This window comes from Melospiza georgiana, chromosome 6, assembly GCF_028018845.1.
Source record: "Melospiza georgiana isolate bMelGeo1 chromosome 6, bMelGeo1.pri, whole genome shotgun sequence".
Lineage (NCBI taxonomy): Eukaryota > Metazoa > Chordata > Aves > Passeriformes > Passerellidae > Melospiza > Melospiza georgiana.
This window is the reverse complement of record NC_080435.1, coordinates 56,290,727-56,434,905: the sequence shown is the minus strand read 5'-3', so window position 1 is coordinate 56,434,905 and position 144,179 is coordinate 56,290,727. Positions and strand designations below refer to the sequence as shown.

General features: G+C 42.5%; 1 protein-coding gene across 2 annotated transcripts; it reads left to right on the top strand.

Moving 5' to 3' along the window:
• The first annotated feature begins 39,458 nt into the window (after nt 1-39,458).
• Nucleotides 39,459-99,888, top strand: NUDT14 (nudix hydrolase 14). 2 transcript variants are annotated; one of them, XM_058027182.1, is made up of 5 exons: nt 39,459-39,894; nt 67,792-67,835; nt 82,454-82,518; nt 87,267-87,504; nt 97,798-99,888. In XM_058027182.1, the coding sequence occupies exons 1-5, from the start codon at nt 39,814-39,816 to the stop codon at nt 98,036-98,038; spliced, it is 669 nt and encodes a 222-aa protein (XP_057883165.1). In that variant the 5' UTR covers nt 39,459-39,813; the 3' UTR covers nt 98,039-99,888. The 2 variants fall into 2 exon arrangements, with proteins under 2 accessions (XP_057883165.1, XP_057883166.1); XM_058027183.1 differs by lacking the exon at nt 39,459-39,894 and adding an exon at nt 64,889-64,909.
• The last annotated feature ends 44,291 nt before the right edge of the window (nt 99,889-144,179 follow it).

Below are 144,179 nucleotides of genomic sequence, written 5' to 3'. Positions count from 1 at the left end.
ATATGGAATCTAATCTGCAACCTGCACAGCTCAGGGCCCATTGCTGTACCCCACATCCTGGACTCATTCCAGTGCCTGGAGTAGCCCCAAAGCATCACCATTACACCCAGCTCACTAATCAGGCATCTCAACTCTGTACTCCCTGGAGCAGGATGAGGCAAGGATTGGTGTTTGTAATTCAAGAAATGAGGTGTTGGTGTCATCTCTACTTCTGAGATGTCCAATACACCTTTGGTCCTGTGAAGAGCATCCTATAGGCACAAACCCCAATGTTTGGTGGGTTTTATCCAGTACTTCCCTTAAGGATGAGACCCTAAGTATTATCCCTGTACAAATCTTGCCCAGTTGCTAAAAAGTGAAGGCTGATTTTGAAAAGTGAAACAGCTAATGCTGGTTGTGGAGAGTCACAGAAAATCCTGCTCTACCAGTGACTGTGATCTAACATTAGCAAAAGATGAAGTAGCAAATAAAAGTTTCTTGATAACAAATGCAAACTGACTCTTACAGGGCAAAAACCACAGCCTTATAATGTCTGTACAGTAATGGACATTACATTAGGTATTTCCTCTCAGGAAAGACACTGCAATCAGTGTGCATAGTGCTTGTAAGTACATAATTCAGGGTCTAGCAGCACTCAGAAAGCAAAACTGAGCATCAGAAACTACTAGGAAAGAAACAGAGAAAAAAAAACCACAGCTGTTCTCATCTCTGTGCTGCTGTGTACATTGATGGTGTGTAACCCTGCAGGCAGGGCTGCTCACTGTGCCCAGGAAAAACAGAGCAGGGCCAGAAATGTTCACAGGAGATCAACAGGGATGATCAAAGCTAGGGAAAGTCTTCAAAATTAAGAAGCATCACATGGGCTGGGACTGCTCAGCTGGTGAAGAGACCACTGGGACAGCAGACAAGAGACATGTGTGAAATGAGGAATGGCCTGGAGATTGGAATAAAAATGTGTCTCCCATCGTGTGAGGAGAGACTTTACATGTTGAAGTGCCAGGTTTAGAGCAAACACACCCAACACATAAGCACTTTGTGACACCCACTGCCACAGGATGTCCTGGAGGCCAAAGGTATAAACGGGCTCCAAATACAATTAGAAAACTCTTGAGAGAAAAGTCAAAGGCCCCTAGACTGCAGAGATGAAGATACAGCTCTGGATCAGGAAGTCCCTGAACTCCAGACTGCCAGAAGCTGCAAGGATGAAGTGGAGGAAGTATCTCTGTACTTGTCCTGTGCTCTTTTGCTGAGCACTGGCTACAGGCTGGCCATGGACAGGATGCAGTCAGGGTGACCCCTCAGCCTGACTCAGCACTGCCCTTCCTGCAGCCTGGCTCCCTTCCAGCTGGGCTCTTTCACATGATGGCTGCTCAGAGGCTGCATTTCTTCGTGTCCTGCTGTCTTGTGTAATTTGGGTTATCCAGAACACAGGGTTTTCTCTGCCAGCTGAGACAGACCCTCACTGGGATCAAGGCAAAGTGACACAAGTTTTCAGACACAAGGATCAGAGCTGAGAAACTTGGTGCTATGAGGTCAAGGGTCCTGATGGAGCTGCAAAAACAAAGCAATGGCAAAAAGCTAAAACAGAGCTGCCATGAGCTGACCAGCGCTCTGGCAGGACTCATCAGGGGGTAGGAAACCACACTCAGACTCATTTCTTCTGAGACAGTCCCCATCACAATGGGGATGTGCCATATGGAGTGGGAATATGGACGTGTAAGGAATTTTGGATCCATGCCATGCCCAGCACTTAGGCAGTTTCTGCCGACTTCACGTTCCACCAGGCTATAACAGCTCTGGGCTTTGCTCTGGAGTTCCTCACTGAACAAAACAAGGGGCGAGCCTTGCTCCAGGCTCCCACCAGGCTCTCCGAGACTTCCCAGCCTTCCCATGGCAGATGCACAGAGCTGTAGGAGGTTCAGATAAGGCCTCCATCCAAAATTAAAAAAAAAAAAAAAACAAAAAACAAACCAAAAAGCCAAAACACAAAAACCCACCAAAAAACCAAAGTGCTTGAGCAGCCAGGTAATGAGCAGCACCTGTGCACCTCAAGGCACATGGAGCTTCCCAGCTGAGCCCACAGAGCTGCTCCACGTGCTGGAGATGGAGGTGATGCCTGCACCATTGCAGTTTTGGGGTGTAAAATAGTGCAGAAAATCCCTCCTTTGCCTCACTTTGCAAAGCTACAGCATTTGTGAACACCGTGCAGCAGACAAGCAGTGTAAGTGCAGGGCGGCTGTTTTTGAATTACTAAAAATCTCAGCACACTGGCTTTGTCTGTGATAAGCCTAATCTTCTCATCATTATCATGCTAGAAATCACGCTGGAGGCCTCTATAATCTGACTTCATTTTGCATTAACCATAATTGTGAGAACTCACCTTCTGCATGCGTGTTTGGGCAAAGATTGTTTGCCAGTGACTTTATACAATTATTATATTCCAAGTATGCCAGAATTATTTTTTTTCCTTCATTTAAAAAGTAAAAGAGAAAAAAAGGAATGATCCCAGCAGAAAAAAGAAAGAGGAGAGGAGAGGAGAGGAGAGGAGAGGAGAGGAGAGGAGAGGAGAGGAGAGGAGAGGAGAGGAGAGGAGAGGAGAGGAGAGGAGAGGAGAGGAGAGGAGAGGAGAGGAGAGGAGAGGAGAGGAGAGGAGAGGAGAGAAGAGAGAAGAGAGAAGAGAGAAGAGAGAAGAGAGAAGAGAGAAGAGAGAAGAGAGAAGAGAGAAGAGAGAAGAGAGAAGAGAGAAGTTCTTGTACAGCATGACTCTGAAGTGCACAGCAGTGGCACAAATTTCAGAGTTAGAGATACTGAATAACCAGGCTTCAGCAATCAGCTCGGTGTGCATATTGCTGCATTGCTGTGACAGGTGAGGTCCTCACACACCAGTTTTCAGTGGGGGACACATGCAATGACTTCACCTTTGCTGCTCTCTTATCAGCACAGATACAGTGCTGGGTTTGGACATCCTTTTCATTTTCTTCCACTTCTACCAAAATCCACATGGCTTGCTCACTCAAAACCTTTTCCTCTACAGACTGCCAGGAGCTTGCCTTGCCTCAAGGGACTGATCCTATTATTTTCAGACCAACACAGGACCTTGCAGGAGGGGTGGACCAGGAGCTGCAGGGGAAGCTCTCTGGAGTCAGTCAGGAGCTACAGGGATCAAAGGGCAGAGCCAGCATTTGCAGCTGCATAGCAGACCTGATGCTGATCCCAACCCTTTTAGATCCCAGTCTGATATGAGAAAAGAAATTTTCATAGTCTTCCCATTAAACACCTTATCAGGAATGTTAGAGCATCTGGAGTGACGGGGTGCTAAGGAGGAGAGACTCGTCAGGAGGGGTTTATAAAGAGGAACACCTAAGAGCATGAAACCAAAGGAATTATTATAGCTAATGAAACAAAGGCATTTGATTAATTACTGACATGGCAGAAGTACATTTATAAAAGTGATTACTATAACTAGAGATGTCGAATGTGATAAGATGCACGAAACAGCATACAACAGGGCAGGGGAAGATTTATGAGATTCCCCTGCACCTTGGCTGCAACAAAGTTCATCAAATCCCAGGAGTTCACAGGAAGAGACCTGAAGAGCTGCGAGTCTTCTGCAAGGCCCTGGAGAGCCACATTATCTAACCAGGACTGTCAGTGATCCAGAAAAAATACTGGGGGTCAGCTGGGAGGGGTAGAAGGCAGCAAGGCTGCTCGGGCTGGTGGTCTGCTCCCAGTACAGGGGTGTGGTGGTTTGGCCCTGACCAGGATGTCCAGGGAATTGTCTAACAGGGGGCACATGAAGAAATTTTGGTGTTTAGGCTTTGATGTGCCACTTCTTCCTGACAGCCCTCATGGAGCAGTTTGGAGGTGGCAGGGTGTTCTGCCATGGACGGGTAAAACTGAGTTTGCCTGAAGGGTTTCACCATGAGAAGAATTTCAGCAGACATGAACTTAGTTGTCTGCTGGTGCTTAAAACCATCCTGGCCATGCTGGAGTCATAAAGGTTCCCTCTCCTTTTACTTTGTCTTCCAGCACCTGGCCCTGGGCAGTTTCCTCAGGGATCACAATTATTCATGAGCCTCTTCCTCTGCAGGGGAGGGAATACATCCCAGCTCATTTGCCACCGCAACCCCAAGCCCTCTGAAGGGGTTTGGGGCTACAAACTCTTGTAGCCTCCTGGACCAGGATGTCCCCAAGAGCTGGAGCTACTTGCATTATAGACACAGGTGATGGGAAATGGGTAATTTTTCATCAACCCCTTATAGATTAGCAGTTGCAGAACCTGGGTCAGGTTAGTCACTGGTGGCTGGCAGAGCAGGCTGGGGCTATCTGCTCTGTGCTGCCCTGCTGTTATCCTCTTCCTCAGACACCAGCCCCTGGCTGCTCTCTGAGAGCACCAGCACACAGCCAAAACTCAGGTTACACATTGCATGTTAATTTGTAAGCTAATTTTGCCCTCTTGGCCCTGTTCGTGCTCTGGCTCTGAGCTGCTGCTCACAGTCAGAACTGGCCCTGCATATTTAGACAGTGACGGTCAGGACAGGCAGGCAGCCGGGACTTCAACATTTCCACCTGCACTGAGTTGAGAATATCACCTAGAAACACTGCTCCTCTCTGCAACCTGCATGGGAATATGGGTTTGTTGGTCACAGGGGCGCAAACACAATGGGCCTGAAGTGGCAATCAAATGGTGATCACAGAAAGAAAAACAAGTTACACAGAAAAAAAAAAAAAAAAAAGCAGCTATAAGAAGGCAAGTTGCAACAGTGAACAGTGGGACTTGTCCAAGGGCCAAGAACTAACCCAGTGCTTGTAGGTGCTCTTGGACAAATGTAATGTGAATATTTGGAGCCAGATTCTCAGTCAGGGTAAGAAAGCAATGAGGTAAATTGCACTAATGTGATTTACAGCCACAGAGACTCTGCCACTAAAAGCACAGATCCCTCCAGAAGAGCAAGGGGCATCTCTGATGAGTCGCTGCATGACAGCAGCTCCTTACGCCCTGGAAAAACACCTCAGTGATTCACAGGCAGACACATGCCCCAAGGGAAGTTTCAAAAGGTGAAAAAAAATAACAATATCCTTAAGCTACCTATAACAATTGCTAATTTCCAGCTACTTTCTCTTTTAATCATCGAGACCGGCGTATGTTGACACTCCTCTATCATTGCTGTTAATCAGATTTTACTATCTGTGTTTAACTACCACCTTCACAGGCCCCATGGCATTTTTTTGCTTTTGTATGACAGCTCCATTACCTTACCCGTGTTGCCCCGCACTGACACGGAGGGTAATGGAACACCTCCAGATAAAAGGAGGGAGGGAGGGAGGGAGGGAGGGAGGGAGGGAGATCCCGGGTGCTGCCCTTGCCAGCAGAGGTCACTGCAGAATGGGAGTGTGAACCTCACCCGGGACACATTTCCAGCCAAACACCGAAAAACGAGATTCTCCATTCCCAGGCATGCACATGATAACCCACACACATTACGTTGTTGTTTTTTTTTAAAATAAAATTTAGTCTTGTGGAGATCTGAATCCAAGCAGTGCCTCCAGGTGACCCAGTGGATCTCCCTGAGCTCAAGTGACCAGACACAACATTTTTCCAACACTCACTTTTCCCAGCTGGCCAGATCACACTGGTTTTAGGTGATGGCACCCACTAGACCTAAAAATGGTACATTTTCTGAACACAGCAATACATTTTAATATCATTGCTAGCAGATTGGCTTCTGTTGAAAGCAGGTCAGTTACTGTTGATAGCAGATCTATTGTGTGAAAATAAAAGGGGGCTATTTTTTTTTACTTATTCTTGTTCTTTATCTCAGTTTCAGGGGTGCTGACATTGAATGCTGTAATCTCAGTGAGATTTAACCCTGATTACCCAGTATGGAAACATTTCTCCCATTCATCTCTCTGGGGTACATAAACACACTGTGACTATGGACCATGTGGGTTTCCCAGTGCACCCAGGGTCACACAGGGGTTGTCAGAGTAAGGACCAAAGGCACTTGGCCTGGAACATCAACTCTGCTGGGCATTCAGTTTTGCCATGGGAGCCTTCATGATGGTCATCTGAACTGCTGTATAACCCTGATACAAAATCATCTCCCATGAGCTCTTCTCCATCTTTAGATGTTGCAGAAGAGATTTCAGGAAGTCATCCCCTCTAGATTTAAAAGAGAAACTGAGAATCCAACTTTACTCCAGTAAGTAGTGGCTAATTACCGCCAGTTTTTTTTTTACTTGCCTTCTGTTCTGGATGTATCTAGCATCAACACCCAACCACTAGATTTTATTATGGGTTTATTTTCTGCTTGGAACATCTGTTGCATTTTCCCCATGCTCATACTTGTAGACCACAAGCAAGTCACCCCTCAGCCTTCCTTCAAACAGAAGAATTCCACTGAGTTCTCAGTCTCCTACCATAAAGTTTTCCAGATCTCAGGCTGCTCATGTACCTTTCCCTGATGCCTTTCCAACCTGCCAACATCTCCTTTGAAGTGTGGGCTGGAAAATGGGGCACAGCGTTCCCATGGCTGCCCTGTGCTGCTGAAATAAATCCAGGTCGTGGCTCCTCCTGGGCATGTCCAGGACATTCTGCACAGCACCATCACACAAGGAGATGACATTTACCTGGCTGCTCACTGTCACCCCTGCATCCTTCCAGCTCCCTGTGGTGCAAGGGATGGAGTCCCTTCCCGAGGGATCTTTGACCTCCCAGCACTGTAATGAAAGGCCAGCCCTGAGCTTGGAGCAGAAAATGGCTCTGCTGATCCTTGGACCATTTGGCTTAGGACCAAGCCCAGGTTTATGTTAGAGCCTCAAGGGAGACTCCCCAGCTGCAGCAGCACAAAAAGGATGGAGCTGGGAGCAAGGGTGGAGCCTGCATTCCTCAATCTGAAAGGAGACTTTTAGTCTATTCCTCACCTCCCTTTCTTTGAAATGTCTCTCAAGAGATGGTTAGAGAACAAAGGCAAGGAATGAATAAAACACACATTATCAGTGCTTTGCATGAGTCCTGCAGGGAAAGGTGGCAAGCTCCCTCCTCATCTCCTCCCTTTCTTGTTCCTCCCTTGCCACAGTGACTCTCTGGCTTGGCATCCTCCTTGCCATTCTTTGCAGATTTCTCCTTGGAGCCACTGGAGATGTTGGCTCCTTCCTCAGAGGGACTCCCTGCTTTGCTGCTTACTGACATCCCAGTCAAATGGCTTGCTGACATCCCAGTCAAAATTGCCTCATTGGAATGGCACAAATGGCAGAAGCAGAGGAAAACACACAAGAATGGGGACAAAATGCTGCACAATGATAAATGGAAAGCCATAAATGTTGTGGGGTGGTGCACACCACTGACTCACTGGGGAGCAAAGCAGAGCCCTATTACTCACAGCCATCAGGAAAACCTGGAAGGACTAACATTATACCTTTGAACAATGACGTTTTTAAAATTAATATATTATTTTTTTCTGTCTCTTGCAGCATATTTTTGAGCACCACATTGTCCAGTGCTGCACCTTTTTTTCTTCATAGGATTTTAATGGAATTTGCTTCCTTTCCAACCCATAGAGCTTTATACACATCTTCTCCAAGTATTACACCATTACTGCCATGCAATGGAAAACCAAGCCCTACGGATTGTTCAAATTGTTCAGTTATTTGTGTAGGCCAGAAAATCTTTTGAATGCATTCTCTTATTAGCTGTTAGGGGGTTTGTGCCTTTTCCAAGCAGGTTCTGCAGAAGATGAGCATTTGCTAGTCTGCAATATGTCAGCCTAACTTCATGGATGATGTAAAGCCAAATCTGAATAATGCCACTGCTGTTAATTTGCATGGCTGCTTAACATTATCACAGAAAAGTTGGATAGGGATGGACTGTCAGTTGTTTTTTGTTGTGCATGAACTGGGTTCCAAACAAGAAGTGGTAGTTTTGCATGCAGTAGATAGCAGACCTGTGGAATTGCTTGCCAAAGGATGCTGTGGATGATGAAAGTTTATTAGGGCTCAACCAGTGACTGGACAAGTTCACAGCGGAGAAATGCACTGAGGTTGCTAAACAGACAAACCACACCTTGCTCAGGGACTCCCTGACATGAGAACAGCTGGTGCTGGAAGGGGAATGTTTCTTACAGGTTTTCTGCTTCCTTCCTCTTCCCAAGACATCTATTTATGATTTCAGTCCAAAGTTGGATGCCAGTCATGATGGACCTTGATGTGACCTGGTACAGCTGCTCTCCTGGTTTTATGTTTGTGGCACAAATACTGGTGACAAGAAGGCTGTAGCTCATGGACTCAGAGAATGGTCTTGGGTTGGAAAGGACCTTAAGGATCATTTCATTCCAGCCACCCTGCCATGGGCAGGGACACCTCCCACTAGATCAGCTTGCTAAAACCCATTTCCTGTGTTTAGTTTTTAAGAGAAAAATTGCTTGGATATTTGTATTTACTTCTACCATTACATAATGCTTTGGGTTATGCATGGCTTTCAAAAAGTAATGCTGGTTAATGGCACTATTACTTATATTTTTTGTGCATAAATTTTATCTTTATTCACATTCTTACAAGAAAATTAGGACAGTAAAAAAAAATAAAGGAAAAATTAAAAACAAAGAAATCAAGTACACGTGTTATTTTGACCCAAAACAAGTCCATGACAGCTAGTACACACAGACATTTCAACAGGCATGTTGGCTTTATAATCCCTTTTTTTTGGCTTCAGCCTAAGTGATGAAAGGTAGCCATGTGTCCAGATAACTCCATATGAGTGATTAGAAAACCTGGTCATTTTTCCCATGGCACAGGCCCCTACCTGCTTTTTTAAAGACAGCTTTCATCCCAGATGCTTGATGAATGCCAGCTTGTTGCAGTATTAGCAGTAATGTCATATACCTGTGAATGTGCAGCCCAGCCCTGCAAGAAGCAAGTGCCAGGGAAGAGGATGAAAAGCAGCCCCTAAAAGCCTGAATACTCCAGATGGGCAGGCTGTCCCCAGGGATTAGCTCTCCTCTTGTTTCCATCAGCAAGCAGAGGGAAACAGTTAAAAGAAACAGGCCTTGTTTGCATTAATATTTAGAGTGTTTTGCCCAAAATGTAGCTAAATAATGAATTTGAAGGTACTAAACACTGTTGTGTGAAGCTGCAGCTCAGACAAAACAGAGGAAAAGAGGTGGCAGGAAGGCAACTCGGGGAAGCAGAGACTCTGCTTGGCCCTGTGTGCCATCAGGATCTTTCTGGAAGATTCCACAGAGATCAGACTGTGAGACCATGACAAAAACCTGACAGCAACCTCAGGTGGAAACACTGATGCCAAATAAATGGCCACTGGAAATCTTCCAGTGAAGCAGGTAAATGCTGGCCCTTAGCTGACAAAATCCAGCAAGGGCTTGTCTATCCAGCAAGCCGGAATCATGTTCTGAACTAACCAGTGAAAGCAGGAAAGGCTTCACTTTCCTGAAGGGATGGACATCACTCAGGCTTCCCTAGGACTGGTCAGCAGAACAGTGGAGAAATGGGCTCCAAATTAACACCACTCCAAATGGGATGTTCAAACTGCAGGTGGAGAGCTGAGCTCCAGAACTACTGACAAGATGCTTCTGGGGGTGGGAAGCAGCAAATCTCACTTAGCAGCTCAGATTAGATCTAGATGCAGACGCAGATATTGTTGGTTTATTAATGCGCCTGCTCTCGAGCTGGGTGGCAAGGCCCCGGAGGGGCTGGAGTGCAGAGGGTTGAATAGTTTACCTCTGAGAGGGAGAAAGCAAGAGTGAGGCAAAGCCCCCACACTGCTTCCCTCGGTGTTAGTGCTTGGATCAGCCAGAGAGGCTCCCCCAGGATGCCAAGCCCCACAGGCCACATCCCATGTCCACGTGGAACAAGGCCCTGCACTGCCTGTCCTTGCCCAGCTGCTCCCACCATAGCCGGGCACTGGCCTGGCTGCATTCCCAACCCTGCACCAAACAAGCCACAGCTATTCCTCCTGCTCTCCCAAATTAGGATATTTTCCCTGGGGACTGCTGTCTGACTGTCAGTTTTTCCAAGCTGAGGCTGTGCCAGCTTTGCATTTCCTCTTATTTCCTCATACAAGCTTTGTCTGTGGGAAGCTTTCTCTCCTAAAAGCAGCTGGTGAATATCCTGGTTTTCCTAGGCTTCTGGGCTGGGGCGCAGGCTGGTGGTAGTCATTATACCTGATGGAATCACTGGGCATGGCAATGTCAGCCAACAGGTTGCAACATCAGGGTATACAATAGCAATTTATAACCATGAATAATGTGTAAAGACTGACCAAAGACTGAGGTTCCATGTCTGATGTACAAGTGTTCCCCCTGCAGAGAAAAGTGGTCAACACTGATCTGCAATCCTGATCCTCCCAGTTCTCTGTCACCTGTTTTATTTCTGTTCATGCAAGTATTTTGTTCATGCAACCTCTGGCAAAAGAGCTTGGTCCTGGGTCTTGCTCAGGTGCAGCCACACCAGTGTCCTTGTCTGTGCCCAGGGCAGGACAGAGAGCCATTCCTTGCCACCTGGACAGCTCTGGAGCCACCACATTTGTCAGTGGTGTCCCAATCCTCCTTCAGTTCCTGGACCATCTGGAAGAGCATCGATGCAGAATAGGTGTGAGAGTGGGTCAGAATAAAGGGGTTTTTTTATTTTTTCAGTGACTGGATGCTGGTTGAGGTCCTGCTGCAGCCCATGGGTGGTCTATCACAGCCAAATGGTTGGGCAGGAGGTGCCATTGGGATTATCTGATGGGAAACTGAGGCTGGAGGTGGCTTAGTGACCAATGACCAGACCAGTTCGCCTGGGGCACACCACTGGAAGTGCATAAGTCAAAATAAAAAAGATCACCCAATGATGGAGGAAAAGGAGGAAGATATTCTGCCTTGGCCTCTCCTGAAGATCATCACAAGTTTGAGTCCTGAGTGAAGGTTGGAAGAGGGCTCTTAATTTTGCAACGAGGAATGCAGAGACTGGGTTTGATGCTGGAGAACTCACCACTGGAGAGCTGGTGACTTTCCATAAACAACCCCAACCAGCCGAGCCTGACGCCACTTCACAAAGAGCTGAATTTCATCCTGAGCAGATATATTTGTTTTGGAAAGGTGTCTGTAAAGCTGAATGTGGTGCAAGTATGCTGCTGGCGGTGAATTTTCTGGCAGAGTCCCTCTTGGCATGCAGCAAAATTACCAGTCCAGCCCCACCATTCATGCTGGGCCTCAATCACCAGCGTGTTGCTGCAGCTTTGTGCTGGTACCATTCCAGAAAAACAAGGGAGAGGCTCCAGAGAGCTCCTGAGCAATGCCATGTCCTGCCTGCATGGCAAAGTCCATGGCAAAGCTGCCTGCCAGCAGCTGGCTCTTTGCAGGAATGTTGCTCCAGCCATGTCAGCATCCTCTCAGTGTCATTTGCCATCTGCCTGTGTCTTGTTTTCTCTCTTGGTCCTACACCAGGCTGGGTGGGCAGGGAGCAGACAGTGAAAGGGATTAGTGGCTCCCATGCTTCCTCCAAAAAGCAAGAACTGTGTCCCAGCTGTGCTGCAGAGGGATGACAGCGAGGCCACAGTGGAAATTGAGGAGAGGCACAGAACCCTGGCAAGGTTGGCATCTGACCTGTGCTCAAGGTGAGTAGAGCCCTGCCTTGCTGGAGGAAACAGTCAAGTGACATCAAGTCAAAGGTGTGCCTTGTACATACAGGCAAAAAATCATTTTGAAGCTAAAACCCTCAACAAAGCCTTGCAATAATTTAGCTCTCACCACTGTCACCACATCCACGTGTCACCCAGCAATGTTATTTCTCTGTGCTTCAGTTCTTTCCCCTTGGAATGGGGAAATCTTCTGTCTCCAGCCCTTTGCTGCTCCTGCCGATTTAAACTGCAAGCTGTTCAGGCCAAGCATCAATTCTCACAAGGTGTACACACACAACAACATATTCCAGTGCATATTCCATACCTCTAGGAATAAAAACAAAAACTTGGGGCTCCTGTGAAACTGTCAAGTCTGGATAAGGGACATGCTCACCCTGCAGGCTGTGTCTACCAAGTGGCTGCATATGTGGCCAGGGTTTTGAGAGACATTAATGTGATGTTTCCTTATGCCCTCAGTCTCTTGGACTCCCTGTGCTGCCAGACATGCATGGCTACAGCAAGGCTCCCTAATCACTGGCTGCTGGCAAACACACAATCAGCCACCAGCCACTTTTGAAGTGTGCCAGACACATCGTGGAATATGTGCTCCTCTCAACCCATCTGCACAACAGGCTACAGATGCCAGCTGCTTTTCTTGGAGTGCCATGGATGGGACAGAAAGAAGGGAAAAGGAGAAAACAAAGTAACTAAAAACCATGTTCTCCACACTTCTTTTAACCCATTTCCTTCTTGCCTGCATACTGATTGCAAATTGTTTTTTCTCCTTTTCACTTTTCCAGTGATTAATTAGGCCGTCATTGAGTCAATGAGGTTTTACTCATATAACAATAAAACAGGAGATTTCAACAGACCTGACTCTGAAGTTTTCTTTGGGAATATTTACAATTTTAAAAAGGATAAGCTAGAAAAGAGCACTGAGGATAACAAACTTAACCTTCTTGTCCCTTACACTTTCCCAACACTGCTCTGACTTCACTGACCATGATGACAGTATTATCATGTTGCAACACTATTAACAGGGTGATGATTTCACCATGATGCTTGTGCAGGATCATACGTATTTTGAGCCAAAATTTTAGGAAGGAAATTCACTGAAAATTTTTATTCCCCCAGTGCAAATCTACATGCAAATCCTCTTTTAAAAGAAACATAGCTGGGTATATGATTCTGCACATGAAGGCACATGAGCATGGCTGAATCACCTGAATGAATCCCACTTCAATGGGATTGAACTAAAAATGCTACACAAAGTGCATTGGAATACTTGGACATAGGAAAAAAGAGGAAAGAGATCTCACCGTGAGCAACTTTTCCTTTTGAGAGCAAAATGAATGAAAGCAAGCAAAGGTTAATTATTTCATGTGCCTTCAGTTGAAAGGTGCTTGATGAGCACAAGAAGTCATCCTGGGAATTCTGTGTTTTTTAGAGCACAACTTTTTGTGAAATTCTCAATCAATTCTCATCTCCCACATCAAGATCCCCAGCTTATCTGGGGGCCCTGCACGCCCTCCCCTCGTGTGTAATGAATAAATCAGGATTGCAAACAGCAGAAACCACATTTCTTCTGAGCAAGGTCTGTCTGCACAGACACACCATGTGAATGGAACCATTTTCAATTCACAACTCTTAATAATTTGGTGACAGAGGGACAGAACACAAGACTGCTGGGCACAATGAGCTAATTGGATAAAAGGCATGTGAAAACACCATACCTATAATGTACCTTGTTAGCATATGCAAATGACATAATTATACAGGCAGTTAGGCACAGTAATATATTGTCCATGTGAATTGTCCACAAATACTTTTGAGATCAAGAAATAAAAGTAAATTCTTTAAACATCCTAATTGGTTGCCAAAAGGAAATTCATTCCAACTAGAACTTAACTCAGTGTAAAGTAACGTAACTCATTTGATCTCAGTGAAGATCAAAAAAACACAACCATCTCCAGAGAATCTTGGATTACAACACACTGCTTGTATATATTTACTACATAAAGTTATTATGCAAAAAACAATCTTAGTGAGATGAAGGCTCTGTGAAATCACTCAATGCTATTTGTTATGTGTTATTTGTGAGTCAAACACTGTCCTGTTCGTGCAAGAAGACTCCAGGCCTTCCTATAGTCTGGGTTTACATGCAGGATTTCTACAAGCAAGTGGATAGTCAGATGTTTCTCATTCCCTCAATTGCACTCAGTGATTTTGCACTTCAAATTTAGGCCAGCCTCTCACCTCTCAAACTATTAATGTGCCTCAGAGACATTTTCTAGGGAATTATTCAGGTAGACAACATTTTTTCTACTTGATTTGCTACGAAATGACAAGCACTGTTAAACCAAAGGTTAATCATTGATTGAGTTTAATGACATTAAAAGAAACAGGTCATGTGAGAAAGCAATTGCACTTTCATTTTTGCTGTCACAGGTCATTTATAGCTTTTGATTCAAATTCCACCCCACGCAAAGAGTTGCTAACAACATCCTACTTCAAATTCTAATGTACTACAACTGCAGAGCAAGCATGTGAGCTGGCAGTAATCAGGTCATTTGTAAAGCATACACAGATTCTTTCATTCATCCTGGCCATTAAACTGTTTGAAAAGATTATTTTTTTGTTCTACATTAAGAGGCAGTGCTTTTGACAACTTGTATTACAGAGAAGTTCTCCTTTTTATGTGTGTTCAAGGCTGTTCTGCCATTTTCGTGCATTTCAGTACCTCATACTCATCATCACCTGCAGTTCTTCCCAGTTTGGTACGGACACCAAACAAAACAACAGCAAAAAACAAACAAACAACAAAAAAAGGGAAATAGCTTGAAAATAAATAATTTATTTTCTCTGTGACCAATAGCTCTTGTGCCCCAAAGCACACAAGGACCTGAAAAGTCAACTGTAAGAGTTTATTATTCTTTCAAGGTTGGCTACATCAGCAGGGAGCTGCCCAGACAGTAATAGAAACTCCTCCTGATCTCATCCTCCTTTGTGCCCTTGCATATTCATTTGGTTCCAGGTCATGACTCTTCCTTTACACCACCACCAAGCAGATCAGAATCAAACCCTCCACCTGCTGAGGGAGAATTAGTGGGCACTGTTAATCCAATATTCATCTATGCTTTGGCTCGCTAGACAAAATAATTAGCCCTCTAATGAAGAAAGGACCCTTTAGAAACTTAGACATGGGCAGAAAATAGGCTATGCAAGTAGATCATGAGGCTTTATAAATCCTCTGTCACCTTTCTTTTCTTCCTTTTCATCCATGCAATAAGACAAAGAAGGGCCTAGTCCTCTAAACTTTTATATCAGGGTCCTTATACCAGAACCCACATAATTGTACAAGAATTTGCACATATGTACAAGAAATTTCAAAACTGACCTTGTTTGAAAGAACAAAACCATAAAGACAGTGATATAAGCTCGACTTAAAAATTCAGGATTTTTGTTACAAAAAGCAGTTATAGGCAAAGGGGAACTGTACTTTCAAAAAAACTAACGGTGGGACAAAAGACATGAGATTGCCTTTATTTGCAGATTGTACACGGATTCAGGGGTGAGCTGGTTCTTTGGAACCAGGCTGTTGCCAGGTGCAAAGCTGCAGGGAACAGTTTGTCTCTGAGGCACAGCACTGATCCTTCCTGCAATGGGCAAACGACTCCAGGTGTGATTTGATGAAAATGGGCTGTTGGTAGAGACCAACTCCAGAGTATCGCCAGAGCTCACAGCAAAAAATTGGCTTTAAAATGGTAGTAGAAGTGAGACAACAAAAGGAATGCCTTGAAGCATTGAAGTGTTTCTCTTTTCAAAGAATGCAGAGAGGATTGTTCAAATCTATAAAACACGAGGAGAGTGCTTGTTCTGCAATAGCAACAAGATTTTTTTTCCCTTTAAATCAGGTTCAGGAATGACCATAAAAAGTCTGCATTAAAACTTCTCATTTTCAGTGTGGCAGAGTTGGACCATTGCCACAGACTTTTTGAAGAGTCACTTCACATCCACCTCTATTTTCACCCTTTCAACCCAATTCTACATTGTTCCTGCTGAGTGGTGGAGCTGCCTTTGAAAACATACAAAGCAGGTGATTTTCAATTGTATAAAACCATGTTTGACTTCAGGCATTTGAATTCACGGGAATAGCCTTTCAAAGTGCCTGGTCCAAAGCATAGTGAAGTCAGTGGAAAATCTCCAGGTGACTTAACTGGACCTTGGATCTGGGCCAAACTGTGGAGCCTCAAAGTCTGGAAGTCTCCACTGGGCTTGAAGTTAACCCTGATTGTTCAAAAAGAGAACAAGAATTTTGTTAGGTCAACGTCCTCCACACATGCTGTGTCCTATTTTGCAATGGCTTGAGAGTCTTCTTGAAGGCTTGCAGGCATTCAGCACATTACAAAATGACCCTCCCATCTTAGGATAAACCTTCCACAAAAGCCACTGCAGGAGACATGCAGTGGTTTCATTACATTGTTTCAATCCAGCTCTGCCAAAATTCATCCAGCTGTGCAGTCTAGTCACCTTTAGCCACAAGTTGTGGTTGCAACTCATCTGCTAAATTTAGCAAGCCACATGGAAATTCACTTCTAGGAGACTGTTCCCTCCAGGCATTGGCTACGAAAAATAAAGGAAGAAACAGAGAAATACAAAAATTTAAATTAAAAATATGATCTGACTTACAAAACAATTCTTTATCCATAAAGTTCCCACCCAAGGAACCAGTTACATGTTTCAAGGGACTATATTGTTTAAAGAAACTGTAAATGCCACACAGTTAAAAGAGAGAGATGCAGCTAGATTTAGTTAAACAATTGACTAATAACTCAGTCAACATTATTCTTACCCTAGGTAGTAGTTATCAGCTTAGACAGCTGTTACAGTCTTTCACTGTAATACTTAAAAGGCAAACCACCAAATTCAATACCATATTGTTTGTGTAGTAGTGTTTGTTTAAAGGTAAATCACTCATAAAAGTGTAATTTCCTGCTGATACATAATGGTGGATAGCGGCAGGAAGCCGGCCGGAGCAGACAAACCCTGAGATAGGCAGTGCTAAATCGCCAGCAGCAGCTACCCCAGCTCTGAAATTACTGTGTTTTTACACCCAGTCACACCTAGATCAGCATCAGCATATTAGGCCTCCTTGCAGACACCTCTCTTCTCTTTGTGCAACAGCACAGGATAAGGAAAAGTGCTACAATCGACACAATAAAGTCATGTTTCTCCAAATAAAGATTCCCTTCCTGCTGGGGACACCCTGCTGGGCAAAATTCCCTCCCCACTCTGGTTTTCTCACTGATTTTCTACAGAATCATGCTTATATTTTGGGAATCCTTCTGCCTGCTCTCAGCTGATGCACTACCTCATAGGATTCCATCATTTTTAGAACTGCTAATTGAGGCTCCCAAATTCACAGCGTTTTTCTCCCTGGTTTCCAAGTGTCAGTGGCACAGACAGAGAGCAGCTGCTGTTGGCTTTGGGAGAGCTGCCCCAGATTCATGCCAGTATGATCAAAACCCCAATTAACTTGCGAAAATCCTCTACCCACTGGCCCCTCAGCCTGGATAGGGCCTGGCAGTGTGAAAGCCATGGGGATGCTCCCAGGGATTCAGCCACACTTATCAATAACGGGATGAAACATGCCCTGAGAGAAATAACTCTGTGTTTCCATCTTGGAGCTGAGTGCTTTTTGTCCAGGTTCATCTCCCTAAATCTCAGGTTTCTCAGTCCAAGCCAGCTCACTACATGATTAAATTATAATCAATGAAAAGAGAGGCAGAAGGTAATTCATGCTGGGCATTCCATCTACTGGGTGGGGTTTTTTTTTGGCAGAATGAATCAGCATCCATCTCTGAGACAGTCCCCAGTGCCCAGGGTGGGTGGATATGTATTTCACTTTCCTGCATTTCTCTGAAGAGATTTCCTGGGATGCCATCAGTATGCCTTGATGGCCTGCTGCCAGAGCACTCCCCAAGTGCCATAGGAATGCACTGGATAAAATCACACAGCCTGTAGCTCAAGCCCACGCGGAGTGGGAAGGAAAGGACTCTCACTGCATCTCTCACCCTTTCTCTGCCAAAGCCTAATTGCTCAGAGAGATTAGGAGAATAAAAACAATGTGTGTCCTCTGCTCACTCTTACCATCTATACCTGAGAAGCTGGACCCAGGCAAACCTGGATCTAAGCCACAGAGCTCAGAGGAAGTTTTGACAGAATGAGGATGTTGAGCCTCACATGGTAGGAAGGGCAATTGCTGTGGAATTTGTGCTGAGATTCTCTTGTTCCTCCTTTGGACAGGGGAGAATTCTGATTTGTGTATACACAGATATTTTTACAGAATTCATTTCAGCAGGTCATGGAAAGGAAATAGGAGACCTTCAAAGATTACAGAAGAGTGAATTACTATGCTAAATTTAAATTCATAAAACATTAATAGAAGGCTAAATTGGAAATCAGTTCCATCTTCCTCCATCTGCCAAGCTCTACTTTCTCAGCAGCAATCACGTAGCTCAGGGAAATTCTCCCATCTCCCTCCATTAGGGTTTGATGTTATCAGCATTTTCCTGTCATATACAAGAAATTATCTTTAATTAGCTCAGCTTACAGCTACACTACTCAGACTTGGAAACTTGTTTTGGGATATGAGGAACTAGTTGTCTTCTCAAGTGTCTTATGAATCATCAGCAGCAGCAATAAATACATCAAACTCCTGTAGCTCAGGACTGTTGTCTGGCATAACTGAGGCCAATGCTTATCCCTGGAGATGGGATAAGCATTGGGATGGCCATTCCCACAGCTCCTCATCCAGTCCAGTCCATTTCAGCCATCCTTTCCCCATGGCTATCAGCACTGAGAGGAACAAGAACAAAATGTAACCTTGGCTCCCAGTGCCAGCAAGTGTATCCCAAATTATGCCTGAGAAAATAATTACTTGTATTAAAATGCTGCATTTTCCACCTAATTTTGGTTTGGATTTCTCTTTGTTTCATTTTAAAACTCAAGTGCATTTAGGAGCATGAGTTTCCAATGTCGTGTGAGCTGCTCACATCCCCTGAAGTTCAAGTTGATAGAAATGAAGGGGGATTAATTTCCTGGTAAGCTGGACATCCTTTGCACTAGTTCACAACTAAATATAGCACTTGCCAATGCCTTCCTCACCCAGAGGAAGACAGGATTGTCTATTGGTTTCCTCTTCATTAAACAGAGGCTAAAATAAAATATCTTTGTTTAATTGAATGACCTGCTCAGGCTAAACCCCTGTTTCTTCAAACAAAAAGATAACAAAGGAAACATGGATCTGCCACACAACCTCATCATTTGCTTGGAGGGGAGGAAGAGCTACATGCCAGTCACAGCTTCCCTCAGTGCCTCAAGGAGAGAAGGAGCAGCTGCCAGTCTGGGGGCAGCAGGATGGAGGAGGTTCACACACCCTATAAAAGCACAATAGCACTTGGAGACAAACTGCAATCAGCAGTGGTTTGGAAAAGGCTGTGAGAGACACAATTTTGTCATGGCAATTCTCTCTGCTGGATCATCAGGCTTCTGCTGTGATGTTCATCACCCAAAAAGTAATCTTGAAACCAAGAGAGATTTTACAAGGACCCAGGCGTTTGTGAAGACATAAAAATTTGGCATCACTTGTGCAAAATGCACCTATTTGGTAGAAGGATTGAGCTACTGACCTGAGCCAAGGATTGGGTAAATGTCTGTCCTTTCAAAAATAAATATTATTTCTTATAATAATATTTATAATAATTTTTCAGGTTTATACTGCAACCCTGAGTGAGAACAAGACTTCTACACACTTACAAAGGCAGACCGTGCCCCTCAAAACTTGCATTTGAAATCAATGAGAGAGATGTTGTATAGCAAAGATAACAGAAATGGAAAGGGAAGGATTAGGTTGTCATAAATCACACAAGAGGACAGTGTCTGCCTGAATGCTGATTTTAGGATGCTAATGATAGAAGGCAGAACTATGGGGAAACAGTTACAGAAATCCCCTAGGTGTTCACGGTTGATGATGAAATTCAGGGTTTCTAAATAACACTCTGTTATTCACAACAACATAATTCAGAATTACACACCGAACAACAACGTACATAGAGCTATGGTTTTGCAGTCTGCAGCCCAAAAAGCACAGGAATCTCAGACTTTAATTTTTGTAACTGATCATGAACTTGTTCTCCCTTCAGTTACACTTGGGTTTACTTTGTGGGAAGCCACTGAGTTATACCAGAATGGAACTCAGAGGGAGCAGACCAACAGCAAGTCCCCTGCCATGCAGATGCAGTGAGACTCTGCCTGCTTTGCTGCTCTGAGACATCTGACAGCCTGTTATTCATGGGAGCCTGAATCTCCTCATCCCCTTCTCCCCACCTTGAATGGGACAGCACATTCAAAGCCCCACGCTGATCCCAGGCTGTGGTAGCCCATGCACTCACAGCTCAGGATCTCATGATCGTTCAGTCTGACCTTCAGAGCAACCCAAGGTGAAGAAATCCATGCAGAAGCTTCTGCTCAACCCTGCGGTCTCAATTTGTGGTTGCTGGTGGTTTAAAAAAATATGGCTTGGTCCAGTCTCCTGATGATGGAGAATCACCACATCCCTGGTCAGGCGTTGCTGTGGTTTGCTACACTCAGTGAGCCAATTTACACAAATCCTCTCAAGCCTCACAGACCTCCCATCCACTTGCAAACCTGGAAATCAAGACAATTTGCAGATTTTGTTTCACTACAATACAAATTAAAATCTCATGTTGGGCCTATTATTCAGCCTAAAGCACCCACCAGAATATGTGGATATTCTCTGAAAAGTGTCACTGAACACTGGAAAACCTTCTTTCTACCTCCATACAAATTTACAAGCTGATGTATTAGCCAACCCAGACGTTGTTGTTTAAGCCAGTCTTGGCCTCAGAGAGACAGTCTAACTTTGCTTAGAGGCTCTTAAGGACATTGAAGCTGAATTTCTTTTCCTATTTGAAAACCTCTCTCAGTGAAACACTCTCTGAGGGAAATCACAAACGCAGGAAACAGCAGCTACAGCGCCGCATGTTTGTCCGTATAGAAGGAATGTGATGATATCATTTTGGAATGTGCTTTCTTTCTCAGGTTTTTGTTTTGGTGGTAGGAATGTCACTTTCTTAAAAAGTAAAGCACATTCTTGCCTGTTGTCTCCCTCCCCCTCCCTCCAAATTTTGCCTACGAATCAATATTCCCATCTTCTGCCATGTGTTTTTCCCAACCTGTCAGATACCATTCTCATGTTAGTAGTACAACCATCTGATGTCAGGCATCCCAACAGGCAATTATAAATAGTCATTTACTATTAGTTTGGAAGGTTTATTTCCACAGATATAAGCTTCAAGATGTTCTTTGCTATTTTAACTTGAAAGCGTTAATTTTTTGCATAGAGTATATGAGCATTTAAAATATGTACATTTCTGCCTTGCTGTAGTAGAACCAGAAGACAAACCTTTGTTGTCTGAAATGATCTGTAAACACCTCATTCTCTCAATTTTCAGAGGATCTCAAAGGCACGTGATACAAGTCTGACTGGGTACCTCTCTTTGACAGCTCTGTCTCAGAGAGCCCATTTCCCAGTGGATATTCCCTAATAGCCAGAGTCAGTGCAGATGAAGTTGGCCAAACACGGAGATCTACTCTGCTATGATTTTCTGTGGAATTTTTCCCGATTTATGCCTAATCCATGTGCTATGCACGCTACTACATCCCTTATTACATCATGATCTTAAAATTCGACTTCCAATTGTTGTTAAGACTAACTGAAGGATAAGTAAGATCCTAAATCAGTTTCTCAATGCCCCCAAGGGACTGAGATGCTGGAGAACACACCTGCACTTCCAAGAGGCAAACCCTGCCTCATCATGCCAGGTTGTTGTCCTTCCATCTCATGAAGCAATCAAAATTCAAAATCAACCAGGAAACACTTCAGACAGAAGAATCTGAGAGTTTAACACTATTTTTCTCACCTGAAGAGAGCTCTCATTGTGAATTTCAGTGTGTTTTGCAGATGATCAGGAAAGGAATGATCCTTTCGGCAAACAACATAGAGGAAATTCTACATGGTTGGAAGGTCCCCTTGTCCACATGCATGATGAGAATGGCTTTCTGAAAAGGCAACTCTTGTCCTCAGGAGTTTGTCCTGCAGGAGTCCTGGACCTCTTCAAGTGGCAACTGGATCTTTGCTGGTTGGAAGAACAAAATGAACTTTTTGACCACCCCAGCAGCTGGACACACAGTATTTAAATTTTAATATTGAAAAGGGCAGTGCATATCAAACCAGTGAGCTGCAAGAATCCTACTTATCCCAAAAATCAACATGTTTTCGGAGTGTGTGCTTCAGCAATGAACATCTGGTAAAGAATACAGCAGAAGAACAGCAGGGCATTGCCAATATGGCAGGCAATTCTAAAGCAAAAGTGTTGCATCCCTGTGTAAATGAAGCTGATTCCAGAAAGCTGTCTTGGAATCTCCATGTCCTAGCATATCTCATGTCTCAGAGATGACATGGTGAGATTTCTGGGTCTTTATTCTCAGAGAACAGCAGCATTAACCTCAGTCACACTGCAATTTCTGATCAGGATCATCATGTTATTAGGAATGAAGCAGTCTTAGTGAAACCCAGCTCACTGATCTAATGTTCTGTCTGATCTCCAGGGTCATTTGCAATGAGTGCTACCGTGGTTTTTTTTAATCACACAAGTCCTTTTATTGAAGAATGTTTGACAAAACGCTAAGGGTCTGTAATTTGCCAGAGAATCAAAATTATCTGTATAATCAAGGACACTTCAAGATCAAATATTGACTTTGCATAAGCAAAGCTGTTGCTACAAAAGAATTTAAAAACCTGGCTGGGCAGATGTAATCATGCAAGCATCAGCCAATACATTTTTGTAAGTCTCTATACTGGCTGCAAAATGCTTATGCAAAACCAGAGGCTTCCTACTGACTTAAATCAGGATTGTGTGTGGGTGTAGGGTGTGCCTTTGTTGGAGCAGTTTAGATGTCAGAGGCCAGAAATGCAACTCTGTATTCTTTAACAATTAGATAAACCAGTAATAAGTTCATAATTGCAATTCCACAAGGTAATTTAATGTGCCTGGGAGATGACAATATGCATACAATTAAAAGAAGAAAGCTTTTCATCCCTGCAAACTGTATTACTGAATTCTGAGATCTTTTCTATTTGCAGCATGCAGAAGGGAGGGCAGAGGTCACCCTGCACAGGGTGGAGGTACCAGGAGAGGAAGAGGGAATCCCCGAGGCTGTAAATTCACTGAGTTCAGTTCCACAAAACGTATGGAAATGCAGGTCTCTCCCGTGCTACCTCTTCTTAGCAATTTTCATCTTTTTGGTTGTATGCAAGAGGAAATGTCCTGGGATAAGGTTCTTAGATCTAGTGTAACAAATAGAGTATGAAAAATCCCCTTTACTCTGACCATCTTTGAAATAACAAAGCAGCTCAATTTCTGAATTATTATATTTAAGCTGTCTTTCAACTTTCCTTTTTCCCCTGACAGTTTTAAATCTCTCTGTGGGTGGAGGTCTAATGTCAGCACATGCAATTCTATACTTTAATCATTTTTTAACTACAAGATCAAAGCAAGTAGGTTTTTATTACTCCAGTGTCCGATACTTCAACTTAACTATTGAATATCAGGCAACAGCTCTTCTCAATGCACCACATTAAAATAAATCTTTCCAGCTACACTTCCCTTCTACCAAGAAATGTATTAAGTAAAAAAATTATGTTATTAGTCATGTGAAAATAACAAGCTTGCTTCTACATTTACTCTGGGGGTGTGCAAGCAGCACACTGTCTAAGAAGAAGCTCATGGCAAACATCATTAATATTCTCATCTTATTTTCATTTCTAACACTTTTCTTCACTTTCCCTGCTTCCACACAGGAACCCAGAGAAATTAATACCTGGCCCGTGGCCAGACTGTCTGGGAGAGCAGTCCCCTGGGGTATTACTCCTCTGGCAATGGCAGAGCAGAGCCAACCACATGAGAAGAATGAAGGCATCTTTCACCTCCCAGTGTCAACCCCTCCCTAACTGTGCCCAATCCCATCTATGGTCTCTCTCCACTACCCTGTCTGTGGGAATTCCTCCCATCCATTTGCTGCTGTCTCACTCTCATGGCTGGGTCTCACAGGAATAGTTTTCTGAACTGGATGCACAATTGTTCGTCCTTTCGTTGACATGGCCAGTTTTGAATTTGGGACAGTAACTTCAAGACGAGGCAGAAGGTTGATAATTCCTTCATGCTTCTGGAGAAAAGGTGTCACTTATAGTTGCACATGACTTGTTAAAGTACTCCCCACTGCTCACAGGGGAGTGACAGATTCCTGCTTATCCCAGAGGAAGCTTAACAGGGTCTTACTGTGATGACAGCACAAGCTCCAGAGGAACCTTAACAGTGTCTTACTGTGATTACAGCATAAACTCTGAGCTCTTTCTGCACATGAACCACTTTGGGCACGGGGGCACTCTCAGTGACCCTCCCCATTGCTCTGCTTTGCACATGGATGTGCTGGGCAGAGTTTCCACCAGAGCCGTGCACACACAACGTCTGCGCTTTGTTATCCTCCCAAACACTTCTCTGTCACAAGCCGTTCCAATTAAGAAGGCATGCAATAATATCCCTAATTACATTTCACTTTGATGAGAGATCTAGGCATTTTTTTGAAAATGCATGTTGTATAGGGTTAGGAGAGCCTTCATTTCAATTCCTGGCATATTTTGGCACGAGCTGTGTCTCCGCCCTCGGTGGGCTCCGGGCCCGGTGGGGCACGTGCATCCCTCCTGCTCCTGCAGCCCAGCACAGCAACGCGGGGCTGGTTGGTGCTGACTGACCACAACTCTGCATCTGTGAGCTCTGACAGCTCCAGAACAAGAATTTAAAAAGGCCCTGAGCGGTCTGGGGGTCTGGAGGGAAGGGTCCTGCTGCAAAATGCTCCCTTGGAGCTGCCAGGCTCAAGCAGGCACTTGGAAGGAGATTTATATTTTGTTGATTACAAGGGTAATAAGCCACAAACACAAATTCAAAGAGTAAGAGTGAACCAAACCCATGTTCCCTTTGAGTGAGATAGCATCTCTACCTTTTACACGCCTATCTATTGATGTGTTCCTGGATAAAATGTGTAATTTTAATTAACTGAAAGTACCTGCCTTTTATATTGGACTTGGTGCTAAAAACAAAGAAAATCACACAGCAAAAATGCTATGCTGGCTGAGTGCATTTTTTTTTTTTTGTGCTGAGGAACTGATGTGTGCATTGCTTTGCTCTCAATCAATACACATTAGTGTGTAATTGGTGACTATAAAAATATCCCCCCTCAAGGTGTTCAGTGTCAATTAGCATCACTTTGCTAATTCTCTTGCCAAACAGGTACAAGTGTTTATATCTTAAGTTTCTCTGATGCAGGCTCCATAGGTAAATTTCTTTCTATTAGTGAAGCAGCTACAGGGAATGTAATTATGCCTAAAATTAGGAAGGAAAAGAAGAAAACCTGAAAACTAATGTGTCGATACAAAACTAAAGTTAAGTACAAGGAGAGTAGATCTTTATTGCAATTTTTTAATACTATTCTAGTATTAAATATTTCTCTCTATTATTTCAACTATTATGTCAAAACCATGTCCATTTAACAGACATATTTGTAAGTATGGATGGAGGTATATATATTATATTTATCTATATATACTTCAAGAGTGCTGTGGTTTTGTTGGATCTCAGAACTATTTGGTCAGCTCAGATCCCTTGATCATACTAAAGAAGAATTTTAGGTCAAGAATTTATATTTACAGTGAACCAAATATCTGAGCAAATGGGGGTTGCATTAGAGCTAACTTTTAATCTCCATCTGGGCCCAAGTTTCAAACACTCCTTCCTGGATATCCTCTCTCTGCCCAAAAGCTTTGCCATCTCACTCTCTCTTTCAACACCACCCTGTTGTTTGGCTAGAGAGAAATGTTGTTTCTCCATCTCAACCAAGGATTTTGCCAAGTCCTGTTGCTTCCACTTCTGTAGCATATTTAGAATTCCTCTAGCCCTCACTATCTCAAAATTCTTGGCCCTGCACAACTGTTTTATTTTGGCTGCTAGAAGCCCAAACTAACCTCATCAGATTTTGGCTGGCAACACAGATCTTTTTAACCATGTCTGTTTTTCCCTGGGCACATCCTTGTTTACTGAGTCTGCTGCTGGTGGAACCAGTACAGTAGAACTCAGCACACAAAGATACCAAGGAAAATCCATGCTGAATCTTTAAAACAAATAGAAGTGCCACAATACAGAGCTGAGGACATGGCTTAGCCTGAGTCTCAAATTTTCTTTGTTGGGGTTTTTATTTTTGAGGATAGGTATGTATTTCTACTGACTGCAGCTTCTTTTTAATGTTTCCAAAATGAAAGCATACAATGCACAGTTTTCATTTTTTCTGCCCAGTTTGCACACAGGTGAATGCCCACAAGCAATTCTCTCTGGATAAGGGCAAACATCATGCAGACACTCTGTGATTCTCTCACTACATCTCACTGAACTGGGCTATTACAGCTAATAATGCCTGTTAATGTATTAGTGGACTGCTGGTTAATGTACACTGGTAGATAAATGCTGATGTTGGTATTGGTGATGGCAGTGATAAAAACATAACAGTACAAACACAGTCTTCTGCTGCAAATTACTCTTTCCTTTATTACCCTTCCCAGCTTTGATTCCAGTAGCAAACTTTTAAGCAAAGCTCTGATAACATTTATCCCAGACCATTTTTATCACTATTATCTTCCTTCTCTGCTAGGTTAGATAGAGCACCAACTCCAACAGCTTTCCTACACACAAGGTGCACAAGGTTGCCTTCATTGAAGAGTTGCTTCAGTGGTTTACTAAAAGACAGAGTTCATCTTTCTTTTTCTTTTTTTTTTTAACTTTTTAGAGCTTTTTATAAAACCCATTTTCACTGCACTTGGAAAATGTGACTGTACAATGGGAAAGGGCAGGCCCTCCTTTTTTTTTCTTGTCTGAACACAATGGCAGGATAAGGGAGGCACCGCTCATTACAAGGAATACACTTTAATCAAGCTGCCCAGCACCAAGTGTTTGTCTTCCACCACTTTAGATGCCAATGTTTCTTTTCTCTCTGGGAGAAGAAACAGACAACACTTTTAATTTTAATAAAAATCTTTCAGAATGAAGCAAACAGATGACCTAATTTGGAGGATCTACTTTGCCTGAGTTGCAAATAAAGGCAAAGATGACTGGCAGGCTCCCATACAGCATTGCTGGAGGAGATTTAACACTTTCCTGCTCAGTTTGTTGGCTGGGAAGTGTGAGATGGATTCCATGCTGTTTGATTCCACTTTCCCTGCTCCAGCAAGTGTCCTTACTATCACATACTGCTTCGCTTGAGTGGGAACTACAAAATATGCTGCTGTGACTAAAGCTCCAGTTGGAAAGGTGAAAATCTGATTTTATTAAACACATGTGGATGCCTGTTAAAATTACTTCGGCAGCTAAAGCCAAGACTTCATCTTCAGTTTCACAACAGTCTCATCCTCTGGTATGAATCCATTGTTTCCAGGTTTAAGGATATCAAAGCAAATCTGATGTGTTTCTTTAACCTACAGTACTGGGTGTCTACTCAGACAAAGACAAGAAATCACTATCATAAGAAAGAGCCATGTTTCACCTAAATAATTCATTTCAAGCCTCCATGTTTGTGAAGAAAAACACAAAATCATTAAAGACTCCTAGTGCAGGGAAATTGAAATGCTTATTTATTGTGAATCCTCATGGCCAATTCCCAGGATTTGGAACTCGAATGCTGCATTTTTTATGTTGTTGGCTGACAGCAGATAACATTTGAGGGCTTCAAGCATCTAGTCCCGTCTGCATGTATCATCCAGTAACAGCAGAAACTTATTCTCTGTGACCAGGTAGAAATAACTGCAGCCTGAAGACTCCTGTTCTGTTCTAGGATTCATCTCCTTCAAAGCCAGATCTGCCAACCTTTTCTCCCAGCAGTGCTGAACTCCCAAATTCAAGGGAGGGAAGCACAAAAGGAAGGGTAAGGATGCAGAAACATGAAACCTAAGTCTTCTTTCACCTACATCACCTTAAATATCAAGGGAGCAGCCCTGTTGTCCCTGAGCTGCAGGCACAAAAGGCGCCAGCCCTGCAGTTTGACCCCCTGAGGTTCCCTGCTGGAGGGAACACAGGATGGACACCACAGGAGGTGGTGGAGGACTGGAACCAATGTGTTTTCTGCCAGGCACTTCTCCCCAGACAAATCCCTACTTGCTTTGCTCACAGTCTGTAACAGATGAAACTTGGTGTAATCTATCAACTTGTCTATAAATTACCAAAAATTATGATACTAATTATCAGTCATGAGGTGGTTTCTCTTGGAACTTGTGCTCTCCTGGTGACTGATTGGAAACACACTTCTTAACTTTCATTTAAACTTGCCATACTGCAGCTTCTTACTGCAAATTCTGGCTATTGCAACGCCATAGAGCATCTCCCTGCAAGGGTGAATTGGGCAAAACCAAGGCACTCCATGATATTGGTTCTTTAAATTTTGTGAACAGATTCTGGGACCTGCTCTTCTGTCTGCCTGCACTAGAGCATACAGCAAGCATTACTGACAGCAAAGAGCAGCTTTGGAGCCCCAGGGAACCGTGCAATGCAGCAAAAGTACAAAAATGCATGGTCTGTTGTATGGATCTAGCCAGTGAAATCTGGCTGAACAATGAACACCTTGAGGGGAGCACTGACTGATGACAAGAATGGGATTCAATCTTTGTCCCAGATCCATCCATTAATGGATCAGTCCTCATTTTCATAAAATCATTGTTTATTCTACTGGCCCACTAATTGCTACTATTAAAGCAAATGGTGCCACATATGGTCTTGCAGAGTATCAACAACCCCGAGCTGCCAGGCACTCAGGTGTGCAGCAAGGTGCTGCATGCAAACACCTCCACCCAGAGGATGGGCATTTCTTTGATTATTGCTCTGCTCTACCTCTGCACCTCCTAGGGCAGTTCCCCCCATGGGCACTGTCCACAGACACCAGCTGTCTTCCTGTCTCAGCCACCAGCTGCTACCAGCTCTGCACTATTCATTTGGCAGAGCTTTCACTCCTGAGCAGGTTCTGATGGTTTATGGGCATTTTCCTGTGTTGGAAGGACCAGGAATGAAGGGGCTTCCATGTGCTTTTGGCCCATATCCCCTGTGTGTCACATACAATATCCAGCCCTCTGAAGTCACATCCCCTGTTTGCTGTTGACATTGAGGAACCACTTGGCTTCCAGGGTACAAGATGTGATTTGCTATGTAATTTTCCTTCCAGACTCTGTAAAACACCTTGGGGTTTATTTTATAATTTATTTTAGTATTACCAGGAGGATGTTGGATTAATATTTTTTCTACCAATATCAGCAACACTGTCAGCAGAGAGCCTGTCCCACAAACTGGATGGGAGCCAGGCACACAGGACTCCTGCATGAACAATGGATTGTTCTGGAGAATAATCTGTAGAAATCCTGCTATATCTCACCCACAAAGAGGTGTCAGAGATCCCAAGCTGGGGCTAAGGAATAATTGTTGGCACCCTGCAGAGATTCCTGAAGACTTCACTATACACAAAACAGTCACTAGGCTAATCAACTCCAGTGTGAGGGTTTCATATAGATCAAAACAGTTCAAAACAAACATCTCACAATTTATCAGTTATGCTCTTTTCTCTTTTTTTTTTTTTTTTCTTGTTGTGAGAAAATGGGCAGAAAACAAGTGGAGAAATACAAATTTATTGTCCATAGACTGGAAATACTTCTTTTTCCGGTCAGCTCCATTCCTGAGTCAGCTATCTGTGTACACTGCTAAAGGAAGTAATGGAAGTTGTCTATACAAAAGAAAGGGAGCACAAATCAACAGGAGAGAAAATTGGGTTTATCTTGAGCCACTGGCAAAAACAAAGCTATCAACCATGTGAAACAAGACAGGGCTCAGTGCAGAATTGCAGAGCCCCTGGACTGTATTGATGATATCTAAATTGTGTGACTGCTTTGCAGCTCTTTTGCCTTTAATCCAAATAGTGTCAGTCTTCAGATTGCTTCTCAGTGTATGTGTCTGTCTGCAGACACTACTGCATTGATTTCCATCTGGCGCATGTTTTAAAAGTTTTCCTCACAACCTTAAGGATTAACTGCCCTTTTTTTTAAAATTTTTTTTCTCTCTCCACGGAACTTCAGATTCTGAAGCATGCTGAGGAAAACAATCACAGCAAAGAAGCACCAAATCTCCTGCAAGCTCTCCCCTGATCAGTGGGCACACAAAGATCCACCAGCAGCTGCTAATGTTGCGTTATGGATGATTAGCAGGACTTCCTGTGTCTAATGAACATGGCTCTTTCAGTGAGGAGACACAGCACAATGCTGTCCCAGGAACATAAAAACGATGTAACATCCAGTCAGGAATGCATTTACTACATGGCCTGGAATGGTGAATTGATCTCATGCCTCTGTAACAAAGCTCTCATCTGTAGTCCCCATGCACTGCTGGCACTGGCACGGCTTCAGAACGAGCCCGACCATCCTGCTCCCAAAAGGAACTGATTAGGAGGGATGTTCTAGGAGCCATTTGATACAGCAGCACAATCCAGAATGCCATTTATGGAGCAAAAATAAAATAATACAGCAGTCTTTAGGTATTTTTATGTCTAAGTATGCCAACGGCATCTAACTGACAGTGAAAATAAGCATTTAACACCCCTATAACCATGGTGTTCCTGGATTTGAAGCAGGTAGAGTGGATGGACAGATGTTTTGGTGTGAGCATGGCACATAAGAGAAAAAGGTTCAGTTTGGTTTTTTCTGCTTTCCTCTTGATTTTAACGGGAAATATATAAAGATAGGTCCATTTAAAATCCCTCTGCTCATATCTCTATATCTTGTTTCATACATCAGGCATCCAGGATATCCAGGGATATGTGAAATAAAATGTAAAGTTGTGGAATGATCTATATGGTGAAGAGAATAAGGATGATGTAAATAACACAGGCAGCTTGTAAGAAAATCTTTTGCCAAACATCTACCTTACGGCAACACTGCAAGCAAGGGGGTGAAAATGGACTTGGAGTTTTGCTTTGTCAATACTATAAAATAAACTCAAGTTAAAACGGGTGTTACCCAACCCAATTGTCAAACATCACCGCTGCAATACAAAGACAAATGTTTATTGGCTTAACTTTGAAAGTGCAGTAAATGCTCTTCTATTCAATTAGATAAACAAATACAGGACAGAGTATATAATAGGGTCCTTTCATGTAAATTATGCTTTCCAAGTCACGTGTAAAAGAAAAATGACTTTAATGTTTATATTTCTGTAAAATAAAAAAACCATCAAGGTTCTCCTTCTGATATATTCTAAATATAAAAAAATGAAGAATGTTTAAATGATGCCCATTTTATGACAAAGTCAGCAAAGCAAAGAGGCATAACCAGGCTGACAATCCAGCTTTTCTTCTCACCATTACAAGAGAGGAGGAAAAAATTCTTTATTCTGTTCTCATTTACAGTAGCAAATCCCCAGGAACTGCACTGACTTCAGTATGTTATTTTGGATTTACAGCACCCTAAAAGAGATTAGAATTCAGTCACACATGAATGAAGAACAGAATATCCACATTCATTCTAAACATATTTTCCTTCCTTGTGTACACAGAGCAGCAATGCTGTCCTCAGCAATGACAGATTATGTGCTGTTTGTTTACCTGCTTGCCTAGAGGTGTTTGTGCAGGTACCAGGCAGGATGCCTCAGTGAAGGAAGCACTTTGATACCCTCTGCAGCAAATGCATCCTGATTTACATCCAGAGAGAGCTGCCTCCTCTGCAGCATCAGGGCATCAGGCAAGGGGCTAAAACATACTCACAGCATTATGCACCCAGTGATGAAAACCACCTGTTTGTGAGCCTGTTCTATTGTCTCTGCCAAAGACTGCCTCCAAGCCCTCACAATTTCTCATGCAGATATATTAGCATACATGGACTGGATATCTTTAAAATACAAGCAGAAAATTGTGGTAGTTTTTGGAGAGCACTGTGGTTAAAACAATATATAATTCCTGATCTTGATGGAGGAGGGCTATTTCTTCCTACAGGTTGCTTAGTTATGAGAATCTCAAATCTAATCTCAGCAAAAAGGCAATGCAGTGAACAGATCCCCACCAGTTTAAAAGCACTGATATCCCCTGCCCAGCACAATCCCCTAACACCCCATGCCTTGTCCAGCGTGTTCAGCTGAGCTGCAAACTCCTCACACAGGAGCAGGGAGCCAAACAAAGTTTTCCTTTGCCTTTCCTTTGGTCTTGACACCTGTCAGCATTAAACACATCCGCCTCTCCTGCTCCACAGCCTTTCTAATGAAGTGGCTGCAGGCAAGGAAGAGGCATAAGAGAGGGAGCACTGCAGAAGTAAAATGAAAATAGGCTGCTCCAGGAGATCGACAGAGATTAGGGCTGGATATCCCCAGGCTCAGTTTTACTGTGGACATACTAATGCCCACATCTCCAACTGAAATGCTCTGGAAACCTTCTCTGCAGCCTCCAAGAACACAGAGCAAAATAATAATTCCAGCAAGATAGATCACAAATAGGAAAGAGGAGGAAGGGTTGATTTCTGTGGTTAATTTTTTTTTCTGGACTACAACTAAAGAATTGAAAAGTATGCAGAACATTTATTAAAAAAGAAAAAAAGTCAAGGTTTCAAAGTCAGGCACTTTCCCAAGTTAGGAAAGGTCAGTGCCAACAGTTTTGAGAGTCCAGTATAAAATGCCTAGGATTTTGTTTTTCAGAACTTTGATTTTTATGGAGATCCAATCTCTTCCAGACCCAATCTTTTAAACACCCATATTCTAACTTTCCAGCTAGCCCTCAACAACAAATCAGCTCAACTACCTGCAGATTACTTGCTATATCATTTCAACTGACTCATTCCAACCCTTATATTGCTTCCTGACATCAAGTCTCTGATAATGAAATCCTGCTGCTCTGTATCTCCAGCCCACATCCCACACTGCCACTGCACTCCCAGAACCATGGTCTGTGCTGTCCTCCAACCACATGTTTTTTGAAGAAAAGTTACAACTCCTTGAACTTGTGGGGTGCTTACCCTGTCCTTCCTCTGAGCTCTTCTCCAACTCACTTCCAACCACAAGAATCTCAGGAGAGCATTTAGGCTGTTTTGTTCTGTGATTCGATACCAATGACCACCATAAAGCTCTGGGTTCCTAATCACTGGTGCAATAGAAATAAACAGGAAAATGATAAAATATGTCTAATGAAGAGGAGGCAGGAAAATGGCCAGCTGTGTCTCTCTACCTTTCTATCACACAAAACACATATACATATATTTATATTTAAATATGTTGAAATAGAAACCATGTACCTGCTCCCTACATCTGGTGAAAAAAACCCTCTCTGAATATATTTTTATTTTGGAATGTCTCAATTTACCAAACAGAAACATTTCATCCAGACAAGTATTCAATTAAATTCCTTTGAAAAACAGGCAAGCTTCCACTGGAGCCCTGCCAGCCCCAGCTTGTGAGCAGCCCAGCTGGTAGTCTCCTGAGCACCAGGGCTTCCAGCTCCCACAGTCTCAAGAAATCTTGCTAGACAAACTGCCTGAAGATTAAGGACCCTTGGGCTTGTGATGCCCCCAGTCCAGGGCAGAGTACCAGGCACAGCACAGTGCTGTGGTGGCTGGGGAGCTCAGAGACACCAGGCTCATGGCTATAACCACATCCAGCACTCCAGTATCCAACAGCTCCAGCTCCAGTCCTTTTTTACAGGCAATTTCAAACTGTTGGAACATCAAGGTTCCCTGAGAAATCAAAATACTTTTCTCCTTCCAGCTCTATTGCATACATATGTGGCAAACAAAAGAAGATCCTTCGTGATCTTTTGCTCTCCTTCAGCTGTTCCTTATTACCGTACATTCATCTTGTTTGTTCTTTTGTGCAAATTATTTTGCTGGTTTTTTTGTGAGAGACATCGTTTTTCTACCTGCATTTGAACAGTTCCCAGCATAATGAGATCCAGATATTGGTTGTACATAGTTATGCAACACAAACAACATGGTGTTGTCATTTTCTTTTTTCCCTCCTTAGAGAGAAGTTTATTGAAAAATCAAAGCCTTCCCTCTGATCATTTTCACTCTGTTAGCTGTAGGCAACATTTGTTGGATAGTAATTAATATAATATAAAAGTATCTAAATTTTGCATGCATATTGTTTTTTTTTTCACACACTGCGTGTTTGTTCTTCCCTCAGCTTAAAAGCTAAGAATGAGAATTTACTTCCCATGTTCTCACCTCCCCTCCTCTACTTCATACCATATTGCAACTTGTCATATTATATTGTGAATAACTTAAGGCCTATTTGACATATTAGTTACACATTTATGTTGTAGAGCTTTTTTCCTTCACTATTTTTAGAGACCAATTTTACATGTCATGATATCCATATCTATATTTATACTGAATATGTTTAATTTTTTTTCTTGCCATATTTAGTTCAAGGCTTTTACTGATGATAGGCAGAAAAAAAACCTACTAATCAGACCTTCATTTCACAAGGCAGATGGATAAATTGTAGCTCTTCTGGGAAATGACACTATTCTAACTAGACCTAGGTGATTTTCCTACTATAGTCATGAGACAGTTCTTGACTTTGCAAAGTAAAGACCAAGATGGTGTTCTTATTAAAAGAGATACACTTTTTCTGAAAACAAGGTGGAGCTAATCAAAACATCTAAGGGAAACAAACTGATATATTCCTCTAACTCACTGTGGTACACATCAGCAATACCACACACCATGCCTGTCTTGATCATGCTGTTAGTCCTTACAAACCAAATTCAGGAATAATTGCTCCAAGTTCTTCAGACTGAGGCTATTCATGGATTAAAGCAGCACTGAGCCAATTGATGGTGAACAAAATTGTTGGAACATAATATCATATACTGCAGTGTGGACCTCTAATTTTGTATTTTGTAATTGAAATGTAAATAATTTATTAAAATAAAAAGTTGTCTCTCAGGAAAGTTACTACTAAAATCAAAACAAATTTCTCTAGGGCTCTATTTACAATGCCAAAAGAATTGCATAAGCACAATTCCTGACTTTCATGAATGTAACCAGGGTGGTTATGCCCCAGAACTGAATAATAATTAAAAGTTAGATATTGGCAGCTTCAGGCTTGCTTTTCCCCAGGAGCCTAAGGGGTAAGCTTTAGAAGGCAAACTTCACAGCAGCCACTTCATTACAGAAAGAACATGCATCTGATCCCCAGAAAAGCACTCAAAACTAACATCTCTGTGGCCATGCAAGGACGGCCCACATGAAGAGGATACAATTTCATGCTGTCAACCATAAGGATTCCCAACATGAGTTTACAAAATAGACTTCATTTGGGACACTTTCATCCATCCTTCTCACTACACCTGCACAGCAAAGGTGTTCTACTCTCCTAATACCCCTATATGACCTTAACAAAAACTGCATGTGGCCCAGGGAGCTGAGGCAGAAGAAGTTGTTCTGGGAGCAGTTTCTAGGCAGAAGACAACGGCTTTGACGGCATCCCAGCTGGATAGGGCTGATGTGGGCACACAGCTGGATCCAGTGCCTCTTGGATTCAGCAGCCTCTGCTTCTGCCCAGAGCTGGGGATCCAGGTTATTTGTCACCCCTACAGCAACGCCCTTCTACCAAACATGTGGCATCATCTCCACTTAACAGCTCACAAACCCTTAAGTTTGCCATTATTTCCATTTCCATGATTTGCATTTCCCATTTTTCCCGGCAACAATGAGGGTTAGAAATATTTTTTTAAAAATGGAATTTGAGAAGTGCAAGTCATCACGTCTCTAGTTGTTGAGGCTTTCATACTTGTAGTATCTTAGTAACAGCTATACTCACAAATATCAAAAGTAATGATACTCTGCAATACATTAAGGAGTCCTCTGGAGATGAAAGGCTCAGGACCTGATGATTTTTTGTTCATGAGCCACGGCATGTCAAAGAACAAAGTGAGCCTGGCAGGGATTGACAGAGATTAAAAGTACACACAGACACGTACACAGACAAAAATCACTATGGAAAATGGGTTCCCTAACTCTGCACGAGTGAACCCAACAGCTCAGGCACCTCGCTAAGCTCCGGTGGGAAGAGGGAAGGGACATTCCTGGGTGTCCTCCCTCTGGAAGCCTGGGCCGAGGTGAGAGGTGTGCTTGGCTGCCGGGGCCAGGCGAGCAGACGGAAACATTCCCAGTTGTGTCCCAAAGCAAACAGCAATAAAACAAACTGCTAATGAGGATGCAACCTGACCCTCTGCAGAGTGCCTGCCCAAGGACCGCGGGCTGCAAGGGGAAGGAAAGGACTGTGCCGGCAGAAACTCCAAGCTCAAGGGGATTTTTTAAAAGAGCAACCAAAAAAAAAAAAATGTTTGGGTACTTTGCTGGTAATAAAAGTTACTCACGAAGTAACCCAGAGCAAACACTGCTTTGAAGTAAAGTCTGTTAAACAAAGAACTTTACTCTGCAGAAAGAATTCCTATTTAACACTAATGTTGACATTTGATTTTTTGTAAGAAATGCCAGTGAATCTTCCCTTAAGACTCTTTACTCCAAACAGGACACTTCTCTTTTTTCCCCTCTCTGATATACTCTCCTTTCCAGGAAAGACACAAATTTTTATTCACACTTTCTGCTTTTCTTCATTGGGCTGTTTATCACACTGTTACACGAACCATTCTCAGCTAATACAGCCTAGGGACAAACATCTGGATTTTAGTAATTTACAGCAGGAGACCAGCAGCTCCAGGAGACTGAAGAACCCATGAGCAAACTACCCATGACAGCATTCACAACTTAGTATCTGTGTTTTATTGTTTGTTTGCTTTTTTTTTTTTTTTTTAATAACAAGAAAACAATCCAGAAGCCACTGTTAAGGGAGAAAAAGGAATGTATTTAATGTAGTGAAAGGCAACCTGTCATTCTGACACATTCTTGGTTTTCTAGAAGTCAAATTAACAGTCATATTTGGCAAGAAAGATGTGATGGCATAAGGCATTTGGTTTGTGGAAGGACATCGGAGGTAGTGGTTTTGATTAGAAGTGCAATGATAAACCTGGACAGTGCCCTGCAAAGAGACTGTGACAGCCAAGAGTAATCCAGGGTGTAAAAAGTTTGGGAACTGATGAACTAGGGACAGGACTGTAGAAATGTTAATTATACTAGAATAATGCTACTCAAACTCAAAAGATTCTGCAAGCAGTTAAACATGGACTTAAATATTGGAAATATCTCATTGAAGGTAACGCGCATGAACACAGTCCTTAAACACTTTGGAATTATGGATGTCTGTTTTCCCAAGTTTCTGGACACATACCACTGCTAGTATTTCTGCTTTAAAAAGGATCAAGCACACAGGGATGTCAAGAAATACACAACAAAGCAGTTGGGGCAGTTTACTGAGCAAACACACCATGTCCTTTGGAACCCAGTGGGAAAGGAGCTCTCCTGGCCCCTGAGCTGAGGGGCTGAGCAGCCTCTCTGCACTGCATCATCTCCTAACCCTTGCTGTGAACTCAGGGCACCTTCAGCCAGGCTGGTGCCACTGTGCCAGTCAGCCACAAAAGCAGTGAAAGGGAACAGGAAAGCAGGAGTGTGTCTCACCCATACAAAAGTAAGCTGTTCCCCTTTGTTATTGGCCCTCTGAATAAATGGTAGCTGAGAGAAATTTCCTTTTTGGGATTGTTCCTGCACTAGCAAATGCAAAACCACTTGCTGCAGAGGCTATCTAAGCCTTAATAAAGAACTGTAATGAAATTCAGGTCCAGGTGCTGAATGATTAGTCCCTCTATCAGAATATATTTTTCCTATTTATTTTCTTGCTCAGATTTCACCTGCAAAACAGAAACATTAAGGCAACTCCTCAATCTCAGCCTGTTAAATCCTCAATTCAGCTGGCATACTCACAAAGAAGATTTTCCAACAAAGGAACTGACAGCTTTCCATTGCAACTGCGACACCAGAGCATCCCAAAATGCATTTTCCTGTGACACTGTGCTCAACTGCTCCAGGTACATTAATGGGATCAGGTCTGTGACACATCACAACCCAAAAGCTTCCCACCTCAGCCTAGGAATGGAATAAGCAATCCATCACACAGTGTGACACGTTCCCCAAAACACACACACACTCAAAACCTGAGAGTGGTGTCAGAATGTTTATTGAAGAGGGCAATCTGACTGGCTGAACCGACCTGGGTAGCCGGTAACTTTTAACATAAGCAAACAGAGATACTGTAAACCTGCTGTGCATGGAAACTGTGTTTATACTTAAATTGGACTTGGAAGACTGAAATAACTTACTAGAAAAATATAGCTTAAGTTCCCAGGAGCTCTGAATGACCTTGAGATCATTCTGAAAAAAACAGAAATATGTAGACATATACAGTGATGCAAACAGAGTTACACAAATATTTTTGAAGTCAGCTAATAAAATACATTTCCTTGCCTATTTTTTATGATAGCTTTGCAAACATACTTTTAAAACCACACTTTTCAGCCCCACCAAGCATTTTTTTTGCCACTTGCGTTATCAGAACTGATGGTAAGCATTCTGCAATGTAAGTGTTGCCTCATTTACTTCTTAGTGAGTTTTGTAATTGCTGGATCTGTTCCTTTTAGATAGACTGCTGAAATTCTTACTACCACATGACAAGACAATACACTTTCTTAGTGATGCAGTGGAAGTACAGAGGAAGACAAAAATAGAAAAAAAGATATGAGAAACTTCATATTTTTCTCAGTGTGGCCAAAATATTGACAAAATATTTTTATTTATATGGCACCTAAATTGTTGTACATAGGCATGGAAAGTGATCACAAATCAGCGAGATAACAACCACCAAAAATTGTGAGCTCCGTTGCTCATGAACCTGGAAAAAAATTATTAGGAGTATTAAAGCACCCAGAGTAATGTAACCTAATGTTGCATAACTGTGATAAAATGTCTACAAATACCAGGAAATTGTTAAATCTAGAAGTGTTTTGCTTAAAAAATAATGACATAAAAGGAGAGGGGATAACTGTTTTATAACTTGAAAATAGCCAGGGGAGTCTAACCAAGCTGCTTTTATTCTTCTGCCATGGGCTGGGTGCGTGGCCAGTACTGGAAGCTGACTGAAAAGGAAAACTGGAGATGCATCAAGTGATGGATCGCAGGTTATCCACGAATCTGTATTTGTACCTGAATTTTCCACACCACTCATACAATCTCCATTTGGCAGGAAAGCAGCACACAAGCAGGCAGGCAGAAGGGACTGTGCTTTTATCAGCAAGGTGCTCATCTGCAAAGCCGATGGTGTCCAGGAATGGGATAACCTGGGAGCACGTGCATCGCATCAAGGCTTTGGAGGAGAGGGGCAGGTGTCAGTTCAATGCCGGCATACCCTATAAATTTTGGTGTAAAGTGTGGGAATAAGTGACCCTCTGAGAAAATCTGCCAAGTTCCAGAGAAAACAGGATGGTGAATAGGTTCAATAGGTGTTTCTCGAGAACAATTTTACTCCGTGACCGGAGGTTGTAGTGCAGTGGGTGCGGGCTGGTCTCTTCTTCCGTGCCTGCAGTGAGAGAAAAAGAATAAATGGCCTTAAGCTAAAAGAGAAGACATTCAGAATAGACAGTAGAAACATTTTTTTCATTGTTATAATGGCCGGACATTGCAAAGGGCTACCCAGGGAGATGGTAGAGTCACCAGCTCAAGAGGCGTCTGGATCTGGCACCGAGCTACGTGGTTTAGTGAGGGTTACAGGGGCAGTGCTAGGCGGACGCTTGAACCGGATGATCTTAAAGATGTCTTCCAACCGTGGTGATTCTGTGAATAAAGGCGGCGAGGCTCCTGTGTCCCGCTTTGGGGAGGTGAAATTCAGCATTCCGTGATTCCGGCTCCCTCTCAGGGCAGAGGCCGCAGAGCGCCGCGGCCGCGTCCGTCAGCTCCGGTGCCGCTCCCGGCCCGTCCGCCGGCGGCTGCGCGCGCCTCTCCCCTTCCTCCTCGTCCTCCTCCTTCTCCCGCCGCTGCCGCTGCCCCCGCGGCAGGGATGGAGGCCATCGAGGAGCTGGCGGTCCAGCCCTGCACCTCCTCCCTCTACTTGCGGCCTTTCCGCCTCTCTTACCGGCAGGTGAGTGGCGCCGCCAGCCCGCCCGCCGTGCCCCGTCCCGGCAGGGCCCCTCAGCCCCCGCCTGCGCCATTTTGGAGCAGCGCCGCTGCCACCTCACGGCACCCCCGGGGCGGCCGCGCTGTCCCCGGCGCTCCCTCGGCCTGCCCTGAGGTGGGGTTCGAGGAGGACAGACCGTGGGGTCACTGCCTTGGGGTGGCAGCGGTTCCTGCGTCCCCAAGGGTGTCCCTGTGCCCTCCGCCCGCGCGGGGCTGTCACTTTCACTGTCACTTTCACTGTCACTTTCACTGTCACTTTCACCCCGTGCTGGTGTTCGGGTTCACCTCTCTGGAGACATTCCAAACCCAGCTGGACTCATTCCTGTCTCACCTGCTCCAGGTGACCCTGCCATGAGAGAGATTAGCTGGATTAGCTGATTTCCAGAGGTCCCTTTCCACCCTGACTATTCTGTGATTCCGTGAATCACCTCAAGGCCCGCAGGTGGGAAGTGGGGAAGGAAATCCTGTCCCGTATCATGTTTGTATCAACATGAGTCACCTTTCACTGAGGATCACTGAGAGCTGGTGCTTCCAGCAGCGGCAGGAATGAGAGCTTTGAAAGGAAAGTCACTTGTCACAGCACAAAGCATTGCATGATCCTCGGGTGCTTTCCTTGGGCCTGCTTGGTGGCTGCTCCCAGGGTGAGCTTTTATCCAGACAGAGTGGTGGAAGGGGAAAGGAAGGAGAGTTTAGACAGACCTAGAAATGGATGGTGGAAAACACATCTCTCATTTCTTCTTTGCTTCGCTTCTAAACACATCAATTGGAAAGGCAGAAGAGGAAAGTATTGAGTCCAACAGTGAGATAAACCACAGAAAATTAAAAGCAAGGGTTCAAATAGGTTTCATCAAAGCAGATGAGCTGATTTTTAACATTTTTAAAAATGCATTTTATACATTATTTTCCTAAAGAAAGCTCTCTTCTCATTGATTGGGATAAATAAACTATTTTGATTCATGAACAGCTGAGAGCTTTATACTGAGATGTCTCTTTAGGTATCAGAAATAAACTGTCACAGACATCTTTTGTGAAAAATCATTTCCTTAGGATTTTTTTTCCTGAAAAGCTGAGAGGCCTCAGGAACAAAATGTAAACAATGATTATCTGCTGCTGTGGAATGCAACAGGTGCATCTGTGATTGGTTTCATGTGGTTGTTTCTAATTAATGGCCAATCACAGTCAGCTGGCTCAGACTCTGTCTGAGACAAAAGCTTTTGTTATCATTCCTTCTTTTTCTATTCTTAGCTAGCCTTCTGATGAAATCCTTTCTTCTATTCTTTTACTTTAGTTTTATTGTAATATATATAATAAAATAATAAATCAAACCTTCTGAAACATGGAGCCAGATCCTCGTCTCTTCCCTCATCCTGAGACCCCTGTGAACACTGTCACAGTAAACCTGAAAAACATTCTTTCACGTTCTGAATTTTTGCTGGCTTAGCTTACAAGTGATGGGTCTTACTACTTAAATTAATTTTCACTTCTGAGTCATGCTCTATTTACATGAAAAACGGGATTTAATTAAAATGTTTGAAACAGTATTGCAAAATTACATTTAATTGAATGGATGTGCCTTAGATGTGATGGGTATTGTAAAGAAGAAATAAGGATATGTTTGGTCATGTGCTGTGAATTGACAGAGATCAGCATTGCCCCTAAATGAAGCAGACTTGCCCTTCTTGCTACTTCCTCTCCTTGCACAAGTGTCTGTGCAGCAGCTGAGTGAGCTGGACCAGGGTAAAACCTAATCTAGCCAAAGAAAAGAAGTCAGTTTTAAGCTAGACAAGATCAGTGATTCAGTTCAATATGCTGGCAGAGGGGAGGTGGTAATGTGGTAGTTAGGGATGAGTGTTTGGGGCCTGGTGAGAGATTGTTTCTCTTGGCTGCAGCACTGTCTTGAAATGAAGTTGAAAATGTAGTTTCTATGGCATGTGTGCAGAGGCTGGCTTGGCTCCAGCCCACGGAGAGCATGAGCTCAGTGTGAGCACAACTGTCTGTACCTGACCTGAGAAACAGGCCCTAGGTTTATTGAAACCCATTTTGCATTTAAAAACTGACTTACTGACCAGAGGAAATACTAAATATTTTCACTCATTTGACTAATTGTTTCAAAAGCATTTAGGTCTGCTCAAAACCCCATTAAACAGTCAAGTGTCTGAAATCCAAGGGAGTTAAATGCCTGTTGTGCTTAAGAATTTTGAAAATTCCACCACTCCTCTAAAACTGACAATTGTTTCCAAAATATAGCCCTTGATCTTAATGCTTTTATACTGAGTAGGTCTTCCCTTGTCCAACTATTTTAATTCACTATCTGGAAAAAGAAAAGAAACTTTTCTTCTTCCCAGCTCCTAATTGTTCCTAAGTAACATTAATTTCCCCCATCCATGAATTCCCTGCACTTGCTTGCTGAACTTGACCCAAATCTAATAAAAAAGTTTTTCTGGATAACAGAATAATCTAATGGGTAAAACTTTTGAATAATGGCATTTTTTGCACTGTGAAACTGTGCAACTGAAACTAATTTGGATGCTTAAATTATGCAATATGTGGAATTATGATGTAATTGGAAGGCTTGGGGTGGTCTTATAGGTACATTTTGTGAAGCTATGACACATCCCCTATAATTCATTGTAGGTCTGAAAAAGAGTCATTGATGCATTTTTTTGGTGTTCACATGATATTAATGAAGGAGAATTGGGGCCTTGAAGACTGGGAATTTTAAATCTATTTTCAAAAAGCTTTATTCATAAAACAGGCATTGATATTTAACATAAATCTTCTGTCCAAGGACATATAGAGAGTGAGAGTTTTTTTTATTAATTTGTTTTCTTTCACAACTACTTTTCTGTACAAATAGGAAATTAAAAGAATTTTTACATATAGTGTAGGATTTTAAGATTATTTCTAAGCATTCATGAAAGCTTAAGTAACAGCATTGATTTCTAGACATTTCATATCAAAATTATGCTACTTGTATGGAGATAATTTGAGTCCTGTTACTATATCTAATATAGCAAGGTCTTTAAAATAAACATAATTTTATTATTTTAAAGATGAATTTAGATTTATATTTCAAGATATCCTGCTAGTCTGATTTTATCCACTCAACCTGCACCCCACTGAGTTGTAAACCACTGTTGTTCTCAAAGCTTTACAGACCACTCAAAATCTGTAAGACACCAGAAGAGGATTCATTTGGGGGCTGAAATCTAAACAAAATGCTGAATTAATCAGCTCAGTTGGTCAGAGCATGGTGCTAATAACACCAAGGTCAAAGGCTCAGTCCCTGTAGGGGCCATTCACTCAAGAGCTGGGTTAGTGATCTCGTGAGTCCCTTCCAACTCAGAATATTCTGTGATTCTGGAAATACTTTTGTAAATCCACACAGGTTACACATCTGAACTGGTGAAGAGTGGAGCCACAGAGTCAGATCAGTCTACCTGCTCTCAGAGGCGTTTTACACATTTACAGTTGCAGGCCCAAGGATTGCATTGATGTTTTGGCCATCTGAGTATTTCCTTGGACATATGGATGCTCAGACTGGAAACTGTGGACAAACACAAGGACAGAGTTGTGTTTACATCAAATCCAGTCAGGCAATTACTGTCATGTTAGAAAAAACCACAGCACTGTCCTTGTAGGTTTTGCTTGAGTCCCAAGTTCCCCTTGTGTTGTAAGAGGTTGAGTCATCCTTTAGACTGCATTTGGTTACATATAGAAATACTCTTCCAGAAGTCTATGAGAAAAATGTCCTTTTCTGGCTGTTTCACTGAAGTGAGGATTGTAAGAAATCATGGAAGTTCCTGAAGTAGGAATGGTAGAAAACCATACAGCAATTTATGCCCATGGTGGATTCTGTTCTTCTCATATCTTTTCATATGAGGTGTTTCATCATCCTCTCCTTCTGTATTTTAATTGAAAGCAGGGAGCTCTGAATTTTTCCTGTAGAGCACAAAAGTAGTTGTATACCCTTCTGAAAGACTTCGAGGTTTCAGCCCTTGCAGATTGAGGCACCCTGCAGCTTCATGTTGGGCATCCAAGCTGTGGAGAATAGCCTGGCTTGCTGGACAAGTCACTGTACCAGTGACTCATTTAAATTATTAGTTCTGTCTTTGTGTAGTGTAGAGGTAGAAATGGAAGTCCAGCCAAGGAATTGTGGAATTCAGCAAACTGCAGTCAGATTTCTGTGAGGGCCAATATGGAGGGGTAAAGTACAAATTAAGATTATATTCTTCAAAATGGGTATCTGACAGAATTTCAAAAGGGACCTCAGCTTCTGTTTGGGATTTTCAGCTGTCAGCCCTGCTCTAGGTGGGGCCCTTAGTCAAATCAACCATGTTTGAAGTGATGTGGCCTGGGTTTGAGAGATGGACAAGGTACCTCTCTTAGCCTGAGGAATATTTTCTTCATTTTGTCAGTAGGAACCTTGTGTTCCTATATATTCTGGTTCTGCTTGGTAGTGAGAGAATTCATTTTTCTCACATAGAGGAGAGCATCTGTCTAGCTCTAATGTGTGCTTGCCCCCTAAGTGCAAATTGATTTGTTATCTAAATTGGCTTTTTTTTAAACATACATCACCTCCCGAAGAATTGGCTTCTTTACCAGGAACTCCATGGTAAATCTCTTTTCACTTTTTCCTATTGAAGTTTTTCTGCTTTTCATAAATAATTTATTCAAGAGACCAGAGGGATGGTTAATGAGAGATTAACTCAATGCCCAAGGGCTAGGGCATTTCCCTGGGATGTGGTAGAGTCAGGCTGCAAGATCTCACTTCAATTAATATTGCTTCCCACATCACAGGAGAGTGTGCTCACTGCTGGGAAACACATTTGTGTGTAAATCTTCAGCTCTCTTTTGTGTATGCTAGCCAGGCACTAGCCTATATATTAGATTAAAAAAAAAAATCCCAAAAAGAAACCAAAACAAAAAAAACAAACCCCAAAATGAAAAAACCCCCAAACCCAAGTTTAAGAACTCTGCTGAGACTCCAAGTCATGAAGTCAACTCTGAGAACTCTGAGTTGTCAACAGTTAAGGAGAGTAGTTATGACTTGAGCAGCATTACATATCCAAATAGGATTTGGGTACAATGAAATCTTAATCAGCACCAGAGCAGGGAGAGATTTCAGTGGTTCTGCATGTTGGATTTGGACCCTTACACAGGGATTTGACAGAGCTATGGTGGATCTTGCTGTAGCAATTTAAGAAGTTACTGCATTCGAGTTTTCTCTGTGCTAGTGGTTCTTACCCCCTGGGAATCAGCAGAAGGTGCCTCTGCTGCAGCTCTTGCTCTGTTGTTCCAATTCAAACCCACTGCCATCAGCCCTTTAAGCCAAATCACTGAGCTTTACACAGAACTGAGTGAATTGCCTTTGCATATTCTTTTTGGTGACCTCTGTGCTAGGGACAGCTCCCTTCAAAGGGGAGGCACAGCATCCATCAGCTGGGGGGAAGCATCTAGCTGCTGGAATAATACCTTGAGCTCTTACAGAAACTTTTGTCCAGAGCTCACATATCAAAGCCTTTGTGGATCTCTCCCAAACTCATATACCTTTGTTTTTAAAAGTTGTTCTGGCAGGGGAGCTCTTGCCACTGTTTCCTTGCATTCTATAAACATATATGTGCCTTCTGCCCAGAACTTTTAGAAGTTTGCCACCAGACTAGAACCAACTGTCAGTAATTTTCCCAGTGTGTTTGTGAGTGAGTTTGTGTTTTGGATCTGTGGAATGGTGAATGGGCATCTGTTTCAATGCTGTGGGTGGGATAAACCTCAAAAACCATGCATATCGACTGAACCATGCAGTCAGTAATGGTAAATTGGAACTATTTGCTCTTTTCTGAGCTTCACATTCCTTCCACACTTCAGAGTAGGTCAGTGCCTTAACATCACATTTCTTCTATTGATTTAATCCTTAGAATAATTTATTTTAAAGTTAAACAAGAAAAAATTCTCCCTTCGAGTTCATTTTAATGCTTGATGTTTTTCATTCACTGTTAAGGGAATTAAATTATTATGTCTTTGAGTTTTGAGTAGTTCTAAAGCAATTTTCAAGGCTGCTGTAGATTTTTAACACCTCATGAACTTTGTAATGGGTAGAAAATGTGCTTCATGAGCAGTTCATCAGTGAAGAAAGAATTTCTTCTAATCTGAGTTTGCTACTGCTTTCTTTTGTGACCATGAGCAACCACCGTGCCTTACAATTTTAACTGTCTTGGAGATGTCATCAAGATTAGAATATGTGTATGCATGGAGGAAGAAGTGAGCCCTGTATCATTAATGCCGTGAAAACTTTGAAGATGAAAAAGCAAAGCAGGGCAGTGTAACAATAATATTAACAATCTTATTTTGCATTTAGGAATTTTTGTATATGGTAATAGCAACATAAATGTGCCCAGCTGCCTGAAATATTCTCTGGAACTTCCGTCTGCTTTTTTATAAACATAAAACATTCTTTTCTGTTTTGACAGTTAAAAATTATGCTGTTGAGGGAGTAAACAGATTTTTAAGTTACCTGTTCAAACAAGTAAGTCTTCTGTTGAATCTTCAAAAGGTTCCAGTAGTAGGAAATATGTTACCAAGTTACACATTTATTTGCAGTTCATTTTTTTAAAGCAGTAGTGCAGTGAAAGGAGATGCCATTTTTTCCCTGTGAAGTTTGTCTCATTTTCTTCAGCTTGTCAAGTCTGTTATGTCAGTGTTGAGTATTAATCTTAAATGGAAACATACTGCTTCTAGCTCAGGGAGTCCCTGAGCTGCAAATTGCAGGAGTCTGAGAGTGTTTTAACAATATATTCTTACTTGGGCATCTTGGCTTCTGTCAGAGGTAAATCTTGGATGAGACTGATTTTTGATCTGACTGCTGCTGTGTTAACAGTGAATGTGGTTGAGGTGCAGTATAATTCTTTCATATGTGTGAAAGAAAAGATTTTGCAAAGACAGCATTAGGGAGTTGAATACTGAGGGTTCCTTTGAGGGAAATGGTGTTCTCTGCAATTAGAACACAGATTTAAGAAAAGGAACTCAGGAATCTAGGCATGTCTGCTTCTGACTCTGCCATATGCTTTGAATTCAACTCTGAAAATTTGTACAAGTTATTTTTGTATAACACATTTATTAATTACTGAAGGGGAAATGAGAAGCATTAGTTAATAAGAGCAGTAGTTGAAAAGAACACTAGTGTTCTGAAACAAGTGTTTTTGTTTCAGTGAAATTATGTCATGTTAGTCTTAATTTCTTTATCCAGCATGCTTTGACAAGTGACTGTAAGCTTTGAAGTAAATGCATGAAAAATAGTTGACAGTGACAAAACTTCGTATTTTTAGGTCAGTCATACTACAATTTAACACACTTGTGACAGCAAATGTCACATAATGGAAAGAATAAGGCCTTGTTGAGCACCTTTTGTAGCTGAAATGTGTCTGCACTTACAGAAACGATCAGTAAAATCTCATTTAATGCCGTCAGACTACTTGGGTTACTGCACAGTAACTGTGAAGTTAAGGCTGAGTGTAGGAGGAGGTACAGAAGTTGTGGTGAGCCTGAGCTTTACTTCTCAATTTCTGATGTGCTGCTCACTGAGGGCCATTGCAATACTTGCAGGTCATCCACATGAGGCAGCTGAGAAAAGCAGATCAATTATTAGCAGGCTTAATGTGCTACAGCTTCCCTGGAAGATGTTTCCAGGTCTGAAATGGAGAAGTTGAAAACCATCAGCTCTGGCAGTACCACTCCAGTAGCCTCATGTGCAAAGACTTGTCTGCACAGGACTTTCCTGATTAACTCCATGTCTCATTCTACAACAAAGAGTCTGGTTCTGTTTACGTTAAACCATTTTCAAAGTGCGATTGCACTTTGAATTCATACCCTACCTTAATCCATGTTAACTTTCCAGTGTGTGCCCTAAGGGAGCAGTAAACTGAACTGGATGACTGTGTCCACACAGGGGTTTAATGGAGTTTAAGTAGCAGAATTCAAGTTCATCAAGGTACTTACTTCAGATTCATTTTCTTGATGTCCTGGTATAGACAAGCCCTAGGAATAAAAGTGGTTTAGTTCTAAGTGAATGAACTATGTTGTAAAATTCATCACTGAAGTTTTATTATACTTTACTGTGTGAAATACAGCTACTGTAGGGTATAAAGGAGACTTTTTTGTCTTATTTAGTACCATCTCTTTTGTAGTAATTGCAGATAGATCTGAGAAATAAAATAGTGCTCATGTTCTTCCAACAAATAAACGCTGTATTTGTTTTCCAGTTTGGATCAAAATCCATGTGTTTGCTTAACTAGTAGAAACTTTTCTTCATACAAAAAATCTGTCATCTGCATCACAATCTCAGCTATGACATTATGTGTATTTGGTATGTTTTAAAGGAGATGAACACTGTAAAATTTTAAATGTTTATAGCAAATCTGAATATTGTGGAAATCAGATTTTCTGTAAATGGCAATATTCTTTAAAATGTCATTGTTTGATATTCATAGGGGATGAAACTATCCTACTCTATTTCTGAAAACAAATGTATTTCAAATAATTTTATCTCAACTGCTGCAGTATTTAAAATACATTTGTATTTTCAGCTGTAACTCATAAAAGGTCAGCTCCCATGCTTTGAAAACTCTATACAACTTGATACTGCATAAATGAGCATGTTTTACACAGCAGGCATATAATGTTATCTGCCCCTCTGACTTGCACTCAGATTAATTATTCTTCATAATTTTTAACCAGAGTTAAAGAACTTTGCTTTCTGGTACCGTCCTTCAGACATTGATCAAAATCTTGTTAATATAGTAACACTAAAGTTTAAACAAAGTAAAGCTCAGTTTTTCTTAGTGGTCAGCTCATGTCACACTAAAGCCCTGATCACTGATCAAAACAGCATTAATTATTTGTTTCACGTTGAGGTTGCTGTGTCAAAATCCTTTAAATACCTCTTGGAGCAGAGAGGGAATCTTACAGCCTGTGACAGAGCAGCTGGTGTGGACATGGGCTGATGCCCCAGTTGACAGGTTGTTGGATTAGAAAGAATATCAAAGGCAGTGAGTAAGATTAGGGATAAGTGAACATCTGACAGCAGTTTGCAGCAGGGGAGAACAGATGATAAACAATGGGAGCGGGGTGCGTGGGGGGGTGAGAGGTGAGAAGGCCATGGGAAAAGTGTGGCGGCAATCACTAAAGCTCCAGGTTGCTGAGCCTCATGAATAGAACAGGAAATGGGATTTGCTGGGACAGATGTGCTGAGTGGTGATGAATACATTATAGGGAAATGAGGCTAAACTCCTGAAGGTGAGAGATGGTCTTTATCTTGAAATAGAAAATATGGGAAAAGAAAAGTTTAGCTCTCTAGAGAATCAAACATTCTTGAAAATTAATACATAAAGAAGTAATGCTAATGCTAATTTAAATTAAATTATTATTCTGCAAGAGCGTTCATGATAAACTCTTAAGTCGTGTACTTCCAGCATACCAATCTTACAGTGCTATTACATATCTAGGACTGAAAGTGTTTATTTTAGTCATGAGACTGCACAAATGGTGGAATAGTTTGAATGATGGAACAGCCTGGAATGGAGGCTCTGACTGGATAATGCTTAGAAGCATATTCTGTATCTGGCATGTATTACATAGCACTCACATAACATATGTTTGATCCTGCCACTGTTAAGAGACTTGTACTGAGTGATCTTGTGAGGTCCTTCCAGCCTTAACATTTTTTCAATTCTGTAAAGTGATTGAATGCTTGTAGAATATCATACATAACTCCTCCTGTTCCTTAGGGTATTGTTTCTTTACTTCTTGGACTTCCTTAGTTTATATTCTTGATGGATCCTTTTCCAATATTTATGGTATAGTTATGTCAGAAAGCAAACAGAAGCTTTTTGCATGTTCTCTTAGAGGGTTGTATGTCAGTTTTCTGACTTAGAATTTCTTATGAGATTTTTTCTTTTAAATTTCTGTAAAGAAAAACTCATTAAAAAACATCTCACACTAACATTTTAATAATGTATTACTTTAGCTGAAGGGAGGACTAACAGAAAGTATAATTGTTAATGTTCTGAGAAAGTACCAATCAGATTTCTTCACAAGACATCTAGAAATTTATTCCACAATGTATTCCCACAGTTTGAGTTACAAATACAAGCTTGGTAAAATAATGCAGAAACACAAACTGTGAGAGTCACCAACTGGCAAATACAAAGCTCAATGCTGTAAGGACAAGAGGTGACTTAGCTGTAATGGGAATGCCCACCATCTGTCCTTCCTGACCTCAAATCCCTCATATGTGCTGCCCCTGTCCTCCAGCTGAGGAGACATGAGGCTGGCCTCCTTCAGTCCCTGTTTGCTCCAGCCATGTGTCCTGTAACTGTAGCTCTCATTTGTAAAAGAACAAGGGATTGTAAACAGAATCTGGGATTGATGTGTCCATAGCCCTGCTTCATGGAAATGGCTGTTCACATTTGAGAAATTCCATGCTCAGTATCTTGACTGCAGTGACATCACTTGAATACAGCAGCTGAAGAGTTGGGAGAGCTTTGGAGTTACAGATGTTCCACAAAATTAGCAATCAGTGAAATTTGTCCTTCAGCCAGCCATAATCAAAGAAATAAAATTATGGTGAGCACAGCAAAACAGAGATTAAAAAAATCTGCTCGACTGATTCTAATTAGCATAAGTACTGTCCTAATAGGTGTATTTTCCATAAAACTGGGATTTCTGCATTTGCATGAAACTACAACCAAAGAATTTACCATTTGTTACAGGCAATTCCCATTTTAAAGACCATTTATAGTTGGCTTGCACAGTTCTTTACTTTATTTCCAGTATTGAAACTGTTATATATTGAAAGTGTTATGTATTGAAACTGTCATGCAAGTTTCAGAAATCCTGCAGTAACACATAGAACTGTAGATAAATCACTCATCAATTAATCACTAATTCAATCAATTTACTGAATGCCAGTAGTATTTAAGTAACAGGTATGTGTCTCACTAGTAGTGCACTCTGTTAGAATGGATGAGAGATTAGAAGGTGTTCATAAGTCACTTGAATCTTTCTGTGCATTTCTTTTTCCCAATGGGAAGATGATAAGAGGAATGCCTCTGTGGGAACAGATTTCAGTTGAGTCTATCAAAATTGAGAGGTAAAAGTGAAATTAAGAAAAGAGCAGAATCTGGAGCTAGTTGCATCTGTCACTTTGAACTGATTTTTGGGAGGGGGTGGGGAGGAAGGAGAGGATGAAAAGCCCTGAGGATCTTTGTGAGGAGGGTCTGTGAGAAAGTCTTAGGAGAAAAATCTAAAGATTGTTCCTAAGCCTTGGCTTCTGTTAGCCCCCTGCTGCTGTTCTTCATCAAGTTGTTTTAATGGCTTTCAAAGCAAGTGAGTGGAAAATGGTTTCTCTGGAACTTTAAGGAGTCTGAACTGAAAACTGTCATTGCTTTATAAGTAAAACACATCAAAGATTGATGGAAGAATTGCTTGTTAAACACATTGTAGATTTAATTAAAAAAATGGCTGATATCATAAAAGAGACATCAGATCATCATAACTACCTAAAGGTGAAAGTTTAATGGCTTGTCATCTGCTCAGGAACCTGTGTTAAGTATCTCTTCCATAGCTTTTGTGACCCTCTCTATATCTGCGAGACATTTTTTTTCCATGAGTGTTGCGGTTTTTTTCATCATGTATAGATGGAAAAGTACCAAAGCATAAAAATATGTAGGTGGTCGTTACTGTACTTTTTAATTTTCTGTCTGTCTTAAGGGATGCCCTTTTCTGGTATTTTTAATTAACTAGTGCTTCAAATTCTTATCTAGTTCTGAAATAGTTGTTTTTCTTTGTGTTGCAGTGCATAATATTTGTTCTGTGTGTTCAGTGTGTGCAAAGTGCATTTGTATATCTTCTACTAATTGCATATTTCTTCTGGAACCTGCCCTCTTATTTTCCTCTCCTCTCCCCACTGACAGTTCTCTCCACAGTTCTCCCAATGAGTAAATAGTGTATTTTTTACTGTTGTGTTGTAGATCTAATATGAAAAAGTGAAGAAAAGGTGTACATTGAAAACAGCATTTCCACTGAGACTGAGCCTCATTTTTTAAACCAAATGCTTTTTCTGATCTCATGCTGCATATGATCAAGGTGCACTTTTAGTAAGCAAATACAAACAATTCTTTTTAAAGACTAGAATAATTCCTCAGCAAGCTGATAAGGTACAATATCCATCTTCAGATTTCAAAAATATTCAGTGTTGTAATTCCAGTTTTAATTCACAAGTTCCTTCTGGAGTGTCACAGTTACATCTATGCATGATTCTGACTCCAGATCTGATTCTATGAAATGCAGAAAATTATTTTTCCCAAGAACCTAATATGTGATGACTGCAATTACTGGATTTTCTGCAAATGATAAGGCTTAGAAATGGTATGTTTCACCAAAAGGCATGACATTATTTGAGTGAAATCTGTAAGATTTTCATGATGTACGAGATAATTTAAATAGGGAATAAGAATATTGACTATCCAATCACCTAACATAGAATTTGATCACTTGATGTTTTAAGGATTCTTGAAAATGATATTTGTTTATGAAATGATATTTGTCATTTTAGATGATGTTTTAATTAGTTGTAATGGTTATTTGTGAACTTAGAATGGATATAGCATTCTGGTTTACTGCATAAAAAGATTCTAGACAATAAGTGGGTCTGGCCAGATATTAAGATCCCCATTATGAATTTTTGTAACTTTGTGAAATTCCAACCTTGCTGAATAAAATGGCATTTTAGTTCTTCTCATTGATAAAGCCAGGTTGTCCCTTACATTGTTTCTATTCAGTCCTGGCTGGTTTAAGCAAATTCAAAAGCAATTTGAGTAACTTTTTTTTTACTTAGTAGGTAAGCTTGTTGGAGTAGCAGCAGTTCAGTGGTTTTTAACCAGAAATTATATATTCTGACAAACTGAGCTGGGGAATATGGGGAAAAATAGGGGCAAACAGTACATGTAGGTATTGACAATAACATTATAAATAATAATTAAAAAAAAAATTAGGCTAAGACACTATATAGCTTTGTATGTATTCTTATCCAGAACTGCTGAAATAAACTATCACTGTTGACTTTGTTTAGTTTCATATTGGCTTCATTTTGGTTATCATTATGCCACTTAAACTTGTTGAGCTTCTGAAGCAGCAGGATTAGAAGAAAAATTGGCTTTCAAAAATCAAATCTTTTGGCAAATCTGCTGTAGAATTTCATATGTGTGTCTGCACTTAGCACTCTGCTTTCAGCATTGTACCATTTCTGACACTTGAAAATATTGGACACAGGCAATTTCTGGCTTACTTTGCAAAGCTGTGTTGCTCTTCAGAGTGACATTTCCATAGCACTGCAGTTTGTACAGCCTAAAATTTTATCTGTAACTCATCTGATTTGTTCTGTTCAGATAAATTTAAAAGCAGTATGAGATTATTTCATGTAGTGATAGGTCAAGGGAGAATGGCCTTAAACAGAAAGGAGATAGATTTGATTTTCCATTAGGAGGAAACTCTTGGCTGTGAGAGTGGTGAGGCACTGGCACAGGTTGCCCAGGGAAGTTGTGGGTGGATGCCCCAACCCTAAAATGTTCAAGGCCAGACTGGATGGTGCTTTGAGCAACCTGGTCTGGTGGAAGGTGTCCCAGCCCATGGCAAAGGGTCTGGAAATTGATGATCTTGAAGGTCTCTGCCAGTCCAAATCACTCTGTGAATATTGGCCTCCTGTTCAGTGAAACCAATCAGTAATCATTAGTATGGAAATTACTGCTGTAGTATTTTACAGGATAGTTCCACCAAATCTGAAACACTAATGTCTCCCTTACTGTTTCTGTAAGCCACTCTTATTTCTTGACCAGGCGAGGTGGTTGACCTGTCAGTGTGGAGAACCCTCTTTCTTTTTATCTCCTTACTTTCTCTTTGATGTGTCTAGGAGTTCAAACGTCTTGGCAAAAATCTGACAGGACTCATGGGAACACATGAGCCTCCTTAGAGCATTATGGGACACTCCATAGAGAAAGATTAATTTGTTAAAGTAATAATATGAATGTTAAGATTTAAGTGTAAGAATTATGTTGAGGGGTGGGAAAGTAGGGATTTAATCACACCCAGGGGCTGAAAAAGTCAGGGAAACGATTTCATTAAACAAAAAAATTGTCAGGATATTTGCTTTTGAAGTATTTCTGAAAACCTAGATGAATGCCAGTTGGTATTGTGTTTTCCCTCCCCTCTGTCTGTACCCTGTTCTGCAGCCCATGGGACAGAGCAGTGTCAGGCCTTCCAGTCCTGCCCTAAGTGGGATGATAAAGCACACCCAACAGTTGTGCCTTGAGGAGAGGATGAAAGGAAGAACAACTTTCTGCAGTGTTGTGTTATGTGTACATTTTAGTGAGAAAAGTGTGTCTTGCTCTTGCAAGGGAAGGTGTGGAATTGCCTGTAGTAGTCGGGAATGTTGGATCTTCATTCTCAGACCAGCCCTGCTGACCCTGTGGGATGAACTTGTGACCTTCATTCTTTGTCTAAGATTTAGGCTCTTCTGTATATGCTGAGTTCGTGCCATTGCATGCTCAGAATGAAGTCTTAGGGCTTAAAGTCTCTTGGTGTTCTCCTGAAGGACCCAACAGAAGCAGCCAAGAAAAAGTTTTAATGTGCTCACAGTATTCAATGCTGCTGAGGAGACATGCTCAAAATCCTGGGACTGTGTCTATGAACATGTTTAGGGGAAGTGGTAGCCTTGAGTTCCTGTGAGGTTTGCTGTATAGGATGTGTCCTCCCCTGCTCTTCCTCACCATGGAGACACAGCAGTGCTGCTCCTGGCTTTGTTCCCAACTTTGTTGAGGCTCAGAATGTACCAAGTGCTGCCTACTAACCTTGGGCAAGCTTGTTAATGCTGGATCTTTGTTGGCAGGTGCCAGCCTGGTGTGTAAGGCCAGGTGTACAGTTCATTGAGCTGCATTTTCTGCATTGATTTGAATGCTGCATCAGAAGTATTTTGTCCTTTGCAAGTTATATATATAAATGAATAGATTTGTGAACCATTTTAAAATCATACTCATGTGATCCATGATATTGCTTATCAGGCGCATTAGGAAAACCAAGTAACTTGGCAGTTATGCATGATGGATTGTTTTCTGTGTTGTTTGGAGAGTTTCTTAATCCAATTTTAATGATACAGCAGTCTGTGGACAGGATTTTTCTTAACAGCATTCTGCTTCAGGTGACACAGTCAGTAGTTGTTGTTTTTTCTTTTTTTAAATTAGAGCAGCATTCATCAACTGCATTGCTTTTGAATGCAGATTTATTATCTGTTTAAATGTGGAGTGGCCCAGTATTGTGGTAGAAGAGGGATAGTTTTATTTTCCTGCTGGCTCTTTGTCAGCCAGAAAAGATTTTAATCAGATCCTATATAAGTTGCCATGAATTATTAGAATGACTAAAGAGGTAATGAGAAATATTAGACAATTGATGGTGGTGATTAGCTTTTGGCTGAAGTACCCGTGGCAAGTTAAACTGTGGTTTTATGGTGTTGTCAGTGTTGTTTTCCCGAATGACATAGCAAAATTAATGATGAAAGGACAGTTTCTTTCCTTCCTCTCTTGGATGAGGGTCATGACCTAGGGTAGCAAAGATGATGAAATTATGCTTGTAGGCGTAGTGGTTGCCTTGGGACTGATGATTTTAAGATTCATTTACTCCTTCTGCCTATTATACTTGTGTTTGCTTTTCTGCCTGCTGTGCCTGCAGGGATGAGGTGAAAGCCCTAAATCCCAGCTAAGCCAGGGGGGTGAATCCCTCTCTGAGTCAGAGATCCTACGTGAGGCTGTGCTGTACCAGAACTGACCAGGCAGTCATGAGCTGTGGACCATAGCAGTGCTTGCCCTGTGTGCAGCATTTGGAGAATCCTCTTGCTAAGGGGCTGAAAGGTTATTTTGACTGATGAGTGCACAGGATGAGTACAGGAAGGAGCTCAAGAATATTTAGTGAGAATTCTCATCCACTTTGGGGTCTTGAACTTGCAATGGGTACTTTATATTGAGTTTCATTCTGTCTTGAAACAGCTACAACAGACAGACATGATTGATCTAGGTATGTTATGATGAGTGCAGAATTATTGCCCCTGCCTGTCATTAAATATCACGAGTCTGAAATTTCAGTCAGGCCCTTTATCTTGGTAACTCGTCAAAAGGAGCAGCTGCCAGTGGACAAGAAAAGATGAAAACAGGTTTCCTGGAAATGTTTTCAATTCTTTTGGTCTCTCTTAAAAAAACCCAACAAAATTAAGCAAAATTTATTTTTCTCATATTTATGTGAATCTCAGTAAAATTTAGAAGTTTGAAAAATATTGTCTATATTAACTTAGGAGTTTAAGTGCTATTTTCCAAAGGAATTTTCAGGAGTTGGTCTCACTTAATTTCCCTAACACTCCATTAGGTAGTAGAGCAGAAATAATTCTGTAATCCTAGACAAATATTGCAGTCTAAGTCCCACCACAGAAATTACATTATTCAATAAAGATGTTTAGATGCAACTGGGGGGTTCTGGCGTTAGGCTGAAATTGCAGTGGTCCACGGTAAAGTCTAAATTCAATTCTTCCATCTTTCTAGTGAGGGTCTTAAAGGTGAAGGATATTGAATGCTAAAAAGTGCTTTTGTAAATCTCATATTTTGGAGTTGTTAATGAATTATTATATATTTGAAGTAGGGCTATGAACCCACATCTGTGTTCCCCAGATTAATTTATTACTGAGCTACAAAGGCCATGCTTGTTTGTTTGTTTGTTTCCAACTGCAACAATTTGCAATAATTTATACAAATAAGGAAAACTCCAGAAAAAGTACTGAGGCACAGAACACCCAGGAGGTCTCAGCAGCCTTTGACTGAGGTATTTCCCTGGCGTTTATTCTCTGAGCTGGAGCCAGCAGATGTGCATCCTGGACCTTTGTTTCTCAGCCTCCTATTGTAGTTATTGCAAATTGTGTGAGATTTTTTCTTAAACAATATCAGAAAAAATATTGGTAAAAGATTAGAGAAAAGGCCTTTGGTGGGGAGGTTTTCAGCAAGTATGGGTACAAGTGTGAGATGTGTAATACATCTGTTTGAAAGTATAGCACTTATTTACAGTAAAGAATTTTGCTATCACATCAGCTGAATGCAGTTTCCAAATTACATTATCTCTGTTAAAACTTGTTTTGTTATTAGGAGTATTTTTCTTATCTACATCCAGTCAAAGTTAAAAGTTTTAAGTTTTCCTATAGTGTTCTAGAAAAAATAGCGTGAGTAATTTTGGAAATATGGAAGGCGTATGTTCCTTTTATCCCTGCAAAATAAGAAAGTGTGCTACAAACTTCAAAGGGAAAACACAGTTGTGAAAATGGAGAAATACATGCAGCAAAATTCAATAATATAAAAGGAATTAATTCAAAAGAACAGTTGAATATTCACTTTAAATTTTATCAGTTGTATACAATGAGAGAGGAATCTGAAGTTAGTAGTTGGTTCCTTTGTACAGAATTGGATTTAACTTAATACTAGGAAATCCCCATCTGTATCTCAACTTATAACCTTAAATTATATGCTGACTTGGCAGTAAAATGATGTGAGAAAAGTCATAAATTTGACCTTTGTGCATATTGTGTTTCTTAATGTCCTTATTCTTTGTAGTATAGATTTCAATGCACTGCTGTGGATTTGCCTTGGAATAAAGTGTGTTTGATCTGTACATGCAATTGTTCCTGATAATGATGTGTATTAAAAACAGAAAAACAAGGTGAGAAAGGAGATTTGATTGTATTTAATGTACTTATATATGCTTAATTCTCATGTTTTATAAATTTCATTCAAAGGTAAGTGATATTAATGATAGCTGAATGCCAAGGTAAACTGCAACAACTCCATTGTTGAAAAGTACACACAAAAAAACAAACTGTGACCTGAAAAGTAAACTTCCAGAGGATTATAGGAGAAAGTTTACTTACACATCAGGTATCTTAGTTGTAATTGTTCTGGCAGTTGATGTACATAAAATGAACAAAGTGGCTTGGCCCAGTATTGCATTAACAGTTGAATAAATTAATGCATTCTCCATTGTTTACTTTACCTCCCAAAGTGTGAAAAAATTGCACCTTTGAACAGTAAACTCTATTGCTATAACCATCTGTTTGCAGTTTCATTACACACTCCTACCAGAATAACCTTCTCTTTGAAGAGAAAATTGATATGGGTTGTAAAATCTCCGGTCTCTGACCTTAGGTTTTATGTCCCTTGAGGTATCCCTGGTGTGGTCTCCACTGGTGGATGTTAAGGTTTCTTCAAGAAGTACCTTTATGTCTTCCAGCTAATTTCAGATAAGAAGCCCATGCATCAAAGAGTTGCCTGTCACACAGTGCTGAGCACTCCAGTCTCTTGTTCAAGCCTTAAAATGAGCTGAGTGAGACCCCACAACTTCGTCCTGCCCTGCCCAGAACTGCTGGGCATCTGGCATGATGTCCTGTAGTGTGAAGGGCGTTTGTCTGCATGGACTTCACTAGCTCAGTCTTGCTTCTGAAACTGTTCCTATTGTCAATTAAGGACAATTAGCAGCACTAGTATTTAGCTTCAGGTAGAATGTTCACTTTTAATTCTGTTAAAATGTCATGAGTTTGTGTAATTTTGGGTGCATACTCTAGAAGGGCACTAAACTGAGTAATTTCCAACTGAAATACTTGAATAGGGAAGTTAAAAACTGAAAAATGCCATTATTTGTAATCATGATGCTTTTAAAATAAACACTCTGGATAGTTTAGTAATGAAATATTACAAGCTTTGTTTAAAAAGCAAACACTCCCCCCCTTCCTCTTGAGCTTAAACAGTGGCTTGTTTAAAAAACCCAGTAAAATTCCATAACACTTAAACTCTTTTGAAGTAGTTTTTCAACATCAGCAAGTAATTCTGCAAATTGCTTTTGAAGATGAGGCTTCATTTACTCCAGCGTGTGCAGTCTGATGGAGTGGATTAGTGGGTGTGGACTGAAATGGTAATTTGGGCTTTTTTGTGTGCCTGGGTCTCTCTGCAGAACACTCCCTATCTCGCACATCTCTGTCCTCCTGCAGTAGTTGTGAGAGGATCAAGGCTGTTCTATTTAATAGTTACTGCTGAAGACTTGAAATCTGTATGACTGCATTGCATTCATATTGACTAATAATTTTTCATTTTTTGTTTTTCACTTTCATTCTACTAAATAATTTTTAATCAGTTTTTTTTTTTTCTAGAGCATTTTTTTTTTTTTTTATTAGGTGAGTTCCCAGAGCCAGCCCACACAAATATCAGTGGTGAGGTGAGGGTAGAGTAAAGATGTGCAGGTGGGGGTAGGAAAAGGGGCTGCTTGCTTTTTGTCTCACTTACATTATTTTGGGACTGCGCCCCAGGACAGCGTGACTTCAACATCACATTTGAATTAGTAGTTATGTTATAAGACAGCCCAGCATGACAGTTCCCTAATTCTGCTGTGTACATTCTAAAGGAAAAAAAAAGGTCACTCAACTAACGCAAATTGAAACTATTTTATTGATTTTAATATTTTTCTATTATTATAAATAATAATACAAATTTAATATTTTTGTATTATTATAAATAATATTATAAAATATTTTAATATTTTTGTAACCGAGTTCATGGTTTTATGCTAGCTGAAAGTGCTTCTTTTCATTTTGAAAGATAATGCAGAACTTTCTATGAAGTCTGTAATTATATAAAAAGAAGACAGCATTCTCCCTGCTTGCTACAAATCAAACCTTTCAAGTAGACAAAAAAATTATGATAAGTCATTATTTCAAACAAATTTCAGATGCAAAGTAGTCTTTTCAAGACAGGATTTATCTTTTAGATGAAAAAGTTGAATATTAAATATCATTGAATTTTTGACTGTTCATTTGCAGCTTTTTTTCATGGATGAAGATTTATAGATACAGCATGGTAGTTCTTCAGCTTCTATATAGGAAAAAATCCACCCCACTGACTCATTAATCCAATAAAAATATTCAACAGGAAGCAATAAAACTTTTAAATTATATTGACTAGTTATTGAATAGGTATTCTGTTGTAATTTTAAAATCTTGAGGAGTCCAAACTTGCTTTAGCTATCTCAGTTTGATCTTTGTTCTTCATACAGGTTTCACAGCATTGTGGTGACTACCGATGCTTTATTTCTTTTAAAAAATTCCAAACTTTGTATTTTGAGAGTGATTTTTTTATTCACATAATTTTTGTATATGCTGAAATTACTATGAAAAATGTTCAGACAGTGCAAGGTAATTTGGTGACTAATTGTCTCTGATAGTGAAGCGAAAAGAGTAAAGTCCTAAGTTTGTCCTGGAAGTGCAGTTTCTTCAGGCACATCATTGTGGGCACTGAAAACATTTTGTATTGATTCTGTAGAACAGAGAGTTCCAGCATTAATAATTGAGGTGACAAGAAATTGTTTACATTATGTTATCAGTGTTCATATGTTGCCACTGAAAACCACTGTAGATGTGACATCAGGTTCCATTAGGCTGGAAAAAGAAACATAACATGGAAGCCTCAGCTGGTAGCAGCACTTCTTCAGCAGTGAGAGGAGGAAGGAAGGGAAAGGTTCATTTGCAGAGGGATGAGGACAGAACTTTTATGGCTTTACCATAGGGGAAATCCACTCTGTTAAACCCAGGGTCTGGGACTTGAGAAGCAGCAGCTTACACACATCTTTCCTGTTGTAGAACCATATCTTTTATAAACCAAAAAGTTCTGAATTTCTGAGTTGCTTTTATTGCAAATTTATCTCTTGACAGCTTTTATTGGTCATAAAAAGGTGAATATGGCTGAAAACCATTAAGCTGAGACACTTAAGGAAATAAAGGTGGCAGGAGGGAGCAGGTGCTGGCTGTGTTGGTGCAGATTTTTGTCTTCTTGAGTCAGTTTCTTCACTGCTTATGTGGAATAACCTCACAAAAACCCATCTAATAAAATGAGAAGTTCAGTGTTCTCTTGCTATGAATGTTTGGGCAACAAGTTGACACCTCCACAGGAGAATGCATGGTGAATTTCCAGATAGAGGCATTGCTTTGCCCATTGGTACTAAACTTGGTGAACACATTTGTAGAAGATTAGTTTAATGTGAAAATAAGTGCAATAAAAAAACAAGTTTTATACTTTTTGAAAGAAAAGCATAACCCTCAAACGATTTTTTTTGAGAGCAGAAAAAAAGTAAAAAATTGATTATTACTCTAGGGAGTTTTACTGCTTTGGTCCGTGTAAGTCATTAAACAGGGACCTCACTCTTGCTTGACTTTGCTGATTCTGGTTTAAGACCGTTATTTGCCAATTAATTCTCTTATCTGTTTTTCAGCACCCATAGTAGAATTATTTTATTACATGAAGAATGCTCATTATCCCTTTGTATTAAGGATGTGAACTGCTTTTGTGTCTTAGGAGTGTGGAAACAGAGGAGATGGAGCAATGAGGACAGAGTTATTTTTATTTTATAATTGTTTCAACTTTTCCAGTGGGATTTTTTTTTTCACAAATACGGAACATTTACTTCTTGGGTGACTGCTTTAAACCAAATCCAAATGGTAAAGACTGGGGGATCACGACTTGTTTTTCATTTTAACCCTCATAACTAGTGCATGTAGCTTATCTAAATCAGAATGTATTTGTCTTAACTGCCTCTGTTTGTTTACATCAACTTTTGTCTGGGCTCTAACTGAATTGTAAGATCATTGAACAGGAACTGTTCCCACTATATGTGTTTAGTGCCTTTCACAATGGGGCACCAAGCCTCATGTTGTCTCTCCTGTAATGTAAACAGAAAGAAGTTAATCATTGTCATGGACAGATTTCTTTTCTTTTTCTTTTAGTGGTATATGTGATGTTAATTTGCTTATTTCGGACGTATTTTGGACATATTTTGGACGCATGTCTCCTGCATTTTAAGTGATCTTCCTGCATGGCCTGTTACTTTTCTCTTCAAAAATATGTAATACAAGGTTCAAAACCTTTTTACTGAGGTGGTTTTGGTGTAACTTTACAGTTCTTGGCCACTTAGACTTTCTCTGCCCAAGCAGAAGTGGATAAACGTGGGAAATGTCATAAGGCAGTGCCTTTAATTTGGTCACTTTTTAAATTTTTAGATACTTGTATAAGGCAAATAATATAGGAGAAGCTTTAAGTCAGTTTTGGGTAAAGATTATTTCTCCTTCACTTCTATGTTGTCTGTCCAGAGCTCATTTCAAGGAGTCATTAAATAAGTGACAATCACAGTTTTGTTGAATAAAACTCCAAACAGAGTAACTACAGGAATCTGTTACTGTAAACCTGTGTATGGAGGATTTATTTTATACATCCTTGTGTGATGTTGTGAAAAAATTATTACACAAAGTTAAAGGAAGCATTAGAGCAGTTTTGTGAGTGTTCTTTCACTTTTTACACCAACATGTTTTCAGCTTAGATTCTCTTCTAACAAAATCTAAGAAGAATAAGGCTTTAATTGCACATGTTTAAAACATACATGTAATGCAGTTTGTCTGCAGCTGTTTCAGAAGCTGTCAGTTAGTTCTTTTATACATAAGCAAGGCAAACCTCTCTGTGCAGTTGCAGAACTTGAGCACTGGTTCATTGAGATGAGACAGATCAGAGAGGATCAGTGCTCAGAAAAACCTCAGCCTTTTTCCCAGGGAGGCAGCTATGACACAGTGCTTCTATATTATGAGAAATAGTGAATATTTTTTCACCATCTCTGTGTAATTCATGGTTTTACAGACTTTTGCTGTGTCAGGCCTTAGTGTGGCACTGTACCAAGGTTACCATAAGCTGTGTGCCATGGATTACAGCATCTCTGTCCTTTCTCTTCCTCACCTTGAAACTCAGTAACATCTTATAACTAGAGTACCACAGCTCTAATTTAGTTAAATGACTTGTGAAAAGGATCTCATTCTTTGGGACGATTCTTGGAACGATCCTTGAGGAAGAGCCTTACACCTCTCTCTATAAAATTGCGTTCAAGTACTTATTCTTTCCATTTGAAAAAGCTGCATCTGCAGAGAAATTGTGAGTGTCTGGAGGGCTGTACACCACAGCTAGACTGAGGGGATTGGTTTGTTTGGGTTGGGGGTATTTTAAAAGCCCAGGATGGTATCAGATCAGTCTAACAGTGATGAGTATTGGTACGTGTGCAGACACCTTACCTCATGTAAGAGCTGCTTCAAGAGCTGGTTCTTCTCAGGTGGCAGACTGTGCATGGGCCCTGCCCTCAGGGAAAAAAAGGAGGAAGGCATTGAAGCTGCCCAAAGTGAAGAGTAAAAACTTCCAGTGACTTGTGTCAGAGCATGTCCAGGGTCTGTCACATGTGGAGCATACCCAGTGTCACCCTACAGTCAGTGCCAGTGAATGTTTCTTTCTACATCATTAGCACGGCAAGTTCTTTTTCTCTTCTTTGTTGGCCTGCCTGGGCTGAGTCTTAGACAAGTTCCTCTAGCAAGCAAGAGTTATCCTAGTTATCCTTTAGGCATTCTGGCAGTGATTTGACCTTGCTGTACAGATATTTTGTTGCCTCAGGTGGTGGACAAAAGCAAAGGACAGCAATATCCCTGGCACAGTGATTCTTAAGGCATTTTAGCTAGAGGGCATGTGATAAAAAGAATGGTATTTTGATAGGCTGCAGACAAGTCCAACTTATCCATTACAAATAGTGTGAAGAGACTCCTGCTTGTAATTATGGCACTGAGGTGGTGCAGGAAGAGTCTGAAGAAAATTATTTCAAGGATGGTATCAGGACAATGTGAAGATCGAGTATGGGTGATATAAACAGCTCTGCACAGGTAGGAGTCACATCTGCTGAACTTGCAGCCACTGTCAACACTTGTCTAGCAGAGAGCACTTGGCAGTGCCTGGTTGTCCTGCAATCACCTGAAGCAGAAGGCAGTGAGTCTCCTTGTGCAGACTGCCAAGCTGGGAGCTAGCTGTTGTTGATTCTGATTTAGTTACCAATGCCATTACCAAGTCAGTCTTACAGACAGTATGGTCTTGTGACACACTTTGCACATTCAGGTAGTACTGAAATGGCTGCTTGTGCTCTCTTTTTAGAGTTGGAGTGTGTTTAATTTGGGTGCCTTTTCAAGGCACTGTCTTTTGCCACCCTCTGGTGCCTTTTGCCAGACATGAAGAGTGTTCTGGGGAAGCATTGCTGTGTGCTTTCTCTGTTCTTAAAATTTAGAGACAGGTTGCCAGGCAAGATGGACATCTCGTCTGACCTGGTATGGCTTTCTTATGCAATTAGTACTTATGTAAGTGATCTGTCTTCTGTGTAATGTGAAACGAGGTTGTCTCACATGCTGCCTCTCCTGGAATACAGCTTTATTAATTTACACATACTATATGCACTAGTTGAGTGTTGCAACATCACAGAACCTGATCACTGAGCACAGAACTAGAGTGTGATTACTTTGTGATTAAAGATTTACCAAATCGATTATGTGTTACACAAGGTTGCTGCAGTATCAGAACTGCTGTTCTGAAGAGATTAAAACTAATGTAAAATAATTCTGACATATTAATCTTTATAAACATCACAGGACACATTTCCTGTTTGAAGCATAATTTTTAAAATATTTCTCAAATGTCATAAAATAATTCTTTCTCCTTCCTGTCATCAATGCTTAGATCTCCCAGCAATCAATTATACTCAGTTCTCACTGCATTGATAAATGCTGTGATTGTTCCTTATTGGACATTGGAGAATGAACTACTTGTAATAATGCAATTACATATGCTTATTAAAAAGAAAAATGTTAAGGGTTTGAGAGAGCCTTTGTGTTTCACAAAGATACTTCCTTTTTCAGGAATGATGTTGACCACTGATACCTTTAATATTGCAGCTATCTGTAACTGTGGTGATAGCAGAGCTTTGTCAAAGACCAGGATACATAGAGCTGAACAGTTTAAGAGGTACTCATAGCCACTTGGCTTTTAAAAGCATGAATCTTCATCATTTCAGCAAGCAATACTTTTGTCTCAAAGACAAGATAGAGATACTACATGCAGCTTGATACAGTTGGTTAGAATCTGGCTGGAATTAATGTTCTGTAAAGTATGTAAAGCAGCATAAGAACCATTGGTAACTGTTTACATGCTATTAATAATTAGCAACCTTCCTAGCAGTCTGTTAGGAAAGAACCATGCATTGGGTACAATAGAAACTCAACTCCATTCGGTTGGGTTCAAATTACATTTGACTTCGACAGTGGGGCATGAATGGGGCTCATTTGAGTTTCTGCCACTGTAAACAAAGAGATGTTGGAATGTTTCATTTGTTTATTGATTTATTTATTTGGACAGGTGCAACTTGATCATATGAAAAAAAAATTAATTCAAATATAAGCTGAAAATAGCTTAGTAAGCATTGTCCAGTCGGAGTATATGATATTAACCAATGTCTTGACTCAAAATAATTTAGTCTGTGGCTGGTTTTGAATTTGGGTCTTAGAATAATCAAATCATGTTCTGGAGAAAGTGCTTTACCTGGACCTAGAAAATAGAAAATACAGATTTTATTTTCTGATTAATTTCTTTTTATGTACTAAGTTCCTTCTTTGACTTTCTGCTAAAAATTATGTGCACGTCTGTGAGGTAGGCTGTGTTAATGGTAATAGAGCTCATCCTTGGGAAGAGGTCATTCAGTTCTGATGGATCCCATCTGTATGAGGATGATTCTCTGGGGTATAATTTTCCTCAGCTATTTGAAACCCTCTCATAAGTGCTCCAAAGCGATCAGGTTCTATAATTTGCAAGAGGAAAGAGCTAGGAAGATTGTTGGTGTGATTGTATGTTAGAATGCAGTATCACAGGACTAATAGCCTAAATTAATGCAGGGAGAGAGTTGATTCGGGCTTTTTTTGGCATCTCCAGCACCTGGACACCCACATTTCTCCAAAGTGAACACTACAAAGGGAGAATGGATGATGGTAGCACCAATTTAGGATTTGGGGCAGGGAAGGTTGAGACTAGAGAAACAATATGGAGTTACATGCAGAAGACATTACCCGTGGTACAAAGTTTTCCAGTTCTTTTGTGTTAAATGGAAAATTGCTCAGCAATCTGCTAACAAATCCCACAAATACCTTGCTTACAGGTAGAAATAAACTTACAGAAAGATTGAGCTGACCTTGCACATTTAATACCTTAAATTATCTTACCATACAACACAGCCCATGTTGCAGCTGTGTATTGTACCATAGTCCTATCAAATATGTTCCTCTGTCTCTCAGCAGGTGGAATGAATTGGATATACACTCAGATTTGGAAGCAATGCCTTTAATATTTCAGTTCACACTAAGAATCTGCTGTCTTTATTTTCCTTTCAACATTACATTGCATTTGAGCAATGACAGGGCTTCTCCTGTGCTGCACACGTTGGATTCCTGTCAGTGCTAACAGAAGGTATGTGCACACAGCAATGGAAGCACGGATTAGAGTTTCTCTTGAGGTGAACAACTGTTTATAATTAGAGTTGTGGGAATGAAGGAAAACCCAGCTAGCAAGCAAGCAGTCCCTCTTCCAAAAAGCTTGGTAAACTCATAAAGCTCAGGGGCTTAATCTCTGAACCAGAGTGCTTGTTATCTAATCCCCACCAGCTGTTGTGTACTTGGTAGCCATGACATCTGTAATAGAGCTGAAGGGCCTGTCTATATTGGTTGGCACCTTTACCCACCAACTGAACTCGATTCTTCTCTCATTGCTCACATTTACCTGCTTTAAATCATTAACCAGTTGCTCAGGGTTTGATCATCCATTTAACCATACTTTATAATAGAAGTCAAGTGCTGCTTTTCACATTAAGCATATTTTAGGTGTGTAGGTCTTCAGCAGGTCTCATTTTTGTGTTGCTTATAAGAAAAAGGTATCAACCACAAGAATTTCCTCTGGTTTCATACTGATTCCTAACACAGACTTAAAACTGACCTGGGAGTGAAATCTCTTGAGTTGTATTTGAACTGAAAACCATCACACTTCCAGTAAACAGAATAAAGAATTATATGCATCTCCATTCACTGATGTGTATGAATTGCTATAGGTAACTATAGAAGGTATAATATAAATGTAAGCAAGGTATATGTGTTCATTATAATTGTGAAAGGACACTTGTTTTCAGAGATCACTGTCAGCTAGTGGATATTGTTCTTTTTGAGCTGGCAGAGGACAGGAATTGGCCCATTTTGAGAAAATCAGCCATTTTATGTCTCCCAGTTCTTGAGTGAGTGCTGTGAATCCAAGCCCTGAGCACCACCAGCAGTGCAGAGGAACAGCTGCTGTGCAGAGTGGAGTGTGACCCCTTCATGCTAGGTGTGGATAAAACTCCTGTTTTGGTCCTTGTAAGGGCTTAGAGGGAAGGTGCCTTGTTCCTGGGTCCCACATGGGTTTAGTTAGGAGCTAAGGGCTGAGCTGTTCTCCAGGTAGGAGCATTTCTGGACATGGAAGAAAATACCTGTGGGTTATTTTACTGGTTTAAACAGAGCTGTTTATGGCTTCCTGGCACTGTGAATAGTTAGATTGGGCAGCTGAAGTTGATACTGTGGCCAAAACTGGGCCTGAAGGCTGCAATAAATGTCTGCTAGCTGTCATCATATTATTGTGGGTCTAAGATTTTGAACTGTCCTAAGACAGCTCCAGTGTCTGTAATACCAGCTGTCAAAATCCAGAATACTGGCCTCATAAATAAAGCTAACTATACTAAGTTTTCAAAGGAATGCCTCTCAAGTTTTGTTAAATTTCATTATAGTAATTTTTCAGTTGGAGTTAATTTGATTGATTTTTTTTTTTTTTTTCCCCAGAATGGCACAAAGAAGTTCTGGGATTTTATGAGGACACATGACAGGTAACAATGGCATCACATTATTTCCCATTATCTTCTGTTGTATTTCATACTGTGTTCTCTTTAACTGGTCAAGTGTTGTTGATGTTTTCTTTCCTCCAATTTCCTCTTCAGTTCTCACTTCTTGTGTAATACTTACATGTGGTTCTCTACTGTTTAAGATAGAATTAGCAGAAATTTTAAAATCTCCTTGTGGTTTATTATGTTTTCAGTGAGTTTTGTCTTTTCTTGACTGTTCCAGTATTAGAGTTTTAACACATAATTGTGCATTAACACATTATTGTGCACATTGTTTACACATTACATTATTAACACATTATTGTACATTTTAATGATTACATAGAAGATGGAACTGAAAGTTGGGATTGTATGAAATTCTCTTTTTTGAGTGAGAATTTATTACCTGAAGGACGGAGTTTATTCTGTCTTTCCAAATGTATTTCTGTGATCAGAGAAGAAAAGCAATTAGCTTCTGACTTCAAAGATCAGTTCATACAACATTATAACAAATAAGGTGTATATAAAACAGACCAAGTCTCAGTGTTATTAAAAACTAAAATATTTATATATGTCTTTCAAAAAGTATTAATATTTAATCTGTTTGCTGAAAATTCAGGCATTAGAAGATAAAAATAAAAAGCAAGGGTAACAACTTTTTCCAAGAAAAAGCTTTTCTAAATCTATTAAATGTAAAAAATGTAGCAAAACACTAAAATAAATTGTGACATAACCAGAGCCACATCAGGAGATGTGTTTTTTGTGTGCATTAAATTACTAAAATCCATTGCATTTTGGTAAATTCTTCTCTGTTGAAACCCTCTAAGTCCTTACATTATTATTTTTGTGATGTGAGTCTTTATATGCATGTGGGTGCCTGGGAGGGATATAAAATTCTAGCAGCAGTTTTTATCTATATAAAGATTATGAAGGTAAAATTTTCAGGAGAATTGGGAAAGTATTAGTTGGATTAAAAATGCCTGTAGTGCTTGAGAATGAGGACAGAAAAGGGAGTGATATTTCAATACTGAACTTCACACTTGCTTTTGGAATTTGCCTGGAAGACAGTTCTGTCTTTGCACTTTGTCTGTCCATATGGGCATGTGCCTGAATTTATGATGGCAGATACAAAGGCTGAAATGATAATTGATTGCTGGAAATTTAATATATTCCCATTCAAGCAAGTGAATCCAGCCTCAAGTCACAGTGCTGAGAACATGACTTCCAGATGAATTTATGTGACTATTTTTGTTTAAACTTTGGTTTATCACTGTGTGATAATGTGTGAATATATGCAACTAACTGAGTGGGGTAAGTATTAAAGGATCAGTTTTCCATGAACTTCTTGGGAACAGTATTTCTGAAGGACTTTTGTGGACATTTTTAAAATAGTTGAGAACATAACTTTATAAAAAGGCTACAGCCACATGTCATGCCAGTCATCTCTGGTCACATAACATTTGTTAGCTTCAGATGCACAACAGCTGCCACCCCAACTTATTAGTGACTACTGTGGAACTGCAGAATGTCTGACACTCTTTCACAAGGAAATTCATGGCAGCTTCTGACACCAAAGGTAGTAATGTGAACTTCCTGCATAGGAAATCCATGGGTTTACATAAATTTGTTTTTGTGAATAGGAAGGCAGTTATTACTCAATACATTAGTCAGATTCAAAATCCCTTATAATACTTTAAAGCTCTACATTTTGATGTATTTTAATAGCTGTGATGGTTATTATATGGAAAAGTCATGCTAATTAGTTACTGAAGATTATAAAGAACTTCATGCTGAGAGAGCTCTTACAGGTTCATTACTGTCAATGAAAGATAAATATTGAAGAAGAGGAGAGGTTTCTGGAACACAGTTCTGTTGGTCAGGATTTCCTGCTGTGTGTGTCTGCTTGAAGAAGATTGTACATGTTTTCCAGAATTAAGATCCCTTTTCCATAATACTTTTTCATAAGTATTCATAGCTTACAATGAAATGCTCCAAGTGTCTGCAATAAGGCTATTTACCTGAACTGAGCATGTTCTGTAAAGATCTGTAAAGAACACATGTATATATTATATATTTACATAGAATTTATATGTATTACAAATTTAGTGATGATGAATTAAAAAAACAACTGTGTAATCCTGTAAAACCAGACATTGTGCCTAACCCATGTCTTTATTTGTCATCCTCTTTCAGCAGCACAAGTTAAACATGCTTAACACTGACTTCCTTGCTGCATGGTAGTGAAATCAGAGCTTGTGTGCTGGGTTCCTTTGGGACCCCAGTGTTCTGTCTCATTTCCAATTAGGTCAATGTAAGCCAATATTTAATAGATTTGTATCAGAAGATACAGGAAAATATTTACCAAGAGAGATGAAGTTATTGTTGTATAAATGAATCCTTTCCAACTGTTCAGATGAACAGCTGATTAAATTGTACAAAGACAAAAGCACAAGGGCTGCAGTAGTCACTTCATTTGCCTTAGATGTGAGTCATCTTTTAAAATCTCACTATATGTTGCAGTAGGGCAAGATCATTTAACCATATGTAGTCTGGTGGTGTAACTCTAGCACAAGGTAAAATAGCAAAATTGGTATTACTTTTCCTTTTCTTCCCTTTATTTCTTTTCTTTCCTTTAGTTATTGCACATCTTGGGCATGAGTCTACAGTATGTGGTTCATGAGCTCTCTTAAGATCAAGATCATTCAGAACTAGACATCCATCCTGATGTCACTGCTGTAATTCATGTTGAACAAATAATTGCTTATTCCCAATCCCTCCCTGCCATTGAAAGACAAAAATAGTTATGTGCAATTTATTACTGATCACACAATAAACTGTGTTAAGGCGAACCTTCAGAACCTGTGCTGTCAGAAGTCAACTGTGTGTCAGCATAGACAAAAGAAGCAGCATTTCTTACCATATTTAGGTTTAAATTCTAATAGGAGGAAGATCCACAACACAAGGACAATACCTATGGACAGTAGTTTGGTCCTGGAATGCTTTGCCCAGAGTCTCCATCCTTAGAGAAATCCAAACCTTTACTGGACAAAGCTCTGAGAAATCAGGCCCAACTTAGAGTGACTTCTAACAGGAGATTGGATCAGATGATTTCCAGAAGTCACTTACATCCTGAAGGTGTCTATGATTTTACAAGCATATTAAATGTTTAATGAGTGTTACAATTCCCATCTGAAAACTGTCAAAAATTTGAAAACTTGTCAAGGAATCTGTCAATTCATAAGCCATTTTTCTATTGGAAAATAATGAGCTTACTATTGTTCTTGTCCTGTGGAGTTAGATTTAAGTTAATATTTATTTGAAACACACAGATGAACATTGTCAGAGCTCATTGGAAGGTTTTACAATGTCATTAGAAATAACAATGAAGTTTACTCAAAATGAATGAAGTAAAAATCCTTGATTACCTCTTCTCCACTGTAATTATTGAACAAGTTTATTGAGGTGTTGCTCCTAAGAGTTAAATAATTTTGGCCTGTTGTGTCAGGCACACAGCACAAGATGCTTTCTGCAGTTATGCACTGCTTACTTTTCTAATTAAGTGTAATTTTCACTTTAATACTCAAGGTGATGTGTTTGGTCATTATTAAACATATCCTAATGAAAATCAGGCAGAGTGCAAGCAATGAAAATTTAGATACAAGGTTTATTTCAAGATTGTTTTTAGGCTTGGGTCTGTCAGAACTGGTTAGCAATTTGTGGGGGTGTGATTTGTGGGCTGGTAATTTTTTTAAGGACTCGGCTTTTAAAAAATTAAAATCTTTATCAGGAGAACATTTGCCTTCTGCAAATTTGTGGTGATTTTCTGTTAGAAATAGAAACATACTAAATTTTACAGAGTAACCATTGATACCTGTAACAAAAAAATGTTCTCTAAAACCAGACTCAGGTTACAGTTATATTCTCCCTCATCCTAATTTTGCTATATATAGTACAGTAAGAGCCTGAAATGTAATACTTAAGTTCTGCATTCATCTACTTTATAAAGCAATAGACCACATTCGTTTCAGGTTTCAGCAGCTCCCCTTAAACAGATTCAAGGCTTTTAAAAGGCATAATTTGGGAACAGATGAAGGTCAGTGCACAGTCATGTGCTCCCTTCTGTGCTTTGAGTAATAACGCCTGAGAACAGGGACACAACTGTACCTTTTCCTAGTTGACAAAACAAAATTATGTCTACCTCTCTATGTGAAAGTATGAAAAATTCACTGTAAAGTTCACTGCATTTAAAAGAGAACAAATTTGAGGAGACTGAATTGTGTGCAAGATAGTTATGTGAGTTCCTCTGAACTCTGAAAATATCATGTGATGAATAAAAAGCATTTGGACTAAAAAACTTGCAACTCTACATATGCATTGTACCCCATTCATGCTGCATTTTTACCTGCAAAAACATGTCACAGTGACTCAGCAGTAGCTCCTGATTTAAAAATTCTTAATGAAAAAACCTGAAAGTTTACTCTTATATTCCTGCTTTATAAGATTTGCCTTTTGTGGATGTACCACTCGTCAGTTTTTCTGGGTCTGGATTGAAGGCACTTGAGACAGTAATTTGTGTTTGAATTTAAGTGTTTATTATTTCTTATCCATACAACAGTCTTATTATTGTGAGTTGGGCAGCTTTTCAATAGAAGGCACAAAATGGCCAACAATCTTTTGTTACAAGGTCTTTTAAGACTTAACTATCTAATTAAGAGCTGGCACCTAGATTATTTCCCCTTTTAACCCAATAACTGATCCCAAAGAACCTACAATGCAGACTTTTCTGCCCAATTACAAAATGGCACCCAAATCAATGAAGAGGAAGGAAGAAGAAGCATGTAGAAGAAACCCAGGACAACACCCCATGCCCTCCATCTTGCTGCCATCCACAGCATACTAAAAATCCCAAAACCTAAATTTCTCACCAAGTGATGCACCTGCACTGCTCTCTATAATCTATTTCACACTTTTGTGGATTCCAGTCTATCTTGAAGTCTGGGAAACTTTCTCCATGACTGAGGGTCAAAGTCAGTGCTACCCTGGGGGTCAGGGCACCCCAGAGCAGACAGAGAAATATTCCTGGTGTCCTGGGCTTCCACAGCCTTTTTGTTTTTTCAAGTAAAGAGATGAACGTGTTTCACATTTCAAACAAATTAATTCCTAATCTAATTTGCTTCCTCGGAAGAAACGACTTTACATTTTATCTATTACAAAGACAACTGAAAAGTGTAGTTTTCCATCAGGAGTGAAGGAAACCTTTTTCCTTACAGGGTGAAGGAAACCAGAGCAATCTCCACCTCAGCTCATTCCGTCCTGCAGGCAAACAGGAGGAGGTTCTGCAGGCAGGTTAGGAGTGAGCATAACTCCACAGGAGGAGGTGCAGGTGTGGAGGCTGTGTGCTGTGCATTACCTGGCCAAGGGCAGAGATCAGGAGGTGCTGCCCAGGGCACTGAGGGTCACAGCCCAGCAGCTGTGGCTGCATCCCAGCCCTGGCCACGGGAGCAGCCAGCGATGGTCACAGAGCTGGGCCAGTGGCCTGCAGGAGCCACGGGGGCTATTCTGGCTCAGTGGCTGGAGCAGGCAGCTGTGGAGACAGGGGGGAAGTCATGTGCCCTGACCACATTATAGGAGTGGATTAAATTCCTTCTCCTATTTCATATGCCAGATCATTTGGGCTTTATGGAAACTTAATCCTGTATGTATTTTTCTGGTTTATGTCCTAGTGTATTATAAGACACCATGAAATTTAACTCAGATGCTTCCTTTGTGCAAGAATTATCACAGTAGCTTTAAAATACAGCTTTTTAACATCATTACAGGTAAAAGAAAAATGTTTTTCTTGGGTGGCATATGCCTTTTACTTTCAATGATGTGCTGTTATTCTGTAAACCTTGTCTGTCTTTGTAATGTCTCCTCCAGGGTGTCAGTGATGTGGAGTTTTCTTGATTATCTTCAAAGATAGTGTGGAAGATAATGCACTGTTTAAAATAACTGGAAGTAGTTCAACAAACAAAAATGATGAAAAGTTTAGGGAAATAATAGCTGAGAGAAGGGAATGAGGGCTGGGCATGTTCATGCAAAGGTTATCACAACTGAGGAGAGAAATTACCAATTATCATAAAATGTAAAGGAACGTTACAGAACAGGCCAGAATAATTTAATTTCATCAGTAATCAATGGCAGAATGAGAAATTATGTATGGCGAGGAAAGTATTTTTAAAATTAAGCACTAAGAAACTGTTTTTACCAATAAGCAAGGAGGCATGTTTTGTAATCACTGTCATTGAAAATGCTCAGGTCTAGGCTTGATATCTGTCTATCAAGGATGTTATCAGGATAATGATAATTTTCCTGGTATTAGAAGGAAAAAATGTAGTAGCCTATTAGTTTCCTTCAACCCAAGTAATTACATGATTTGTTTGCATACAATATTTGCAAATAAAATGCACTTAATGCTGTGTTTTTTGTTGTTCATTTTTGGGGTTTTCTACAGTGAAGACTTGACAGATCCTCTGCTTTTGTGCCAGGAATTCTGCAGGCGTATTTACTGTCTTTTAAAATGAGTTACTATGTTGTTACCTTAGGATCCAATTTAAATAAAAGCATAGGAATGAGAGAAACATGAGAAGTTGTAAAGTTATCAGAGAGAAACATGAAGTCATAAATTTTCAGATTCTCATTTCATCTTCTTAAGCATGTGATATGAAAGCATCCTATAGTGTATAATCTCTTCTCTGCTGTATCACTGAAACAGGGTAAAATGGCAATAAAATCTTTATAGAGGAAATTGCTTCATTGGGAAGTTGAATATTTGCCTAATTCCAAGAATAGAATCCACAAAAAATCTTATAACTAAGTGGGTACATGAGAATTTAGACTGGTTAGTCATTGATTTCTGAATACAGGTTTCTGGTATCCAGATTAGAAGAATCTTGGATTTTTCACAAGTTTAGAGATTTAATTTCCTAGTGTTTCCAACAATATGCAAAATAAATTAATGTATTAATTCTCTTACAATCACTGAAATCAGAAAGAATCTTCCCTTTGCTTTCAGGTGATTTTGAAATAAACCTGTTCTGTGTTAAGGGTGCCAAGAGTTAGTACATGGCCTAGAGACATGGCCTGCATTTGGGATGGGTAAAAATAATCTTAGGAAAGATAGGAAATGTTCTGTAGTTGGAGTACCTGTATTTTAGAATTTTAGCTGAAAATATCTCTTGGAAAAGAGGGAATTCTTTAAACCTTATTCTAGAAAACTGAGGAAAATGTGAACAACTATCAGTTTCTCACTGATGGTACTGAGAATGTAAAGTTGTACCTGGCAAAAGGTTTTGTTATTCACGTCATGTTTGGGTTTTGGTAGGTAATAAACAAAGTTGCTAATTTCCCTTACCTTAGTGCAGAACACTTGAACTTTTTTGTTTTGTGAGCTCTTCTTGTAACCTGGTGGTATTTTAAATTTTTGACTTTTGCCATTTCAGAACGGCATAGAGACATACTTAAGCTTTTTAGGTGGATTATTTATTGGTCTTACTATGTGATAGCATTTATAAATGGCAGTTTCACAAACAATTAGGAATTGGAACAAAAGCCCATCAGGCTCTGACATCTGTTGCACATAATTCCCATAAAGCTGTATTTAATCAAATAAGTTAGCATAAAACCTGAATTTATTTATTAAAATATTTTGTTGAAAGAATCCCATTGAGATGCAATGTGTCATTTCTAAGGGTATCCTGGGATACTGGCCAAGATATGACACTTCAGGAATGTTATTGAGAGCAGTGTGCTTTGATGTCTCATTTATTTTGCAGTTGAATTTTCTTTCTCATTTTTCTTTGTTGTATGAAAATAAGTTGCTGAAAGAATTGTTTATTCTAAAGAAGTTTTCCTGATGATATTCTCTGGTTGGCAATACAAATTGCTACTTTACAAGTAGATACAAAATGTGTTTTTAAAGTGCATGTATATGGGTTTGTTACCACTTCTTAGTTCATTTTTATGCTGGTCTGATGATTAACCAAATATATGCTTCCTGCTTTATGGTGTCATGAACAACTTCCTGCTGCAGTTCAGTTTACTGAAACCAAACTTCCTTTTGATTTTTTCCAAAGAAAAGTTTATTTTCTCAAGCATACGTGGCTCACCACTTTATTCTGGGTTTATTTAGTATTAAATATTTACATTGTGTTGGAGAAAGCATTTAAATTTCATCAGCATACAGAAGTCTTTTAGACATCTCTAATTATCTATTGCCAAATCCACTTTATCTGTGATTAGTATGAAAGGGTGAATGTTTTTGTCAGGAGCTTATAGCTTTGCTTTTCTAATGGGCTGCATTTTAAGCAGCCAATTGGATTGGTGTTGGCCTTTGAAAGATGCAAAATGCTTTGAAGGAAGACTTAAATGAACCAGTAAAGACTGTGCAAGCACACACATTTAATCTCAGGACTGTCTGCATTATAGCTAAAGCTCTGGGAAACTAAAGGAATTGCACTGGAGAGTAATCAAAGGGTACAGCTTTATTACATCTCTGTTCTGAAAACGAAGGGGCTGTTTTCTCTGGCTTAAGGTCCTGGGTGCTGTGCTGATAAAAGGAAGAAGACAGCATTTTAGACACCACATTAGAAGTTTTCAGAACGTGTCCAGCTGTGAAATGGATGGGAAATTGGAATACAGAAGTGGCACAGGAGCTACCTACAATTTTTTCTTACAGAAATCAAAAATAATTTGGAAATAAGATGAAGCATGCCCTCCTGAGAGTTGACTCCTCCCTAAGGATTGCTGTTGAGTGTTAGCTCTCAAACAGGTTTAGGTGATTTTTGATTATCATTTCAAACTGAAAACACAGTCATTTTAGATTGGAACAAGGAGAGGACGCATTCACAAATGTGAACGTGGTTGTGTGGAGACCTCAGAGCACCTTGCAGGATCTGAAGGGGACCCACAGAGAGAGACTCTGTCAGGAGCTGCACTGACAGGACAGGGAGTAATAGGTACAGATTCAAAAAGGGAAAGTTTAGGTTGGATATTAGGAAGAAGTTTTTTACTGTGAGGGTGTGAGGCACTGGAACAGGTTGCCCAGGGAGGTTGTGGATGCCCCAAGCCTGGAAGTGTTTAAAGCCAGGTTGGATAACACCTGGAACAGCCTGGTCAGGTGGGAGCTGTCCTTGCCTGTGGCAGTGGGGGAGCAGAGGATCTTTCAGGTCCATTCCAGCCCTTTAGCATTTTATAAACATAATTTATTTGTGATCTGGCATGTTTCTCAAATACTATATTTTAAAAAGACTAGATGGAATTATAGGCTTGACGTAGAAAACTATGAATAATCAATTTGTCATCCCTCTATGAAAAAAGAAAGCCAAATTCATATAAGTTCAAGAAGAAAAACATATTTATACTTTAAAGCTAAAACAATTATGGGATTTCTGAATTATTTATTTATTTCTTACTAACTTTTCATCTAGTATGATTCGTAAATCTTGACATTTTCTCCTTTATGAGCTATGTGGGCAAAAATATTAAATGTATGTTTTATATTCACATGCTCTCCAGCAGAGATGAATGCATCTCTAAATACCTCTGTGGTTGCACAGTACATTTGATTATTTTCTTCTGATTGTATCAAAGGGAATTTTAAAACCAAATATCTGTTGAGAGTCAAGGGGGCTGATTAAATCACTTACTTGCTTTTATTCCTGCATGCCATTTTTGTGTCTCCTTTTGGAATCTGCCATTCCTTTTTCTTTGTCTTTATTGAAAATGGTAACTGAAATACTGCAGGCTCTGTATTAGTAGTATTGGAGGGGTTTTGGTGGTTTGGTTTGGTTGGTTTGTTGTGGTTTTTTAGAAATCATACATCATTATTTCCTGAAGTCTCCCCCATGGAGCTGAGATTCTTGTTTGTAGGCAGCACTTACCAGTATTACAAGATTTAAACTAATTTTGAGATACTTTTTAACCTTTAAAAGTAGGTGAAAGTGGCTGAGGTTAATAGCTCAGAAGTCCTAGCTTTCAATGTCAATATCAGTCTTTTTTTAGGTGCTTTATCCTTCACTATTCATTTCTGATCACAATTTGTGTGTGTCACACATATCCATGCTTGACACAAGCAGTGTCCGAGTTGCTCTTACAAGGATTTAAGAAAGGTCAATTTCTTTGCCTGTGTTGCCTCATCATTTACCTAATGTATTAGTGTTTTAGTTATTAATACAGGATATTGTCATTAAAAGTCCTCATCTCCAGCTTTGAGAGAGTCTTGGCTCACTGACAGAAGTACAGGGGTCTTGTCCTTGTCTTTGCTATTGCTGTACTGTGGGGATTTTCTAAAATTATTTTTTAGTTTACAAATTCACATTTGTAAAGTCAGCATTAAGGCCACATCTAAGAATAAAGAAAGACTGAATCCATCTTTATTTAATAAAGGATTTTGAAAGTTTGTCTCATGAAAAGCAATTAGTAAGTGTCAGCAGTTGCATGTGGATTAACTATAGCCCTAGAAGTACACATTTAAGAAGCTGTGGTAAAGTTCATTTGCTGATCTCAGTTTCTGGGATGGATTTTAAAAGAATTAACTTTGCATGGTCCATATGTGTGTGTGCACATTTCAACAGGATGTCAGTTTTCATCTGCCCCCTGCCTCAGAGCTGCTGCGGTCAAATGCTGCATCCCTTGTGCTGCTCCATGAAACATCACCTTCCTTTCTCAGGTTTGAGTGTGAAGTTGTAGTATTTCTGCTAAATGTCTGCTGAGCTGGAATATCACAAAGCATCAGTTCCTGTGATTCCAGTAAATACAGAGCTGTACTATGTTGGGGGAAGGAAAATTGTGGAAGTAGTTTTCTATGGCACACAATAGAGTCATTTTCTAAACTATTCTCAGCAGTGTTTTCAGCTGTAAAGGTTGTATTCAGGTAGGTGTTTTCTCTTTTCATAAAAGTCTTAAAGGTGGAGGAGGAATTAAGGTTCTGCACTCTTATGTTGCAGGGCCCTTGGGTCAGCTTCTGATTTCTGCACATTGATTTAGTTTAGGGAAGTCACATATCCATCCAATCCTAACACCTGTTTCACTTGGGGCTTTTTTGAAGTTTAAATGGTTAAATGCTACAAGAGAGCCTTGGTTGAATAGTTGGAATCCCTTTCAGAAAACATTGTGTGCCAAGACAGACACACTTCAACTGCAAACTTTAGTACAACAACAGCTCGAGTACAGGTTAAATGCTCTTTGTATGTGACATTTTAAGTACATATATTTCTTAAAATATTTTAAAGCTACTCCAATTGTTCCCATATTTATAGAAAGAACAATATTCTACATCATTGCACAGTAAGCTGTTTACATGCATGCTTTCTTTGGGGAGAACTGCTGTAATTAGAGTAGTGATTTATTTAATGTATAAAGTGGGTGGGAGCCACTGCAGTGGGAAGTTGAGGACAAGGCTGAGCTGAAGGTTAAGTAGGTCTGTGGTCTTCGCCAGCCCTGGAAGACACTTTACACACCTTGTCATCTCTTAATAAATTTTCTGTTTGCTTATAGTCCCTAATGCAACCATGACAGATGTGGTGTGGAGGAGCTGTGTCTCTTTCACTGGGCAGTGGTATTTGCATTCCTGAGCTCTCCTTTTACACCTCTGATTTCCCCCAGAGTCAGTGCTGGAGGAATAGCCAGCAAAGATCCTCTGGAACATGGTAAAAGTAATGTGCCACACAAAGTGTAAAGATTGGCAGGTCTGAGCTGAGACCTTCTAACACCTGAGACTGCTGTTTCCTTAGTGCAGAGGTGTTACAGCTTCTTTTAAGGCATGAATGGAAGCTTGGGATTTATCATGATCCTTTTATACCTGAGTATTGTTTTCCTTTGTAAAATATAATAAAAAAGTGGCCTTGTGCTCTTGTTTGAGACAAGAACCCTGTTGCTACATTAGGACCTTTGATATTAATTTTAGATTAAATTCTTGTATAGTATTACTGCCTTCTTTTAGGGAATCTGGCTGAGCTTTTTTTTTTCTTTTCTAGAGCTTTTGTGTGTTTTTCCCGAATGTGCAACTTTGGCTTCATTTCTTTTCTGTATCTTTTAGTTGTGGAGATGCTCACAAAAGTTCTTATGGATGTTTTAATTTTTATATGTTTACTCCCCATTTAAAAATAGTAGTATATAATACCCTAAAATAGATCTGGTTGTAATTTTTTGAAGGGAATTGCCTTGAAGCATCAAATACCTCTATAATACCCCATGGTATGACACCACTGAAAGATGTGTTTGGACCTACTAATGGATTTGTATTAGTTCTTTTTGGTAGCCTGTATCATCTGAAAAAATAGCAATCTTAAACTCTTAAACTGACTTTGTAGTGAATTCTTTGTATGATCGTTTAAAACTCCAGAAGATAAATATTTTCCTTATAGGCCACACCAATCATGTGAACCCACATTTTGGGTGATTATAAGGAAACCCATTGAAAATGGGAGTGAGGCTCCTCCACTCAGCTCAGCTGAACTGTCTTGCTCTAACTTTGTGTAATACTCAGATAATTATCCTGAATGCAGCCTTCAGTGGGTTTTTCAGAAGTTGCAGACCTGGTGACCTGTGGAAATATTTCATGTTATGTTGTTTCTTCTGAACAATGAAACAGTAAATGGCATTCCCAGTGTTACTCCCCTTCTAAAAAGGTATAATTCTGAACTTTTTCTTCCATGACTCCCCAAATCTGACAGGAAATATTAGAGCTTGTGTGTTGTGGATTGTTAAAAGATGTAAATTTCTGTTCAAAATTGTTTGTTAGTCTCTCAGAAAATTAGAAGTAATTAAATAGAAAGTTCTACAGATTTGTGCCATTTCTGTACCCTCTCATCTCAAGATGGTGTGAGAAGCAGACAATTGTAATAACTTGCTGCTACTCCTTTCCAGCTAATTTGATCTTGTTCCTTAATTCTGACAGATTGTTTTTAATTTTCCCATCTGTTCCATAAAAATCTCAAGTGATTGACTCCTAGGAAAAAATAATGTCTAATAGCTGAGCCATTTTTAATGAGTTGGTATGAGTTATTTAATGAGACGTGCTGAAGAAGGCAAGCCAAAGGAAAGATTGGGCCTGGGGTGGTGGATGTAAAGAAAGGTAAAGGGCAACCATCTGCTTCAGGAAGCTTCCACTCTCCATCAGCAGCTTTAGGCTGCTGCTCACTCCACTTTCAGGCAGTGCCTGTGGACAAAACAACAAAGATTTGGTGGCAGTAATTCCTTTTCCTCTTTTATTTAGAGCAGTGTCTGCCCTCAGATAGTAATGCTTTGGGGAGAGGATCAGTCATGAAAAGAAAAAAAATCAAAGAATAAAGGAATAATATTTAAGTAACCTTAAAGATATTATGGTCTGTGGTTTAACTTCATTTCTTCCAGCACAAACTCCCAGATATTCCAGAAAGAACCCTAGTGCCAGGAAACAGAGTGCATGTTCTCCTCCAGCCTCTCTGAAGGCTAAAACCTTTGCTTTAAAATTGCCTGCAAATGGCATCTCCCAGGGCAGGAAGCCATCAATATGCAGTACAGGTCTTTGAGAATAGCAAGCATGAATATAAATATTAACATCTGGACTTTTCCCTTCTGTTTTGGTTTTTATATATTATTATAATAAACATTGACATTGTTTTTAATAATCATCAGATAGCATTTTCTTTGGCAGCTTGAGACTTCATTATTAAATCAAATAGTGAAAATAAATATACAGCTCTTTTACAAGGAAAGTTGAAAGCTTGACTCAGCCCTGCAAATATGCCATTGTGAGTCTAATCCATTGTAGAATTCATAGAATAATGAATTAACGTCTCGATTGCATACAGTGAGGCAGAACAAATGAGAGAATGCTGCCATGGTAATGAGCAAAATATACACTTGTTTTTTCAGGTGGCAGTGGGCTACCAACTAAGGAGAAAAACTTTTGTCTGCATTTTCTTAAACTAGTGAAACCTGAGAGTGTATTAGGCAAGCAGAGAACATCAGTATTATATCAGAACATCCAGAGCATGTCCAAATGCTCAGCCCATCAGGTGTCCCCATGACATGTACTGCAAGCAACCAAAGAACCACTGAGTGTAGCAGGTGAAGCTGCTGGGTTAAATTTGTACAAAATCGGACTTGGATGGTGTCTGTTTGGAAACCTGAGCTCAGAAAGCTGCAGATAAAAGATGCTCTGTGCTTTTACAGGAGTCACTGTCTCTGAATGAGACTAGACTGTGCCTGAGGTTTTGACTATCCTAATTTGAGATTGATATAAGGGGAAAAAAATGTTTTTATTTGTAAGGATTTTTTGCTGTCTAGTACCAGTGTTCCTAGACTGGAAGAGGGGGTGGTGGTAGTGTTCCTGTTGGGAAGAAGGAATTGATTGGTGCTTATTTTGCATACCAGGAGACAAAAGGGACTTAATTTTAAACAAAATTGTCATGGGCTTTGGGAACATGATCTATCCCTCTAGATGGATTTTGGACATGAACCTTGCTGTGTTGTGGCTTTAGTAATAAATCTTATGTGCATTTATATAGTTGAAATTAAATTCACAAGATGTCAGTTTAATAGCTCTGCATTAATCCTTCATAAAGCATTGATCTTTTGGTGTTTTTTATCTTCCTCCTCAGTGTGTCAATCCTGATCTTTAATACTTCTCGGCAGTGCTTTGTTGTGGTGAAGCAGTTCCGCCCAGGTAATCCTCCTTTTTTACATTTACTTTTGCTCTCTAGTGAAGCAAGCTTTTAAGGGTTTAGCAGTTAAAAGTTGGTGCATCTGTGGTGATAAAATCTTTGTTCTATATTCTGTTTCTTTGTATGATAGCCCATCCTTTTCAGTCAGTCAGAATTTCTAACCAGGGAAATTTCCATTACAGATGAAATGAATGATCTGGGTAGTCTTACATTCTGCTCTTGGGCTGGTTATTGTCCTTTTTTGGATGAAATTACAAACAGCTCTACAATGATCATGCAAGAAATTGCTTTAATTTGAAGTTCCTTCTTGACCTGCTTGTACAGAAGCACAGTATTTTCCTTTTTGTTTTGCTCTGTCTTAAATATTCTTTTTATTTGTACTGTCTTATTGTGCATTGTATAGTTGGGAATTTGAAATGAGAGAGATTCAGGATTGTATGCTTTTTCACCAGTATGTGGACAACTTCATTTTACCAGTTATTATGAATTTAGGTTAATACATATTTTTTTCTGAGGTTTTTTGAGGTTCCTTTAACTCAAAGCAATATTTACTTTCAGGAAGTTAAAAACGAAATGCGTATTCGCTGCATTTTAATTGAAAGAAATGACAAGGTATTTCACTGACTGTTGCTAAGAGACCATTTCAAGACTGCTCATGGTAGACTTTATAGAAAACTTTCTAGGGTAGTGTCACACTGCCCTTTCTTCCTGACAGTGATTACAGCCTCTCCAGTGCTGTGCAGCAGTGTTACATCGAGAGTGCATCCTTCTCATCAAGTGCTAATTGACTTGTATAAAGTGTTTGGTTATTTGTTCATCACTAATCCACTGTCTTTTATTTGCCAGCGAACAAATGGCTCCCACAGCTCTTGCTCTCTTTGAGGCAATCTCAGGGAGAAGTGTGTGCATGCATATATATATTTATACACACATATATATATGTACTGAGCAGCAACACATTCATTGCATTATCTCTGTGAAAGTGTCCAATCAGCCTCAAAAGACTGGAGTGAAGCCATTCCAGAGGCTGGAGCTGCTCAGACACCTGGCCATAGGCACAGTGGTCAGTCAGGTATCCCACAGCACTTCAGTGATCACAGCCATGCCCTGCCCTTACTCACATCCCTATATTTATAATTATATCTCCATTCCATGGTTATTGTCTGTCCTGGTGCCTGTTCCACAAATCCAAGACAAAGGCTGAGGCTTTTCTCCCTGCCAGCTCCCACCAGGGTCCCACCAGGAAGGCGATCCCTCGTTGCTGGGAGGGAGCAGCTGCCGCTCGCTCTGCAGGCGCGGCCCTGCACGTGTGCTGCTGCCATGTGTGCTCGCCCTCCCTAGGCTCTGCTGGCAGGAGCAGCTTTTCCCACTGATGGCTGTGCTGCTTGTAAAGGCACTCATCCCTCCCAGTCTGTTTGGCAGCAGCAGCCCTTAGCAGCCACAGCAGAATGGCTGCAGACAGGAGGTTTTGAGGAGCAGGGAGCTGAAGGAGTTCGTGCTGACTTGGTGGCAGAAGCACACAACCAGTGAGGCAAACAGTGTGCTCTGGGATTAGATCATCCTGAATGATCATGAAATCCCACATTTGGGAGGAGCAGAGAGAAGAAAGATAAGCATGTATCTCTGTGTATGTACCTCACCCATGACTAATTTGCAAAGGTATTGGTAAGTGCTTATTTTGGTAGGCAATTGACCACACATTTTCAAATATAATAAAATGATATGTTGCTGGGGTTGAGACCTATGTGCTATGGTTTAATAACTGTAAAGCTATGTGCTCTGGTTAATTAACTGTAAGTATAATGACCTTTCAATGCATTGTGATGTTTGTTTTTCCACTGACTTACAAGAAACAGTATCAAAGATTTGAATCATAAGTCATGTTCCCTTTCAGGAGGTACAAAACACAAGCACAATCAGAAGTTTATAGAGGAGCCAGCACCTTCCCAGACAGCCAAACCACTGGCTCCTCAGTCTGTATTGTTGTTTTCTTCTGTTTAGGGTCAGCAAACAAGTCCCTATATGTGTCATTTACAAAGGCTGCTTTTAACAACAGCAGTGATCTTATTTGCTCCATTTGGTTGAACCATCTATCCTTTGTCCCATGTTATACAAAGGAAGGTGAGAACGTCAATTCTACTAGAGTTTCCCCTCTGAGTGGAAACTTTGTTACAGCTGAGTGGCTCCAGGGTAATTAGTCCAGATGTGGATTCCATCACTTCCTTGGGAAGCCTTTTCCAAAGCCTGACAACCCTTTCTGTTGTCATTCTTCCTGGTGAGCAGCCAGAAGCTGCCCTGGCACAGGTTGGTTCCTCACTGTGCTGCTGCTCGTGGCCGTGTCCCTCTGGCCATGGAGGAGACAGCCCAGCCATGGTGCAGAGGCAGTTCCTGGCCAAGGAGGCGTTGGAAGACAAGGGAACAGCAGACATGGGACAAGTGGCTGGGTGACTGTGCTGGGGCTTCTGGATTCTGCTTTCCAGCCTCTGCGAATTTGCAGTAAGATCACAACTTCTGGTGAGGAAGAGGAGGGTCACAGGTTTCCCTCTGAAGAATATGCCTTAGCCAGTAGGTCACACACTGCTTTTCCATCCAGTTCTTTATCATCCACTGCATCACTTGTGCAGTCAGTTTTGCACCTTCAAGAGAGCTATGGGAGATTCTCTGTTCCCTGACATTAGAAGGCAGCTTGGCTTTCCAGGCTTTGCTTATCTGTGAGAGTTCAATTGAGTTGGAACCTTTGAAGACAGGTGATAATAAATTGATAATCAGACTCCTTGGTGAATGCTCTAATATTTGGGCTCTTACAGAAGTGGCTGGTACTGCTTCTTTTCTTCCTTATCTACAGAGAAAAACTGTTCCTGGGCTTGAAGTGTGGCCATATCACAGGACTTTGCTCTGAAGAGGATTGCTGAATTAGGTCCTTCTGGAAATGTAGGTTTTGATCTACCTGTGGCTGAGTTGTGCTGAGGAAGAAGGAGAATGGCAGGTGCCTGATGGAATGACAGAGCTACAGAAGACTTTTAACACTTTTAAGTCACATCTTCATATGTCTGTACCCCACATTCTTACCTGTATCCTGTTTTATCCTGCCCAAAGCCTTTATTGGGATGCTTGTGTTGTTCCTTTTTTAATTATCTGATATGGGTATGTCAGTACTAAAAAAGAAATAAAACTTTCAGAGGATTTGGCTTGTCTCAGAGAAATCTTGGATGTGGCTGTCATTTATGATAATTTTCCTAGCTTTTAGAAGTTTTTGGAATAATGACAATAGACACCCTTCAAGGAGCTGTCCCTTAAAGCTGGCAGGGATTTTTTTTTTTCTGGCTTCATGCTACACTTTAAAAAAAAACCTGAGCTCTGACTCATGTCTCTCAAGTAAGAAATGGAGACTCTAATCCATACCTATTTGAATCTGAAAGACCTGGATGTATCTAAGACTAGCAGCTTTGAAAGTTTTAACTTCTGGAGAAAGATTAGATTTTGGATATTGGACCGATCTGAACACCTCCCTTTCAAGTGCAGATCTTGCTATTCTGCACTTCTGAGATGTCAAAATTAGCACTGCAGAAAGATCCCAGGCACAAATTGCTGGGGTGTAGACTCTGCCTCAGAGACCAAGTGCTTAAAAAGTCACTGTGGGTCTTCACTGTTATGCAACATCATTCTCCATCATTTTTTAAGAAATACCAAGCTACAGTACCTGGAAGGACAAAAAGTTGCCTATTAAACCTCAGTTGTTATTTATCAGTTCTGCAAGATTTAGAAGGGGAAATAAAAGAGACACTAATTTGAAAACCATGTTATGTGTATGTGAAATAGGTATGTAAAATATTTTAATGGAATAAAAGTAGGTTCAAAGTTTAAAATACGGTGGTTTATAACACTCTCTTGGAAAGCTTTCATGAAAAGCAAGGGGATAGACATAAGGAAATTTCAAGGAAAAAACAAGTGGAATGATGCCTGTATATTAAAGTTGCAATGATCTGGAGTTGTCTGTCAGTAGGGATTCTTTCTGTGTTGACATCCAGTCCTGCAGTTCTCACTCAGGCAAAATTTCTTTTGACATCAGTGAGAGGTTTTGCTTAAATAAGGACTAAAATCTGACATTTGCACTTTCTTTAGGAGTGCATTACAGTGGCAGCTGTTTGTAGATTAGTTCGAGAAGTCCTTTTCAGACTCCACACAGGAATCTCTGCAAGGAACTGTATGTTCAAAAGAGGATTTTTTTTTTTTCAAACAAACATACATGCTTTTCATACCCTGTATAAATAACAGCTGAGTTGACAGGCTGAAAGACTCATCATTGTGCACATGGTACTTTATGTGCAACCCAACTTTCCTGCTAGATAACTGCATAGTTTAAATTAAATCCCAATATCTGCATTGCCCAACAAATGGGAGCTGTGTGGGGCTTCTGGCACTTCGATTTCTTGGATGAACTAGCTTCCTTTTTCAATTTTTATTTATTTTAAGGTGTCCATGAATTCATTTCAGATGATGTAAGTACAAGTAAGAGTTTAAAGAATAATTTTACGGACATGGCAAGCAAACCTTTGTTCTTTAAAATTCCAGTTTTGTGTGTCATTATTTTAACAGATAACACAGCTGAATTCCTTGTTACTCTCAAGTACTCTCATGGTTGTTAATTTCCAGGCAAAATTTGTCCGCAACCCTTTTTTGTATTTAATATAAAGAGACTAACTCACTGCCCCTTGTTTCTTTTTCTTTTCTCTTTTGGGATTTTTTTAAGCTGTTTACATGTGTGAAATAGAAAGGCATCAGCCTCAAGTGTTTGAGAATCAGGACAAGGAGAGTTTCCCTTCCCTGGAAAATCCCTTACCTGCTGTGGTTGGAGTGACCTATGAACTCTGTGCTGGCATTGTGGACAAGCCAGGCCTTTCTTTAGAAGAAATTGCTTGTGAGGAAGTTTTGGAAGAGTGTGGCTATCGTGTTTCCACTGCAGACCTCAGGAGGATCACTTCTTACAGGTAAGTAGCAGCAAGTTACAACATTTAGCATTTCATTGTTTCACAGACTGCTGAAGTGGCCTGAGTGTTCCCTCTTGCCTTGTTTAAGCAGTGTTGGAGGAACGTGGACATCTGAAGGTACCAGACAGGTGTAATTTTTTGCAAGTGAGAGGAGTGTTTACAGAAATGTAAGGAATTAGAAATATATAATCAGTATGATAATTATGGGATTGAATTCCCAGGAAGAATGATACCATTGTGACTTATTCCAAAGACTGTTAGAACAGGAAAAAGTTACACTGGGCTCTTCAGAGTTTGTTACAGCACTAGAAAACAGCCTATCTTTACTATACTGAGTGTTTTCCATCTCTTATTGTTATTATTCAGATTAACAATAGAAACTGCCCAAGATGCTCTCTGATTAACCTTTACCATGATTTTTCAGAAGCATGAGAACCTGTGGCATTAGATCTCTTCATAATATTTGGTCTGTGGTTAAAGCTTCTTTGAATTGGACAATAATTATTGTTACATGTGAAGATTTTGCAGATCTGACTGTCAAAATTATTACATTTTATTTTTGCAGGGTTACAAATAGTTACTGAAATAGTTTTTAACATGTTTTAAAACATTTATTAGGACTAAAGAGAAACATTAATATGTAAGTGGAAAAATACAAAATGTGAGTTGTTGGTGAAAAAAAAAAAAAACAAAGAGAAACTTTGCACACAGCTTTAATCCTATTATATCTCATTCCCAGCTTTTAGTATTGTTATCCAAAATGTATGTATGTTTGTATTTTACAGAGAAAGCAGCAGGTTTTTTACTTTCTTTATTTTACTTGACAACTCCATTGAACTAGGCACTGTCATTGGTTTTTAATTTGGGAATTGAATACAAATCCACAGCTGTCAATCCTGGCAAATGTTATTTCCTGCTGGATTAACAAGCAGTGCTTCTGTTGAGGGGAGGGGGTGAATCACAGGAGCTGTCTTTTACAACTCATTGAAACCAGATTAAGGGTTTGTTCTACTGAAAGAAAAAGTGTCTTCCAGATTTATGAGCAAAAGCTGTCTATAGAATTTCATAGGTTGGGTGACACTGACAGGCTGCTGCATGCAGATATATACATATGTATGTGTATGTATGTATGTGCATACAAATGCAAAGGAGGAAAAGCAGAATACAATTCCTGTAGAAGGTGGGAGATTTAGTGCAGAACTTTGACTCAATATTAATGATTTATATCTGCCTAAAACTCTCTGTGCTTTGGTGCTGATAAATGTCTTTGTATGTTACAGGTGGTTGTTCATTCAGTTGCTTTTTTTTTTCTTAATTGCACTGATTTGTGAAGAGTGTATACAATTGGGGTTTTCTTTGTTGAGACCTTTGCAAAGAGCTCATAATCCTCCATTGTCCATGTGGACACAGCTTTCTGCCCATGGAGATCCATGCTGAAGTCAGAAGGGCTTGTATAATTTTTACATTTTTAAATTAATATGAAAGTTTGAAGCCTCAAAGATGATATTTCACAGGGTTTTTTGTGAAAAAAATGATCTAGTTTTAGGATTTTATTCCAAATATTCCTGTTAGGAGCGTCTTGTTTTTCCTCCAGCCAAGGACTGGCATCTTTCTGATCCTTGAGGATTTGATGCAAAGAAAGGAAGTAATCAGTTCATTTATGGTCTCCCAAGGACATTTTTTTCTGTAATGGCTACACTACATATAAGAATTCCTGGGCTTTTTCTAAGTGCAGCAGGTTTTTCCAAGTGGATTTTGCTGCTGTTTCATGCTGTGACTGTCAATACAAAGCACAGGCATAAAGCATTGCATTAATGCATATGCATGCCATTACAATTGCAATGCATCCTGCACTTGTACTCTTATCTCCCATCCCAGCAATCTGTGTAATAGCTGCTCTGCATTATTTATTGATCAGTGCCCCAGGTCAGAGTTTTGGGGGGCTCTCTCTAGATGGCTCCTCTTCCAAAGATCAGCCTCAGCTGGACTGCCACCAGTTGTGGCAAATGTGCATCTGTGCTTTCTCTCAAATCTGACCATTCTGTGGCCTCTCTTGGAGGGTTTTGGCATTCTGTCTGAAGTGTCCTATCTGTCTGTACCACAAGCAACTTTCCCTTCATGTCTTGCCCAAATTTCCCTTTCTTTACTTCAACACTGACACTTACTACTCTGTCCCCAGTGGACATGAAGTACTTCTGCCCCTTCCACCTCCTTGTTAAAGCATGTTCCCTTTATTTTATTTTTGCCCGTGCAAAACTATTTTAATTGATTTAGTCTTTCTCTTCAGATCATATTTTCTAGATAGCTGATCATCCCTTCTGCTGTCCTCTGCCTTCTCTCCATCTGGTCTGCACATTTCTTAAAAAATTAGTGCCCAAAGTGAAGCACAGTTCTTTAGTGGGGGCTTTCCTGGAGAGAGTGGAAGCATTATTTCCCCTATTCTCACAGATCATTCTTTATACACTGGAGTTTGTTGTTTGTCTTTTGAACCTGATGATCCTTGTGGGTCCCTTCCAACTCAGAATATTCCATGATTCTGAATTGTCATTCACCTCCTGTCGATATTCTGTGTCATCACAGCCTTTGATCTGAAAGCAGGGAGTTGTATTCCTAATGACACCCCTTGCTGGAATCATAATCATCAGAAGGAAATTGTCTGCCTGGAATAAAAGCAGGATTTGAGTTAGACCTGACAGAAGGGCATGAAAAGCCAAACACATCAAATGTAAAGGGAGAAATGGTTTTGGCTAGGGGGGTCAATACATTTCTGTGCCTAATGAATTAAGAAAGATGGAGCATGGACAATCCATAGGGAGAACTTAGACTATGGGGAAGAATTGAAAATGAAAACCTTGAGTGGAAGAAGAGGAAGAAGAGATGAAGGAACAATGCAGAAAAAAATCATAGGCTGAGAACTGAATGGACCTGGGGAAAGTACATTCATTGTGGTAGAGGAGAATTCTATGTAAGGAAATGAGGAAAGTACTTAGACTGTATTCAACTTTGCTCTGTTCTCTGTTCTATAACTGTAGAGGTTAGGGGTAATCTGAAGATAGCAGGGATTTTCCTCATTTATTATCAGGGCCTGTAGCAGTTTGGGGGGATTTTTTTTTTGTGCCTCTCAGCTAAGCTGGAAAGTGTGAGCCTAGTACTGCCACAGGTAATTCATACACATGCAGGTAACCCACTGGACCCCTGCTTAAGCTCTGTCAAAGCTCCCGTGATTTAATACTCATCACATAGAAGTCAGTGAATTAAGCAGATCTCAGACTTAATTACCTTGAATGATCCACAGAGGAGCTGTGGAGTCAATGAGGAATCAGGAGAGAAGCCAGGCGTTGGGGAATTTAGGCCATTTCAGTAAGAATCTTTGGAACAAATTGTTCCAGCAGCAGGACAGTATGGTGTGGGTGAGGGAGGGAGGCTGGGCTGGGGGAAGATAACAAGAAACACAAACATATTTGGAGGAACTTGACTGGAGGAGGACAGAGGAATCACACTTCGAAAATCAGAAATATCTGTTCCTATAATAGAAAATTGCCAGACAGGAGGTGAATTGAAATGCAGATGGTTCATGTTGCTGTGTAGACAGAGGAGGGATCATTCTGAAAAGAATCTCTATTGTTTGCAGCCTGTATGGTGAGTTTAGTATCATCACAAATTTCTACTTTTGTGCTTGGCATCCAGTAACTTCATTTTGGTACTGCAAAAAGGTTGATTTAAATTATGGCAGCAGCTAATTCACTTTTGGAGACTTCAGGAAATGTTGGTGGCTGCTGATGTCTTGAGTTCTTGTCGTTGTAATCAGTCAAAAATAACATAGGTGGTTGATGTGAGAGGTGTAAAGGAATTACCTGATTCAATAATAAAATAACAAAATTCAGCTAATCCTATTGTAGTGTAATTATACACTGAGGGTTCATGAAAGTTGAAGTTAAATTCAACATTTTTAGAAGCTCTAAAAGAAATCTGTGAGCTTCCTTTAATGTTTGGAGGTTTTTTCACAAATACAAATTTCTTTAAGTGAACATCTTACTTTGGACTTACTCATATACCAGATATTACAAATTTTTTTTCTGTCATGGTATCCCTGCAGTTTTCTGATTGAATCCCACGTGCTGAAATTCAGCTGTGAGTTAGTTTCTTAGGTTGTACTTCCAGCTATCTGCCTTGAGACATGTTTTCTTACAAGACAGGGGCAGTGTTGTTTTTGTCATTGATGTTATTGTTGCTATTGCAAAGTATTTTCTTTTACTTCTTGAAAATGATGGTTGTCCTGAAGAATACTGATAAAATTAATTGGACTTCAGTAACACTTCAGAACATCAGGGTAGAGTTGAACCAGAGCTGCTAGTTCAACTTCCTTTTCCCCTCATTACATCTTTATTTTCTCCCAGAGGCTGTAAAAAACTCTTGGCTCTGACCTGGATACAATAGGAGCTGTAGGTTCTCAGCCCCACAGCAAAGAAATCAGATGGATTAGTTTAAAGGACTGACTGTATTAAAATAGGTACTTACTTTAATCTTCCTACATTTGATTTTTTTTTCCCAAAATGTACAAGAAGAGCATTCAGAGAATTAATATTAGATGTTCCAATTACTGTGCCATGGCTTTTAGCCTCAGTGCAATGAGGTGAAAATGGTTTGTATTCACAGGTTTTTATGTAGAAAGAATAATAGCCTTGAAAATCTTAGAGTGCATTATAATTAGAAAGATCACCTGCTAGTACACCTGTTGGGTGATGGCATAATGTAATATAATTTTATGCTAATTACCTCTGTGCTTTTTTCCTGCACCTGCTGCTCATAATGTCAGAACTGTACAAAGGTCCTGAGAAGTGACAATAGGAGCTGCATGTCACTGATCATCAGTTTACATGTTGCATGCCGAAGTAGATCTTGATTTAAGCATAAATAACAGAGATTTGTGTCACATTTATTTGTAAACACGAATTATGTATTCACTCTATACCCAAATTTTGCATCCAGATGGCTTATGTCTTAGAAAAGGATATATTTCTTTCAGGAATTTGGACATTCACTGTGTAAGATTAAAACCAAAAAAAGGATATATTTCTGTGTTGCTAAGAATGTTGATTGTGTATAGATTTTATATTTGTTTAATATTAACACATTACAAGAAATTTAGCTTTTAATTGCTGTCTGTCAGAAATCTGAACTAAAGTCATAAGTCTTCACAAGGATAAATTAATTTATTTGTAGCATCTTGTAGCAGAGGAGAAGATTATAAAATACTGTTTATATTCTCATACATGTTTGTTTCTTCAAATTCAAAATACAGTATTTACAAACATTATACTTATGAATGAGACAAGTGGCTGGCATAGGCGAGCACCCAGACATGAGAAAAAGGCAAAGCAAATCTGAACCAAAGCTTTGAATTTTGGCCCTGATTAGCAATGTGTGTGTGGACATGCACACATGTGCACACTCATTGTGAAGAAAAAACTCACTGACTGTTGGCAAACTCAGTCTCACTTGTGGCTTCAGACACTACTAAACCTTTTTTTTTTTAAGCCATAAGATACTGTTTCCCACTTCTGATAAAAAATATATGTGCTGTATCTTTATGCTCATGAACTTAGGACAAGTGAAAAGTCCCATTTTGTGAGCTCAGTTTCGAGCACTGTGTATTTCCTCGTGCATTTGATAAAAGGGAGCAGTTAAACAAAGGCTTTGTGGTAGCTGATATTGCTGTGTTTCAAAAACAGATTGGAGTGACAGTCTGCCTCCTGTGTTTCCCCTGGTCTGAGGAGGAAGTAGATGGAAATACTCTAATTACAGCCTCCCACCCTGGGCAGGAGGGGAGAAGTGCTTCACAGTCATTCTGCAGAAGCTCCTCCTCTGGTGTGGCATTGCCTAAAAGTGTGCTGCCCAGGGCTTTAAAAGCCATAGCATGATTTAATCTCACTGTTTGAGTGTTTTATTCTAAGTGAAATATGGGAAGGCAGCACACAATCTTGTTTTGATGTGTTAAACTTATATATAAGTTACTACTGTGATAAAAACCATACGACTTTGGTATCCTTGCTTTGACATGCTTACATTCCTAGACTTGCTGTTGTCAAAGGTAATGGAGGTTTCTAACTGTCTGAAGCAATGCAGAAAGTTCAGTTCTAATAGAGTTTTGGGGTTTAAAATCTCTCTGTTGAAATTACAGGGCTTGTGAGCTAAAGCCCTAATGGCTTGACAAGGATATTTGTGAGCTGTTAATTGGAGTGACCATCAGCTCCTCAGAGGAAACCAATCCTCAGGATGAAGAGGCAAGGAAAAACGAGTTGTGTTTTGTGTAGATCATTTGCCTTTGTCCCACAGTGGCACAGAAGCCAAGCCCTGTGCAGACACATCAGAATACAGCTGGAACACCCAGCTGAGGTCAAGCCAGGCTTAGTAGGTCTGGGTCAGTGTGAGCCATGACCTGCTGGGTTTGGTGCTAAACCTGGACTGACACTGAAGCCTGAAGTCTCACCATGGGCTGGTGCTGGGCTCAGACCTGAGTTCAGACCTGCCCACCCTCCCCCAGCCAAGCCTCTCCTGTCCCAGGAAGGCACCTTTATCAGCAAGGTGGCTTTCCCAGGCTGAAACTCATCACTTGCAGTCCGGGTGTGCTGACCCCTGTGATTTCCACAGATGCAAAGCTAATGAATATAGCTGTAATCTGTTAATAAGTGACTCATTTCAGACCATGGCAAAAGTGTTTTTATTGTAGTGGGGAATACTGGGGTAAGGAAAAGTGTATGTCACAGATGAGGGATAGAAGAAGATTGTAGCAGAAAGAGGAGTATAGACAGGATTAAAGGCACATCAAAATTCCTTAAGCAGCATACTCAGAAAGTGCTGGTAATTGTGCAAAAGCAGAGAAAATTCCCAGTGACAGATAAACCTGAAAGCACACTGCAAACATAATATTTCCTGTAGCCTATTCACCAGTCAGACCCACTTTCTCCCCCTGCTCTCTTCCAGTGCCCAACATCACTGAAATGTACAATGTTTTGCAAGGTTATATGGAAAATCACTTTATTACTTCTACCTGAAAAGCTTCAAAGCAACAAACCTAACTTCTGATTTCTATAAAAGCAAAAGGTACTAAGACAGACAAAATGTGAATAGAATTGATTTTTGTGCAATTTTCTAAGGACAAGCAGGATACATTAGCAGTCTGGAAATGTCGTGAAAGACATCAGTAAGCAATGCTGGAGAATATTTAATTTAGTAAAGGGCAGTCCATGTGGATCTATGCAAAAATTATCAACTGGCAATGTAAACAAGAGCATTTAGAGAATGAAATAGCAAGTGAAAAAAGGTATTTGCCTCTTTTAAGAAAAAAGTATATTTCTAGATCTTTCAAGTTGTTTCTCAAACCATTGAAATGGTCTTTTAGAATCAGAGACTAATGGAATTTTCTGAGTTGGAAGGGACCCACGAGGATCACTGGGTGCAGCTCCTGGCCCTGCACAGGACACTCCAAGGGTCACACCCTGTGCCTGAGAGCCTTGTCCAAAGCTTCTTGAGCTCTGTCAGCCTTGGTGCTGTGCCCACTGCCCTGGGGGGGCTGTTCCACTGCCCAGACACCCTCTGGGTGAAGAACCTTTCTCCAGCGTCCAACCCAAGCCTCTCCTGACTCAGCCTTGTGCTGTTTCCTCGGGTCCTGTCGCTGCCACGGGAGTGAGGACATGGCTGTCTGTCCCTCTGCTGCACCTCATGAGGATGTTGAAAGCAGAATCCAGCACTTGCCCATGCTAAACTCCATGTGGGTGGTGATTGCTCCTCTCTTAATTCATTGAGGTCTCTCTGCCCTTGAAGGAGTCAACAGCTCCTCACAGTTTATTATCATCACATTGGGAGGAACTGTCAGCTCCCTTGAGGGAGACTAGACAACAAGTTAAAGCAGTGAATATGTTTATAAATAACATCCTGCAACAGTCTGCAAAGTCACCATCTCAATAGTGAAGGAGTTCTAGGTAGGCTTAGAAATGTTAGATTTGCTGGTTTGGGGAGGAAGGAGTAGAATAGAATGTATTGAGTATTAATACCAGTATTCTTTAATTTCACATATAGCTTGGAAGTTTTTATTACTTTTTAGCTAATATCTTGTGGCAAAGTTACACCAAAGAAGAGAAAGTTAGGTAATCAAGTAAGAGAGAATGACCATGTGGGTATGTCCTCCTTTGAATATGTATTGTTAAAAATTTTTGTTTGCTTCTGTGGTTAATTATACGCCAATAGATGTGAAGAAATACCATAACTTTGGGCATCTTAACAAAGAAAAGACCTTGATGTCCAGGACTTTCATCTTTTCAAGTATATTAAGTGTAGTAGCTACTCTTGATATATTTATTTCATAACAAGGGAGTATCATGTGAATAAGTACAAAGAAATTACACCATATGGAAGTCAGTCCTGCTATTTGAGCTGTGGTGGCAAGAGCTGAGTCTTACAGTGTAGCACCTTGGAAATTGGTTTTCCTTTACTTTAGAGAAAAGATGTGTGGAAAGTGAACTGATTTCACAGCTGTAGCTATTTCATAAGGAAATGGTCACAGGTGCTATAGAAGGAGATTATGCTGTAAATAATCAAGCCAGAACGTTCTTGTAGAAATACTTCTTATATAAATTTGCTGGTTTTGCATATAATCTTTATATAATATCAAGTGTACATGGAAATACTCAAGTTAGGATAATTTTTGGTCTCCAGGTGGAGCACCCCAGAGGACGGTGTCAGACTTGACACTCATAATAAAAAAAAACCCAAAAAAACTACAAAACAGGATATTAAATATGTTATACACAGTCCTGTGTTTTTCCTGGAACCTGTGGCAACCAGCAAACTGCATTGTTTGTATTGCAAATTTTACAGTTGGTTAAAACATGGATCAAAACCCCCAGTTCTAGCACTGGAATAAAGTGATGAGCACAGAATGAAAGAGGTCCAATATCAACCTTTAGAGTTCCTGAAAATGCCAAAAATGGTCAAGTTTCTTTACATAGATGTACAGGAGGGGTCCTGGAGTGGTGACACATCTTGTCCAAAGCCAAAGAATGCATCAGAAGTAATTTTAGGAAAAGAATTCACCGATTCACTCCCTATTCAATATTTTTTAAAAGTGTATATTGATTTAAGAAACCAATAGTCACTATTAGAAACCAACTTCTCTAGTTCTCTAGTCACTGTTAATTCCTCAAACAAAGTAATTGCCAATGTTCTTAGAAAACTGAGAGACAAATGATTAATTCCTGCTTTGGGGTGTGATGTGTGCTGGATTAACTGAAAGATTTAGTTGACTAATGGTTGGGTAAATCTGGATATACACTCTTAAGATCATAACACTGCTACAAATCTGAGAATCCTCTGTATGTGTAATAATATGGAAGCTAATTTTTCATCTTGCCCTAATGCCTCATTCATAGTTTCAGTGAACTTTGTATCCAGATTTAATGTGAAAAGTCGCTTGTAATCATGTGAAATGAAGAAATTGCAATTACAATGTGAATATTTTCTTGGAAGGACTAAATGAGTGGATTATCTACTTATCCCTTATTTAATAATACCTAAATTAAATAGTCCTAAGGAAATAGAGGATTAACAAATAAGAAGTATAATACACAGCAAGCAGTCTAGCTGAAGAAAGACTACATAATCTAAAATATCCTCAACTAAATCCACTGAAGCAAATTTAGCAGGGAGACTGAATTACTTTGGACATGTGCGTGCTTACAGTGGTCCATTTGGGTCAGGGCTAAAGTTCAGGAAGGATAGAAAGGGAGTCTCAGACTGCCTTTCCCTTCTTTACCTATCCAGTCCATGAGTGGAGGACTCCAGCTGTGAATGGACATAATCCTCTTAAGAGTAAAAAATCTAAATATTTGTGTAAAAACAAGCAAACAAATGTAGCACGACAGCACACAGATAGACTGGGGAGCTTCCTCCTTTTGTTTGTGCATCTCTGTGAGTCATCCTGCAGTTTGCTCTCCCTGAGGTCAGCTGGAAGAACTTCTGTTGACTTCAGTGTGTCTAGGACCACAGTTCACCAATACAAAATTTTTTTCTTTTTTTATTTTATCCCAAAATCACATATTTCCAAGGAATACATTTGAAGATGGATCTATTTTGTATGGAACTATGTTCAAAACTGTTGATATTTCTGCTTGAAAGTTGCAATCAATTTCTGTTTCAATAATTCTGTCTCACACATGAAGGGCCCAGGTTTCCATTCCCAGCTCCTTGATGCCTTCTCTCTGTCTAAACCAGAGTTTCCTCTCTGTTTTTTTCCAGGTCCGGAGTTGGTGTGACAGGTTCTAGGCAGACTTTGTTTTATGCAGAAGTAAATGACCAGATGAGAACCAGTGGAGGAGGTGGCCAGCCTGAAGAAGGAGAGCTGATAGAAGTTGTGGAAATTCCTTTAGGAGAATCCATGAAGTTTGCTTATGATGAGACTTTCCCGAAGACAATGGGTGTCATCTTCAGCTTCATGTGGTTCCACAACAACATAGCACCTAAACTACCCAAAAAGTAAAGCACCATGATTTTAAGGAAGGCTTTTCAGCTGGTGCTGTGCCTGCAGAAAGCTGCAAATCTGCCTGCCTCAATCAACTCAACTTCTCACAGGACAAAGTTTTCTTTAAATAAACTTAGAAGTATAATCTGAATTAAAATCTTCACACAATTTCCATTATTAGCAAAACACTAACTGGAATCGCTGGGGTTTGCCTTGGAGAGGGAAATGTTGATTTTTGTGCAGTGAAAAACCAAATGTTGATTTTTGTGCAGTTAATTGAATGTGTCCAGATCTCCTTTCTCACAGCACTGTTTTGAGGAGCTGCCCAAGCCCTCAGCACAGCTGCCCCAGGAGCCTCTCACCGTGTCTGTACATACTGGCAATGTGTATTCATTGTCAGTTTTGATATTTTTTTGAAGAAAGCAGCAAACCTTAATAGTCACAGATACCTTAACAAGGTTCCTGAGTTCAGCACAGCTTTCAGGGAGCAGCTTTCTCTGTGTGTGTGGCTCCTGTGCAGAGGAGGCCTTTGCATTTCTGAACATGCAAAGCTTTATTTCATAAGCAAACAGTAAATCTGGAAATCCTGCTAACGTGTCACTCTGACAGTGCAGCAGCTGTAAGGGGATGTGCTCCTGTTTGTTCCCATCACAATGCTGGGCAGCAGTGATGGTGATGGAGGGGTGAAGGATGGGGGCTTCTGCTGGAACACATGCTGCTTTGTTTGCTTTATGGGCAATAGTTGATAAATCAGATCAAACTTTGTCCCCTAGAGCAGGACCAGAGAGGCCGAATTCTTTTAATTTGACAATGAGGTGATTACCACAAGGGATTGCTCTGAGGTTGCTGTGGTCTCAATTTCCTTACCACCAAATGGGAGGACTGGGACTTACCCCTCAGATAACACTTCTTGGAATCTAATGATTGGAAGTGCTTTATTGTGATTTTATCATCATTTGTGCAGTTTACATGAAAGCCTGTGCAACCTGCACAGACATCCTGAGGAATGGCTTTTTAAATCAACATCTTGATTTAATAATTTGATTTAATTTGATTTAATAAAGTGGTCTAATTAGAACATATAGTACTTGTTCTATCAGTGCAGTTTGGATGTGGAGTGTTTGTCATGTGAAACTGTTAAGAGCATGAATGAAACAGAATGAAGTCTGGCAATTTAATTATGCACTGGGTTGTGTTATTCACTGACTTAATCAACATGCCCACATTATAAATGCCTCCAGGAGTACTGAGGTGCTAAGTGTGTTTAGAAGAGAACTGCAAATATGCAAACTCGAACTTAACAGCTGAAATAAATGCAGCAGAGGTGTCTGATGGTGTCCAGTGGCTGATTTTAAATCACTGCTTATCTCAATAGATGTATAAATTAAAAAGTTTTTTTTTAAAAAGGGCATTTAGAATTGCTGCTTGCTGGTTCTCCTCCTGATAGGGAGGAAAGGTCCTTAGAAAGCCACTGAAGAAGAAGCAGCCTCTGCCTGTGGAGTCAGGCTATTTGTGGAAGTTCAGACACAGCTGTGTTGAGCTGGGCCTGGTCCATGGTGAGTCAAGGGCTGAGTTATTGTGAGAAGCAAATAAATTCTGTCTGTCTGATGTATTTACATTGGAAGGTGTTTCAAGGTGGGGTCTCCACTGCTCTGTCTAGTACAGTGTGTCCTGATTGCTGCTGAGGCCTTTATGAACTACTACAGTCCATAGAATAAATAATGCCTTTTATTCCAGGCTGTAATAACCAAAGTTTCTGTTTTACTCCACCAGAATTGCTGGTCACACAGTAGCTTGTGTGCATACATGTCAAAAGTCTTTTTTCTGTATAATGCAGAAATTGGGAAAAATAAAATATTTTGCCCCTCTAAGGCGCTGTGACTGTTCCTCAATGTACCAAACCTCCCTGGGGCAGTACCAGGCTTGCCAAAACCTGGCCCCAGGTCCTGCTCCTGCCCAGGGGTGGGGTGAGAGCTGCAGGGAGCTCACCCTGTGGGAAGAAGGGAACGCGTGGCAGTGTGGAGGAAGCCACAGGGGTGGCAGGGTGGCATCAGTGCTCTGCTTGCTCTGAGGTGACCCCAGCAACACAACCTGCAGGCTCCAGAGTGTTTTAAGCAGTTGAAACTCATGGATAATAGTGATGGAGGGCAGTGGCATGAGCTGGGCATTCCCTCAGCATCCTCCTGATGCAGGCAGCCAGACAAGAAGCATCCCCAGCTCCCAGTCTGCTCCTCCAGGGCTCTGCTGGGCACACACCCACAAACTCCTGGGGGGCTGCAGTGCTGTGAAACCTTTACACCCCAAGGGATGCTGGAGTCCATCCCTATGCTCTGCCTCACCATCCCTGCATTGTGCAATTTCAAACACACAAAACAGTCACCAGATTACTTCCATTTTCTGCCACAGTTTGGGAATTTTCCACAGAAACATCAGTGCTGAAAGCTGTGCATAAAGCAATGGGGGATCTGGAGTTTGAATCTGCAATATTAAATATAAATGTGTCTTCCACCTCTTACTTTTTCCACGTCAGTTTTGGTGGGAGATTTTATAAGCAATTATAAAGGTTTGAAAATGTGGGACAAAGGGCTTGGCCTTGTTAGGTTTTTTTTTCAATACAGTAGATGAATCATATTTATAAAAATAAAACCAGAACAATTCAGATGTCATTTAACTCATCCGGGCTCATTTCAAAGATCCTAATTAGAGCAAATCCAATATACATTGGCCAAGCCAGGCAGGGAGAAAGTTCTTCTAATGGAATCTCACAATCACATCTGCGTCTTTGATGCATCCTTTGGATGTGCCACCACACATACATCCATGGAGGGTGGACAGCTAGCATAAAGCAGGGTCCCCATTTGCTGCTAATGAATTCTGGCTCCAGCCTGCAGAACTCTGAGCTGATCTCATCCCACCATCCCCATGAGATCAGCATCTTTTATTGAGTACAATTGAGTGGTCCACATTTATAACACAAGTCTTAGAATCTCTGCTGTCTTTACGAAGTGACTTTGAGATGCAGAAATAATCTAATGAACCCGAAGTTATGACTCAGACTTCTAATGAAGCCTGGAATGATAAAATCTTCAATGCAGTGTCGCTGTCGGGCTCGCTATTGGATGGCAGAAGAGAAGGCACCAGCACCTTGCAAGTACATGGATGTAGTCTGGTACTGCTCTTTGTGACCCTATTTGTGAAGTGGCTGCAAGCCCTGAGCTGCTCCCGGCTCTCACGAGCAGAGATGTGATTAAAACGCCTTCTCTAAAAGGCTGTCAGTGTAAACAAGCGAGCTGAATCGCCCCGTGGGGTGCGGGATTCCCTGGGGAATGCGGGGATGCTCCGCCGCCCGCTCCCTTTCCCTCTCCCCCTCCCTGATCTCCATCCCTGCCCCGGCCAGAACAGCGGCGCTCCCGGCTCCCCGCAGGCCCGGCCCGGGGCCAGGCCAAGGACAAGCGAGATGATTGCTCCTGAAATACACGTGCCGACCCGCTGGACAAATAGGATTTTTGCTAAATTAGGACAATTGCCGAGCACGCTCCATCCCCTGGCCGGGGCTCTATACATAGATGAAAGGCACACCCAGTTGTGCAATCTGTTGCAATGGCACACCTGGTGCTGTCTGCAAGTCTATTCACAACCGTCAGCAGGTGCGACGTGGCCTTTGTGGCCATAAAAGTCTGTCTGGGCCGCCCCTGCTGCGCTCCCTGCCCGCGCTCTGCCAGGGGAGGCTGTCACAGATTAATGCGCTTGTTTGAAGCCGCTGGGAGCCACAGCCTGAAGCTTGCAGAGGCTTCAGGGGGATCAGAGAGAAGCCTGTGCACACAGGAGGGATTTGCAGCTCCTGTCTTGGTGGCTGTGCCTGGTGGAGGTAACAGGCAGGGCAGTGCTGCTGCCTGAGCAGGGACAGGGGACGAGAGCAACCTGCCCCATCATGGCAGGGGGGTTGGAATCAGATGATCTTTAAGGTCTCTCCCAAGACAGTGATTCTAGTGATCCTGTTTCTGCAGCCCCAGGGATGCTGCCCAATGACTCTGGCATCAGGTACCAATGATTTGCAAGCCCTGTTTGGGCTCAGCCTCTCCAAAAAGGGATTTGCTTGCTTTGCTTTGGGATGCTGCATCTCACACAGCACAGCATTAAGCTGGAGCTCCAAGACCTCAGCCCCACACAGCACAGCATTAAGAGACCTCAACCTCACTCCATTGACTTTCATTATAGGAAGGATGCCATGGACTTTGGAGTAGCTTTTCAGCAGGAGTTTTCATTCCCATTGGGTCATGCAGGATTTTGCTTGATACAAACAAAAAAAAAGGGGATGCTCAAATCCCACCCTGCTGCAAAAAGTACTTCTCAATTTGTCTAATCCTTCAGAGCCACTCTCACATTTTAATTGGCAATGCATTTTTACAAGGACTCAAATGCTCCCGAGATGAATCATGAGGGAAGAGAGGAAGAATTCATAGCAGCTAAATGGCCCAGATTTGTGGTGCTTGGAGCTCTCTGGCCTGCCTCAGGACTGGCTTCAGTGCATTTCTCGTAATTGGAAATACAATCAGATCCATATTAAACCCTGCCAACCATGGCCTGTATTGCTCTGCTGCTGAAGTGCTCAATATCCTGTACTGGCTTCACTCTCTAATAAAACATTCAAAGCAGTGACGCTCAGAGAAACCCCTTTTGGACCCTTGGTTACAAGGAAAAGGGGCTGGGAATGGGCAATGTGGGAATGTCTGTCAGCCACCATCATTAACAGTGGCCCTCGTGCCCCAGCTTCGTTAACAGAAAAATCCCTGGGCTCCTCCTGTGCCCACCTGTGTGTCAGTTCTCGGGGTATGGGTTGATGGGTAGAGCATTCAACAGTGAGAAAAGCATGATTTGATCCTTTTATGACAGCAAAATGTTGCTGTGTGGGGGAAGCCCCTGGGGCTGAAGCTGTGTGAGAGACTGACTCCTCCAAATGATGCCATCTCGTGCATGTCCATCATGAACACAGCCTGGATTTAACTCTGTTTCCTGGGACTTGTGGAGAGGGACTTGGGGGAAAACAAAACAAAACAGGTCAGTTTGTTAATTCCCTGACAATAACCCCAGAGGGACATCTCACCTGGCCCTAGGTGCCATGGAAACACCTGATGAGCCTTGCCCCGGTGCTTTGGGGTGTCTGGCACAGCACTGGCCCCACCCAGCCCTTTCCAAAGTCCTCAGCAGGTGACGGTGGGCACGGATGGTTTTGTGCCCTGTGCTCTGTGCCCTGTGCTCTGTGCCCTGTGCTCTGTGTCCTGTGCTCTGTGCCCTGTGCCCTGTGCTCTGTGCCCTGTGCTCTGTGCCCTGTGCTCTGTGTCCTGTGCTTTGAGCTCTGTCTGTGGCCACCACCTCCAAAACCACCCCAGGGGCTGGGGCAGGGCCAGGGCCATGAGAATCGCTGTGCTCCAGCCTGCTTGTCCTCTCCAGCTCTCCTGGGGCTGGGGATGGGGACAGGCTTTGGGCCCAGGGTCACCAGTGTGGTTTGGTCACCAATCCAACGTGTCTGGCCGGAGCTGGTGAGTAAAAGGTGAGTAGAAGGTGCCTCCATCTCCTGCCCAGCGTGTGGGTCCCTCCGGAGTCCTGTCTCCTTTCGTGGGGAGGGGGTGTTGGGGAAACACTTGCTCGTGCAGCAATCGCTAAAATAACTGTTCAAGGCACAATCACGCTCTTGAGAGTGCTAGAAACAATTTAAGAAATGTTCTTGGGGCGAGCGGAGGGCGCTGTGCAAACAGCGCGGCGGGGCTGGTGCGAGGGGCCCGCCCGGCCCTCAGGAATGCGCTCGCCGCGGCGATAACCCACACGCTCCTGCCGTAACCTCCTTCCTTTGGTCCTTCACGCTCCCCCTGCTCCCACCCTGGCGTTTGGAGGGTCTCCTCTTGCAGTAAAATCAGGGAAACAAAACCAGAGTTTGTGCCACACTTTCTCCAGCACCCCTTTTCTAGTCACTATTAACGCAAAAGACTTTGGGGAGACTTCAGCACCCCCCATGGGTCTCCGCAGAGGCAGAACCTGGGGTTTGCTGCTCCACAGATTCCCATTTTGAGCAGGCTCTCAGTGAGAGCTCGCTGGCCTGGCTGGGTTTGTGCCACAGCCCGAGTGCTGCTGACCCTGGAGCTGCAGCAGGGATGCAGAGGCTTGAGTTACAGCCATCCATCAGCTGCTCATCCACTTGCCAGCCCCACTGCTCTCTGCCATCAATCATGTGCGAGCCCCAGGGTGAGTTTGCAGCCTGGTTGTTCCTACTGTGGCAGCTTAGCAGGGTGTCAGCAGCACGGGGAGCCCCGAGCCTGCAGGGTCTGAATGCAGCCACAGAGCTGGGACCTTCCATATCCACAGCAAACCTCCTGGGTCTTCAGGAATGGCATCAGGATCTGTCCTGTCTCTTCCTATCATGGCATGAGGTAGCATCAGGGCAAAGCAGCCAAGATCACATTCAAGGTTTATGCTTAGTCATGGAAGTGCTTCAGAAAACCCCATTTGCTGGAGTGAGCAACCTTTTGTCTGATATTTATGCAGTATCTGTAAAGAGCAGGGAGAGAGGTTTGCAACAGGCTGCCGGGAAAATAGGGAACAGGGTTAGGCTGGTGCAGGGTGTGTATGAAAATTGCACAGCCTCAGGCTGACCTCCAGGGCAGCCACAACCCTTTACATCCCTGACCAGCTGATTTTGTAAAGGTGGAGACTGTCCCATCTGCAGCAGCAGCATCATTTTGGGCTGCCCAGAGCTGGAGCAGGACATGGCCAAGCCCGGTACCAGCTTTGTACTCAATGTTCTCACCTGCTACATCTTCCCAGTCATGCTGCCAGCTTCATTTTTCCAAATGGCTTTGTTTTACCACTAATGTCTTTGTTCAAGGTAATTTTTTTACTGCTATTTTTTATTTGTTTTATTGCTCCTCCACACAACCTGATCCCAGCCTCTCAGACGAGCGCAGTCAAAATCACACCAATACATCACCATAATCAGATCTGATTGCAGGGGCTCTCTGGGAGCCAAGGCACTGAGGGAAGGCTAACAGGCTTATTGATCACAACAGAGCAGCAGGATTTAGTTCCTAGGTGGACTCTAACATGTCCATTTGTTTTTTCTCACTGGCAAAAGCAATGTGTAAATATTCTGCTGTTAATGATAGGTTTGTTCCTGGTTAATAAATGGGGAAACAAAAAGATCGAAGTGAATGTCTTGCCTTCTAAAGCCTGATCCTAATGCCCTGTCCTTTTTCTATCAATCAAGGCTGATTGGTAAAGCTTTTTAATTCAAGTCTCTAAGCAGGATGATCAGCATTTACTTAGCTAGTGTTGATTTCCACTTGACCAGGCTGCTCTGGAGAAAGGTATCACCTCATGGTGCAAACCCTCTTACAAGGGATAAAGAAACTGAGACCAGGTCCCTCCTCCTGGTTACCGAGCAGCTCTGGGTGTGGGTCAGGGCCTGGGGGTGCCCAGGGGCTGGGCAGGCTCCCAGTGAGGACTGTGGCTCCGAGGGCAGAGCACAGGGCAGCTCCTGTGGCCCCAGCCCAGCTGTGGGTGCTGGCTCACGGCAGCCCAGCCCCAGCCCTCCCTTCCCAAAGCCTGGCTCCAGGCACGGTGCGTGGCCTGGGACTGAGTCCCAGAGCTGCTGCAATGTAAAACAAACCTGGCAGCAGGAGCCTGCAGCCCCTGGCACATCCCCCCTGGCTATTTTTAGCTGCTTTTCCAGAGAAACAAGGCTTATGCAACCTGCCTGTGAGAGCAAGGGCTCTGGCTGCTGCTCACCACGGCACCTCCACCTCATGGATGGGATGGTTGCTCCAGGATGAGTTTAACAATGCCACTGGAGAGGGCAAGCCCATGGAGTTGCAGCACAAGCATCCCACAGAGCTGGACCGTGAGCTCTGCCACCCACAGGGTGATGAATTTCTCCCAGTGTTTCTTCTGTCACCTGTACCTGAGCACCCAGCCTGGGCTGCCTGGCAAGCAGAGAGGGGAGATGGAAACATGAAATGCAACTAGGCTGACATTTAACAAAATTACTCATTTTTGTGAACTTGTTCGCTTACAAAACATGTTTTTCTGTAAAGTCCTATTTCTGAACAAGATGGGAGAGGGTTGGAGCTGAGAGTGGTGGTTTGGGATTGCAGGGCTGGTGCTCCCAGGGCTGGTTTTGCCTCACTGGCTTCGTAAAGCACATCCAGGATGTGCATAGAGCACTGCAGAATTTACACAGAGCATTTACACTTGATACAAAAAAGAGGAACTTTTTTCCCTCAGGTACTATGTTTAGATATTTTTTGTGTAATAAAACTTTGGTTGTCTCTTCAAGAAAAGCAGAAACTGCTGAATCCCTGGGAGCAGGGGAGTCTGGAGCAAGGCAGGACCACTCTAAATGTTTCAGGGGGCTTAGGACCCATCTCCAGCCAAGATTTCCATGGCATGAGGAAGCCTTCAGTTCTTGGGAAAAGCTCACAAGACTGTTTGGGCAGTAGTCTGATGAATTTTGACATATCCTACTGCTACAGCCATGCTCCAGCTGCAGATATCCATCCTATTGTAGTTCAAAACAAAACCAAAGATCTTGTCTGCAGGACAGCAATCAAAGGCAGCTTGGGTCATTTCATAGCCCCTCTTGTTTTGCCAGCCAAGAGCACACACTGCCATGAAACTCCAGACTGAGCCATAGGGGTGACACAGGGGAGTTAACAGGAGCCACCTGTGCAGGTTATGAACTGTTTCCTTCCCTTTAACCAGTTTTGGGCCAGCTGGGTCATTCTGAGGTACAAGGAGCAGTGCCTGCCTCTTTGTGCCACCTGGAGATGTCAGATCCCATGCAGCAGCATCCAATACAGAGCAGCTCAAGAGTATTCCAGGCCATTATGCAGTGCTCAGCCCTCCCACCAGCCATTTGTATGCAGGTCATGGGGGCTCTAGATCAAACAAATCCTTCTAAAATTTTGGACAAGTGAATGCCAGACAATAAAAATGTTAGACAATTGTTCTAAGCATGTGTGTACATTGACATTCCACTGATACAAACCACATTATTAGGCATAGACAGAGTATTGCACTAATGCTATAAAACCAACCTGAGTTTGAGTACTCAGAAAGCTGCTTATCTGCTCCTTTGGACTAAGAAGACCCAATGCCTTTCAGTTATTAAAAGGGCTGAATTATGTCTCAGTCTAAACTTGGAAGTCAGAGAAGCCCCAGACCTCTCCAAGACCTCTGAAGGAAGTAAAGCCCTTTAAACCCCAGCTCAGCTTTTCAGAGAGAGCATTTGACTCCAGGAGGGATCCCTTGTTTGTTTGTTTCCTTGTTTGCTTGCTTGCTTGCTTGTTTGTCTCCAGCCAAGCTTATTCTCAAGCAATTTGCACTGACACCCTTTATGAGCTTGGGCTTTTCCAGAGCCTCCAGGAAGGTCCCATTCCAAAGGACTGTGCCCTCCCAGGTGAGGACAGATGGATGTGCAGGGAGCAACTCAGCACCAACCCCATGCTTGTGTCCATTTGACTCCCTCCCATCATCAAGCCACCAAACAGCCTTTAAGAAAGGACATTGTTTTCACCAGAAAATTTGGAGACTGGGAGGCTCAATGTCCAACCTAATGACCATCCTAGCAGCCCTGTAATCTTAGAGGTCCCTGCATCAAAGGCAATCCTTCCACTGGCAAGCTGTGAAGGCTTTGTAAATCCAGTGTGTGTTTGTGGAACACCAGCCCTGGGTAACAGCCAAAGTCCTGAAGGTTAAGGGATGATATGGAAATACAGCAGACCTCAAGGATACTGGATATATTTTCTATTTTCAGATTTATGTGCCTGTCCTGGCATGTGTTTTTCGTCATGTCTACAGCATGAGCCCTGTATTTGACACTTTAAATCGAGGAACAAAGGACTGTAACTGTAGAGGGGACTAAATTGAATTGAATTAATTTGTTTATCCTGCAAATCAACATCTGCTCAGACCTATTTCTTTCAACTCTGAAGTTGTCATAATGGAATATTTTGCCTTCTGCTCAGTCTAATTATAGATGCACAAGCCAAAAGCTCTTAATTTTGCTCACAGCCATCAGTATCTGCTCACAGATAAATGAAGGCTCTTTCTCAGGAAGGTGTTTTCCCCAGTGAGTTGTATGTTGGTACCTGTCTAAGGGGATGGTTTTGCTCTGAATTAATTGAAAAGCTTCTTTTCAGCACTGATGAAAACCATTACAGAACAAGATCCCAAGTGATCAGGTCTGCTCAAGCAGGGATGGGAGGAAAGTTCTCAGAGGCACACAGCTCTGTCATCATCACTCTGCAGTGCCCAGGAGATGAACTTGTGCCACAGTACCAACGGAGCACCCCCTACACCTGAAGGCCCAGAAAGGATCATAACTCCAGAAATATCCAGCACAAAAACCTTTCCTCCACCCTCATATCACAGAACCTAGAATGGTTTGTGTTGGAAGGGACCTTCAGGATCACCCAGCTCCAACCCCCCTGCCATGGACAGGGATACCTTCCACTAGATCAGGCTGCTCCTAACAGCCTGATCCAACACTTACAGCAATGTGCCATCCAGGGATTTCTTGGCAGCCTGTGCCAATGCCTCACCACTCCCACAGTGAAGAATATGCCAGGGAGGCTCCTGCAAGATGGAGGTGTCCCATGGGGCTGGTGAATGCCCCCAGCCCAGCACAGACAGGGCCACAGGTTCAGTGGCATCAACTCAGTCAGGTGCAGACTTGTCCCCACACCTTTGCTGCAGCAAGTGTGGTGTGACCTTACCAACCACAGTGGCATTTCTGATCACCTCAGACTATACAGAACCTTTCTGTGCCACCTCCTAAAGAAGCCCAGGTGCCCCATGCTGTAATGATAGAGAAGTGTGGTTTAATCTTTCAGGTTTCATCAATTTTCTAAGAAATATGAGGCATCCCCACTTCAAAAGGTCTCTGAAAGCAGAGGGGAATTTTCAGCTGCTCGTTGATGGAAATTACATGGTTTTATTTGCCAAATCGAGGCTAAACCAGGTTGGATGCAAATAAATACAGCTCTGTTGTTTCCAGAGAAGGATCTCTGTTGACTTACCCTACACAGAGAGATAGAATGGCTTTTCTTTGCCTTGATTGTTTTGGCACAGCTCCGTCTGCAACAGCTTACTAAGAACTGTCAACACCAAAATCCAGATCTGCTATCGAGTAAAATGAGCACTTGCTGCATTTCCAGGCCTTCTGACCACAGACCCTACCAGAAAAAGGACATAGGGATAGAAATGTGAAGAGAAACCACTCTTCCCTCCCTCCAGAGCTGTACCTGTCTCTGAGCTCCCTACAGGACGTTTTCTGGTCAGGAAAAGGTCTCCAGCATCTGTCAGTGGCTGCTCCCAGTGCAGTCCTGCCCTAAGGCTGCTCAAGATGCTCAAGATGCTGTCTGCCTGCCTGCTGCTGCTGCTGCTTATCAGCAGCCCTGGCTCGAGGCTACCCCAGCAGTGCATGGCCATTGTTTCCTCTGTAGAATTGCAGAGTTGGGTACATCAAGAAGCTTTTTCCAGCGTTTCATATTCTCAGCTGGAGATTGCAAAGTAATTAGCTCCCCTATCTGAAGTTATCTTGAGCACAACTGGGGCTTCTTTAAGTAAGGCTCATTTAAAAAGAGCATCATTACCCTCACACAGTTTAGAGTTTTTTCAGAGAGGCTTGAGGAGGTGAAGAGTTTTTGCCCTTAAGTCACAGATTTGAGTGCTTTTCTCTCCTTTAGAAATATGGCCTGGAAAACACAGTTGCCAAAAGCAATCCCAGCGTAGGATCTGTATTGGCTTCCACAGAGGAGGGGTCAGGATGGATGTTTGACTCCTCTCCATGTGCCTGCAGCACCTTCCTTACCTGCTGTCTCTGGATCCTCTGTCAGAGTGGTTGCCTCAGAGGTTTCATCCCTGGATATGATACATTGGACCAGAATTTATGGCAAAAGTTTGCCATTTAAATATAAAGATAATAAATTTTAAAAAGTCCCCTGAAAATTAGCCTACCCATTTATACCAGGTAGCCCAATTGCAGGTTCATCCTCCAGAACCCTTGGAAAGGCACAAGACCCTGAAAGCAAATGCAGGAGTTGTCCAGATCCTGTAAAATGCAGAATAGGCAGCTGGGGGGCACTTAGTGCTGTAGTTAACAATACAGCAGACTCTGCCTGGTAAATGGGCACAAGAGACCCAGGACAAAGGGACATGGCAATCCTCCTTGTTCCTCCAGACACTGGAAAATGCATTTCTCTGACCAGTGCCTGGGTGGTCTGTTCAGTTGGATTTTAAGTTCTAATGAACAAGGATAAAAGGTATGAAGTTGAGCAGGAATGTGCCTGGTGAAACCCTGGCCTATGCCAGAAAATCCACAAGTTTTTGCAGGGCCAGGATTTGACACTGTGCCAGCTGGCCTGTGTCTGTACTCCTGTGCTAGGAGAGTGGCAGTGGCTGGATGGAACTGCTGTGCCCCAAATATCTGCAGGACCTTCTCTGCAAGTGGCACAGGCTTTCTCCAAGATGGAAGCCTGAGGAAAGTAAGGTAGCACTGAATCAGAATCCTGCCCCAGAGACTGAGCAGGAATTTGGAGCACTTGAGTAGTCCATCCCCAAAGAATTTTTTCTAGGTCTGACTCTTCTCCTGGTGCATGCTGAGACAGGACTGTGTGAATCTGTAATCAGGGCTGTAGACATGATTTAAGGCCCTATAATATGTATCTCACTATCACATCACAATGCTTTGAATTGAGGAGCTCCAAGTACTGTGTTTTCATGCATGCAGCCTGCATCTCAGATAACTCACACCACTGTAAAATAACTGTCCTTTCAAACAAGTCCTTGGCTAATCTGCAGCCTCAGATAACCCAGGGGTCACCCCAGAGTATCAGTTATGTGTGTGGGACCATGGGGACAGCATGGCAAGTATCCACTCCCTTTCTTCCTCAAAGCCCCCACCATCCCTTCCTGCTCCCACCTCCTTCCCACAAAATGCCAGGATTCCTGCAGTCCCCATCTCCCTTTGGTGTGCAGCAGATGTGAGGTGTGACAACAGAGCCAACAGCATCTCAAGCTGCTCACAGCTACCTCCTGGTCCAGTTTTGTTTCTGCATGTAGCTGGTGCTGAGCATGGACCATTCCAGGGGCTCCAAGGGACAGTCAGTGGGGTGGCAGCCTGCAACTGCCAGCAGCTCAAATAGGGAGGGTGGGAAGATGGAAAAGTCACAGGCTGGACCCCAAAACTGTGCTGAAAAACAAAATAACTAATTCTTTTTCTATTGCTTGTGTTGCCTTCTCAGAGATAACTCTGTCCAGATGATCTCCCTGAGTATTTTTTTTTCTTATTTCCATTCAGAGTGCAGACAGTGGAGCCTTCTTGATGCAAATTTCCACTCCAGCCTACAGAAGCTTGGCAGAGAAACTGAGCATTTACAGGGATGCTTGCTGCAGCCAGGAGCCTAAAATTAGACCTTTAACGCCACTGCCAGCACCTGAGAGGTGACCTGGTTTTCAGAAGTGGGGGGAAATGTCAAAGCCTGGTCCATGTATGGCTCAATGCTCCATGACAGCAGCTGAGTCTGCAGCTGCTCCAGATCACCTGCTTGAAGCCTGGTCTGTGGCAGTCAGGTCTGCAGCACAGAAAACCCAACTGCCCTCTCCTTAGGGGACCTGCCTGCAGAGCTGTGTCATCTGTGGCAAATTTATTCACCCACCTTGCCTCCCCCAACCCCTTCACACTCACAGAAATGTCTGATCGTCCCTTTTAAGTTCTGCTGTTGGACAATATGGCACATAGGTTCATTCTGCTGACGAGGTAATGGCATCATGTACTTGCAAACATCAGCTCATGGGCATTTCCCAGGCTATGGGGTCTATTTAAAACCACAAAATGTATATTCCAAATGAGCCAAGGAATAGCTCCCTGCCCAGCAGCAGTGATGCTGCTGGGTGTACACAAGGCCAGCCAGCTTTGGCAAGACAGTGTCACATAAAACCTCTTTTAAAATGAAACCTGTGTGTGTATCAACTCCCTTGCACGTGCTGCACCTTGGGGCCTGTGTTTGTTTTTGACCAAGGTCATCACATGAATTATATCCTCATTGCAGGGTTTGTTAGAAAGGTCTTTGAAAGCAGATGGGATTGTGAAACACTCCTTTACTACACCTAATGCATTGCAAATAGCAGTGAAAAAACTGACAGCAGGCTGGAATGCTGAGAAAATAGCTTTGCTAAACTAAAGTGTTTAAAATAAACTTTAATGTTGTTGATTTTAACCCATGTCGGGAAGCTGAAGCAAGGAACATTCTTTCTAGTGTAAATGAGTTCAGCTTCAAGTCTCTGTAAAATTGAAAAAAGCCACAACACGGGGAGTAAGAATTAATCCGTGAAAAACTGGAGATGTGTGAGCACGTCAGGAGAAAATAAACACAGGGTGGGCATCCCTTAACACTTGCTCTGCTTTTATTATTTTCTTTCACCAAGAAATATGAACATCCTAGCTAATGCTATGTGCTCCAGCTGGATGAGGGATGCAGGTAGCCAAACCTACAATCCACTGTCCTTTGGGCAGGGAGAGTTCATGTAAAGGTTGTGCCAGGCAGAACCAAAGGGCCTGTCCTGGAAGTGAGCCAGGAGCCTTCCAGAAAACATGTTTTAGGAGACATCTCTTTTGGTTTCCATTACAAAGCCACCTCCATGTCTTTGGAAGCTCCTGTAAGTGCCACAGGGAGATGGTGTTCCATGGTTCAGGCACTGAATCTGAGCTGGCACAAGCATGTTCATCACCACGGAAGGGCAGTGGGGAAGGGAGGATGCTGAGATCACATGAAATTTTCTATTCAAGCTGTGAAATGAGGAATCAGCACTTTCTGGCCTTCATCTCCTCCCATCTCACCCCCATCTCGTTGGGGATGTGGGAGTTGCCTTTGCACCACTGCAGAGAAGGAGGAACAGCAGTGACAACCTCAGTGGGTGTGTGAGGTAAGCAAGTGTGGGGGTGAGGCTCAGACCGAGCAGTGCCAGGGGTTCCCTGCCCGGGGACAGCCCTGGGGCCCGGCAGGTGCAGCCAGAACCAGGCGAGGAGGGGGCAGTGCCAGGAGCAGCCAAGGAGGGTCAAATGGCCCCCGGGAGGCAAAAGTGGGCAAAAATGGACAAAAATGGGCAAATGGCCAATGGGCAAATGGGCAAGAAATGGGCAAATGGGCAAGAAATAGACTAATGGGCAAACAGGTGTGCCGCATGGCCCAGCAGCTTGCCCTGCCCTTGGTCCTGCAGTTTGTAGGACAATTTGCGGGGCACTTTGCAGGACAGTTCACCTGGCAGTTTGAGAAGGGCTCCTCTCTGACCATCCCAGAGCAGCCAAGAGAGGCAGCAAACAGGCTGCTGGTCTGGAAGGATGAGCATGGAGAGCCCCTTTCAGCCCATCCCATTAGCATTCTCAGGGCAACTGCCTCATGCATGCATGGCTGAGGGCTGTGCCACACTGGGATGAGAAATGGGCCTGGTGGGTCAGGCTCACTGAACACCAGTCCTGCCAAGCAGAGTGGAGGGCAGCCAGAGCCATCCCTGGGCACTGGGATACCCCCTGTATTAGCTCTCTGTGTCCTCTGGATCATCCCTCCTGCCCCATCCTGGCACTGATGGAAGCTGCCAGGGCTTCTCCAGCTGTGTCTGTTTCTTATATAAGCAGCCAGGGACTTGCCTTCAGAGGTGGGAGTGGAACCTATTACAGTCTTCCAGGAAATTTTCTACTTTTCAACCTTCCTCTAATCCCATACCCCCTTTCTGGCTGAGCAAGTTCCATTTCTGTTCAGGGCTTTTGTCATGGCCATCCACCTCCATTCGATGGTGACCCAAGCTAAACACACAACGTTTAAAGAGCCAAAGAAACTGGGAAATGCAGCCTCCTGTCCAGGCCATGTCCCAGAGCTGGGCTGGGAGTGAGGTCTTTGAACTGACCTCGCATTTGAGACTTTAATGCCCCATCCTGCCTCATGTCTCAGCCTCCTTGCAGGGGCCCTGAACTGAGAAGAGGGTCAGATTTGAAAAGGCTGCTTGCTTGCTTCTTTTTCCTGGAAATTTCCCAGCCAGCTGCTGCTGCGGCCTTGTCTTGTTTGGCTCACAAGGTCTGATAGGATCAGAGCCCAAGATAGTACCCAGATAGGCCCAAATGACTGCTGTCACCTGCTCCTTGCTTGTAGGAACATTTAGGTGTCTAAGACCTGATGGTGACAGGTCTGTGAGGTCCCTCTTTGGTGCCCCTCTGGCTGAAACACCCTTCTCTGCAGAGAGGATGTTGCCAACACATCTTCTGGGTCTCTCCTTTCAAAAGAGCAGAGAATAACCCTGCATTTATCTCCAGGCTTTAATAGACATTGTAATGCAAAGCAGCTGCTCAGCCCCTGAGGGATCTGTGCTCTCCTTTTGGCTCAGTCTCAGGATGTGAAAGCAAGATAAAACCAAAATCTCCTGATGAAACATCCCTGCTGGACTGAGGAACTGGGGACCCGTGGTGGGAGTGCAGGACACCCAGCCCCAGCCCCTTCTTGGGTTGGGCAGCACAGTGGTGTCATCCCCTGTTGTGACTTGATCTCTCTCTGCCATAACTCCACTCCACTTTCCTGCAGCAGCTAAAGCTTTGGTGCTTTGATTTTTGCACATACAATAAAACCATGCTGGATATTAGATCCTACCTCAGGTGTGAGTTTTTGAAAATATGTATCAGTGTGCATAATTCCTGAGAGCCTGTTTGCATCAGCAAAGCCCCTGATGTTGGATTATGGGGATGTTTGATATAATAATAATAATAATAATAATAATAATAATAATAATAATAATAATAATAATAATAATAATAATAATATCTCCAATAAACTTGTTTAGGATCAGGACTAGTCTGTGTGTGGTCACTGCAGTCAGGGCCCCACGTGACAACATCCCCCCCATCCTGTCCCATCCCAGAGTGTGCTTGTGGCTGTGGGACAACCTCCATTTGGAATCAAATTGCCAATTGTGGGCCAAAAATGGCAGAGCCCAGCATAAAAAGAGGGTGTGATTTGGCCCTGGAGATGTATTTTTAGACTTTCTATTTTGGACTACTCATCTCTAGCATAACATCTGTTGGATCATTTTATAGCTGTGATTGTTTACTGGTGACCGGCTGCCACTGACACTGCAGGGATTTGATAATAGTAGTTTTTCTGTGGATCTGTGGATATGTGTTACTAGAAGGCAGTGGGGATGGGTGAATGAGCTGTGTTTAAACACCACAGCAAAGGGAATAAATTTTTAAGTCAATCATTTTCTTGCTACTTGTAGGATTGTCTTGCCTGCAAAAGACAAAAGAAGGTATTTTTACACTTATGTTTGCTGTTCAGAGATTACCTTGAATTTGACTCTTCTGCTCAGTTTACTTTGTTGAAGCTGCTGAAATTGTCATGTCCTAATGCCACAGAGTCAATTAATCCCAACTGCACTGTTGGAACTCTGGCCAGGGACTCCATGGTTTCTGCACTGTCGGTTCCTGTGAAAGCCTTATCTGCAGGGCACATCAGAGAAAGGAGAGTGATGGGGCTTTAAATTATAAAATTGTGGTTTATTACAACAAAAATGAGAGATAGAGAGGGAGAAAGGAAGAGAGGACGGGCAGTTGCCATGAGAGGAGAATCAATCCGGGCAGAATTTCCAGCAAGGCACATTTAGAGGCGGTGTGTAATTGAGATTACATTGATTTTCCTCCATTTACTGTAAGGTAACTGCGAGTGAAACTGTAACAGGAAACTTAGAAATGCTCTTCACAGAAGCTATATTTAGGCAGACACACTGACATGATACCACTGAATAAAATAAACATGCAGGAGACAACCAGTCCTGAGAGACTTTCAGCTCCATCCGCCTGACATGAGCAAGGGGAATGCATTATTCCCAAGCCATCTATGTGACCTTTACAGTAGGAACCTATAGAAGCCAGCAGGCTGCTGGGCACCTTGGGTAGACTGGGAGGTATCTCCTTTAAACACAAGGGTTTTTCCCTTCCCTGCTAAAATAAAATGACTGCTAGCTGGTTTAAGCACAGCTCCTCTGGCTGCTGTTCCCTTTTATAATGGGATAATTTATGGCTTGTTGTCAACAGAAAGAGCAACAATTTGTTTGCTGCACAGGCTGGAAGAGATGAGTTTTCTCAGAAGTCTGGGTGATTTTTGCAATTAGGGGGCAGCTGCTTCTTTAAAGTCCCTGGCATGGTTTCCTGGGTGAAATTAAGGTGCATGAGGTACAGTTGCCTGGTCTCACTGATGCTATCACAGTGCGCACAAGGACCTGATTTTTTGATGGGGCACCCAAAGCTTTATCCAATTGTCTATGCCAAATTCCCTATTGCTCCTTTACCGCTGGCAAGGGACACCATTTCCCAAAAGCATGGCTCCCAAAGTCCCAGGGAAAGAGAGCAATCTTGTGCCCCAAGAGCTCTGAGGGATTTCAGGTCGTGTTAGGATCCAGATCAAGCATGGAAAAGTCACTTAACTACCCTGTAAGAGGGAGGGATGATACCTTCCCTCCTCCCCATCTACACGTGACACACACTGTGTAAATATTTAGTATTTGAGCGTACTCACGCTTGCCGAAGCAACACAAGTGAATATCAGACCTGCAAATATTAAATCCAGGAATGCAGCTGAGAATACTGTTTATTTTTATCAGCTAAATGCACACCTTCTCCCCTTGGCTGCAAAGACTGCTCTGTGATGGGAAGTGAAAGCATAAAATACCTGAAAAAAATTCAAGCGATTTCTCTTTGCACAGTGCCCACACTGATGTTACCTTCCACAGGCTTCTCAGCTAAATCAACTCTGAATCAATAGTCTGCTTCTGCATCTGGAGGAAAAGTGCAGCAGCAAATCTCACTGCTGATACAGCAGCCCAGTTTCTGTATCCAGCATGCCCACTTTGGCACCAGACCCCTGGCAAGGCCATAGCGTGACTGATGCCCTAAAGGTAGAGAAATTCAGCAGAAATTAAACCCTAACGAGTTGCAGCTCATCATGTGAGATAAGATGGGCAGAGTGCAAATAGGCTGAATTTCTGATTAGAACCAATTTAGCGCAATAGGGCTGGTGGACTACAATAAGAACTTGCACAATCCAGATTCTGGAATACTATATTTTATTGAGAAGACAGGAAAGCAGGGATAAATATACTAACTCTCCCTACTGAGCATCTCTCCACTGACAGCATAGTAACTACTTATCAGTTGGTGAGGGATAAGTGCACTATCTACATATTAACTACTTAAACATGAACTACTCCTAATTTATACTAACCTCATCAGGTGTGAGCCCCCACAAGCTACGCTCTGTGTGTTGGGACTCATCACCAGGACTTTCTTTGTCACAGCATTGTTTCCTTCATCTTTTGTGGTCTCATCCACATTGCTGCTGGATGGATCTGGCCACTGCTCTCTGGCTCTTGGCTCCTTTTCTGGAGGAGAAAGAACAGAACCAAGAGGAGGACCAGGGCTGCAGCAGCAGCCCAGAGCGGCCATTGCTGCAAGGCAGCCCACGACGTGACTCCCCAGGAGCTGCCACTCTGCTTCTGCAGCAGCTGAATCCTCTGCCACTCCTGACACTTACACACACTTCCATGCAGATATGTCTCCTTCTCCGGCCCTTCACCAACCACCTGTGCATACTGGATAGGGCTGTGCACAAGCCGCATCAGGATGATGATGGCCGCCATGGCCTACAGGACAAGGGATACAAAGGATGAGGGATGAGGATAAGGCTCTGAGGGATATAGGAGGAGAGGAAGTGGGAGCAGGAAGAAGAGAGAGAAAAGCAGCTGGCAGGTACCAAAGCCTGGCCACTGCTACAGCCACAGCCACAGCAGCAGCCGTCCTGAGTTGTGCCCAAGAAGCTCTTGTGAGAGACTGGGCTCTGGGTGCAAGAGGGGAAGCTCTCAATGCCCGGGTTTTTGCTCTGGCTGTTGTCCAGCTCAGCCTCCAGCCTGGTACAAGGGACACCATGGGCAGGCCAGCCCCACCCTTTGTCCCACCCCAGCTCAGCCCCTCACAATGGCCTGGAGCACCACAGCCCTGACAGCCACCAAATGCAGGCCCACCACTCCAGACTGGGCACCCAGGGCTTTTCTTTCAAACCAGGATGAAGCCCCTATGAAACCTTGTCAAATATAAAACTGTAGAATGTGACCCAGGGATGCTTTGTTCCTTGACATCCCCTGCCATGAGACAGGATTGTTTCCCTTGGTGGTGATGTCTGTGCTTGTGAGGGTGCTCTTGAACTTTTGATACAAGGACTCCAAGTTTGATAGAAGGCCTCAAGTTTGATAGAAGTGCCCTAAATTTGATAGAAGGGCCCAAAGTTTGATACAAGGACCCCAAATTTGATACAAGGCCCCAAATTTGATACAAGGACCCCAAGTTTGATAGAAGGCCCCAAGGTTGATAGAAGGGCCCCAAGTTTTGTACAAGCCTCAGGAGGCCACTGGCAGAGGCAGAGATGTCTTTGCCACCTCTTTGGGACAGTGCACACCAGAAGTGCGATGCAAGCAGAACCCACTGACAGGGAGCTCACAGCCACTGGTGGCACTTGGATATCTTTAAACAGGAGAAAGGGCATGCTCCAGTGGCAGCACCACCAAGAGATGATGGGGTGGGGCACAATGCTGCAGGAGGGAATTGGAGCTGCAGAAGGGTGAGACAGGCGTAAGGAGCTGCGGACACCACACAAGCCGTCGAGTGCCATCTGCTGCTGTCTGGAGATGATGTGAGCTCTGCGAAGGGCACGACACTTAGGGGTCTACCTAATATGGAAGAAAAAGCAGGAATGAGCTCAGTGGTGCTGCATCTGCTCTCCCAGGCTAAGGATGAGGAGGGAAGGGGTCTGGTAATTGTATAGATCCACCAGCTGGCTCAGCACAGTCTCAGCGCAGACATCAGCCCTGCCCCAGCTCTGCACAGCAACATCTTTCCCAGTGATATTTTTCTTGCCACAAGACCTTAATAATGTTTTGAGGTTTTTGGAGACAGGTGTCTGCTGCCCTTTCTCTCCTCACTGCAGAGCTGTGTGGCGGCATTTCTTGCTGCTGCCTGGCTGGCTGGTTGTCTTGGCCTTCCCTGACCCTGCAGGGCCTTTAGCAGTGCAGAGAGCAGAGCATGGCTGGCAAATGGCTTGCAGGAGGACAAGGGGATCTGTAGCTCCCCAAATAAGTGGATTATGCCATTTTGGTCCCTGTGGACCAAACACAGATCCATACTGAGTGAGTCTGAAGCTGTTTCAGCAGTATTCCCTACTTGCACAATCCTTCTTTGCCTCCTCTGGATGGATGGAGCCTGTTGCACTTGGATGCGACCTATGGGTCGCCAAGGGAACCTCAGCGGGAAAGGGTGTTCAACACACAGGTGCCTTCCCTCCTCCAGCAGCCCACAGCTCCCAAATCACGCCTGGAATCATGGCAGGGTTTTACCAGCAGACAGAGGAGACCTTCAGTAGCAACCAAGCAGTGAAAATCCTCTCACCCATGCCTGACTGAAGGAAATGCAACTCTTTACCTTGGCTTCCTCCCTGCTTGACCTTCCCATAAATGCAAAGTGAGGTCCAGCTCTGGTGTCCATGCCTTGACTAGAGGCATGGTGAGCTCTACCCACAGGGCTGAGGCTGCTGGGTTACTTTACTCTCAGGCAATGCTCGAGCTGCAATTTTTGAACAAGTGCTCCAGTGATATTTTCATTACAGCATTGTGTGAGTTGGCCCCTCCTGTCATTCCCTTAAGAAAGACTGACTCAGGAGGAGAGCAGGTTCATTTGTCAGTGGTGTAACAGCTGCAGTTAAACACAGTTCTCATTCCCACTGTGCAGCTGACCAGCTTGTTCACAGGCCTGACCTGACCACCAGCCACGGTGCCATTGCCCAATCTGTGCACTGAAAATGGTGATTTCTGAAATGTGGGTGCATCACAGAAATTACGAGACAGTTTCTGGATGGAAAAAAATGATGAGACAGTTTCTTTGAATTCTTATGCCAGAACCCACCTTGTGCACTGCAAACCCTTTTCTTCCTTATTGACAGGGAAAGCAAACAGGAAAATTGCCTTTTTTTCCCCAACTAGATGGGTCTTTGGATGTTGTGAACTACGTCATGGTGTAATTTCCCTGACCCCACCAGCAGCAGGACAGGCCTGGGCAGAATCCCTCCCCAGTGCTGGGGATGGGGGATACCAGAGGAGCAGGGCTGGGGCTGGGCATGGGGGCAGGGGTGGAGGGACCAGCACCTGCTGCCTCTGCCAGCAGCACCTGCTCACATGTGAGTCAACTGCACGGTGGGAGGCTCTTGAGAGAACATAAGAAGAAAAGCAGATATTTAAGAAATTAGTCACAAACATAATGGCTTAATCAAGAGCTTGTTGGAGGCATTTGGGTTCCATTTCACCAGGGACTGCTCCAGCCACCTGGGCCAAGATGTGGGGATGAGGGGTCTTGTTCAACAGTGTGGCTGGTTCTTGACATTCCTGCATCTCTCCACACGTCATCCTGCGCCAGCACCGGGGAAAATCCCTCCTGACACATACCTGCTTGTACAGCGTGTCTGTGAGCCAGCCTAGGAAACTGATCCAGCTGGAAAATAACACAGGGAAGGAGAAAAAAACCCCACATTTTCCCCACAACTAACTCTGATCTCTGACATTGTCCTCTCCAGACCCCAGGACCCTTCCAGAAGCACGGCCAAGAGGATGGAGCAAGTTGCTGTGAGGGAGGAGTGAGAAGGGATTTTTTGGCTGAAATTCAGCATGGCCAGAGCTAATGAGCTCAGAGAGGCAGGTTGTCACACCACCTGTGCCAAGCTGATACCTGGGTCACCATGCTCATCCATGTGGGCGTCACCTTGAGGCCTCCAAATGCTCCAAAAGAGACAACACACGGGTGGCTGCCCTTCCCTTGCACTGCCTGATGCTCCTTTAGCTGCTGCTGTTTGTGATAACAGCAGGTCATATTTGTATTTTTAATGACAACCTGGGTACCTTGACAAACCCAGGGAGCAGAGGGATGAGATGCTGAAAAGCATTTGACGTTCATACTATTCATATTTGGCAACTTCAGTGGAAAATGAACATTAAAGGTAAACCAAGTGCATGTTCTGAACAGGGAAGGAAGGATTATTGCATGAACAAAGAAATTTCAGAGGGAACCATGTGAACATAAGAATTCAGAAGCTGAAAGGAGTTGTATTAATAGCTGTCTACTCCATTTCAAGTTCTGTCTGGAATATATTCTAGTAATAGATAGGAACAGAGGCACACTGCTATTAGTTAATTTAGTCAAAACATTCTGCTGAGACATTTTGGCTATAAGAAGCTGGAAATTTTGCTATGAAAAAGTGCTTCTATATTCTATAAGAGAAACTAGGCTTTCCTGAGCCTTCACTGCAGCTAAAACTTCATTTTGTCAAAAAATATCTCAGTGGGAAAAGGGCAGGAAGAGATAAGGAGAAGATTTTCTTAGTCTGCTCTAGCCATTTACCACTTTGAGGCTTGATATCTTGATTTCATGACCTCTAATAAAAAGTTAAGCTACAGGACGAGTCCCTGCATGATGAAATTATTTTTTTCTGTCTCTACAAAATTCTTCAGAAGATGTTTGGCACCATGCAAGAAGTTCTGATAAGAGATACTGTCAATAAATTCCCAGCTGCATTAGGATGTAAACATAAAAGAAAAGTATTACAAAAAAAAATAAAAAAGAGTAACAATTTATGTTAAGAGCATTCAGAATAAAAAAAAAAAGAAGTTGGTGTAAACAAAGCTAGAGGTTTGAATTAGACCTCTAGTTTGGTTAGTCCAGCTACTTTGATCTGGCTCAGGAACCGAAAGCAGAATCTGGCTTTTTCCGTGTACACCTAACATTTGATTACTGGGTCTATGAAAATGTGCTATCAAACTTAAATTGTTACTTCTCATCTCTTGCCTGAATGCAAACCCTTTGCACAAAGAAGTAAGACTATGTGGCTACATTTTCCTTACAGTAAAACAAACGGGAACAAGGAGGGGATAAAAGCCACCAGCAAAACCCACTCCTTCTGTTTAAAATTATAGATGTAAGCAAAGAGCCCAGGGAGCAGCCCATATTAGGCAAAGTGCACTCTTTTCTTGTAAAAAGTTTGAAGAATTGAAGGTCTGCTCTCCCCACTTAGGACCGTCAGTGCGCTTGTGTACTGGGAATGAAAACAAGAGGAGATGTGAGGATACGGCAGCGAAAGGAGGGGCAGCCAGCTCCCAGCCGTGGGCACTGAGGGGAGGATGGGCTGATGAGACCTGTGCAGAAGGAAATCGTGAGGCCACCTGGGCTGCAGAATGCTCCATGTGGCCAAACTGGGGTCAGCATCACTGCTGCACTTGCTCTGCCACCAAGGGGGACCTTGTGGCCAGGGCAAGCCCCATCCCGGGGGCTTGTGCAGCTTGCCCAGCTCTGTGCTGCTGGTGTCAGTGATGGGCCGTACTCAGACCCATGCCAGATGGTGCTTTGCTTGGCAGCTCCATCAGACAGACCCAAGAGAGAGCACTCTGCCTGTGATGACCAAATCAAAGCCTGTTTTAGCTCTGAGAGCCTCACTGAACATCACAGCACTGGGTAACCTAGTGAGGACACGGCGAGTAATCCAACCTGTCTGAAACACCATGTAATGCTACACCTGGGTCAGGATCCCAGGTATGGCTTCTGCCAGCTCTGCAGCTGGAAATGTGCCTTCTGGTATCTGGTCTCTATCAAGCTTCAGGGATCAGATTGGTTTATGAACCTGCTTATATTAAGAGCAAACAATTTATCACTGCGGATTTTCCATGGAGTTGCCTCACTGTTCCTCTGGTTCCACAGCTACCTGCCCCTGAGAGCTCAAACCTCAACCCACGGCTTCTGGGAGCTGTGCAGCTTGGGGTGACTCTGTGGATACCTCTCTCTCCTTCCTCCCTCAAGGCACAACTCAGATCTGGCATTTTAAACTTTACTTTTTAATTTTTCTGTCATGCAAGGTGCTTTTGATCACAAACATCACATAAAGAATTCTGGTGTATAATATGAGTGAGAATGGTGCACTGTCTATGCTTTACACAATTTCCTTCTTTATCTGCCATGGCTTTTGGTTTGGTTACACCATGATCAATAAGGTGTGTTTTGTTCCAGATACACTCCACTTACTATACCGTGTGTTTAAAATTGCTGCATCAACAAATCAAAGTAAACAACCTTCTCTCCCCTGTGAGATGATGAAAAACATAAATTATGTAGTCTTTAAACAAATGGTAAAGAGTTTCCTTATTAGGCTTCAGGGTCCTGTGTGTGTATATGCCCATTGTAAAATCCTTGTCATTCCTGGGTCTGTAGATCTGTATAATGTTCCTCACAGGTTCAATTGAGTGGTCAGCATACCAGGCTTGGACTGGGGGATTTGACATTGGACTGGGGGATTTGAAATTGACACACACACACTTCCATGCACATATATATGTGTATATATATATATATATATATATATATATATATATATATTACAATGAAAAAGTTAAAATCTCCACTGTTTCTTTTACAAAAAAATCTTGATGGTGAAAGCTTGTCTTGATTTCAGGAGAATTTTTCCTTTGGTTTCTCTTCTGTGGCATTTTCTCAATTTTTTGGTTTGCATAGAATTATCTCTCAGAATTTTGCTTTACCAGGTAAAAAGGACAGATCATCCCTGGCTGGGGACACAATGCTCTCCTTCCCATCCATGTGAGACCTAGTCCACCTCCATGTCCCTCAGACAATAGACCAGCCACATCCTCACCCACTGCCCTTCCCAGCCTGCCACCTTCTCCTGCCCACAGCCACCAAAACACCTGGAAACCAGGAAGGACCTTGGCTGAAAACTGAGAAAGGACACTGAAAACATAGACTAAAATTGAATCAGCAGCTTTGCTCAGTCTCACCATGGCCAGCTGGGCTGTGGCAGACATCTGGGTGAGCTTCCCAGGGACAGTGGATGGGAAGAGCCCTGAGGTGCTGTGCTCACCGCCCCAGGCTGGCCATGGCTGTGACCATCACCTACCTGAGAACACCTGCAGGTTACAGCACCAGCCATTCCCTTCATAAATAATTTTGCTTAAACAAATAGCACCAAGTTCATTTTACTTGTTATGGGAATTATCTTGAATAAGGCAAATACTGAGGTTATCACAGAGATATGTCTTATCTAAGGCAAATGGCAATTTTTAGGGGGGTCATCACTGTTGACTTATTAAACATGTTCCTGATGGGATGTCTGGCATGTACTTATCCATAGAAATGTCTCACTTTTTCTGAGTAGCCTTTGAGAACCAAAGCATGTCCTGGTCTCTTGCCCAACTTCTATTTCCCATGCAATTACCTGTTATCTCAAAGCAAATGTGCAACGGAGGAGGAGAATCAACAGGAACTCTCCAAACTGAGGTGCTTGACCACAGCTGGGCCTCCAAGAGTTACAGCAACACGAATAAGAAGTCTCTGTAGCCAAAGGGACTCGATATCTCACCATCCTGGCCATTCTCCATCTCCTTTCTACAGAAGCTTTCAGCCCACCATTCTACTGTCTCATTTGAGATGGAACTGACATTAGAGATAGAAAACCTGTCAAGTTATTTTAACTGAGTCAATGAACAGCCATCCCAGGATCAAACCAATGAATTGCAATCTGAGGATGGTATTTTTCTTTCCCTCTTACTTCTCCTGGACTGTTCATATCTTTGAAACTATAAATAGGACTGGAAAACCAAGTACTGCACAGGTAAATCAGCAGCTTTAAGGATGTCTTTAACTACATCAACACCTCAGTTTTCATGAGTCATTCAGACTTTGCAGTAGCTGAGCAGGTTGCCAGCATTGAGGAGCCCACCTGCACCTCCCTGAGAGACTTGGTGACATTACCTCTTTTAGAAAGCTGAAAAAATGAGAAACTAGGACATTAAGGTCAAAATTGGTACTTTCCAGTTACTAAGAGTGTTCAGCCTGAGGTACTTCTGAATGTTCCATAGCACCAAGCAGACTTTGTGGTTTGAACACAAAGACTTTGCACTGCCTCTGAGCATTCAGACAGCAGAATATCTGATGTATTAATGCAGAGCTTGCTGAAGCACAGCCAAATCAGTGGATATCTCCCACCTCTCCCCTCCCTTTCCACCTGAGGTGCACCTGTACATGCCTGTTCAGCAGACCCACAAAGGGACAAGAGAGACAAGAGAGCAAGACGAAAATGATCATTCCTGTCCAAGGACTTCACCTTGGTTCCTCATGTGGAAGGCACTCAGGTGCCTTAAATTGTGGTGGCAATGCATCACAGTAAAATAAATGAATGTCTCATACTGTGCACAGAAAAAATAGAGGAATACACCAAAAAAGTGCATGTGAATAGTTTGCCACAGCTTGTGCAGCTTGCTTGAGGGAGGTGCAGGGAGGAGATGATTTCTCCAGCCTGGTGTAGGAACACCCTCCTTAGACCATCTGTTCTCCCTCATCTAACCCACCACCTGCTTTCTTCAGCAGTCACTGAAAGAGCCCCCCAGAGCCCTGTGTGCTCCCAGTGAGCCCCCAGCCCCTCCTGGAGTGCAAAGACTGAGAGCTGGAGGGAAATGGCACGCAGCACATGAAGAGTGCCTCACCTCCTCTTACAGCTGGATTCACCTTCTGCCCAGGAGCAAAACAGAAGGAAGTCACCTCTGTCACTGGCACAGAGCAGGGTTTGCCCCTTGCCAAGCTCCCTGTTTGGCTGCCCAGGCTGTGGGAGAAACCAGGGAGTGCTTGGTACATAGACACAAAGTTGTTCACCATGCCATAGGAGTACTGGCCATGTGGGAGACATCCCAGCTGCTGAATACAGCCTTGGCCAGATGGAACAGGGCTGGATGAAAACAAGTGTTTGAGTTTAGTTAAGGAGATTGATTTCAATTAAAAGTGTGTTTTCTAAGGTGATGAGTAATTTGAAGGTGATTTTTGGCTTTGATGTCTCAGCACATACTGCAGTTGACTTCTTTAACTCTGCTCTTTAAGCACATCAAGGTAACACTATCTGTAATTTCTTCCCTGATTTTGGCACTATCAGTCTATCCTGGTGTCACATTATTTTTGTCTGATTATTCCTAATCAGATATCCCTACCCATGTCAGAGGTGGGTGGAATGGGATGAACTTTAAGGTCCCTTCCAACACAAAGTGTTCTGTTATTCTATGATTCTAATTTTACCTGTCCCCCTGGAGTATCAGCCCTCACATCCTCACCCTTGGCTTTGAAGCAGAAAGGTTAATGGTTAATTATCTGGAAAAGTAAGAAAAACTTACTTACTGTGTAAAAACAAAGAAACAAAGCAGCTCATGCAAGGAAAGCTGGAGATAAGCATTTAAAAATCCTAAATACCTGACATTTTACCTGAGTTGAGATTTTTCTGCCTCAGCTAATTCAATGCAGTTTAACATAACATTAGGGACCTGACTCCTGTTCCATTTATCTCACTGAAATAAAAAAAAAAGAATAAATCCATTCTATTCCAAAGAACAAAACCATTTTCAAAGGGCTGGAGGTCACCAGTAGGCGTATCAAATCCAGGCAAATTTACATGGTGTAGGAGTCCCCAGCTTTTGAGCCACAGTGTAGCTATTAAGTGAAGGATCAGGGGTTCATTATATTAATCTGGCACTCAGTACAAGGCAGCAGGTGACTGGGGAGCACGTTTCAAGCAATCACTGTGAGTCAGATTTAACTCAGCTTTCTTCAAGGGCTGCTCACCATTATCTCCCACAGAGACCTTTTCAGGCATCAGGGTCAGGGGAACATGCTCAAAACCACTCCTTCCCCATAGATGGAGGGATGGAGAAGAGATGGAGCAGGAGGCTGATGCCTGCATGCCCACATCCAGGGCCAGGCTGGGCTCTGCAGGAGGCAGCCCCTCCATGGACCAATCTCGGGGTCTCTAGCTGGTCAGAGTGACCCCAAGAAAGGTTAGAAAGCCTCTTTTCCCAGCCCAGTGCTCGAAGGAGTCAGAGCTTTTCAGTTCTCAGTCTCAGGGTTGTTTATTGTTCCTTATCTATAAAATATTTTCTCCTGTCCAGCTGAGGTCCGCTCAGCAAGACAGTCCAGGCACTCTGCCTGCTCCTGGGGTGGTGTTACATCTTTATACCAAACACTACATGTACAATGTTTACAATTACTTCCAAATACCCATTACCTGTGTTAGACAGTGAGCTTCTACTCTAAACCAATCTGTAAGTGCCAACATCACAGCAGAAGATGGAAGCCAAGAAGAAGGAGAAAGGCAGGACACACCCAGATCCCTCCATCTTGCCCCCTGAATCCCCATTCTAAAAAACCCTAAAATCTACCTTTTCACCCCATGATAAATTCACTACCATTCTACTTAATTTGTCATGGCTTGCAGAGATCTTCATCTAAGGTTGGTAATTTGCTCCATGGGTCATAATCAAACCCACAGGGGCATCTTGGGCTCTGTGCCAGGGTCTCTGAGCCCCCTGGCAGGGTCTGAGCTGCTCAGCACAGCCAGAGGGACGTCCTGGGTTCCAACAGACCAGCAGGGCCTCAAAGCCCCATTTCAGCATCTCCTACCCAGGGTGGGAACTGCTGCCCATCCCTGTCCTCCCAGGACTGCTCATGCTGGAACAGCACCAAGAGGTAGATGCTGTTTACATCTCCATTTCCTCACTCTAAATCTCAGGAGGGTTATGGGGTATATTTTGCTTTCATGTGCTGTGTTCCTGAGGTGCATCCTACATTTCCTGCTCTTGCTTTTGCCTGTGCATGCACTGGCTGTGTGGATATTGCCTTAGCTTTATCCCAGCTAAGCTTTTTTTATCTGGACTCTACTGTTTATTGTTAATACATCCCCATATAGTCATTTGGAAGATGAACACAAGGAAGAAAAGAAGTGGAAGGGCACTTAAAGTAGACTTAAAGACTTATTAGAGTAACCACCAGTTTGTGCCAGATACTATATAGCCAAAGCACTGAAAAGGATTTCAAATCCTATCATAACCCAGAGATTTCAGGCTGATTTTTCTGATATTTCTCTATTCACCATTATTACCTCAAAATTGTGCTTTTCAGCATATAGGCCTGTACTAGTTCTTCTTTTGCATATGGGTTTAAAGAAAGACCCCCAGCACAAGTGCACGGTTCTCCCATGGAGATGTGAATTTGCAGGTCTGTGCTTCCATCAGGTCCCTGGCAGTGCTGGAGGCTGGAGGAAATGCTCTCCTGAATGCTGAGGGAGGAGGAGCAGCACCCATGACCCAGCAGTCTGCCACAGAGAAGAGATGCTAATGGCATTTCTTATCTCTTGGCAAAAGCTGCTGCTGATTGTAATTTCCATTTCCACCCATTCCCACCTCCTATTAAGCCATTTTGTCTCCTGCAGCAAAGCAGAATAACTTATTTGTGATGCTGAAACACAGTCACCTCTGTGGCCAGCAAGCAAGCCCTGCAGCGCAAATTATTTAGAAAGTTATTGCCATTATTTTGAGATGTTCTGGTATTTTCTTTGCTTCTTCCTCATTCATCCTTCTTCATCCCTCTGTTTTTTGCCACCAAGACTGCTGTCATAATTTCTAATTTCCACCACAGGCAGAGGCATCTGTAGTGACCAGCTCTATCTTGTGTGTGGCTCAGCCTGAGCCAACACCTGCACAGCTTTTGGAGCAGGATCTGCTCCATCAGGTCACAGTGCTTCCTCCACAGTCATGGGAGGACTTGGAAATAGTGAAATATTGCTGTGTCCCATGTTCAGATCTGGGAACAGGGCTGACAGTCCCAAATCAGGTCACAGTACCTCTCCAAAGTGCTTTCTGAACCATCCCAGCTTGCAGACCCAGAGGGAAGCCAAGGGTTTGCATTGCTTATGCTGCAGACCCATGTCAGTGTTGTTTGGTGGTGAAGTCAGGTGTGCCAGCTCAATGGATGTATGGAATGGTGAGAGCTTTATGGAGAAGCCTTTGGGGTGATGATGACTCCTTATGGTCACACTCATGTCACTTCTCCAGCCCCAGCTGTGACTCTCTGCATGGACCATGTTTTATCTCCCACAAGGTGTGTGCAAAAGACAGCTCTCCTGATGCAGCAGCACTGCTCCTTGCTGTCTTTAGCTGGGACAGAAGGCTGGCAGGTGGGGATGGCTGCAGAGCCAGCCTTGGAGCCCCTCAGAGGGCACTGGAGTTCTGATGTCTGTTCCTTCAGCCTGCAGCGAAGGCAGAGCCTGTTCGCAAATCTGGATTTCAGCAAGGCTCAAAAAGTCACAAGTAAAGACATCCTGTGGTTTAAATAGGGCATGTCTGACTTAAATGTTCTTTTAGAAGGGAGTTCAGCTTTCCATCCTTCCTCCATGAGCCAGAAGGCAAGGATCAGTCCCTCAGTCCCATCCATCTTCCCTCTATTGTGCAGCCCCCTCTGAAAGATCATCAGACCCTCAGGGATGTTTATTTACACTGGTGATGGGCACATCTTGAACTCCTCACAAAAATAAATTTGCTGTGAGTATTATAAGTTAGTTGGGGATTTATTTTCTTCGCAGCCCAAAGCTCCACCTCTCTGGTGTCTGTGTTGTTTTGAACATGACTGGAAGGCCTGATGTCAAACCTGGGCTTTGAAAGGATCCCACAAAGCATTTTCTTCCTTCAGACCCCGAATGTGATGGCGAGGGCCCAACAAGTGAGTCAGTGAGGTTCTGTGAATCTGTTTATCAGACAGCAACAATCATTTGTGGAAATGGCTTTGGTAGCAACAGAAGAGTCTATTTGATGGTAGCACTGACTAATGTAAATGAGGATTAATTAATGTTTTCCTGCAGTGATGTTGGCACTGATAGTGCCTTATTCATGTAATTTAATTTCTATTGACAGGCTGCTAATGGAAATGGATAGCAATGGTTGTCTCTTCCATCAGGCACACTCTGCCACAAAAATAATTCTCCAAACTGGCAGTTGGACTCATTCATTGCTGAAAACGTGAGGCAGTAAAAGAGGATGAGTCAGGAATGGGAAACAAAGCAACTTATTGTCTCATTCACAGCAGTTGACTCCCAGGTGTTTGAACCCAGATAAATTTGGGGGTTCAGGTCTGGTTTGGGCTTAGCTGTCTGTGAAGCCCAGCTTCAGTTTAGCCCCAAAACATGGACATGCAGCTCCACAGGGGGAAGGAGCATATCCCAAGTGGGCAGGTGGATGTGCCCACAGTCCCACAGCTCAGGGCACAGTGGGGGAGAGGCTCAGCTCCTGATGTCTGGCAGCCCAGCACAGGGGCAGGGAGGAAGGCTCTAGCAGGGTTAATGTGCACCAGGTTGGGTCATTCCCTCCCCCTGGAGAAACCCAAAGCAGTCTCTGCTGTGAACAGGGCCCCAGGAAAGCCACTGGTGTTATTCTAAGACAATAACCAGAAACAACTGCTGGTGTTTGGGAATGGTTTGAGCTCAGCAAAGACTCAGGTTGAGAGACCTCTATGGATTGAGAAAAACAGTCTTCTGGTTTCCTTCCAGGGTTCAGCTCCACAATGTCCTCAATTGCTCCCCTCAATGTTTGGAAGTGCAGTTGAAGAATTGCTGCTCATGAGAAATCATAGACATTGGAAAGCAGAAATAAATACTCCAGTGGAAAACTATCTTTCCTCTTAGCTAATATACAAAATCTAATTGTCCTGGGTTAAATCATGACACATAATTATTTTTAAGTTTAATTTAATAATTTCGCATATTGCTTATTTGTTGAGCAAAGATATAACTTCCAAGTCTCCTTTGCCCATGGGATGAATTTCTAAGGGACTACAATTTTCCCCTGTATTGAGGAAGCTCCACACAAGGATGACTGAAAGGTCTCCTGGGAAACTGGGAAATTACCATTCCATCAGAGCCTGACACATGCCATCACCCCTCTCCTCGCAGATCTCAATGGCAGGGAACCATCTTTTAACACCTCTGCATCTTCAAGCCCCACCAAATGTCTGACACTGAAGAAATTTTAGCTGTTGAAGGTCTTCCTATGATCACCCTGAAATATTCATGACCACATTTTTGTCATACTCTTGCTTATATCACAGTCAGTAGAAAAATACTTTGAAATGTGCAACGTGCCTGTTCATAATAAGTGGTAGGGCTGGAACAAGAGCAGCACAGAGCAGGCTGCCATGAGCAGCCTGGAAACAAACAGCAGCACCTCTGTGAGGTGAAGAGCCCCATGGCCAGCAGCTGCCCCACAATTCTGCCTGTCCCCACATGCAAGGGCCTGCAGCTCTCCCTCTGATCTGATCACCCATTCACCTGCTCCCCATTAGCATTTGCTTAATCCTCATGCCTTCCCTGCACTCCATCCTTGTCCCTTCAAAGCAGAGCCATAACCTTTCCCCTCTGGGCATGCTGCTGCTGCTCTCCCCATTCTCTGTCCAAACTGGAGGCTTTAGTTTGGGGCTTCTGCTGTGGCCTCATTGCAGAGGGAGTGAGGAGAGTCTGGCACCTTGGAAAATGAGATCTATGCCAGCTAAATTCGAGCATCTGGGGAATACTGAGCTGTGATGCCCAAGTGAATCACAGTTGTCCCTCTACATCAAAGTCTGGGTCTGGGTGAGATCAGCAGGGCTCAGAGCTGTGCCCTGGGTGGTGGCAGCACAGCTGTGGTGGCCCAGCCTGCACGAACCTTCCCAATGCCCTGGTAGATGAACCCATTGCTGCAGTGTAATTTATTCCCCACTGCCTTCTGGGCTCTCTTCTTGCTGCTTTGGACGGGGAGGAGGCAGCTCTGGGGCTCAGACTCCCTGGCTGCCACTGTGCACACTCAGATGAGGAGCCAAACTCACTGAGGGTCCCCAGGAGACCATGCACACCGGGCTGGGATGGAGTGGTGTTCCCCATCCCTTCTGCCACTGATGCCAAAACAAAAGTAACTGTGACAGGAGGTGGGGAGAGGAAACAACTCCCCAGCCTCATGCTCGAGGCACCCCTAAGGAAAACCCTGTGCATTTAAAATTGAACAGATGTGGAAAGATTTGGGGGAACAGGGACAAGAGCACAGGGCTTTCTTCTGCCTGCCATTAAGCAAGGCGAGAGTTTTATGGAAGTATAGTGACCTTCATCAGACAAACTTACATGGTTAGAGAAAACAGGCACATTTAGAGCTCTAAAATTCCTTTTCTGGGTTTGGAAAAGAAGTATAGTGACCCTCATCAGGCAAACGCACATGGTTAGAGGAAACAGGCAAGTTTAGAGCTCTAAAATCTCTTCTTTGGGTTTGGAAAAGAAGTAGCAGTTCCAGTCTAGGTATATCTGAGCACAACTTATGGAGTTTAATTTTGTTAATTGCCCAAGGTAAGTGAAAAGAAGGGTTAGCACCTGCACAGAAGGGAGGGCTGTTTACAAGGTGATAAGGTTAGGGGGGAAAAAAGGCAAAAATTACTGCCTAAGGAAGGGAGAAAGGTTAGTTCAAGGTATGACCTGAGGAAAAGTGTTAATAACAGCATGCAGAATCCTCAGCCTTTTGCAGGCAGCAGAGCTGTGGGGGCTGGCTCCCAGGCTCACCTTTGTCTCACAGGTATTTCTCCCCTTTGCCCTCCCTTCCTACAAGCCCCTGCCTGCACAAAGTCCTGAGCGTGCCAGCTGTGACCGGACACCTCTTGTGCTCCCTAAGGGGCAGAGGGGATGCTGTTGGGACCTGTCCCTCTTCTGAAATGCTCTAATTAGGTGACTGCAGAAAGGGACTTCAGTCTACGTCCTGCCCCCTCCCCGCCTGGGGCAGGGACCCAAGCAGCAGCCTGGCTCCTTTTAGAGGGAATGCCAAATGAGGAATGGCCACTAGGACTTCTCTCTCCTCTCCCAGCATCTCACAGCCATGCACTACAGCTGCTGCCTGGACTGGGGTCCTCACTGCCAGCAACATCCCAGACCTCAGTGATGCTCTGGCAGCAGGCAGGGGCAAGCAGCAATTCTATCCAGACTGGAGCCATGCAGGGGGTGTGGAAGAGTGGTCAATGCACTCTTGTGCTGGACAGAAACTTCAGCTGTGTGCCATGGGATGCTGGGTGCTCAGCGTGCAATGCTCCCAGTCCATGCTCTGGCCATGGCTTCATGTGCTCCTTCTCTGTGGATTTGGCTGTGCTGAGAACTCATTAGTTGATTTTAGAGGGCTGCCTGAAGGTTTTGTGACAGGGGGACACCACAGTTTGGAGATCTTGTGCTGAGGCTGAGCATCAGCCTGTTCCTGCCTGAGCAGTGTGGGTGCGCAGCAGCACCCCTGTGAAGGTGCTGAAAGCCATCACCCCAACAGAGACTGCTATGGAGGCTGGGCAGCTTTGTGGTGGGAGAAGAGGTTCAGCTGTGGTGCTTCCTTTTATTTGTATCACCAGTATCCCTGCTGAAGAGCTGACAGCAGCTCTGCAGCAGGTGATGCCCCACTGGAAGCACAGGGTTGCCCAGAGGCTGGCAGATGCCACACTGCTGGAACTGAAATGGTTGCATGGATCACAAGATGTGTTTTCTGAAAGTCACTTTTGCACTCTTAGGTGGTTCTACATTTTGGGCATTGACAACCATCTTAAAAACCACTCCCACACATTTGATCCCTGAGAGGCTGAGCACTGAGCCTCTATCTGCAAGCTCCAGGATTTTCTGCTGGTGTACCAATAATTTATCCCCCTGTGCATTTGCTGCTTGGTAACTCCATGTACTGACCCCTGTGAATGATCATTTAGCTCATCTGTCAAGGGGATGTGACTCAGGGCTCACTTTTTGCTGGATCCATGGAGAGCACGTAGCAGTGTCTGACAAGCACGCTCGCTGATCTTCTGATAATAATACCGTGTCACCCTGCATCTTCAACACTCCCATCCCACACAGGCTTCCCGTATCTGTTTCACTCACAGAACACAGTAATTATGTGTGCCACACGTGAAGTTGTGATGGCAGCCCAGCATTGTTCAGCTGGCAGCGTTTCAGCTCTGGTTGTAGTCGACTCTCGCTGCCCAAGAGGTAAACAAACAGCCTATTTAATGAGTACCAAATTCTGTCAATGCTGGTAGTTGCTATGGTGAGAATTCCCAGCGCGACGCTGCAGCCCTTGGTCACTCCAGGCAGAACAACGTGGGCGTTTCGGATCACAACACTCTGTTTACCAAGGTAGGTCTGAAATGCACAGAAGGGCAGGGGCGGAGGCTGCTGGAACGGGGAGCCTGCTAAGGAAACTGCGAGAAACAAACACTCATGGATGGGAAGATTTAGGAATAATCAGAAAACCAGCTCAGGTCAGCAGCACCGGATTCAGCGCTGGCTCAGAGCTGCTCAGTTGCCGATGCATTGGTATTTTTCAGGGCAACCCGGAGCATGCAGGGATCCAGAACACAAAATCCCTGCCCACAGCAGTCAGCAAAGGCACCAACCAGCAGCTGCAGATGGAGAAATATCTGTGCTTTCAGCCCTCGGGGAAGGCTGTGCAGAAGAGATGAGAAGGCTGATAGCACTTTGCTTGATCTGCCTGCTGCATCCTCGCTGCTCCAGGAAGATTGCAGGCTCTAGGGCTGTCAAGCCGTCAACTTTCACTTGGTTTGACAACAAACTCACTTCACATACATGGTTACACTTAAGGAAAATAAGAGGAAGAAAAAAAGAAAGCTGTTGGAGCAAGCAATGCCCACAGATGCTTCCTAGAAGTAGAACGTTATTTTGTGATCTGGCACCAACATTTTAGCAGCCTATAAAAGGTAAAGTTGGTACTACAGCCAGCCATTTGTACTGTACAAATAAGAGCTGTGAATATATTCTGGAAGTAATGTCAAAGAGGACCAGATGGGAAATGAGCAGCATTCATTCTAATTTAACAAAGACAGCTAACCCAGAATATGCATTAACATGTAGCATTTTTCATCTGCCTCCATTCAGAACAGATTCTCAGTAACATTTGCAAGGAATGGAAATTGAAGGAATACTGACTCCTTGGTGAATTACTGCTCTCTCATAATTGGAGAAGTTTGGCATCCAAAGCTAGGTGTAATATGTTTTCCCTGGAAATGTATGCAAAGACACAATACACCCACAACCCCCTGCATTCGGGCGTGCAGCCAGCTCTGTGTTTTGGTCCATGCTGGATGGATCAAGGGTTTCAGAGGCCTTGGGCACATTGCAGGCCTGCAGAGAGAGGTGTCACAGGGCAGGGCAGTGAGGGGAGGCTGTGCCAGGTGTGCAGAGGGTCTGGTGCCACAGCTGGAGGGTCTCTCTCCAGCCCCAGGTCATTTTGCACATTTCAGTGACAGCAGGTCTGACTCCTCGTTTCTTTGCATGAGGCCCACATGGCTTGTGGGTGACATATGCTTTAGACACATGCTTTGAGGGCTGAACCCAAATTCGAAGGCTAACAACTCCTAGATGTAGACTTAAAAAATGCAAGCTCATTTTTGACTCTTCCAGGATGCATTGAGTAGGGTGAGCCTGTTTGAGGGGAGGGATCCCGGGGTACAATATGTTGAAGCATTCCTTCATGTGTTTAGGAGAACCTCTGATCCTAATTTTAAACAAAGCACTATTTCCATTCCCTCTTTTTTTCTTCCTTAAATATTTAGAAGGGATTAACCACAGAAAACAAGCCACATCCTGAACTTCTTTTTTCCAGCATAAATTCAATCTTTTTATTCAAAATTGTTCATTACTGGAACCTCTCTCCAATTCCAAGTTCATTTGTTTAACATTTCTCTTTTTGAAGTCCAGAATTGCCACAGTTTCCTCAAGCCCCCCCAACCTGACACATCACAAAGCCAAAGTTTTATGCCATTCCACTCAGTGGAGCTCTGCATTTAAAACATGCCATTAATTTAGAATGAACAAACAGGTATCAGCTCCCTTCCCTTGCCAGGGAGAAATGCATAGACACAACCCATGCTGGCTCCTGGAGCTTTCTGCGGCTCAGCAGTGTTTTCTCAATATTTCTGGCGTCCCTTGGGTCACATTCTGCCCCGTGAGCAGCCTGTCCTGATCCAGTCCTGGGGAGCCCTGCTGGAGAGCCTCTCTTTTAATAAAAGCAAACAGAATGAAAGCCTGAAAACCAGTTGAGGTCAGACCAGATCCTGACCACCAAGTTCCTGTCTGACCTTGAAAACCTGATAAAAATGCACAGCTCTGGCTGCAAGTTGACACTGTACACAAAATGCTTTTTGTGTGGCTGCAGTGCCTGGTTTAATGCATCCCTTCAGTCCCTCAGCTTTCTCTATGCACAATCCCATTTTAGAGAGTCTACATGTAGCTCCTGGCCAGTGATCTGCATCTGCACAAATCCTCTTCTTAGCTCTCTCAGTAATACTCACAGTTTGCCCATTCGGTTTGCAAAGAAGCCCCTTTCAGAAGCAGAATAGGATCTCCAGCTTCCCAGGCCAAGGTTTGGCCCTCAATCCCAGGGACAGTTGTGCTGCTTTGCTTGGTAGCAGGCCCTGTGCACCACAGACAGCCCAACCCCAGCAGCAGCAGTGCCTGCCCAAGGTGGGCAGCCAGCACCACATCATCCCCACAGAATCACCCCAACCTCTGCCCCTGCAGCCCCTGCTGTGGGGTCACTGCACTGCCACGTGTGTGCTGTGCAGTTTGCTGGGAACAACACGGCAGAGGCTGCTGGAAGTGGTGGGAGCCTGTTTCACTCCCTCCTTCATCACTGTTTGTGTGCTGGGCAGGTGCAAATCTGGTTGTGGGTGAGGGAAGTGAGGCACAGGCTTTGAGGCTCACTTGTTCATGGCTCTGAGAGTTTTATACAGCAGCTCTGAGCAATATGAGACTGCTGCTGTGTGAGTATTCCAGGGATTGTCACCAGCAGGAGCAAATATTGCTGGAAACAAAATCTTAACCTGTAATTATGTGCGGTACGGTGCACCAAATCCTCTACAGCTCACAATCTTTTTTTCCTATGCTTTCAGCCTCTGCAAAGCTAAGGTGCAGGTTGTCCCCTGTTCATTAGGGCTGGAGTAATGACTTTCAATGGCTCCTGAAATCCCTGGTTAGGCCAAGGGAAGCAGCATGAATTTTATAGGCAAGGAAGACTAATAATCTTTCTCCCTTCCTCTAAAATCCTCCCTCCCCTCCTCCTCTCCCGGAACAAACACAGTTTTTAAAAGGCTTTTAAATAATCTTGTGTTCCTTAACAAAATTACAGCAGCAGTTTCCTCCTTGAATAGCACTCTTCTTCTTAGTAATCTTGTTTTAGCTGCAGTTTTTGATGGAGAGTGCTAGTAGATGAATCATCTTTCACCCCTCTTGGTTATTTTGCCTGGCTTCAGGAGGAAGGAATTCTGTTTTGGAGCAAAGTTTCCTGTTCAGAAGAGGAAGCTCCATTTATGTGTGCTTTTAACTAGCAGTGATAAAAAATTTTATTTGAATGGTTAATTGGGGCATAAATAGATGAATTGGGAATGGCAATCTGGTCCATCCCAGTGGATGAATTGAGCTGTCTTCTGCAAGCTTGAGGTCTGCACATCCCCTCCTGCACATCCCCTTCTTACGGAAAGTGCTGGAAGGCACTGGCTGAAGGGAACAGAGACTGACTGAGATCCCAGTGTGAATGCAGACAGGGGTACAAATATTTTAGTTTAAGAGTTGTGATAAGGACAATTTCTTCTCTGACAATCTCAGCCATAAAGAAGATCTAAAAAGAAAACCTTTATAAAGTTTATTTTGCAAAACATAAATGGCTGGAGGTGTCAGTGAGAGAAACAGAGGATTGTACGAACATGTAATCAGATCAAATTGCACATTGAAGAGCAATTCAAATAAATTCATTAATAACCGGGAAAATTGATAAGAGTGTTGTTGATAAGAAAGTTATCATTCTTTTTTTTAAATTTTCCTTTTTTAAATCAGTGTCACTGTGTAAGTGCACTAACAGATCTTTGCACTGGAAGAGCTTTTCTGGTGCCTCTTTGCTGCTGAGGCTGGGCTGGCAGGATGCTCACACTGGGACATCCCCAGGTCATGCTCAGCAGTGCAGATCAGGTACAGATCTGCATTTCCTTAGGTCTGACTGCTCTAGCACAAATTGTCTTACAGCTGTCTCTGCATGACAGAGGATGCTAGCAAAAAGTAATTCCTCCTCCTCCAATGCTGGGTAGGTTTTCCAGGTCATCAGAAATAATGAACATTATCAGCTGCTGGGAAAGAGGCTAATACCAGTGAGGAGTGCAGAAACCCTGCTCTGCTGACAGTGAGTAGGATGCTCTCAAAGAAGATGGAATCATAATTTTAAATAACTCATACTTTTAATTCCCTCGTCTACCATACTCTCTATCTTGCTCACACTGAGGTTTAACAAGGTGTGAGCTGGTCAAACCCAGCCACATGGCTAATGTGGAGAAAGGACTAACTCTGTATGAAGAGGAAATTACCATTTTATCTATGCAAATACACCACAATATATTGCACCATAGCAATTCATTGCATAGACAGATGTCTGCTTTTTTCCCTACTCGCTGAATATGTCCTTTCCACAGACACAAACATTTTATTACATTTTCCTGAATTCTGCCACCTCTTAGCAGGAAAACAGCACCTTCTGGTCAGTGAGAGCTTCTGCTCTCTCCCAGACACAGGGGAGGGATATGAGACCTCCCTGGTCCCACCAGTGGCTTAGTCAAAACCTAGATTAGGTTTCAATTTGATAAACTGCTAGCTGCATCTTGGGTAATTTCCTATGATTTTTCCACAGGAATCAGAGATCTGATGTGTTGGCTGCTGTCTAGACTCAGCCTATTCAGAGTGGTTTTCTTAGCACTGGTCAGGCTAATTCATGGATTAAAGGAGGAAGGGAAAATTCCTTCCATGCATAAAGCACTAGCTATTTTGGTCACGAGTGGCACCAGCTACTTATAACTCTATTCCTGGAAATGAATGCATGGCTGTGCAGGTGGTTTTGGCTTGCTTGAACCTGGATGGATGTTCCAAGGAAAAGAGCTGGTGATCAGAGCTAGCATGGAATGCAAGACAGGAAGAGCATCTCTGTGCCCTGACCCGCTGGATTAATGAAACCAGGATCCACAAGGACTGATTAGAGAAGGGAGCAGGTAAATACAAGCATCAAGTGCTTGGGCAGAGCCATTATTAGTGAGGGGAAATACCATTACTCATTAGAATATCATTGGAGGGCTGCTGAAGAGGATAAGGGATCATCTGATAGAATCATACAAACAGCATAAGGAATTAATAAAAAGAGATTAAAATCTTGATACATAATCAAAATGAGAACTAAGTTTTCCAAAGAGAGGAACCACTTATATCATACAAGAGGAATGCAGCTTGGGTGAAAATGACCATGAAACAACATAGTTCACAAGCCATAGGAAAGGAAAAAAGGAAAACAGCAAAATAAATACAATGGACTTCCAGAAACCATATTTCAAAAACCTTACAGTACTGATAATAAGTCTCAGAGAAAAGAGAATTCAGGAAAGTTTGCAGAACCTTAAAGAAACAATGGTAAGGGCATCAATTCAAACAATCCCAGCAGAGCAGGGAAAACAGCTTTTGTAAGGAACAAACTATTTTCTTAAAACATGACCACTTCATTGACCTGTTAAGAAAGAAATGGTTTATTCAGAAAATGGAAAAGAGATTCACTGGCATGGGAATGTAAATGTATAGGCTGAAAATGTAGGGACCAAACAAGAAAAATCAAGATGAAAAAAGAAATACAAGCCAACAGGTTTGAGAGCACATCGAGAAAACCTAAAATACATTATCAGGGACATTAAGGCCTTCTATCATAAGAAATATCCAACAGGAAAGAAAAACACCTGCCTTCCTTCACCACAGCTTTCAGTAAAAAGATCACTTGTACCCAGATTGCTCAGAAGGTGCCATGGATGACAAGAGAACATCTCAGTCTAGAAGAAAGAAAGAATAAGCAAAGAGCCCTTGCCTTGATTACATCTAATCAAGTGCTTAGACTGCTTGTTAAAGCAATCTCACAGCTGTTAACAGCTCTCTGGGATCCCACAGAGCACCAACAAGGTGTCAGAAGTGTCAAGGTGCAGAAGTGAGACATAACTCCTTTTTGGAAAAGGGAGGAACTTAAGAATATGGCCCAAGCCAACACCATGGGAATTTCCAGAGAAAATTGGATTAAAGCAATATTGTTGAAATATCTGGAAAATAACAAGGAATTGAGTAATGGCTAACACAAATTCATTAGATCACCTAGATATTTTTCCTAAAGCTCCAAGGCTAAAAGATGCTCAATAGATGGCAAAACCAAACTGAAGTCAACAACACTGTGTTGCAAGAAAAAAAAAAAAAAAGAAGAAGTAAAAAATTATTTAAGCAAGAATCATGTGGCATTTACAGCCAGGAGTGATTTCTGGCCTGTGATGTGTTCCTCTCATCTCATCCAGTGCTGCAAAGATCTCACTGGAATTCTGTGTCCCATCTGGGGCACTGGATTTTAAGTTAATTGAGGAACTGGGACAGAGAGACTACAATAGGACAAATGATGAAAGGTCTAAAAAATATGCTCAACACTCATGCAAGACCCAAAAATTAATTTTTATTTCAATTGTAGAAAAGAGACATCAGAGAGAGGACACCAATAGTCTTCAAATACATAAAGGGTAGCAGCAGAGAGGAATTTGCTGAGCTCCACATCCATTGCAAAAAGGTCAAGAAGTGGGATCAAAAGGTAGTAATGCAGCAGCATGCATTTTCTGATGGTTAACCATTAGAACAGGCTATTACAGCTAAGAAATTTCTATCTGAGGATGTCTTTTAATCACTTATTATGCAAGAAGCAGGCACTGGTTTTCCTTCCTTGTGGAATGGGATAAACTAGGCAGTCTCTGGATATCCCTTCTGACCTTGCTCTCTGTGATTCATGCACCAGGAAAGCCATGGGCAGGTGTTTCTTTGAGGATGGCTGCAGTGAACCTGTGGAACAGAGGGTGGATGTGGGCAGCAGACACAGCATGGTTCAGCCAGTTTTGAAAAGGCTTCTCTGATGGGCTGTTTTCTGAAAACCCACAATGAAGATAAACCACTAGGAGAGCAAGAACTTCACTTTTAATAGAATGGATTATTTCTCAGAAGTGAGCTGAGCTGGTTTTCTATTTTTTTTTCCCAAGTGACCAGTTAACACCTCCACCCTGACCCCAGGTGTTCCCACTTTAAGCAGGGCTCACACACAGGTGGTGATAAGCTGGGAGTAACTCTCAAAGGCTGTGCTCTGTGGTTCTCCTTCACTTTATCAATGTTGGTGGCCTTTAGTACCCAGAGCTGCACAAACTGTGTCCAACTGTCTTCTTGGGCCAGACTCAGCATATGCTTCTCTGGCAGAAGACCAGCCCCAAAAGCAGAAAGTACACCAGGCTGCAAAGTGAAAACGATAGGAAACCACCTCTTTTCTGCTCTAAAGCCCACAGAGACCAGTGCCAGATCAGAGCTGGGCAACCACTGAAATAGCAAAGGGTGCTGCCAAGATCTCAGCTCCTCCCCTGGCACAACTTCCATCAGGCATAACTTTACTTTCATAGTAGTAGTCATGAAGGAGGACAAATATAAGCACTACCTTCTGCCTTCTCCACCTGGTCTTGTCTTGGGCTGTACAGGCAGCTTGATCCCAACTAAGAGAAACCACTCCCAGGGCTTATACTGGATAATATTTTAAATCAACATCTTTGCATCTTTAGATCTGGTTTGCTTCCATGAAGAGCAAGCACATGCATGTACACCCTTATTAATGACATTACACAAGACATACAAACCAAACAGGAGCCTTCAGTCAAAGTCAAGGGACAGGACATGTCCTTGTCTGCCAAGCCCAGAGCAAAACTCAAAATACCTTGCTCCGGTCAAGTTACACAAAGAAGAGAAAAAGAAAATTCTTCTCTGGTGGTTACCCTCTATCTCTGTTCCTCAGCAGTATTCTCCATCCATATCCTTAACCCTGACACACAAGGCTTCACATGGAAAAGGAAGGAGAGAAATTAATTCTTCACAGCTGGTTCTGTCTTGCAATGCCTTGCTCTCAAGGACAGGCAGCTGTAGCCTTTCTGGCCAATTTTCAGATGGATAGCATCCAAAGTGATCTTCTTGCCTTAAACTTTCCCAAGTGGAGACATTCTGGCCTGGGTAAGTGAGATGTATGTCCATGTCCCTGTGCATACAGATAAATGGCATTCCTGTACCTCTAAGGCATATGGATAAACCCCACCACTTCCTAGCTGCTGAGATCCTCCAGGGACATTTTATGCAAATTATTTAATGAGCATACTTCCAAAGGATTTGCATGCAGGCATAACCTTAGCACAAGTGCAGGTCTAGAGCACAAAAGCTAAAATCCTGGCCCAGAGGGCTGGGAAGGAGGAGGTGTGGGTTGCTGGGACTCCACCCTGCCTGGGGCTGGCAGTGAGTGCATCCCTCCCCTGCCAGAGGGACCAATGTTCTCCAGTCCTGTCCCCTGTGCAGGATGAGTAACTGCTGGCTGCACGCTCAAACTCCTGTTGAAGTCAACCATGAGTTTTCTCAGCCTTACTTCCACCCCTCTGTCATGCACAGCCCCTGGTTCCCCCTTGCTACCACCATCAGGAGTTGCCAGAGAAAGGAAAAGGAGCGGCAGCAGGAAGAAGCAAGGGACGAGCAATGGGAGGATACTTATGTTGTTTGTTTTGTTTTAATCTGGATCTTGGCAGCCTTTGTTTTGGTGAGGAGGGAGCAAAAGAACAGCACCTCAAAGCTTGTGCTCAGCATAGGGAAATTTATATCAACTCCATGAGCAGTAGGCAGGTGCCTGCAGGCATGGGACTGCATGGACAGCCCTGTGACCCAACACAAAGGCACAGGGACCTTCTCTGGGGAAGGTGAGGGGACAATGACCCCGCAGAGGGGAAGGAGAGGCCTTGGCCTCCCCCACTGGAGAAAGGATGGCTGCTGGCGCAGGGCAGATGCAGGATGGCCGAGGGAGGCGGCGGGTTGGGTGACAGCAGCCTGGGCTGCAGGTGTGTGTGTAAGAGGAGACACTGGCTTACACTTGGCAGCCCCGGGAGCGTGCAGCTGATTGGGAATGAGTTATGGAGGCAGCCGCCTCCTGCGGGGGAAGCCCGGCGCTGGGAGCTGTCCTGCAGCAGGAGGAGCAGGGCAGCCCAGAGCCCGGGAAATGCTGGGGAAAAAGGGGCAAATCCTGCCACTGCACTCCTGGCCTGCTGGAAGTGAGCAAGGCACCGAAATTCATCTCTCTCCAAAAGCTGGAAGGAGGCAGCCCCGGTGGGAAGGGAGGGACAGTTCCAGAGGCTGGACTGCCCTCCTCCAGGGCTGGTCACACACTCACATCTGATGCACATTCTCCAAGCTGCAAGGGATGTCCCCTCCCAACCGTGCTCAGAATTCACCTCCTGGTCTGGCCACTAGGCTTTTCTAAAAGCTCAAAGTTCATTTGCTAAGAAATATTCTTGCTGCATTACCTGAAAACCATCACTACCTTTACATAACTGCAATAAAACAGCTTTCCCTACCCAAAGGAGAATAGAGTAAAATTCCACAGCACTCAAAAAATAATAACCACAGCAAGAGAACTAAGAAGTTCAGGCTGAAAACGGGGCTGCAGCACCAAGAAGAATAAAATGAAAATTTCCCCAAGCAGAGAGAATGGCCGGAAATAGCTGCACCTTCCCTCTCTGCTCCTGTGAAGTCAGGTTACAGTGAGAAAAGGCATTTTAAAATGGCACCAGAGTTTCTGAGTAGCATGGAATATTTACAAAGGCAAAACCAAAGCAAAAAAAAGAGCACACAGTGTGCTCAAAGTAACAAAGAAATTCTGTGATACAGCAGGTAACCGAGCTTGGCTCTGTAGAGACTGAGCATATGCTGTAACTACTGGATCATCTTTCTTCTGTATTACATTTGCTTAGCTTGGTGATAAAAGTATGTCTTCCTCCATAGGCATATTGACCACATAGTGCTGAAGGTAGATTGTGAGGTTTTATGTTTGTTTATCATGATACATGCAAACAAAATACTTGTCTTGCAAAATATTTTGGCTGCCATCCACCACAAAATAATCTTTAGGCAGAAAGCTCATCTAAGGAACTCCTTCTTTTCAGCCACCAGAAAGAGTAATTAAAAAACTAAAAAGCATTTGCCTGTCCATTTGGAAGCCAGCGAGCAGCTCA

What these genes read in the sequence shown, in the direction of transcription:
- NUDT14 (XM_058027182.1), top strand. Translation starts at nt 39,814, where the DNA reads ATGGAGGCCATCGAGGAGCTGGCGGTCCAGCCCTGCACCTCCTCCCTC. An exon ending in GGTGAAGCAGTTCCGCCCAG is followed by an intron (nt 82,519 to 87,266) that starts GTAATCCTCCTT and finishes GATTTTTTTAAG; the next exon opens with CTGTTTACATGTGTGAAATA. An exon ending in AGGAGGATCACTTCTTACAG is followed by an intron (nt 87,505 to 97,797) that starts GTAAGTAGCAGC and finishes GTTTTTTTCCAG; the next exon opens with GTCCGGAGTTGGTGTGACAG.